This window comes from Erinaceus europaeus, chromosome 14 (assembly GCF_950295315.1).
Source record: "Erinaceus europaeus chromosome 14, mEriEur2.1, whole genome shotgun sequence".
Classification (NCBI taxonomy): domain Eukaryota; kingdom Metazoa; phylum Chordata; class Mammalia; order Eulipotyphla; family Erinaceidae; genus Erinaceus; species Erinaceus europaeus.
In genome coordinates, this window is record NC_080175.1 from 79417181 (window position 1) to 79552786 (window position 135606).

The window sequence follows — 135606 nt, forward strand, 5'->3', positions numbered from 1 at the left end:
CTGATAGCTTTCCTATTCTTTAATCCTCTGGGAGTATGGACACAGGGTCATTATGGGGTGCAGAAGGTGGAAGGTCTGGCTTCTGTGATTGCTTCCCCGCTGAACATGGGCATTGACAGGTCGATCCATACTCCCAGCCTCTCTGTCTTTCGCTAGTGAGTCAGGGCTCTGGGGAAGCGGAGCTCCAGGACACATTGGTGGGGTCATCTGCCCAGGGAAGTACAGTTGGCATCATGGTAGCATCTGGAACCTGGTGGCTGAAAGAAGAGTTAACATGTAAAGCCAAATAAATTGTTGTTGACTAAGGATACTTCTTATTGACACTCAGCTTCCTGAGCTCATCATAGCGCTCATGTTTGTTTGTTTAAGCTATAGAGTTTTTTATTTTTTATGTATTTATTTACTGAATAAAGAAGAGCAATGAAAGTTGGGCGGTAGCACAGTGGGTTAAGCCCACGTGGCACAAAGCCCAAGAACCAGCATAAGGATCCTGATTCTTTTTAATCTTTATTTTAATGACAGAAAACGATACACACACACACACACACACACACACACACACACACACACACACACCAGAACACTGTTCATCTCTGGCATATGGTTGGTGCCCAGGACTGAACCAGGGACCTGCAAACCACAGACACAAAAGTCTTTTGCAGAGGGGCCAGGCAGTGGTGCACCTGGTTGAGCACACACACAACAGTGCACAAGGACCGAGGTTCGAGCCTCCAATCCCCACCTGCAGGAGGAAGCTTCATGAATAGTAAAGCAGTGCTGCAGGTATCTCTCTTTCTCCCCTATCTCGCCCTTCCCTCTAAACTTCTCTACATCTAACCAAAAATAAATAAATGTATAAAATATATATTTAAGAAAAAATAAAGTCTCCATCTTACAATCTTGTTAATCATTATTAAATCACTAATAAAAATTAAAAACAGAACCATTATGCTGTCACCTTGGCTCAGCAATCTTATTGATTTGAAGTGTTTCAAAATCACAAGTTTAAGGGCCAGTGAAATAGCTCACTTGGCTAGTGCTCTGCTCTGTCATGTGCTCAACCCAGGTTTGAGTCTGGTCCCCACTGCACTGATGAAAGCTTTGGTGTGTGGGCTCTCTCTGTCTCTCTCTCTCTCTCTCTCTCTCTGTGTGTGTCTCTGTCTCTCTCTCTGCCTCTCTGCTTTGCTGTCTCAAAGGAAAGAAGGAAGGAAAGAAGGGAGGGAAAGAAAGAAAGAAAGAAAGAAGGAGAGAGAGAATGCGAGAGGGATCCAGGTGGTGGCACACCTGGTTAAGCACACACATTACAGTGCACAGGGTCCCAGGTTCAAGCCCATGGTCCCCACCTGCAGGGGGAAGGAAGGCTTCAAGAGTGGTGAAGCAGGGCTGCAGGTGTCTCTCTGCCCCTCTCCCTATCTTCCCCATCCCTCTCAATTTCTCTCTGTCTCTATTGAATAATAAATAAATAAATAACTTTTTTTTTAAAAAAAAGGAAAATTTCCATAGCTTTGTTTTAAGAGAGAACAAGAAAGAAAAGAACCAGCTGAGGGCTGGGAGCACACAGGGTTTTCTCTGCTGCCCACAGATGGTACTATGTGGATGGGCTTCCTAACCTGCCTCAGCCTGGCTACCTCCATAGAACAGGCAAACATGAATCTCCTCTGGCTGTGAGGTGAAGGAAATAAGACCAGAATATAAAGTGCATAAAGAGTGTGTCCTTGGTGCCTGGCAACTGCAGAGGAGGCAGCTGTTACTTTCCAGCTTCCTGGCATCTAAGGCTGAGGTAAACATTCGTGCCCCCTGCTTCCCATGGCTAAGCACTCCAGCCCCATCAGCCTCTCTAGCCAAAGGCAAACATCCAGCATGTGTTTTCAGGTCCCATGACAACACTGATGTCTCGCCTAAAGTTTCCTCTGTCAGACTCCCACCTCCCCAGAAGCACGTCTTCCGACCATTTGGCCAAACTCCCAGAACTGTGGCCAAATTGCTCCCAAGCAGGGTCAGGCCCTCAGCTGCTGCTTTCTTCCACTTTCCTTAAAATTGCATCCGGAGATCAGGTCCACACCTGCAGGGGACAAGTAGCGGTGCGGTGCGGTGCTGCAGGTGTCTCTGTCTATCCTGCCACCTCTCTGTCCCCAGCTTCCAGAGCACTCTTTTAAAAATAGTTTTGTTTCTTTTATCACTCTATGGGGGGGGGGTTTAGTGGTTTACAGAACAGTAGTTGAAACAGGAGTACAGTCTCTCCTCTCCCTGTGATTGGTGTCTGCAAAATACTCTCACCCCTAACATAGGTCCTTTCCCATCATCACACATAGGGACCTCAAAGCCCTCCCACCCCCACTGCCCTCCCTGCCCTCTTTCCCAAGAGTCCTTTGCTTTGGTGCCTTTAAAAATTATTTTTATATATTTATTTTTCAAATTCTTTTAAAATGTTTTTATTCATTTTTATTTACTTATTTGTATTTGATAGAGACAGAGGGGGGGCCAGGTTATGGTGCACCGGGTTAAGCACACGTAGTATGAAGCCCAAGGAACAGCACAAAGATCCCAGTTCGAGCCCCCAGCATCCCACCTGCTGGTGTGTGTGGGGGGATTCTTTCACAAGTGATGAAGCAGATCTGCAAGTTCAAGCCCACCACCTGGATCCCTCTCACATTCTCTCTCTCCTTCTTTCTTTCCCCGGCAATAACCCTGGAGGAAAAAAAAAAAACCCTGCAGACCTGCTTCACCACTTGTGAAGCGACTCCCCTACAGGTGGGGAACCAACCGAGGGGCTGGAACCTCGGTCCTTATGCCGGTCCTTACACTTTGGACCATGTGCGCTTAACCCACTGCGCTACCGCCCAACTCCCAGATCTAGTGTTTTATTTATTTATTATACCAGATTTTATTTTATTTATTTATTATACCAGATCATGGCTCTGGCTGGGTGTTGAACCTTGGACCTCAGAGCTTCTGGCATAAACTTCCTTTTTGTGTGTGTTTTTTGTTGCCCTTGTTATTTTATTGTTGTAGTTGTTATTGATGGATAGGACAGAGAGAAATGGAGAGAGGAAGGGAAGACAGAGAGAAAGACAGACACCTGCAGACCTGCTTCATCACCTGTGAAGTGACCTCCCTGAGGTGGAGAGCTGGGGGCTCGAACTGGGATCCTTACATGGGTCCTTGTGCTTTGTGCCACGTGCGCTTAACCCACTGCGCTACCGCCCGACTCCCTTGGCATAAACTTCTTTTGCATAAAGTTATGCTACCTTCCCACCCAATCAGTCACGGGTGTTTTTTTGTTTATTTTGTTTTTAAGATAGACAAAAAGGGAGGGGGAAAGAGAGAACCACCACAACACTGATGCTTCCTTCAACATGGTAGGGACCAGGCTTGAATCTGGGTTACTCCGTAACACAGCAGAGCACTATCCAAGTAGACTATTTTGCTGGTCCCAAGTCAGTCTTAGTTTTTTACCTTGAGTTGGGTTGCTTACAGAGTTAGGTTTTTTTTTTTCTTTTTTTTTTTTTAAGATTTTATTTATTAATTAATGAGAAAAGTAGGAGAAGAGAGAGAAAGAACCAGACATCACTCTGGTACATGTGCACCAAGGACTGAACTTGGGACTTCCTGCTTGGGAGTCAATGCTTTATCCAGTGCGCCACCTCCTGGACCACTCTTTGGTTTTTGTTTGTTTTTTGTCTTTATTTACTTATTGGATAGAGACAACCAGAAAGAGGGAAGGGGGTGGTAGGAAGAGAGAGAGACAGAGAGACACCTGCAGCCCTGCTTCACCACTCACAAAGCTTTCCCCTTGCAGGTGGGGACCAGGGGCTTGAACCTGGGTCCTTGAGCACTGTAACATGTACGCGCCACCACCTGGCCTCGACCACTGTTTTTTTAGACGGAAAATTTGAGAGGAACAGGGGGAGATGTGGTGAGAAGAACACCAGCAACACAGATTCATGGCTTGTGAAGCACCCATATTGTAGTTGGGGTCAATTCTTACTCTTTTGTTTTCCCAAAAGGTGCTTGATTGCCCCTTCTTCTAAAAATGCCTCTCATGCTCCACCCAAGCATGTATCTTTTACCTAAATATGCTAAAAAAATCTTCAGGTGTACTGGTGGATTCTTCCCATGGGGACACAGAGAACCCTCCAAGATAGCTTGATTATTGACACTAACACCAGGTTAATAATCCACAGTGTGTGGGGGTGGGGGGGAGGCTACACTAATGGATTACACAGGCTATCAATGTTTTGAATTTCAAGTCTTTTTTGAAGTCCCACCTCAGAATCTATCAGTGTCTCTTCAGGTACAATTTTAGATTGTTGTAAAAAAAAAGTAAGATAAATGAGGGGCCAGAAGGTGGCACAGCCAGTTGAGTGCACAGCAAGCACCAGGTTCAAGCCCTAGGTTTCCACCCCCAGACGGAAGCTTCATGAGTGGTGAAGCAGTGCTGCAGGTGTCTGTCTCCTCTGTATCCACCTTGCTCTCAATTTCAGGGTATCCAGTAAATAGGTAAATAAAAATTTTAATAAAATAAATTACATATATATATACACACACATTTCTTTTATTTTATTTAATTTTCATTGGATAGTGTTCTGCATATTTGAGATTACTGTGTACATATTAGTGGAAATAAGGCAGTTACTATTTATCTTTTTAAATTTTTATTTTACTTTTATTTATTTATTATTGGGTAGAGACAGAGAGAAATTGAGAGGGGAGGTAGAGGTACAGAGAGGTAGAGAAACAGAGAGACACCTGCAGCCTTACTTCACCACTTGTGAAGCTTTTCCCCTGCAGGTGGGGACCAGGGGTTTGAACCTGGGTCTTTGCGCACTGTAATGTGTGCGCTTAAACAGGTGCGCCACCGCCTGGCCCCTACACACACGTTTCTTTACTGTTTTTATGTATCTTTTACTTTTTGTTTTCCCAAAGCACTGCCCAGTTCTGGCTTCTGGTGTGCCCGGGTATTGAACCTGGGACCTTTGATATCAAAGGCATGAAATTCTTTTTGCATAACCATTATGCTGTCTCCACACCTCTGATCTATATTTCTATGAGGAAATCTGTGTTCGGTCACTTGACTCGGAGTCTGCTCAACTCACAGAACCAGAACACCCGAATCCCACAACGTAATCTAGAGGGGTTCAGCTAACACGTGGTCGAGTCAGGTGGCGTGGGAGCCTGGGAATTGTAGTCTTGGCACGACTTCCGGGAGGCGGGACCCCCCACACCCCCACCCCACCCCCGACAGCGGTGTTTCCGGTCCTTGGCAGCTCTATGAGGGGCGGAGCTTGGCCCCTGGCGCCAAGGCACCTGGGAAACGGGGTGGTGCGAGCGGTGCGCGCGCAGCCGGCCGGCAGTGGCGGCGGCGATGGAGGAAGGCGGCAGGGACAAGGCTCCGGTGCAGCCCCAGCAGTCCCCCGCCACGGCCCCTGGCGGAGCGGACGAGAAGCCGGGTGGCAAGGAGCGGCGCGATGCCGGGGACAAGGACAAGGAGCAGGAGCTGGTAAGGCTTAGGCTCGGGGACCAGCGGCACAGGCCGCGGGCTGAGTCACGGCTGCCCCGCAGGCCTCAGGCTCGACTTCCAACGGCCCCACCGAGCGGGGAGCCGGCGGATGGGGCCCCCGGGGGTGCCGGCACCCGCCTCTCCGCCCTCGCCCCTCCGATCCGTGCTGTCACCTCCGCGGCCCGCGCAGGTGACTGTCACCCGCCCGCCGCCCCCGCCCCTTCCCCTCGTGGCTCCCCCGCAGGAGGCAGGTCCCCCGACACCGGCCCCGGGTGCCTGGGAGGAGGGTGCGCCGAGCCTTCCCGCCTCTCATGCTCTCTTCCCTCAACCCTCCAGTCCGAGGAGGACAAGCAGCTTCAGGAGGAACTGGAGATGCTCGTGGAACGACTGGGGGTGAGTCATGCCACTGTGAACGCCGGGCGCACGTTCGGATCTCCCCCACCTTGTTTGCTTTGCTCCGCTTTGGGGGTGACAGCTCTTCGGGGGTACACGTACCTACGGGGAGAGGAGGGACTGTAAGTTAGGGCCCGTGTTAGGGGCTGATGGTGGGAGAAGAGAGTTGCAAAGGCGGCGTTGGCACCCTTCACCGGGCTGATTTGTTCCTGTGCCAGGCAGTGTGCGGGGAGAGGGGGAATCGCCACGAGGGGCAGTTCCTTCCCAGGGCAAGTTGGTAGGCGCCTGAGTGATGTGACTTGAGGAATCTGACTCCTGGGCCTCTGGGCTCCACTGCCCACCAGGAGAAGGACACGTCCCTGTACCGACCGGCCTTGGAGGAGCTGCGGCGGCAGATTCGCTCTTCTACGACTTCCATGACTTCAGTGCCCAAGCCCCTCAAATTTCTGCGTCCACACTACGGCAAGCTGAAGGAAATCTATGAGAATATGGCCCCTGGAGAAAATAAGGTAAAAACTATCTCAGGAGCTTCAGGGAGTGGGGTGGGGCGGGGTGGGGGTAACTTTAAGAGTTCCTTTTCATCCAGATCCTGGGGCTTATGGTGAGTCAGAAGAAGCCCCGTGGACCTTGCTGAGCTATCGGGCTCTGAACACACTGTCAGTTGTGTACCCTGAATGTTGGGATTTGTTATCCTGACCTATTTATGCTTGTCAGAGACATCTGAGCCCCGCTGCACTGCTTCATCTATTGTGATGCTCCTGATTTGTGTTTATGCAGTGCTAGAGTCTCATGCATGTGGGACATGGCAATTTGCAGCTAAGTCACATCTCATGTCACTGCCCTGACCTATTGTGTTTATTAATTTTGGATAGAGATAAAGATGTGTGTGTGTGTGTGTGTGTGTAGACCAATAGTACTGTTGTACTGTTCATGAAGCTCTTTCCCTTGACCCTACACACACACAAACACAGGTAGCGACCAGGGACTTGAACCCAGGTCCTACACACTAACATAATCTACTCTATTAGGTATGCCACTGCCTCTCTACCCCCCCATTAAGTTTTTTTCTTTTTATTTTTTTTATAGCTACCAGGGTTATTGCTGAGCCACAGTTCCACTGCTCCTGATGGCATCTTTTTCTTTGCATTTTTATTTTATTGGATAGAACAAAGAGGAATTAAGAGAGGATGGGGTAGGTAGAGAGGAAGAAAGAAAGACGTGCAGACCTGCTTCATAGTTCATGAGGTATCCCCCTTGCAGGTGAGGAGCAGGGCCTTGAACCTGGGTCTTTGTGCATGGCAACATGTGCACTTACTGGGGTGTGTCACTGCCTGGCCCCTATTCTAATCTTTTCTGTCAGAGCACCGCTCAGCTCTGGCTTATGGTGGGACAGGAATGAATTTGTGACCATAGAGCCTCAGGCCTGAAAATCTTTTGGCAGCAGCGTCTCTATGCAGCCTCTTCCACCCCAGAAAGGTTTGTTTCTATTCAGCACTGAGAAAGAGAAAGAACCAGAGCATCACTGTGTGCGTGATGCTGGCTCTCAAACTCTGGACTGCATTCTTTTTATTTATGTATTTATTTATTTTCCCTTTTGTCGCTGTTGTTTTTCTTATTGTTGATGTCGTCCTTGGATAGGACAGAGAGAAATGGAGAGAGGAGGGAAAGACAAAGAGGAGAGAAAGATAGACACCTGCAGACCTGCTTCACTACCTGTGAAGCGACTCCCCTGCAGGTGGGGAGCTGGGGGCTCGAACCAGGATCCTTGAGCACAGGTCCTTGCGCTTTGCACCACCTGTGTTAACCTGCTGCGCTACTGCCCAACCCCCAAATAAGTAGTTCTTAAGAAATGCAATTTATGGGAAACTGGGGAATGTTATGCATGTACAAACTATTGTATTTACTGTTGAATGTAAAACATTAATTCCCCAATAAAGAAATAAATTAAAAAAAAAAAAGAAATGTAATTTATGAACCAGGCAATAGTGTACCTGGTTAAGCGCACACATTACAATGTGCAAGGACCACGCTCAAGCCTGTGGTCCCCACCTGCAGGAGGAAAACTTCATGAATGGTGAAGCAGGGCTGTAGGTGTCTCTCTGCTTCTTCCCCCCCCCCCTTCTCAATTTCTCATAGTCTCTATCCAATAATAAATAAATAAAAGTTTTTTTTTTATATAAAGAATGCAATTTAGGGTGTTCATCTTTCTTCCTGCTTCCTTTGTTCTCACCATTAGCTGTATTGGTTGAGAGAGAGACCACAGCTTTCTGGCACAGAGACTGGTGTAGAGCTAAAACTTAATTTGACAAGGGTTTTGATTTTTTTTTTTTTTTTTTGCCTCCAGGGTTATCACTGGGGCTCAGTGCCTGCACTATAAATCTACTGCTCCTGGAGGTTCCCTCCACCCCTTTTGTTGCCGTTTTATTGCTGTTGTGGCTATTGTTGTTGACGTTGCTGTTGGATAGAACAGAGAAGAGGGAAAGATGGGGAGAGAAAAACACTTGCAGACCTACTTCACCACCTGTGAAGCGACCCCGGGTGGGGAGCCAGGGGCTCCAACTGGGAACCTTACACTGGTCCTTGCACTTTGCACCACGTGCGCTTAACCCGCTGTGCTATCGCCCCACCCCTGGGTTTTGATTTTGTAGTGTCACTCTCTTACTATGGGTTTGGCTTCAAAGAGCTGGTTTCTTTACAGCGTTTTGCTGCTGACATCATCTCTGTGTTGGCTATGACCATGAGCGGGGAGCGCGAGTGCCTCAAGTACCGGCTAGTTGGCTCCCAGGAGGAACTGGCATCGTGGGGTCATGAATATGTAAGGTAAGGCCTTTTCCTCTTGGGAACCTGAAAGGGGAGTGTGTAAGTAACAGTTCTGAGTTCTCTGTTTTATTTTGTTTTATTTGTGAGAGAGAACTAGAATATCAGTCAGTGGCATATGCAGTGCTGGGCTGGGGGGTTGAACTTGGATTCTCATGGTTGGGAGAATCATGGCTTTATCCACTGCACATCTCCCAGGCTGCCTGGGTTCTGTCTTGGAGGGTTCGAATGTGCTAGTATGTCGAGTTTCCCAGATACTGAGTCCCCTGGCTCACAGGAGCTGCTGCTTGTGAACGTGTGCCTGCCTCCTTAACGGTCTGGGTCCGTCCACAGGCACTTGGCCGGAGAAGTGGCGAAGGAGTGGCAAGAGCTGGACGACGCAGAGAAGACACAGCGGGAGTCGCTGCTGACCCTGGTGAAGGAGATTGTCCCCTACAACATGGCCCACAACGCAGAGCACGAGGCTTGTGACCTGCTGATGGAAATCGAGCAGGTGGATATGCTGGAGAAGGACATCGATGAGAATGCTTATGCAAAGGTCTGCCTCTATCTCACCAGGTGCGTGAGTGTGTGAGGCACGGCATCGGGCCTCCCCTTCCCAGCACTCCTCTAGTCTCAGTGCATCTGCTTTCAGGATAGCACCAGGCTCTGGGTACTCTGCTGGTATCCGTGAGCTTCTTGAGGACAGAGTAACCTGCCTCTTATAGGCCCAGCAACTACTCTAGATTGCCTCTTACGTAGTGTCTATCTGTGCCAGACTGTCTGCTCTCAGGTCATACACCATTTTGCCTGTTAGTAGACCATACTTATTTTGGATGAATATGTTAAACAGCATAAGTGAGGGCCGGGTGGTGGTACACCAGGTTGAGCGCACACATTGCCAGGTGTAATGACCCATGTTCAAATATCAAGCCCCCCACCAGCAAGTTGGAACTTCACAAGCAGTGAAGTAATGCTGTAGGTGTCTCTCTTTGTCTCTCTCCCTCCTGAATTTCTCTCTATCTGACCAAGATAATAAAATTAGAATTAAAGGGCAGCATAAATGGGTGTCTGAAATATTTTTTTGAGAAAAATAGGAGAGAAAGAAGCAGACATCTAATACATGTGCTGCCAGGGATTGAACTGAGGGCCTCATGCTTGAGAGTCTGAGGCTTTATCCACTGTGCCACCTCTGGACACTGTCTGAAACTTTAATTTCAACCAGCACTTTTTAATTTTTACTTCTGTAGCTGTGTGAATTACGTGCCTGAGCCTGAAAACTCTGCCCTACTGCGTTGTGCCTTGGGTGTGTTCCGGAAGTTTAGCCGCTTCCCTGAAGCTCTGAGATTGGCATTGATGCTCAATGACATGGAGCTGGTAGAAGACATCTTCACCTCCTGCAAGGATGTGTATGTAGGGCAGCAGTTGGGTGAAGAAGCCATCAGGTTATGGCTGGGATGTTCGCATGAAGAACCTGTCGGTCCTAGTGAGGACACCAGGGCCATTTCTGTGCCCTTAGTGGGCCCGGGCTGAGGGACATGATGGCTGTCTTCCACAGGGTAGTACAGAAGCAGATGGCGTTCATGCTGGGCCGGCACGGGGTGTTTCTGGAGCTCAGTGAAGATGTGGAGGAGTATGAGGACCTGACAGAGATCATGTCCAACGTGCAGCTCAACAGCAACTTCCTGGCCTTGGCTCGGGAGGTGAGGCTCTGCCTTTGCCATCGAGATTTGGGGTTGTGGTTTTCGCTGGCTTGCATCCCCTCCCTGACTAGACTGTCCTTGGTAGAGTTGCCACCCACTGGGGTAGCGGAAGGGCCAGCTAGGGGAGGACTGGGGAAGGAGTTGTGACCCTCTGACTTCTCTCCAGCTGGACATCATGGAGCCCAAGGTGCCTGACGACATCTACAAAACCCACCTAGAGAACAACAGTGAGTGGGGGCGGAGGGCCCAGCACGTTTATCCTGATTAGCTCAGTACACCTCTCGGTTGCCATTGGGGACAGAGAGGATCCTAAGGAGCCAGCTGAGACCCAGCTGCCATGCTGTGCTCCTTTTGCCCCACTATTTATTTATTACTACGTTATTTCTTTTCTTCCCATCTCCAGGCAGGCATTTGCAGATAAAGTGGCACAGAGGAGAGAGAGGGAGAGAAACCACAGTGCCAGTGTTCCCTTCTGTGTGGTGGGGGCTCGGTGTGACCCTGGGTTGTGTATGTGGCAAAGCAGTGTGCTGTCCAAGTGAGCTATTTAGCTGACCCCTTTGCCCCTTAAACAGACTTCCTTCTCTTGCCTCACCCTCCTGTGCAGGGTTTGGGGGCAGTGGCTCTCAGGTGGACTCTGCCCGCATGAACCTGGCCTCCTCTTTTGTGAACGGTTTCGTGAATGCGGCCTTTGGCCAGGATAAGCTGTTGACGGACGACGGCAACAAGTGGCTTTACAAGAACAAAGACCACGGTAATAGTTCAGTTCCTGCACTGACTCTGTGTTTGGGTCACTCTTGTCCTTGGCTCACATGTTCCCTGCCCAAGGGTCCTAGTATAGTTTTTCAGAGCTCTCTTTGGCAGCATCCTTGGGGTGGGCATTGGGAGATGGACAGCGTCTTCCTTGCTGCAGGAATGCTGAGTGCAGCTGCGTCCCTCGGCATGATTCTGCTGTGGGATGTGGATGGCGGCCTGACCCAGATTGACAAGTACCTGTACTCTTCTGAGGACTACATCAAGGTTGGTGTGGACGCAGCCACTGAGAGGACAGTCCACTCCTGTGTTCTAGTGCCTACAGCCTCCCCCCTCCCACTGGTACCCATGCTGCCATGTGGGCTGAGGAGGTTAAAGAAGCCTGAGTGAAGAACCCCTTTGTGTTTTGCAGTCAGGAGCGCTCCTGGCTTGTGGCATCGTGAACTCTGGGGTCCGGAACGAGTGCGACCCTGCCTTGGCACTGCTTTCAGACTACGTTCTTCACAACAGCAACACTATGAGGCTTGGGGCCATCTTTGGGTAAAACTCTTTCTCCTTGGTCTGCAAACTCTGGGAAAATGAGAACTGGGCCCTGTTCACTTTTTTGTGTTGCCACAGGTTGGCCACCATGCCCATTGAGTATTCGGTTCTTGGTGACTGTTGTTTCTTGCCACCAGGATTGTCCCTGGGCTCAATCGCTTGTACAGAGTCTGCTGCTCCAGGCAGCCATGTTTTCTGTCTAAATCCCCACCTCCATTTATGTGGTAGAATATAGAGAGATTGAGGGGGCAGAGAGAGGGACATCTGCAGTCCTGCTTCACTGCTTGTGAAGCTTCCACCCCTGTAGGTGGGGACTGGGGGGCTTGAGCTCAGGTCCTTGTGCGTGGTAAGGTATGTGCTCAACAGGTACGCCAGAGCCTGCTTCCTCAGCCCCCCCCCCCTTTTTTTAACCCTTGCCCTGTCCTCTTTGGATGTGTGTTGAGGACTATCTCTTGGCTGTTCCAGACTAGGCTTGGCCTATGCTGGCTCGAATCGTGAAGACGTCCTGACACTGCTGTTGCCTGTGATGGGAGACTCCAAGTCTAGCATGGAGGTGATCTGAGGCTGTGGGCAAGTGTGTGTGCTGGGGGGGGGGGGGGGGAGGTGTTCCAAGTCCTGCTACTCCTTAATAAATAGTGGAGAAAAAAAGGGTTATGTGTAGAGTGGGGGAGGTGTGTTACTTCCTTGCAATTCCTTGGTGCTTGCATTATAACATCAACATTAGGGCAGGTGGCGGGCGATACATCTGGTTGAGTGCACATGATACAGTGCGCAAGGACCTAGGCTCAGGCCGCTGGTCTTCACTTGCAGGAGAAGCATCACATGTGGTGAAGCAGTGCTGCAGGTGTCTTATCTTCCTTTCCTTCTCAGTTTCTCTCTGTCCTAATAAAATAGTTGAAAAATTATAAAAACAAATAAAATTTATCAATTATTAAAAAATTTAAGTATTTCCTAGCATGGTGAGGAAGGGTACCTTAGAGCAGACTGTAGGAATTATCTTAAGATTAGATTACCATGCTCAAGGACCCAGGTTCCAGCCCCAGCTCCCCACCTACAAGGAGGAAGCTTTGTGAGCAGTAAAGCAGGTATGCAGGTATTTATCTTTCTTTCTCCCTCTATCTCCCTTCCCCTCTCAATTTCTTTCTGTCCTATCAAAGAAAAAAAAAAGCCACTGAGAGTAGCGGATTCTTAGTGCTGGCACTGAGCACCAACAATATCCCTGGCGGCAAAAAAAAAAAAATTTGAATAGCTTTCTATGTATAAAACTAAGTTTCCTGTTGCTAGGTGGCAGGTGTGACTGCTCTTGCCTGCGGAATGATAGCAGTGGGGTCCTGCAATGGAGATGTCACTTCTACCATCCTTCAGACCATCATGGAGAAGTCAGAGACTGAGCTCAAGGATACCTATGCCCGTTGGCTTCCTCTCGGACTGGGCCTCAACCACTTAGGCAAGGGGACAGCAGTCTCTGTGGGCAGTGGGCTGGCAGTGGCCAGCGGGGAAGGCTGCCAGTCCACACTGGGTGGAAGCCGTATCCTCTGACCCCTGCATCTGTCCTGTAGGGAAGGGCGAGGCTATCGAGGCAATCCTGGCTGCACTGGAGGTGGTGTCAGAGCCCTTCCGCAGTTTTGCCAACACTCTAGTGGATGTCTGTGCCTATGCAGGTCTGTATCTTTGCCACTTTGTTTTCATTGACACATTTTCCCTCAGAGAGCGGGCAGATCTCCACTCTGGTGTATGTGGTGCTGGGAATTGATCTGGGACCTCAGGCTCTCTTGCTGCCCCCCCACCCCCCCCCCCATTGTTCCTTAGTTTTGTCTGCTTCAGCTCCAGTAGCTTCTTTGGCCTAAGGCCTTCTGCCGTGACCTTTACCCCCCCACCACCACCACAGGTTCTGGGAATGTCCTGAAGGTACAGCAGCTGCTCCACATCTGTAGTGAACACTTTGACTCCAAGGAAAAGGAAGAAGACAAAGACAAGAAGGAGAAGAAGGACAAGGACAAGAAGGAGGCTCCCGCTGACATGGGAGCACATCAGGTCCCTTGGGCAGCCGGGTGCACTTAGGGGTCTCTGGGAACAGTTGTGTTGGTAAGAGGCAGGATTTGTTCCCCTCTGTGCCCCTTGGGGCATTGCTGTGTGTTGAGTTAGCACGAGGCCGGCCTCTGTACCTGAGGGATGGGGTGTTTCCTGCTGGGCAGCGTTTTTTCCTTAGACCTCATGTCCAGATGAGTTTCTGGCCCACTGCACTTACCACCGCTGCCTGTCCCGTTGCAGGGAGTGGCTGTGCTGGGAATCGCTCTCATTGCCATGGGAGAGGAGATTGGCGCAGAGATGGCACTACGGACCTTTGGCCACTTGGTGAGCACTGTGTGGTAAAGATGGGGAAATGGGGAGTCGGGCGGTAACGCAGCGGGTTAAGCGCAGGTGGCACTAAGCACAAGGACCAGCGGAAGGATCCTGGTTCAATCCCCCGGCTCCCCACCTGCAGGGGAGTCACTTCACAGGTGGTGAAGCAGGTCTGCAGGTGTCTGTCTTTCTCTCCCCCTCTCTGTCTTCCCCTCCTCTCTCCATTTCTCTTTCCTATCCAACAACGACATCAATAATAACTACAACAACAAGGGCAACAAAATAAATAAATAAATAAATAGATAAATAGATTCTGGTTCGAGCCCCCGGCTCCCCACCTGCAGGGGAGTCGCTTCACAGGCGGTGAAGCAGGTCTGCAGGTGTCTGTAAAAAAAAAAAAATATGGGGAAATGCTGGTTTTGGTGCCTGGATTCTCCCCCGAGATGCTCCTAGTAGAAAGTCTCTGTGGATAAATGGTCTATTATGTTCTGTGCACTGCTCCTTTCTATCAGTGTATTACTTATCAGTGGCAATGAGGGAGGAAAAGAGAGCCAGAGTATCCCTCGGGTACGTGTGATGCCAGGAATTGGACTTAGAACCTCATGCTCGAGAGCACGACTACCCCACCAACTGCCCCCTGGGCTGCTCATTTCGATGAAGGGACACTTGTTCTCACTGCCACCTGTGAACCTCGTACTTCCTTTCACCATCAGCTGAGGTATGGAGAGCCGACTCTCCGACGGGCTGTGCCTTTAGCGTTGGCCCTGATCTCTGTGTCAAACCCTCGGCTCAACATCTTGGATACTCTGAGCAAGTTCTCTCATGACGCTGATCCCGAAGTCTCCTATAACTCCATCTTCGCCATGGGCATGGTAGGCAGTGGTAAGTATGAGTCAGGAAGGGACTGTAAGCAGCTCAGGGGAGTTTTGAGGCCCCTTCCCCAAACCTGTGGTGTTTCACATTTTCAGGTACCAACAATGCCCGTCTGGCTGCAATGCTGCGCCAGTTGGCCCAGTATCATGCCAAGGACCCTAACAACCTTTTCATGGTGCGCTTGGCACAGGTACAGAATAAAGTCCTCCCCAGAGAGGGGGCCACGGGAAGTGTCTGGTGATGGAAGGGAGACTTAGAGACAGGCAGGAGGTTTTGAGTTCAGCCTAGAGGGTGGGTGTGAACAAGACGGGATGTCCACTTGGGTGAGATGATCCTTCTCACCCATGGGAGTCTCATGGCTGCACCTGTCTTCCATAGGGCCTGACACACTTAGGGAAGGGCACACTCACCCTGTGTCCCTACCACAGTGACCGGCAGCTCATGAGTCAGGTGGCTGTGGCTGGGCTGCTCACCGTGCTCGTGTCTTTCCTGGATGTCCGCAACAGTGAGTTTCTTCAGAACCCTTGGCAGCACATGGTCTCTGTCTGTCCCTGCAGGGCTACCTCATAAGCTAGGAATAAGACTCTTAAGTCACACCCATACAACTCCGGGCTGAGTTCTGTCGCTCTGATAGGCTTGATGGGGGCATCTCTGGTGTATAGTGTGGAAAGTGACGGGGAGGAGTGTTTAACTGAAGGGCTGGTTAGGGTGAGGACTGGACTGGGTTCCAAGGCTTAGCGCAGGCCCACTCTGACACCTCTGCTCTCCCCTCAGTCATCCTAGGCAAGTCACACTATGTACTGTATGGCCTGGTGGCCGCCATGCAGCCCCGCATGCTGGTAACTTTTGATGAGGAGCTGCGGCCGTTGCCAGTGTCTGTTCGTGTGGGCCAGGTGAGCTGTTGGGCAGAGGCGTAGGAGGGCTCAGGCTGGACATCGATTGGCCTGGAGAATCTGGCACAGGCGTGTGTCTGTACACCTGTCCAGAGCACCTTCATCTCTTTTTGACCCTGCAGGCGGTGGATGTGGTGGGCCAGGCCGGTAAGCCCAAGACCATCACCGGCTTCCAGACACACACAACCCCAGTGTTGTTGGCCCATGGGGAACGGGCAGAACTGGCCACTGAAGAGTTTCTTCCTGTCACCCCCATTCTGGAAGGTTTTGTTATACTTCGGAAGAATCCCAACTATGACCTCTAAGTGGCCACCAAGGGCTCTCAGCTGCAGCTGATCTTTCAGGGGGCCATATTTCCAGCTGCCAGGGTGAACTGCTCTAGACCTCTGGGGAAATAGTTGCCTCTTCTTTTGTTACTGAGTAAGAGAACGCCGAATAAAGACCTTTGTCCGTGAGGTTCTTTTATGTCTGTTTTCCAGGTTATCTTGGCTGGAGGCCATATGGAGTGGGGAGTGAATGCAGAGGACTTTTTTATTACTATTATTTATTGGATAGAGATAAATCGAGTGGAAAGGTTTTTTTAAAAATCTTTTTATTATTGCATAGAAGCAAATTAAGAGGGGAGGGCGGAAATAGGGAGACAGACACCTGAAATACTTGTTTCACGGCTCATGAAGTCCCGTCCCCCACACACACACAGGTAGGGAGTGGGCTTGAACCTGGGTTCTTGCGCCCTGTAGTGTGTGTGCTTTACCAGGTACATCATCACCTTGCCCCTTGCCCCCTTATTTTTTAATGTTTGTTTATTTTTGAGCAAGAGGATTGTAACAGTCCTGAACCTTGGCTGGCAGGGAGGCTTCCTTGAGTGGAGAGAAGTACGTCGCTTCCTCTTCTCCTTTTTTCCTAATTGTCTTTATTAAGATGGTGGTTCATCTGTAAGAACGTGAACCTCTGACAATCGGATGTATGTAGTGGATATTCAAGAGATGCATACACATTTCATATAAACTCTTTATTTTTATTTTTAGATACAGACATCAAGAAGGCAGGGGTAGATAGGGAGAGAGAAAGAGATATCAGTAGCACTGTCTCATCATTCATAAAGCTTCTCCCCTACAGGTGGGGACCAGGGGCTTGAACTTGGGTCCTTGAGCATTGGAGCATATATAACTCTACCCTAGCCCTCAAACAAACTCCTTGTTTATTTAATGAAAGAGAGGCCAGAGCACTGCTCTGTTCATATGCAGCGCTAGGGGTCAAGCCTGAGGCATGTGAGCATTAGTTAGCTAGACACTCGCTACCTCCCTGGCTGTAACAAACTAATTTGAGGGCCGGGGAGCTGGGCCTCTGTGCTAGTACGGTTTAACTACTCCACTTTGCTTTTTCATTTAGTGAAAGAGGCAGAGATAAAACCAGGTACCAGAGCTTCCTCCAGTGCCATATCACCTCCCTTGTGCTAGGCTTTTGGCCTGAGCTGTATGCATGCATTCACCCTCAGTGAGTTCTCTCTCTGGCCCTTTGATACACTCAAAAACAGCTTTCAGTGGCCAGATGGGCAGTAGTGTGGTAGAGGGTAGGACTTGCATGCCTTGCTTCCCCAGCACTATATATGCCAGAGCGAAGCAAAACTGGGAGAGTACAAGCCCCACTGTGCATGTGGTCCTGGGTTCAAGCTTTGGCATCACATAGGAATGTGCCACAGTGGCATCTGGGGAGCTCCAGGGATAGTGGATTGGTGCTTTGGTATCTCCCTTTACCTTCTCTCTCTACGTAAAACAGTGGAGGTAAGATGGCCTCTGGAGGCTACTAAGTAGTATCTTGCACCAGCCAGGTCCCGAGTTCATCCCCTAGTGCTCCCTTGGGCCAGGGAGATAGCCTGATGGTTCTGCAAAAGGCTCATGTCTGTAGGTTCTGGGGTCAAAGTTCAATAATCCCCAATACCACCATGAGAAATACTCTGGTATAAAGACAAAAACAGAAACTCAAGTTTTTCTAGGGACCAGCCAAGTGACTCGACAGTAAAGGACTGAGCAGCCCTAAAAGTGTGAGGCCTGGGATTCATACATATACCAGCAGTGCTCTTGTCATTCTGTTGTCAAAATAAATCATTTTGGGAGTCGGGTGGTAGCGCAGCAGGTTAAGTGCAGGTGGCGTAAAGCACAAGGACTGGCATAAGGATCCCAGTTCAAGCTTCCAGCTCCCCACCTGCAGGGGAGTCATTTCACAGGTAGTGAAGCAGGTCTGCAGGTGTCTGTCTTTTTTTCTCTCCCCCTCTCTGTCTTCCCCTCCTCTCTCCATTTCTCTCTCCTATCCAACAACGATATCAGTAACAACAATAACAATAATAACTACAACAATGAAACAGGCAACAAAAGGGAATAAATATTTTTTTAAAAAATCATTTTTTTATTTTTTAATGAGAGATACAGAGAGACCAGAGCATTGCTCAGCTCTGGCTGATGATAATGCTGGGGATTGAACCTGGGACCTCGGAGCCTCAAACATGAAAGTCTTTTGCAGAACCATTATGCTGTCTCCCCCACCCAAAATACACGATCTTTGAAAATGTTAAGTGAGGGGTTGTAAATCAGCCAGTGGAATGTACACTCTGCCATACATGAGGCTCTGAGTTCGGACCCCCACTCGCTACATGGGAACACTGGCAGGGCAGGCTTCACAGGTGGAGAGGTGCTGTTGTGTCTCTCTCCCCGTCTGAAAGAAGGAAGAAAAAAAAGGTGGAATTACTCAGACTGCAAAAAGGAAAAGTTAAAAGAAGGGTGTGGGTCCCGTCCACCCCCACCCTCGCCATGCCAAAGCACACCCATCTCTAGCCCATCATGCCCTGATAATGGGGCTAAGGATCCCTGCTCCAAGAGGCAGATTCCACTCCATTATCTCTTTTTTTTTAATATTTATTCCCTTTTGTTGCCCTTCCACTCCATTCTCTTAATTTGACTTCACTATTGCTGAATGCATAGGACATCATTACCTCCTGTGGCCTTTCAGTTCTTTTGGGAGGCTGTTTGAGAAATTTGATTTTGTTAATACCTACTTCTGGGGTGTCTTTGTAGAAACTGGGTAATAGAAAGCCTGACCCTGACATTTCTCTGAGCATAGCAGTAGGAAAGTGGGAGTGGGTTCCTTCCTGGAATGGAGTCAGTCCTGATGTGCTGTGTTACTCTATGGTGGGACTTGTATATATATATATATATATATATATAACGACAACTGCCAGTGACTTGGGGGGCTCCTGGATGCAGTGGAGATGGATGGCATGGTGCTGTCAGGTAAGGCTAGCATTTACCCAGTGCACACTGGGTGGTCTTCTGTAAAAGTGGAAAGGATAATTTTTATACAGGCATCTGAGACTGAAGCAATTTTGAAAGGTAAGTATTGATCCTGTGCTTTGGTGAGGAATGTAAAGGTTAGAAGAGGTTCGGCGGGAGTCTGGTGGTAGCGCAGCGGGTTAAGCGCAGGTGACACAAAGTGCAAGGACTGGAGTTAGGTATCCCGGTTCGAGCTCCCACCTCTCCACCTTCAGGGGAGTCGCTTCACAAGCTGTGAAGAAGGTCTGCAGGTGTCTATCTTTCTCTCCCCCTCTTTGTCTTCCTCTCCTCTCTCCAATTCTCTCTATCCTATCCAACAACATCAATAACAATAATAACTACAACAATAAAACAAGAGCAACAAAAGGGAATAAACATTAAAAACTAAAAAGAAGAGGTTCAGCAACTTGCCCAAGGTCATATAGTAAGTGAAAGACCAAGGGTTGGAATCTCAGTGTCTCTGGCCTCATTCTCACTATTATTAGTCTGTGTGTACCCTGGGAGACTTGGGAATCCCATTGTACTGAATTCAAGGTCTTGGCTGGCTGGAAAAACTGCAACTTTGAATTGTTTCCGTTTGGCAGCTGGCATAAAATCTGCATAGATTATTATTTATTTAGTCTCCAGGGTTATTACTGGGCCTTGGTGCCTGCACCAGGAATCCACTGCTCCTCGAGTCTTATTTTTTTCTCCTTTTGTTGTCCTTGTTGTTGCTATTATTGTTCTTGTTATTGCCATTGTTGTTGGACAGGACTGAGAGAAATCAAAAGAGGACCAGAAGATAGGGGGAAAGAAAAACAACTGCAGACCTGCTTCACCGCTTGTGAAGCAATCCCCCCGCCCCCTGTAGGTGAGGAACCAGGGGCTGGAACCAGGATTCTTACACCATAGATTATTATTATTATTGATGGTTATTATTATACTATTTTTTTAATCAGAGCACTGCTCAGCTCTGGCTTACGGTGGTGTTGGCGATTGAACTTGGGACCTCAGAGCCTCAGGCAAGAGAGTCTGCATAATCATTATGCTATCTCCTCTACCCTTGTTTTATTTTGTCTTATTTTGATAGAGGCAGAAAGAGAATGAGACCATGGCACTGAACCTGGTCTGCACATACTGCAGAGCAACACAGTGCTAAGCCACTGGATTTGGGAGCCAAAGACCTATAAAGTCCCTTTTATGGTAACTGCTATAGTCAAATAAATCAGTGTATCTGTGCCTATGTTATCTCCTATAAATGGGATGCAGTAATTACATTACCTTGTCTCTAATGGCGGTCAAAAAAGGAAGTTTTTTTTTTTTTTTGTAATCTTTATTGAATAGAGATAGCCAGAAATCAAGAGTGGAGGGAGATATACAGAGGGAGAGAGACGAGACACGTGCAACACTATTTCACCGTTCGCAAAGCTTTCCCCCTGTAGGCAGGGGCTGGGGGCTTGAACCCAGCTCCTTTTGTATTGTAATATGTGTGCTCAACCAGGTCCATCCAGCCCCCAGAGTAATTAAAAAAATTTTTTTTAAATGTTTATTTATTGGCTAGAGATGGAGAAAGGGGAAAGGGAGACAAGGAGAAAGACACACGATTCACTGTTCATGAAGCTTTCCCACTGTGGGGGCCGGTGCTTGAACCTGGGTCCTTATGCACTGTAATGAGCGCACTTCTGCCTGTTCCCAAGAAAATGATCTTTTTTTTTTTTTTTAGTATTTATTCCCTTTTGTTGCCCTTGCTATTTTATTGTTGTAGTCATTACTGATGTTGTTGTTGCTGGATAGGACAGAGAGAAATGGAGAGAGGAGGGGAAGACAGAGAGGGGGGAGAGAAAGATACCTGCAGACCTGCTTTACCGCCTGTAAAGTAACTCCCCTGCAGGTTGGGAGCCGGGGGCTCGAACCAGGATCCTTACACCAGTCCTTGCGCTTTGCGCCATGTGCACTTAACCCGCTGTGCTACCGCCTGACTCCCACCAGAAAATGATCTTTTAAAAATATTTTTAATCTGGGCTGGGGGGACAGCATAAAGGTTATGCAAAAGCCTTTCAAACCTGAGGTTCTGAGGTCCGAGGTTCAATCCCCAACACCACCATAAGCCAGAACTGAGCAGTGTTCTGGTAAAAAAAATATATAAAAAAATATTTTTTTATGGTGGTGCTGGGGATTGAAACTGGGACTTTGGAGTTTCAGGCATGAGAGTCTCTTTGCATAACCATTATGCTATCTACCCCCACCCAAAAAAATATTTTTAATCTTACTGAATAGAGACAGCCAGCAATCTAGAGGGAAGGGGAGCTAGAGAGGGAGAGAGACAGAGACTCCTGCAGCCCTGCTTCACCACTTGTGAAGCTTCCCCCCTGCAGGTGGGGACCAGGGCTCAAACCTGGGTCCTTGAGCATTGTGACATGTGCGCTCAACCAGGTGTGCAACCACCTGGCTCCTCAAGAAAATGATTTTAAAACTATAAACCAACTATACTCTAGTAAAATTTTCACAGTGACTCATAAGTCTGTTAGCCTTATGCTGCATTGAGCATTCTAGTTTGTGGGAATGTAAGGACAGGAAAAATCTTATCTTAAAAAGCTTATGTAATGGAAAGGGAAACAGACTGGTTAGTTTGATATTAGGGAGTAAACAAGATATCTTGGAATCACTGAAATGGGAAGATGAAAAGTTTGTCCAGAGGAAAAGAGGGTAATCTATATCTAAAGCAGTTGCAAAAAAGGGTGGGGGAGATATTTTAGTGGTTATGCAAAAGACATTCATGCCTGAGGCTCTGATGTCCCAGGTTTACTCTCTCATACCACCATAAACCAGAGCTATGTGGTGCTCTGGTTAAGGGGGCAAAAGTGAGTAAAGTAGGAAGGTGGAAAAGTTATTTTCAGGGGAGTTGGGTGGTAGTGCAGTGGGTTAATTGCACGTGGCACAAAGCACAAGGGCCTGCTTAAGGATCCTGATTTGAGCCCCCAGCTCCCCACCTGCAGGGAAGTCATAGGCGGTGAAGCAGGTCTGCAGGTGTCTTTCTCTCCCCCTCTCTGTCTTCCCCTCTTCTCTCCATTTCTCTGTCCTAACAATGACGACATCAATAACAATAACTACAAAAACAATAAAAAAAAAACAAGGGCAATAAAAGGGAAAAATAAATGTTTAAAAAAATTATTTTCAGAAATCATTGGTTTGGCTATATGGGTCCAGGGGAAAATTCGGTAGGAGATTCAGTTAGAGAGACAGGTTTAGGTCAGATTTCCTTTTGATATTATTTTCATTAGAGGCCAAAGCAATGCTCAGCTCTGGCATATGACAATGTTAGTGAACTGAACCAGGGGCCTCTGGAGCCACAGACATGCAAGTCCTGTGCTCTAACACTGAGCTATCTCAGATCAGATTTAGAAGAGCTTTTTGTGTCAAGGAATTAACAGTATCTCATATTGAATGTGAGCTAAACATGACCAGGCTTTGAGAGACAAAGCTCACCATGGATGCCCGGAGATCAAACAAGGAAAATCTATGACTGAACTAAACAAAGTAGACATGGAGAGATTGGGTAAGGGCAGGGCAAGAGCAGAATAAAATATTTTTTCTATATATGGTATTTATATTTTTTAGAGAGTGGGAGGGAGCGATCCCAGAGCATTTGCTCAGCTCTGGTTTATGTTGGTGCAAGGGACTCAATGTGGAACTTTGGAGCCTCAGTCACAGAAATATTTTTGCATGACCCTTTTACTACGTCCACCTGTGTCACCTATGTATGCGATGTGTGAATCTGGGAACCCATGCAACTCCAACATTTCATCCACTGGGCCACAAGGAATAAATTTTATTTTTACCAGAGCACTACTTAGCTCTGGTTTATAGAGGGTGTGGACTCAATCTAGGACCTTGGAGTTTTAGGCATGAAAGTCTTTTTGCATAAGTATTATGCTATCTCCCCCACCCCAAAATTAAAAAAACAAAAGATATGATCACTGGAATTTTATTTTGCTCTGTTTAGGTAAATAAGGCCTTAAGACATGTGTTGGATTAGATGTAGCATATGGTTTGTAGGATGAGACCCAGGTGACCTGGTTGGGTAGTTGAAAAAAAAATACAAGAGCAAAACATGTTTGGTGTCAAGGTGGAAGACTATTGAGTAGGGAGAGATGGCACAGTTCTGTCTGGACATATGTAAGTTGAGAAGTCTGTGGAGTGATTAAAGATAGCTTTTAAATAGCTTGTCCTGACTTCATCTGTGAAGGTCATTTCTGAATCAGGAATTGACAAAATAACATAGGCAACAACTGATGTCTTTAACTATTTTGTTTGGGAGAAAGATGAAAAGGGTTAAGAAAAAAGTTATACTCAACAGTCACAGAATTTAAGGGAAGACTCACAAAATTCAGGGAGAACACTCTAGATCTGTGTTTTCAACCACAGCCTCAGGTGTGAATGTCTTTTACATAATCACTATACTATCTCCCTGTTCCTCTGCATTTTCTTTCTGTGGTTCTTATGTATTTTGTTTTATTTTCCTTTGGAGTTTCACTTCCTCCTACACAATGGGAATACTTGTACAATCTATTTAGTAAGAAATTGTGAGATTGAGATCACATAGGTCATAGATGTTAAGCAATCATTGGTGCTGAGGAAATATTTTCTGAAATTATATGCATGTTTCAAGGGGACAAAAAGAGAAGGAAAGCCTTCTGCTAGGTGTCTACCAAGTGTTTTATGCACTTTCACATGTATGAATTATCCTCATAACCCATGAGTAAATGTTAGCATTTTAAGAGAAAACACCATGGTTAAAAGTTCAGGCTTAAAGCCAGGGATGTAATTCTGTGGCAGCATGCTTCTTTCACATCTATGTCATATCTAGGTTTGGTTCCCCAAGCCCCACAAGGGAAGTGAGGGGGAGAAAAAACAACAAAAGCTGGCTTGAACCAGACTACTAGTTTTCAAACCTCCCTATTCTAAAACAAGTATTAACTGGTAGGTATATTGCTAGGAGCTAAGTACGAAAGTTTTGGATTAAAACCCAGGCTGTCTGACTGGAACACTTGGATTTGACTTTAGAACGAGCTCTTCTTGGTATGCAAAATCTTGGCCACAGGGCAGGGGCTTGGGGAGTACTTCCACATAGAACTTCCATTTATTTACCAGAGCACTGTTCAGCTGATGGGTGTGTGTGTGTTGAACCTGGGACTTTGGAACCACAGGCATGGCAAATCTCTTTGCATAACCATTATGCTATCTACCTCCGCCTGAACTCTCATGTTTGAGATTGATGTCGCCCGTAGAAACTGACTGATCTTTGGGAATTTTTGTTTTTCGTCATCAGGGTTTCTCGGCCGACTCAGTCAAGTGTTCAGGGAGTCAGCAACAGGGAGAGAGAGACCACAGCACTGAATTTCTCCCCGTGGGCAGGCCTCAACCCTGAGTAGCGCACATGACAAAGCAGGCACACTCCCAGGTGAGCTATCCTGCTGGTCCCTTGGAAAACTTGTAGAAGACAAATCCACTCCTATAGGCCCCTAGTTAGAATGTATCAGTCCTTGTGAAGGCAGCTGTTTTAACAGGTCTTCCGATGATCTCACCGACATTATTTTCAAAGGTCGCACAAATTCGTCTCTCCGTATTTGCATCGCGATTTATGTAGGCAGCAGCAAATCCCGAATGTCAGAGGCCCGGACCCACACCTGGCCTAGCCCTGCTCCGCAAACGCCGGCGGAAGGCTTGAAAGAGCGGAAGGAGTTCGGGACCCAGCCGCGGAAGGCCAGCCTGGGAGCTCCGGAGTTCGGGAGGGGACAGGGGGCGGGCGGAGACCATCACGTGACCAGACTGGCCAATCTCGCGCGCACCGCGCCGAGGCTCCGCCCCCGAGCCGGTCACGTGGGCGCCGGCTGCGCCTGCGGAGAAGCGGCGCCGCCAAGCGGGAGCGGTGCGGGAGCCGGAAATGGTCGTGGACTACGTCTGTGCGGCTGCGTGGGGCTCGGCCGCGCGGACTGAAGGAGACTGAAGGTAAAGCCGCCATGTCCGGGCCCGACCCGGCCCTCCCCCCCCCCCCGCATCCGCCGCCATCCGCGCCGGGGCCGCCCGCCCCGCGCCGCCTCCCCGCCGCCCCAGCCTCGCCACCCCGGCCCGGGCCCCGGCCCTCCGAGGCCCGATCCCCGGCCCACGTGTGCCCGGCGCGGCCGGCCCGCAGCGGGAGGGAGGACCCGGGCTGCACGCCCGCGAGCCCGGGCGCCCGGCACAGGCCCGGCCGGATGGCGGCGGCCTCGCGGCGGCTCCAGACCCCCCCGCCCGGCCCGGCCGCCGGGAAGTGACACGTTGTTCCTTGGCACTGGCCGGCGCTGCGCGGGGAGGGTGGCGGGCGGCGGCAGGAGGAGCTCCGCGCCCACCCCTTGCGCCCGCCGCCGCCCTCCTTGCCGGCCTTCCCCGGGCGGCGGCGCCCCTCCGAGCCCCGGCCAGGCCTCGAGCCGGTGTCCCCGGGTGGGGGTGGGGACAGCCCGGCCGAGGCTGCTCGCCCCGTGCGTGATCGGGAGCCGGGTGCCAGCGAGACCTGGAATTTCCGGTCTGGTTGGTCTCGGGCCCCGCGGAGCCAGGTTGATCCCCTCGCCTCCCAACCCCAGGCCCTCGGATGCCCAGAAGCTGTAGGCCGCGCCGTGGACTGATTCCTAAGCGAGGGGGTGAGTGGGGCCGTCCCGGCAGTGCGGGCGATGCGGGCTTGGCGACGTGTCGCGGACCTGCGCTGCCCCTGCACCCCGGGCTGCGGGCCCGGCCCTGCCCCGGCGCCCCCCACCCCCACCCAGGCCCGGAGCTCGGGCCCCTTCCCCCTTTCCGAGCGCCTCTCTTTCCCCGCAGGTGCTGGGGGGACCCTGATGTGGCACCAAATGAAATGAACAAAGCTCCACAGCCCACAGGCCCCCCACCCGCCCCGTCCCCTGGACTCCCGCAGGTAATCAGGGAGGCCCTGGCGGAGGCCCGGGTTGGGGCTGGGTGGCCAGGCAGCCAGTCAGGAAGCAGGCTCCAAACCTCTGCAGTTTCCCACCCCTATCTGTGTCAGGGCAAAGTGCAGCCTCCCCGCTCCCTGCCCGACGGACACAGGGCCTGGGGACTGCCGGCCGGGGCCTGTCATGGGGGGCTGTGCGGACTGCTGAGGCCTCGCCGCCGAGCGCGCCCCCCTTTCCCCTCTTGCTGAACTCTGGTCTCCCCCCCCCCCCTTCAGCCAGCGTTTCCCCCGGGGCAGACAGCACCGGTGGTGTTCAGTACGCCACAAGCGACACAAATGAACACGCCTTCTCAGCCCCGCCAGGTGAGGGGCTGCGGGGAGGGGAGAAAGGGGCCTGGGTTGGGGCCCCGGGAAGCCTGGGCCGGGGCCTGGCCCCCTCTCTGACAGTTCTCTGCGTCCTTCATCCGGCTCCGGCACTAGGGCCTGTTGATTACTCACGGTGGCTGGCCCCTTGGGGAGAATGTACTGGGGGGGGCAGGCGATACTGGGGTTGGGCCCCGTGCTTTGAGAAAAGGGTAGTGCTTCTTGGGGCCCTGCTGCCAAGTCCTGCTTTCCCGTTTCCTCCTCTTCCGGGGAGGTTGTCATTGCTCTAGTCTTCTCCTTTGGACTGTAGCGAGATAAAGCTCGCGCTGGTGCTGCTTCTGGCCTCGCTCTGCTCCCTGCATTCTTCCTCACTAAGTGGGAGGCCTCCTGTCCCACTTCCTTCATCCCCGCCCCCCATCACCTTGGGGATAATTCTTTTCTTTCCTGTCCCATGTGCTCTCAGGGAGGATTCAGGTCTCTGCAGGTAATGCTCCCTTGCTCGTCCCGGACCCTCTCCTGGCCTCACCCTACCCTCCAGCCTAGGTGGGCGAGGCACTGGGTCTGGGGTCTTCAGGGTAGGGACTGTTGGCTTTTCAGGCCCTGAGTTTGAGGCTAGCCTGGTGCATGTTAGGGATGAGATCTCGCAGAGCCACGTAGCTGGGGACCAGGAGACTGTTGCATGTTAGCTGTTAGCTCCCCAGTGTTTTGGGGTGGGGTAGTGCATGTTTAGGGGGGTGCTGCCCGCCAGGGCTAGACCTAAGGCATGATGCGCCCGGGTGTTTGGAGGCCTCTGCAAAGGGGCAGCCCAGTGGAGGTGACTTGAGTCTGCATGGCAGCGAGGCAGTGAGCGCACACACTGTGTGAAGCCTATCTCCGAGTCTGGAGGGCAGAGCAGTGGCAGTTAAGCCACCCGTTGGCAGGTGGGTCTTGGAAGACCTGGTTCTCGTACTCCAAAGCCCATGGTGCTTCTCTCTGGAGCAGAGGCGTTGTGGAGTGGCCGTTTTGCTGTCCCAGTCCTCGCTTTCCCTATGCCTACTGCCTGCCTGCCTCCCCACAGCACTTCTATACTAGCCGGGCCCAGCCCCCGAGTAGTGCAGCCTCCCGAGTGCCGAGCGCAGCCCCCGCCCGCCCTGGCCCAGCTGCCCATGTCTACCCTGCTGGATCCCAAGTAATGATGATCCCTTCCCAGATCTCCTACTCAGCCTCCCAAGGGGCCTACTACATCCCGGGACAGGTGAGGCTGCAGAGTTGGGGGTGGAGCCCAACTCTCTTGTCTACCCTGACCCTTCTCCAGTTCATCATCTCTCCTGGGGAGGTGGGCTTGGTCTGGCCCTGGACCAGACGGGCTTGTGTGCTTGTCCTGTCTTGCCCCACGCTCTCTTTGTAGTGTGCTGAGGTCCCCATAGCTCCCTCAATTGCTCTTCGTCCTCTTTCCCCTCTCCCAGGGGCGCTCCACGTATGTTGTCCCAACGCAGCAGTATCCTGTGCAGCCAGGAGCCCCAAGCTTCTACCCAGGGGCAAGCCCGACAGAGTTTGGCACGTACGGTAAGCAGGGAGGGAGTCAGGTGAGAATGAGTTCACGGAAGCATCCAGACTCACCTATTATAACTAAGACCTCTCCCAAGCTTGTCTGTTGGTCCAAAAATGATAGGGTTAGCTGGCATTGGTTGGTACTTAATGTGTATCTGGAGGGTGGGATGGGGGGGGTTGGCAGGGCTAGGAGATTTTGGTTGCTGAGAGCTGATGGGAGACGGTCTCTGCCCAGGAGTGTTTGTTCTGGCCAGTGAGAGGGCATTCCCTGTGCTTCTCATCCCACGGTTGGGGGAGCCCGTGCGACATGGGTTGGGAAGTTTTTGTAGCTGTTTTTCATTTCTATTCTAGGCAAGGACTAGTCTGTTCTTTTATGACAGTAGTTTCCAAATTTTTTTGATTGTTGGGGGAAACTTCTGAATATATTATCTCTAGTATGTGTGTGGGTTTTTTTTTGTTTGTTTGTTTGTATGTAAATTGTCAATTGAAAACTTAAAAATTGCTGATTATGAGAATAAAGGATGCCTCCTGCTTTGGAGACCGCAGCTTTCAGGAGTTTGTCCCTCTCCCCTTAGCAGAAGAAGTGGTTGGAATTGGACTCAGGTTCAGTGGAACGGGGTTGGCAGATCCCCCCCTTTTTTTTTAAAGCATTTTTTAAATTTTTATTTATTAATGAGAAAGGAGAGAGAAAGAATCAGACATCACTCTGGCTACACGTGCTGCCAAGGATTAAACGCAGGACCTCATGATTGAGAGTCCAATGCGTTATCCACTGTGCCACCTCACGGACCAAATCTTTCTCGTTTCCCTGCCAAAGACCTGATTGAGTGAGTTTCAGAGTGACTAGTTGTTCCTCCCTCAGAATGTATATTATCTGTGTGGGCTGCTGGGGACAGGGTGCCTGTACTGCGCCTTAACACAGTGGCAGCTGGGAGCCTGGGAGCTGGTGTGTAGTGAGGGAGAGTGCTTGCCTGCGAAGTCTGTTTGTGTGTCAGGAATGCTTGTAAACGCAGTCCAGACTGGTTTCCCCAGCTTTGATAGGCACCTCATTCCCTTGGGGAGGAGGGTGGGGCAGGGCAAGGGGCTGGCCGCTGCTGGTGATGAGAGTTCTGGGGTGGGAGGTGCTCAGGCAGGCATTTGTATGTGGCTGGTCCCTGGCACTTCCACCATTCTCATCTTTCCGTGTGTCCCTGTCCCTTGTCCCCCCCAAGCTGGCGCCTACTACCCAGCCCAGGGTGTGCAGCAGTTTCCCACTGGCGTGGCCCCCACCCCGGTTTTGATGAACCAGCCCCCTCCAATTGCTCCCAAGAGGGAACGGAAGACGGTGAGTAGCAGCAGGGGGCTCTAGGACAGCTGGGAAGAGAGTCAGAATCAGGCGCGCTGTGAGGCAAGGAGCAGAGAGACCCGGCTGAGATTGGTCAGGGAGGATCAAGTGCCGGGCTTCTCTGGGAGATGCTAAGATGCCCTCGGGGAAGAAGAGCCTGGGAAAATTGACGTGGCTGTGGGGGAATTTCTGAGTGCTGTGCTGGGGTCTGGGAGATGTGTGTCTGCTCTTAGTTCCTGGTGACTTGCCTTAGAAACGCTTGGTTTTCTGTGGCCCCACCCCCAACCCCTCACTCCTGGAAGCTCTCGAGGCCTCCGCCTCTGCTCAATCCTCAAGCCCTGGGCGTGGTGCCCAGAATAGGGTGCCAGGGCTGGGGAAGCCGCTGAGTCACCCTGGCTCCACCTACTGGGTCTGGGCCCTGCCCCCCGAGATCAGGCAGATGAGCCACAAGTTAGCTGCACAGGCTCCCGAAGAGGGTCTCAGGCCCTAGGGTGCATGGCTACTGACTTGGGTGCTGCCGGTGGGGCAGGGGTGAGGGAGGGTGGGGCATTGTGATGTACGGGGCTGCTCTGTGAGGTCAAGGGGGTCTTGGGGTGGCGACCAGGGCAGGGATCCCAAGAGCAGCCGGATGGGTTGACAGTGGAACTCACGGGGTTTCTGGCACCCCCCCACCTGCTGCCCAGTGGGGTGGGGGCTTGTCCTGGAGTTGCAGGAGAGGGCACCTCCTGCTGCCCACTCAGTCCCAGCTTGCTTTCCCCAGATCCGAATTCGAGATCCAAACCAAGGAGGGAAGGACATCACGGAGGAGATAATGTCTGGGGCCCGCACCGCCTCCACACCCACCCCTCCCCAGGTACTGTGCTCTTAGCTGCTGCCCTGGGGGAAGGCTCATGGCTCTCACTCAGTCCCTGGGCATTCCCCCCTTTGACCAAGGGGTAAGGGGGTGGGTGTTAAAACAGCGAAAGTCGACGTGGCTCTAGTAAAGAAGGGCTGTGGACTCTAGCTTAGGTCAGACTTCCTAACCCTTTGTGTCCTGCAGGCGGGAGGTGGTCTGGAGCCTCAGGCTAATGGGGAGACAGCCCAGGGTGCTGTCACTATCCGGCCAGGTAAGTAGACAGGTGGGAAAGGAATGTGACACTTGAAGGTGCCAGGAGGTCAAGTGACCTAACTCTAAGTGCCAGAGGATGACTTAGATTTGAAGCAGTAGGAGTAAGGGTGCACTGGATTTGTGTTGGTGGAGGTAGAAAGCATAATGGTTATGCAAAGAGACTCTGAAGTCCCAGGTTCAATCCTCTGCCACCACCATAAGCCAGAGCAGAGCAGTGAAGAAGGTGGGGCGGGGAGCTGAGAATGCTATCGCTGGGAAGAGGAGGAGGAGGAGGAACAGCAGCGTTGAAGACTTAACCTTTAATTACTCACCCTTCCTTCCTGCGGCCCAGATGACCGATCGCAGGGAGCAATCGTCGGGGGCCGGCCGGGTCTGCCCGGACCTGAGCACAGCCCTTCAGAATCCCAGCCTTCATCACCTTCCCCAACCCCATCTCCACCTCCGATCTTGGAACCGGGGTCTGAGCCGAATCTCACAGTCCTTTCTATTCCTGGGGATACTATGACGACGGGAATGTTACAGATGTCTGTTGAAGAATCAGCCCCCATGCCTCGGGAAAGTGGGGAGCCATATTGTCTCTTGCCAGAAGCCGCTCCCCTAGCTGAACCCATACTGGAAGTTGAAGTGACGCTTAGCAAACCAATTCCAGAATCCGAGTTTTCTTCCAGTCCTCTCCAGGTTCCCAACCCCCTGCCACCTCACAAAGTGGAAGTTCCTCCCGAGCCTAATGGCACTGCCTCATCTGAGGGTCTGGAAGCAGAGGTGGAGTCGAGTCCAGCGCTTGCACCCGCCTCGGTTTGTCCCTCCGAGTCCTCCTTGCCTGTTGCTCCAACTGCCCAGCCTGAGGAACTGCTCAATGGAGCCCCGTCACCACCAGCTGTGGACTTAAGCCCCGTCAGTGAGCCAAAGGAGCAGGCCACGGAGGCCACGGTATCGGCGGTCCCCCTCACTGCCGTCTCCAGCACCCCAGCGGCGACTCCTCCGGCCACTTCCCCTGCTCAGGAGGAGGAAATGGAAGAAGAGGAAGAGGAGGAAGAAGGAGATGCAGGAGAAGCTGAGGGTGAGAAGGGAGGAGAGGAACAGCTTCCCCCGGAAAGCGTGCCTGTTCCAGCCCACCTGCCCCAGAATTTGGAGGTGGCAGCCACCCAAGGTAAGGCGTGGCCCTGTGTGGGGTGAGGCCGGCTACGGGGTGTGGTGTACCCTAAGGTCTGGGTCATAGAAACCATGTTGAATCTGAGAGCTAGAGGAAGTTTCTTTTTAAGTATTTTCTTTATTTAAAGAGTTCAGAAGAGTTTCACATTGAGCGGAGCGAGGGACAGGTCTGAGCACCACCCGGGCAGCTTGGTACTGGGGAACGAACCAGCAGCCCCGGACACAAGCCCGGCACTCTACCAATTGAGCCATATCCCAAACCGATGAACTTCTGAGATGAGATAATGTGAGGCAAAGAGGAAGTGACCGCTTTCATGTTCCTCGGGTACTGGGGTATTGCTTAAGTTTCTCCCTCTCTCCCCTCACAAATAGTCGCAGTATCTGTGCCAAAGCGGAGACGGAAAATCAAGGAGCTCAATAAGAAGGAGGCTGTTGGGGACCTTCTCGATGCCTTCAAGGAGGTAAGGGAACAAGGCAGGAAAGGGCAATGTTTGAATATGAAGCAGCGGTCACTCTCAGCCAAAGCGGAATCTCTTCTGATCACAGGTGACCCCTGGAGTACCAGAGGTGGAAAGCCAGCCTTCACCTGTGGGCAGCAACCCAGGCCCCGAGGCTGAGGCCTGTAGTGCGGCTTCTCGACCCGAGGAGGCAGACGAGACCTGGGATGCGAAGGAAGACAAGATTCACAATGCCGAGAACATCCAGCCCGGGGAGCAGAAGTATGAGTACAAGTCAGGTACGCCGGAAGGGGCAGTCGAGAAGCCAAGTATCATGGTGTTCTTGTCCAGGGCCTGGGAGAAAGCTGTATGCAGGGTTCATCCTGTCTTCCTTGCAGATCAGTGGAAGCCTCTAAACCTTGAGGAGAAGAAGCGCTATGACCGCGAGTTCCTGCTCGGCTTTCAGTTCATCTTTGCCAGTATGCAGAAGCCAGAGGGATTGCCCCACATCAGCGACGTGGTGTTGGATAAGGTAGGGCAGTGTGGGGCTGGCCAGTCAGGAGCCACGTGGCAGGCAGTTGCTGTGTCCCGTTGCTGAGGCTTGCCTCGTTCTCTTCACAGGCCAACAAGACACCACTGCGGCCGCTGGATCCCACTCGACTTTCAGGCATAAATTGTGGACCAGACTTCACTCCGTCCTATGCCAACTTTGGCCGACCGGCCCTTAGCAACCGTGGGCCCCCAAGGGGTGGGCCAGGTGGGGAGCTTCCCCGAGGGCCGGTGAGTGAGGACTGAGCTAGAGGGGCAGATGGGCGTGGGGGGGATTAGTAGCTCCGGTTTATCTGGTTGAGGGTGGGGAGAAATTGGCTCTGGAGATATGTGGTGGTGGCGATAGAGATTTTGACTACTTCTGTGCTTTCTCGTTCTCTCCCCCTGCTAATAAACTAGCAGGCTGGTCTGGGACCCCGGCGCTCTCAGCCTGGTCCCCGGAAGGAACCTCGAAAGATCATTGCCACGGTGTTAATGACAGAAGATATAAAGCTGAACAAAGCGGAGAAAGCTTGGAAGCCCAGCAGCAAACGGACGGCAGCTGATAAGGACCGAGGGGAAGAAGATGCTGACGGCAGCAAAACCCAGGTACACACTAGCAGGAGCCTGATTGCCTCTGGGCTCCTTTTACCAGCCCGCTCTCTTCAGGCTCTGCCCTCTGAGCCTTTTTTTTTTTTCCCTCTTTCCTGCTGTCCATCTTTACCAATGACACCTTCTCTCCCAGTGGCCTCTGATTCACTGGATCCTCTCATTCCACCCCCTCTTCCTGCCAGGACCTCTTCCGCAGGGTGCGCTCCATCCTGAATAAGCTGACACCCCAGATGTTCCAGCAGTTGATGAAGCAGGTGACACAGCTGGCCATTGACACTGAGGAACGCCTCAAAGGGGTGATCGACCTCATCTTCGAGAAGGCCATCTCAGAGCCCAACTTCTCTGTGGCCTACGCCAACATGTGCCGCTGCCTCATGGCGGTTAGTTTCTTCCTTCTCTGAAAGTCGGGGTCTTTTCACTGGGTCCAGCTTCTTGGGTCTCCTCCAGTGGCCGCTAGTTTTGGGAAGTGGGAGGCGGCAGAGCTGAGGCAGGCCTTGTCTGGGTCGGGTAGTAAGGGTTATTGGAGAGTCTTCCCTGCCCTGGACAAATCTGAATTGAGCCTTCTTTCTGCTCTGAAGCTAAAAGTGCCCACTACAGAAAAGCCAACGGTGACTGTGAACTTCCGGAAACTATTGTTGAATCGATGTCAGAAGGAGTTTGAAAAAGACAAAGATGATGATGAGGTTTTTGAGAAGAAGCAGAAGGAGATGGACGAAGCTGCTACGGTGAGAAACTACCGAGTTAGCAGCTCCTAAATGTGCTCAGCTGGAGAGTCGGGGGTGCGGGTTGCAGGCTGGGCCTGGTGCTTTATTTTTATTTTTACCAGAGCACTGTTCAGCTCTGGCTTATGGTGGTGCAGGGGCTTGAACCTGGCACTTTGGGCCTCAGGCTTGAGAGTCTGTTGGCATAACCACTGTGCTATCTTCCCTCTGTCCTGGTCCTGGTGTTTTTCTGTCTTAGAACAAGTGCTCACTGCCAAAGCTCACATAGCAGAGGGGAGAAGGGTCCTTGCCGAGTGACTCACTGTCTTCTGACCCCCATTTCTTGGCTGGCAGGCAGAGGAGCGGGGGCGCTTGAAGGAGGAGCTGGAGGAGGCCCGAGACATAGCCCGCCGGCGCTCTCTAGGGAACATCAAGTTTATCGGGGAGCTGTTTAAGCTGAAAATGTTGACAGAGGCCATCATGCATGACTGTGTGGTTAAACTGCTCAAGAACCATGATGAAGAGTCGCTCGAATGCCTTTGCCGTCTGCTTACTACCATCGGCAAAGATCTAGACTTTGAAAAAGCCAAGGTAGGAACCCTGGAGTGGGAAGAATTCTCGCCCGGACTCTGTATGTGTACTGCTGACCTCTGACCCTTTGCTTCTTTCTAGCCCCGAATGGATCAGTATTTCCAGCAGATGGAGAAGATCATTAAGGAAAAGAAGACCTCCTCCCGAATCCGTTTTATGCTGCAGGATGTTCTGGATCTGCGACGAGTATGTGTCGCCTTCCCACTGCGGTCCACTGCTGCTGACACCATAGCCCCAGGTCCTGATGCTGCTTCACTGATGTCGTTGCCTTGTGACCAACTTGTCTCCCTCCCCCCCCCCAGAGCAATTGGGTGCCCCGACGAGGAGACCAGGGTCCCAAGACCATCGACCAGATCCACAAGGAGGCCGAGATGGAGGAGCATCGTGAGCACATTAAAGTGCAGCAGCTCATGGCCAAGGGTGGCGACAAGCGCCGCGGGGGTCCTCCAGGCCCGCCTATTAGTGAGTTGGAGGGGGCAGTGTGTTGAGGGGGGTTGTGCTTTCCACTGATGACGCTTTGTTAGTGCCACGTGTCTGGGCCACTGAGACCCCATGATGGAACTGAGGAGCTGAGGAAAGGAGACTGGGGTCTGCCTGTGGGGTGAGGCTGCTAGGACCACATCACCTCAGTGTGCTTTCTGTCTTTGTCTCAGGCCGTGGCCTTCCACTTGTGGATGATGGAGGCTGGAACACAGTCCCCATCAGCAAGGGCAGCCGCCCTATTGACACCTCCCGACTCACCAAGATCACCAAGGTTAGGGGTGTGCGTGTGGGGGTGGGATGCTGTAAAGGGGGCGCTCACTTGCTGGGAATGTAATGTCCTGGCTGGCCTTTTCCCCTTTACCTGATTGTAGATAACTAGGGACGGCACATTGTCAGCGTTTTAACATGCTTTCCAAAGCTGACCCATTCCCACAAGTGAATAGTACTTTAAAAGTTTTTTTTTTTAATGATATTTATTGTTCAGACAGATACTTATAGTACTGCTTTACCACTTGTTAATCTTTTCCTTTGCAGGTAGGGATTAGGAGCTTGAACCGAGATCTTTTGAGCATTGTGACATAATACCCTTAACCAAGTGTGCCACCACCTGGCCTCATGGTTGTTTTTTTTTTTTTTAATGGTCAAAAATAAATAAAATGGGGGTTCAGCATAATGGCTATGCACAAGACTTTCATGCCTAAGGCTCAGGTCTTGGGTTCATCCCCCAGCACTGCCATAAGCCAGAGCTGAGCAGTGCTTGGTAGAGTAAATAAGATCGCTTTGTGATGTGAAGTTGTGTAAGTGTCTAAACTTGAACATCCGTAGTGTTGTCGGGATGCACCGCACTCACTCGCGGTTGCTGCCGTAGTGTTACCTATGGCTGCTTTCATGTGACAGCAGCAGATACTTTCCACCTGCAAGATAAATCCTGTGAAGCAGGCCGTTTACTTACTGTCTAATCATTTACAGGCACAGTTGGTTCAACCTCTAGTCTAGGCCACTCGTAACCTGTGACTGTACTAGTGCTGGCTGGGGGCTTGGCTAGCCTAGACCCATCACTCCACTCCTTTCCTTCCTCAGCCTGGCTCCATTGATTCCAACAACCAGCTCTTCGCACCTGGAGGGCGAATGAGCTGGGGCAAGGGCAGCAGCGGAGGCTCTGCAGCCAAGCCCTCTGATGCAGGTAAGGTGGCCTCTGAAGGTGGATGGCTTGTGAGCATGCAGCCTTGTCTGTCTGGGGGGCTGTTGCAGTAGGAAAGGGACTTGGGTGTGCATTTGGAGCTGGGGGCAGATTGCTCTAGTGTCGGGACTAAGGCAGAGTGGGAGGTGGAGGTAAAAGTGGAGAGGGATCTCAGTGTGTTCTGTCTCTCCAGTCTCAGAAGCTGCTCGTTCTACCACTAGCACCTTGAATCGCTTCTCAGCCCTTCAACAAGCGGTGCCTACAGAAAGCACGGACAACAGACGTGTGGTACAGAGGTGAGGTTTCCTTGGTGCCTTGCTCTCCATGCTGAGGTGTCCATATTGCCACAGAAATCCCCGTGCCTTTAATGATTGGGACTCCTGGCTGAGGTGGGGCATGATCCTGATGTGAGCGAGGAATGAAACCCAGCAAGTTGGGTTGGAAGTTGTACGGCGAGTGTGCGCCTGGGCAGTACAGGTGAGAGACGACGTGCTCCGATCTTTGCAGGAGTAGCTTGAGCCGGGAACGAGGTGAGAAAGCTGGGGACCGAGGAGATCGCCTAGAGCGGAGTGAACGTGGAGGTGACCGAGGGGACAGACTTGACCGGGCGCGGACACCTGCCACCAAGCGGAGCTTTAGCAAGGATGTGGAGGAGCGGAGTCGAGAGCGGTCCTCCCAGCCCGAGGGCTTGCGCAAGGCGGCCAGCCTCACTGAGGATCGCGACCAAGGCCGTGATGCTGGTAAGGCACTGGGCAAGACCCAGCAGTCTTCTCAGCTCAGGGTGCTGAAGCATCTCCATCTCTGATGTGTCCTCCTCTCCTTAGTGAAGCGAGAAGCTGCCCTTCCTCCTGTGAGCGCCCCGAAGGCTGCACTTTCTGAGGAGGAGTTGGAGAAGAAGTCGAAGGCCATCATTGAGGAGTACCTCCACCTCAATGACATGAAGGTGGGTGGTGGGCGGAGAGGTCAGGGCGGGCCTGCTGACAGGCGTGGAGTGTGGGCTCAGAACCGGCCCACACCGCGACCGGTCCCTCCAATACCCTGTGCCCCCGCAGGAGGCGGTGCAGTGTGTGCAGGAGCTGGCATCGCCCTCCCTGCTCTTCATCTTTGTGCGACTTGGCATCGAGTCCACCCTGGAGCGCAGCGCCATTGCTCGAGAGCACATGGGACGGCTGCTGCATCAGCTGCTCTGTGCTGGGCACCTGTCCACGGCTCAGTACTATCAAGGGTATGCCTGGCCCCTGGCTTCCCACATGCCACTGCTAGCCCTCCTTTGACACATACCCACGGGAGCTTGCAAAAGAATTATAAGTTCCTGTAGCCCAGGAGGGGATTCGGTGGTAGATGCGGTACTTGACTATGAGGTCCAAAAGCCCAGCCTGGGGCTGCGTGTGCCGAGTGGGTGGTGGTCTGGAGTGTTCTCTCTCAGCTCTTTGAAAAAAACAAAAGGACTGTAGGCTCTTGAACCATCTTGGTCAGTGTTACATTGGAGAGGGTTTGGATTGGCCTTCTAAGGATTAGAAGGGCCCCTTGGCTGAGGTTTTATTGTCCTACATCTTGCTAGTATTTCTGAGGGACTCCATAGTTGATCCAATAGCCAGGCTTTTGGCTCCAGAAGGGGTGGGTAAAGGACTGATGTGTCTTTTTTACAACACCCTAACTTTAGATTCTCTTTGTAGGCTCTATGAAATCCTAGAACTGGCTGAAGACATGGAAATTGACATTCCCCATGTGTGGCTTTACCTTGCAGAACTGATAACGCCCATTCTGCAGGAAGGGGGGTTGCCGATGGGGGAACTGTTCAGGTGAGCCTCCTGGTGGAATTGCCAAAAAATGGAAGGCAGGGAGCAGGAAGGGATGTCTGGGGGCGGTGACGGGTTGAATGCCTGGCTGGTTTGGAGGAGGGCTGGATAACGGTGAGGATCTGGGGGTGGGGCTGTCAGCAGTGCATTTTTCTCTTGTAGAGAGATCACAAAACCTCTGAGGCCCCTGGGCAAAGCTTCTTCCCTCTTGCTGGAGGTCCTGGGGCTCCTCTGCAAAAGCATGGTGAGTCCTAGCTTTTGGGGTTCTGTATTCAGGACTTCTTCACCTTGTGCTTTCTGGCTGCGTATGGGAATCCTGAAGCCACTTGGATGGGATGGATGTTGGTGACTGAGGTTATCAAGAGAAGGGAGTGTTGGCTGGTAATTTCCCTCAGACTAGTTAATTTTTTAAGTAAACGAGATAGAAAGATCCAGAGAGAGACTATAGCACTACTCAGCTCTGGCTTACTCTGATGCTGGAGACTGAACCTGGGACCTCGGGAGCCTCAGTGTAACAGGTCTTTGCATAACCATTATGCTTGCTCACCTGCTGTCAAACCAGTGGCAGTCATGAGTTCTGGTCAAGAGTCAAGAATGGAAGAGAGGGGGCCAGGTGATAGTTCATTCATGATGGAGTGTACACTTAACTACATGTAAGGAGCTGGGGTTGAGCCCCTGGCCACCATAGAGGATGCTGCCCCATGTAAGCGGAAGTTTCAGGAGCTGTGCAGCAGTGTTTGTCTTCCTCCCTGACTCACCCTCTTATCCAAAACAAACAAAACAAAAACAGGTGCGTTAAAATCGTGCTTGTGTGAAGTCCTAGCAAAAATCCTGGAGGCAGAAAATGGAATTGAGAGACTGAGATTCTAGACCCATGGCTGCTAAAGTTGGTCTGTTTATGTTTTTTCCAATTAGCATTTTCTTTTACTTACTTGCTGGAGATAGACACTGAGAGGGTAGGGGGAGCTAGAGATGGAAAGACACCTGTTTCACCACTTGTGAAGCAGGTGGGGCCCAGGGCCTTGTACCCACGTCCTTGTGCCTGGTAAGGTGTTTTCTACTGGTCATGCCACTGTCTGGAACATCAGCTAGCGTTTTCTGAACACTTTTGCCCCATGCTAGGAGGCATTGGGATATACTAGTTAACTAAAACACCGAGGAAACAAGTTAAAAGAGAAAAATGTAAGATGACAGCTTAAAACAGGAGTGTGAAGTAAAGCGAACTAGTTGAAAGGGAATTTCTTGAGTGCTTGCTGGCAGCCTTAGTGCTCATGACAGCTGATTTCAGGGAAGAGCTCTGAAGCTGATGGGTGAAAATAAACTGGAGACAAGCCAGTGTGAGGGGAGAAGGCGGGAAGGGCAGTTTCTAGACTTTAACCCTCTGAAGCCTGGAGCAACAAGACTTGGAATTTAACAGAAGTGCTTCATTATTATTTTTTTAATTATCTTTATTTATTGGATAGAGATAACCAGAAATCGAGAGAGACCTGTAGATCTGATTTCACTGGTGAAGCTTTCCCCCTGCAGGTGGGGACAGGGCTTGAACCTGGGTCCTTGCGCATTGTAGTGTGCGCTCAGCCAGGTGCACCACCACCACCCAGCCCCATAATTTTTACTTTTTAAAGCACATTTAAACTAGTGTTATTTCATTGAATCTAAGGTGCTGTAGAATATACTTGTGTACTTCTAAGAAAGAAGAAATTATTTTAGGGTTATTTAAGAGATGTAATATATCAACTGAGAGTTCAGTCTTAGCTTGTTAAAATGTGACAAAAGGTGCATCTCTAGAACCCATAGATGATTACAGTGACCTTAAGGGTTGATGTGATTTAAGTGTACTCAGCCAGGTGCCCTGCCGCCCAGCCCCTCTTTATATGAAGATCTCGTTTATTCATGAAAGGGATAGGCAGAGAGGGAGAGAGAACCAGATATCACTCAGGTAGATGTGCTGTGGGGGATCGAACTCAGGACCTCATGCTTGAGAGTTAAGTGTTATAGCCACTGAGCCACCTCCCAGACCACCCAATAAATATTTAAAAAGAAAATATATATATATATGAAAGAGGGCTGGGGAGATGCACCAGAGTTCGCACTTTAATCCCCAGCACCACCATGAGCCAGAACTGAGCAATGTTTCCCATTTATAAATAAATGGGGGAAAAATCCCACCTGCAGAAGAAGCAATGAAGCAGGACTATCTGCAGGTGTCTATCTTTCTCTTTCCTCTATGTCTTTCCCCTCCTCTCTCGATTTCTCTCTGTCCTATCCAACAACGACAGCAATAACAAGGACAACAAAAGGGAAAAAATAGCCTCCAGGAGGAGTGGATTTGTAGTGCAGGCGTGGAGTCCCAGCCATAACCCTGGAGAAAAAATGGGGAAAAGTGTTTTAAAGAGGTGGGGGGCGAGTGGTGGTGCACATGGTTGAGTGCACGTTACAATGTACAAGGACCTGGGTTCGAGCCTCTGGTCTCCACCTGCAGGAGGAAAGCTTCACGAGTGGTGAAGCAGGGCTGCAGGTGTCTCTTATCTTCCCCTTCCATCTTGATTTCTATGTGTCTCTCAAAGATAATTATTACAAAAACAATAAAGAGGGAGACGAGTGTGGAAAAACAGAATGAGGTTTTTGAGAAGTCTCCGAAGCTAGTTGATATCTCTCCTAGGTGCTTTTGGGGACACTCATGCCCCACCCCTTATAGCACTGTGGCTGGTGGATAAACTTTCTCATTGGGCAGTGGTTTGATTTCCAGGTCCAGCACTAGACTGCAAACGTAAAACACTGCCTGTCCATCCATAGCCCCTTGCAGGCATTTTGGGCTTATATCACTGTTGGATGAGCTGGTATGGTGGTGTTAGGTGCTTGGAGGGCTAGGGGTTGCTGAATCTCATCTTGTGCTTTTCAGGGTCCCAAAAAGGTGGGGACACTGTGGCGAGAGGCAGGACTCAACTGGAAGGAATTTATATCTGAAGGCCAGGATGTCGGCACCTTCGTCGCAGAACAGGTTTGCAGCTGGAGTTGGGTAAATGCTGGGGGGGGGGGGGGGCTGCTAGGTTTGTCACACGGTATGCCAACCTCTTGGCCCTCCCTGCTTGCTTTCAGAAGGTGGAGTACACTCTGGGCGAGGAGTCAGAAGCCCCTGGTCAGAGGCCGCTCCCCTCCGAGGAGCTGAGCAGGCAGCTGGAGAAGCTGCTGAAGGAAGGCAGCACTAACCAGCGGATATCGGACTGGATCGAGGTAGTCTCGGGAAGGAGAGCAAGTCTTCGTGGTGGTGGTAGGGAGGGGCAGCGAGGATGGAATCTTGAGACACAGGGCAGAGCTTGATGGACAGCTCTTTCTCCTACGCAGGCCAACCTGAACGAGCAGCAGGTAGCGTCCAACTCCTTAGTCCGAGCGCTTATGAAGACTGTCTGCTATTCTGCAATTATCTGTAAGAAGAGCCAGGGAGATGGTGGGGCACAGGTGGAGGCGGGGGGAGGTTGGTGTTGGTCGTTGCCTTCTAGCTCTGAGCCAGGCGGAGGCTCACTCTGCTTACCCTTGCTTTCCTCCCTGCAGTTGAGTCTCCCCTCCGACTGGATGTGGAGGTTCTGAAAGCACGAGCAAAACTGCTCCAGAAATACCTGTGTGACGAGCAGAAGGAGCTGCAGGCCCTCTATGCCCTCCAGGCCCTTGTAGTGACCTTAGAACAGCCTGCCAGTAAGAGCCAGTCCGTGAGGGGGGGAGAGGGGGGGTCGTGAAAGCATCTCACCCAAGAAGAGTGGGTGCTCATTGGAGGGCCGAGTGCCTGATGGCTTGAGTATCCCACGTCTGTTTTCCTAGAAATGGAAGGAGGTAGGTCTTGAAGGTTAGTTGACTCCTTGATTCGTGCCAGCTATCAGCAGAGGTGACGCACGTGCCTGAAGTCAACGGGTCCCCTGTTGGCAGGGTGCTGCTCTTGGGCCACGTATCTAGTGGTATGAGTGGAATCAGCTTGATGACAAATAGCAGAGTAGGGTGGGGTGGGGAGCATGGGAAGCAAAGGAACTGGCTTAAAGAAAGCCCTGTGGAGAGACCAGACACAGGTAGAAACTAAAGACTCATGGGAGGGAGCGCCTAGTAGAGTCGTGCTTGCAGCAGGGTGGAGAGGTGGGCAGAAGTCAGATAGTGGAGGGCAGTTTAAGCCATGGGAAGAGAGCTGTTTTAACTTAAGCAGAAAAAGGCTTTTGATGAGCAATGCCAGCAGACTGGGAGTGTGTTGGTGTGGGGTTCAGCCTCTGAGAGTGGGGATGGTAGAGGGGAATTGGCAGCTTCAGGAGACACATTGTCCTGGGAGAGGGCCAATTAGGGTCGGGATTCAGGCACCATCTCAGGATGCTTTTTAGCAGGTGAGGTGACACTAAGTATGGTAGGTTGAGTTGGGTCACAGGGCGTAGTCTGCAGTCCCCAGTGAATCCAGCTCTGCCAGGTAAGGACAATGATGCATCGGCATTGGGAGCAGAGGTCAGGGCTGGGGACTGATGTAAGAAGTTTCTGACCCCGGCTAACAGCTGAGCAAGTCCAGAGTGGGTCTTGGCTGCCTTAATGGAGAGACTGGTGGACCAGACCTGTGGGGAGGAAGGGGCCAACGGAGCACAAGGCCCTTTGAACAAGGAGCTCAATAATCCCAGTGTAGGGAGATGGTCAGTCGTGTGAGGCCCTGCTGGAGAGCCTTGAGGAACAGATGTGATAAATGTGCACCTTTCAATTATGAAACCATGGAGCCACTACCATAGCAGAAACTTGCTGATGGGAGCAGGGAACAAGAGTCTGGATTGGGAAGGACTGGGGAGGGGGCCAGGTGCTGGCACAGCTGGTTGAATGCACATGTTACAGTGTGCAAGGGCCTGGGTTCAAGCCACTGGGTTCAAGCCACCTGCAGGGGAAGCTTCACAAGCAATGAAGCAGTGCTGTGGGTGTCTCTCTGTCTCTTATCTCCCTTCCTCTTGATTTTTGGCTGTCTCTATCAAGTAAATGAAGATAGTTTTAAAAAAGTTAAAGGACTGCAGAGTATTCAGCTGAGAGGAAAACAGCATAAATAAAATAATTGTAGTGCAGAGTGGATGTATGTGGTTCTCGGTCGAGGTGTGTGGGATCTGGAGCTAATGATCGGGGTGAGTGGGCATCCCACGCCAAGACCATGGGATGTCCTGTCTGAAGTGACAGTTGCGCACTTGAGTGTTGCACACAAACCCTGAAGAAATCCTGGTTTACCTCTTCTCAAATGTGGCTCAGTCAGTACCACACCCAGTTCTGGACTTAAACCTTACTTAAAAGAAAAGTTATGTGTTAATCCTTGATGGGGGGGGGGGGGCAGGGTGGCTAGAGGACATGGAGTTCTGGGAATCGAACTTGGGACGTCTAAGCTTCCAAGTATAACACCCTATTCACTGCATACCTCTAAGGTCTTGGGTCTTAAGCTTTTTATTCCTTTTATTATGCCAAGGAAATGTCTCTACTGCTCCCTTGCTTTTAGGGAGGTGGAGGTAGTGTTAGCTTTGGGCAGACGTGATGGAGTGTGGGGATGGGGTAGATTGTTCAAGGTTTACAGGACAAGGGCTCAGCACTAGTCTCCCCTAGCAGTGGGGGAGAAGGGCAGGTGGGGGGGGTTGAACCATAAATGAACGTATCAGGAAGGTGATGAGAAAAAGGCTATTCCTGGTGGGCACAGTTTTATCCACTGAGCAGAAGTTTGAAATTCCTGAGGACAAACTTGAGGGGGTTTGTGAGGTGCCTCATTATACACACCAGTCTCTGGTTGTGAGCTCAGCATCCTGCCTGAGCCCTGGTAACTCTAGACCCTGCAGACGCACAGATAAGCAGCGTGGTGGGCCAGGACATGGTTTAGCAGTGGCTCTGGGGGTGGGGTGGGATGGGGTGGCTGTAGACAGCCTGCCTCCTAACTGTTGTACTGCCTGCTTGCAGACCTGCTTCGAACGTTCTTTGATGCCCTGTATGACGAGGACGTGGTCAAGGAGGATGCCTTCTACAGCTGGGAGAATAGCAAGGACCCAGCTGAGCAGCGGGGCAAGGGAGTAGCCCTGAAATCTGTCACAACTTTCTTCAAGTGGCTTCGCGAGGCAGAGGAGGAGTCCGACCACAACTGAGGGCGGGTGGGGCCGGGACTCAGCCCCGCGGACATTGATGGCCCAGCCAGCCGCCTGGACTGTGGGGGGAGGGGCGGCAGCAGTGGCGGCAGTGGGTGCCTGTAGTGGAAATATGTTTGAGCTAATAAAGTGGCTGAAGAGGCAGGATGGCTTGGGGCTGCCTGGGGCCCCCCTCCAGGATGCTGCCAGGTGTCCCTTTCCTCCCCCTGGGGCACAGAGATATATTATATATAAAGTCTTGAAATTTGGTGTGTCTTGGGGGGGGGCACCACCGCCTGCCCCTGGGGTCTTTTTTTATTTTCTGAAAATCACTCATGGGACTGCCGTCCTCGCTGCTGGGGGCATATGCCCCAGCCCCTGCACCACCCCTGCTGCTGCCTGGGCAGGGGGAAGGGGGGGCACGGTGCCTGTAATTATTAAACATGAATTCAATTAAATTCACTGCCTCTGTTTTGCGGCTTTCTCCTACCGGAGAAGGGGGCGGAATTGTGGGGAGGCGCCTCTACAGGGCCAGCACCCCTTCTTTCCCTGTCCATGACTTCGGCTGTGAGGCTACACCTGGGGCGCTGGCCCCCGCGAGTGGACATAATGATCCAACCCAGCTGCCGGCAGTGAGTGACCCTCTGGACCCGCCAGAACGGCAGGGAGCAGGACCCGCGGATCGGCAGGCCCGGGCCCCGCGCCGTGACGCCATAGCCCCGCCCCGTGGCGCCGCGCGGCCCCGCCCCTTGCGTCAGCGGCCGGGTCCCTCTCCGGGGAGCGGTGGCGAGGCGGCTGCCACCCCCCAGCGGGCTCTTTCGGCGCGTCCGCGGCCTCCCGCCTTCCCTCCCCCCGCACGGCGATGGCCGGGGCCCCGGGCGCGGGCTAGCGTCCCGGCCATGGGCGGCACCGCTCTCAGAGCGCGGCGGCTCAGGGTAAGGCGGAGGCCAGCGGGGCGTGGGCTGCGGGCCGGCGCGGGGCGCGGCTGGCGGGGAGCCTGGAGGAGGCCGGGCTGGGAGGGAGGAGCCTGCGCCGGGGGGGGCGGGGAGGGGGCCGCCTGCTTGCTTCTGGGCTCCTGCCTGGGACCCCGACGCTTGCAGCCCCACTCGCCCTGCCCTGTGCCGGATCCCCTGGAAGGCGGGGGCCTGCACGCACCCCAGACACCCTGCTGCTGAGCTCTTGCCGCAAACTTACTGCCCCTTTAGAACCTGCTGGGGGTGGAGACAGACCCCACTCGGGGCACCTGTGAACACCTGCTTATGAAAACTGCTTTAATTTCCTCCCCTCATTCCTAACAAAAACAAAAAACGCTCTAACCGTAGAGGGAAAGAAGCAATTGCTTTGGTAAAACATAAAAGACGTAAATATAGGGCTGGGGAGACAGCATAATGGTTATGCAAAAACCTTTCAAGCCAGCCTGAGGCTCTGAGGTCCCAGGTTCAATCCCCAGCACCACCGTAAGCCAGAGCTGAGCAGTGTTCTGGTTAAAAATAAAATAAATTTGTTTAAAAAGACGTAAATATTGGGAAGGGGTAGATAGCTTAATGGTTATGCAAAACAGACTCTCATGCCTGAGGCTCCAAAATTCCAGGTTCAATCCCCTGCACCCCCATAAGCCAGAGTTGAGCAGTGCTCTGATAAAAAAAAAAAAAGTAAATATTAACAAGAAAGGAGAAAACCAGAGCATGTTTCTAGCACATGCAATGCTGGTCTCATTCTTGATAGTCCAATGCTTTATGCACTTTACCACCTCCCTGCCCTCTTTCCATAATTTCTAAACAATTTGTTTTAATAGAAGAGTCAAGAGCACTGCTCAGGTCTGGCTTATGGTGGTGCGGGGGACCTCAAAACCTCAGGCATGCATCTTACAGAATCAATTTACCTTGCCCTCTTCCCACAATTGATAGCTCCTCCTTGGACTTTGATTCCCAAAGATGGTGGCCTGGTCTTAGTCCTCTGCACCCGAGGTCAGCCAGTTTGCTTGATCTCAGTGGGTTTCTCTAAGCCTCAAGCCAGGCAGAGACAAGTCCCTGAGAGCTGGGCTTGGAAATGAGTGGTGGGCTTTCAGGGCACTTGGCCAGGTCACACAGACTTTAGTGTGGTTAGCACCCAAGGTTCTTTGGAACTAAATTCTTCTTGAGCCTTCTACTTGCCTAGGGATTCCAGAAGGAATTCTGAAATTTGTAGTTGTAAATGAACCTCATGGCTTTGAAAGCTTCTCTTATCCCTCTGGCCCTGCTAAGGCTTGGAGTTCAGGAAGTCACAGGCAGGCAGGCAATAGTCAGGCTTACTTCAGGACAGGCTTCAAGAGCCCAGATTAGGTACGAGCGAGCGGCCAGGGCTGGCCTGTAAACTTGTGTCTTCCTTCTGGTTGGTAGCATTTCTGGGGACCACCAGCTGCCTGAGGCTCAGGGACCGAGACAGCGGCTCCAGCTAAAGGTCAGTTGTGATGTGCCTTGCCTGTTGGCACTGTCTCGGGGATGGGCCTCAGCTTCCTAAGCTCCAAAGAGCTTGACTGGGCCCCCAGCACTCCCACCTCCTCACAGCCATGAGGCAAGAATGTTCTCCTTATGTGACTAGACACGGGTTCCAAGTGGGGAGGGGACTGGCTCAGCATCCGGAGCCAAAATAGGAACAGAGCTGGGAGCTGAGCCTCCAGTGCTTCTGGGCTTTCACTTCTCCGCACCAACGCAGTCGGAATGCCTATGATTTCTGTGCTGGGCAAAATGTTTCTGTGGCAGCGCGAAGGGCCAGGAGGACGATGGACTTGTCAGACAAGTCGCAGAGGTGAGATCAGGGACCAGGGACCATAGATGTGACCTGGGAGGTGACGGGAAGCCCAGGAGCAGGGTGCTTGGGTGGCAAGAGGAAAATAACTCAGTATGAAAATCGGGGGTCAGATTGAAAACAGGACCAGCCAGGTTGAAGTTGGCAGGGCACCAGGGAGAAGCCTTAGGGGCTGGGGCTGAGTGTCCAGAACTCACTGGGGGCTTGTTAGAGAAAAAGAGGAGCTAACTGCGCAGGGCACGGGTGGGCTGAGGCTGGGCAGGGATCCTGCAGAGGAAGCGCTGGGCTTTCCAGGAGGACGGACAGGGAGGCTGAGACAGGACTGACTGACTGGAGCTCGCTTCCGTCTCTAGGAGGTCTGAGGGCACAATCCAGACGTGGGGCGACCGAGGCCCTGGGCTGGGGGCTTTCAGAGGGGCAAGCACTGCCTGGTCTGCTGGGGGGGGGGTGAGGAGGCAACAACGGAAGGACATGGGGCGAAGGGGAAGCCCAGCTGAATGTCCTCTCCTGCACCCCCAGTGGCCTCGGACCCCGCCTGGGCTGTGGAGTGGCTGGAACTTCCTCACGGCATCTCCCTGTCTTCCTTGGGATCTGCTCGCACCCTCCGAGGCTGGAGCTTGTCCTCCCGCCCTTCCTCCACCGACAGCCAGGACTTGCCAGAGGTGCCGGGCCCTGCTGGGTGTTGGCGGGGGACAGGGAGTGGGGGCGCATGCAGAGCGGGGCTCCTGGCCCGGCTCCCTGCGCGGAGGCGCTTATCCGGTGCAGGCCGCCCCCGCCCGCCGGGCTGCTCCTCCCTGTTCGCTCCTCCCGGGCGTCTGCTGGCGGGCGGGCTCACTGCTTCCACGCTGACGTCAGCGCATCCCAGCCGTATCCCGGGAGACCCTGTTGCATGGTGATGGGTTGCCAGGGAGACGTACACCTTTTCTCTGGGTCTACCGCAGCTGCGCTCAGCACGGATGGCTACTGGGGGGAGTTGGGGGGGACCGAGAGCCAGGAAACACCCAGCAGGTGCTCCTCCCCCCAGGCCTGGCCGGAAGCTCCCGGCACCGCCCTGGGGGTCCTGCTTGCCAGGTACCACCCGGGAGGGATGGGGTGGTCAGGGGCAGGTAGGGTTTCCCCTCCCTCCAGTGAGGGACTGGGAGGCGCTGGAGGCCGATGGGCAAAGTGGGGACGGGATTTGGGCCTCTGACTTCATTCCCAGGGAAGCCTTTGCAAGGCTTGTCAGGGTCAGAGACAGGTGAGCTCCATAGATAGTAACCCAGGTGAATCAGACTCGTGCCCTGGCATCTTGAGGGCCCTCAGGAGAGATGCCAGGATGGGGTGGGGAGAGGGACAGAGAGAAGACATCACTGAAGGTGGCATTGGAGTCAGGCCTCAGGTGGCAGTGGTATTCCTCCCAGGAAGGCAGCTTGCTGACAGTGAAGGTGAGGGAGTGAGGTTGTGCCGGGTAGAGCTGGCCCTGGGAGGAGATGGGGGCCTCCCACAGTGGGGTTTCCTCAGTCCTTGGCCTCAAAGCTGCTACTTCATTGGGCAGTAGAGGAGTCTAGAAAAGATTTTAAATGGGGACACGTTGTGGCCGTCACACTCAGGGAAAATGATGTCTCCATTTGTACCATGGCCCATTCATTTAGCCTCTGTTTCTGGAGAGGCAGCTCTGCCCTAGGCTCTGTGGGAGCACTACTACTCAGTGCGGCAGACCAGTAAGACACAGACCCTGCTTGCCCCAGCAGGCAGCGAGCGGCCCTAGCAGGGAGAGGAACATGCATAGGCACAGGCACAGGCACAGGCACAGGCACACACACACGGCACTCTGGGCCAAGGGAAGATCTCGGAACCCAAGACACCTGCTGGTGGGAAGAGCACTGTCTTAGAGCCCATTTGGAGGTGGAGCCTGTAGTACCTAGTCGATGGGGCACTCGAAGCTTTTGAGGGCCGAGTTTGGTTGTGTATGTGCTTCTGGTGCAGAAGTAAGGAAGTTAGGAATCAGGTCTAGATGCAGAGATACGTCCGGCAGCCACTGGAGGAAACAGCCTGAGGGTCTGAAGACAGTGGAGAGTGTGTGTGTGTGTGTGTGTGTGTGTGTGTGTGTGTGTTGATCAGACCCCACATCCTCTTCTCAAAGGCCCTGCTCACTCACTGCTGCTTCACCTAGGGCCAGCCTGTTCCACCTTTGCAAGCGGAGAAGCAGGATTGTAGCTGGCTAGCCCTTTAGATCTCCCGTCAGTACTGGGATGTGTGTGCCCCCCGGCCTCTCCTCACTGCCCCCTTTAATACCCCGGGTGTGGACTGGGCCAGGCCTACTGACCCACTGGTGCTCTCACCCTAGGTGAATGTTGGAGACACAGTCGCGATGCTGCCCAAGTCCCGGAGAGCCCTCACCATCCAGGAGATCGCTGCGCTTGCCAGATCCTCCCTGCACGGTATGTGTGCTCCCGCTGGGGCCGCCCCGTGCCTCCCGTTCTCTGAGGGCCCCCAGCCCCCGCCTCATCTGAGGCTCACATGAGCCCTACACAGCCCCCTTTCCTCTGCATGCTCCCTGGCACATGCCCCCAGTAGGCTCCCCTGCTCTGCCCGTCTCCAGGCATTTCCCAGGTGGTGAAGGACCACGTGACCAAGCCCACCGCCATGGCACAGGGCCGAGTGGCTCACCTCATTGAGTGGAAGGGCTGGAGCAAGCCGAGCGACTCTCCAGCTGCCCTGGAGTCAGCCTTCTCCTCCTACTCCGACCTCAGCGAAGGGGAGCAAGAGGCCCGCTTCGCTGCAGGTCAGTGGCCCAAAGCTGGCCAACAAATACTGTTCTTGTCTCTCATCCCATGCATGGGGTTGCCCCCTACCTTTTTTTTTTTCCCTGCCAGGATTTACACTGGCCAGCAGAATACTGCCACTTCCAGGGGACCCTCCCTTCCTTCCTTCTTTTATTTTGTATACAACTTAAGTTTTTTTGTAGATATGTATATAACTACATAAATACTTTTAAAATGTTTACTTATGGGAGTCAGGCAGGAGTGCAGCAGGTTAAGCGCACATGGCGCGAAGTGCAAGGACCGGCATAAGGATCCCAGTTCGAGCCCCCGGCTGCCTACCTGCAGGGGAGTCGCTTCACAGGCGGTGAAGCAGGTCTGCAGGTGTCTGTCTTTCTCTCCCCCTCTCTGTCTTCCCCTCCTCTCTCCATTTCTCTCTGTCCTATCCAGCAACGACGACATCAATAACAACAAGGGCAACAAAAGGGAATAAATAAATATTTAAAAAAATGTTTACTTAATTCTTTGGGAGACAGGGAGAAACTGAAAGGCGATAGGGGAGAGACACCTGCAGCACTGCTTCACCACTTGTGAATTCCCTCCCCTTGCAGGTGGGGACTGAGGGCTTGAACCTGGGTCGTTGCTCATTGTAACATCCGCACTCTACCAGGTGTGCCACCACCTGCAGCCCCCTTTCCCTACTTTTTTTTCTCTTTCAAGATTTGACTGATTCATGAGAAATGATAGGAGAGAGAGAAAAAGAACTAGACATCACTCTGATACATGTGCTGCCGGGGATTGAACTTAGGACCTCATGCGCTTGAGAGTCCAATGCCTTATCCACTGTGCCACCTCCCGGACCACTCCCTACTTTTTTAAAAAAAATTTTTAAATATTTATTTTATTTATTTATTCCCTTTTGTTGCCCTTGTTGTTTTATTGTTGTAGTTATTATTGTTGTTGTCATTGTTGGATAGGACAGAGAGAAATGGAGAGAGGAGGGGAAGACAGAGAGGAGGAGAGAAAGACAGACACCTGCAGACCTGCTTCATCGCCTGTGAAGCGACTCCCCTGCAGGTGGGGAGCCGGGGTTCGAACCGGGATCCTTATGCCGGTCCTTGTGCTTTGTGCCACCTACGCTTAACCCGCTGCGCTACAGCCCGACTCCCCACTCCCTACTTTAAAAAAAAAAAATTATTTATTTTCCCTTTTGTTGCCCTTGTTGTCTTTTTATTGTTGTTGTTATTGATGTTGTTGTTAGGACAGAGAGAAATGGAGAGAGGGAGGGGAAGACAGAGAGGGGGAGAGAAAGATAGACACCTGCAGACCTGCTTCGCTGCCTGTGAAGAGACTCCCCTGTAGGGGGGGTCTGGGGCTTGAACTGGGATCCTTACTCCGGGGTCCTTGCGCTTTGCATCACGTGCGCTTAACCCTCTGTGCTGCTGCCCGACTCCCCACTCCCTACTTTTTTTTAAAGCCAAGAGCACTGCTCTGGGTTATGATGGTGCTTGGGATTGAACTGGGGCATTTGGCATTAGTCATTTTGCATAACCATTACGCTGTCTTCTCTGTTCAAGATACCATTTAAAAAAAAACACAAAACTTTATTTATTGGATAAGGACAGCCAGAAATCAAGAGGGAAGGGGGTGATAGAGAGGGAGAGAGAGAGACACCTGCAGCACTGCTTCATCACTTGCAAAGCTTTCCCCCTGCAGGTGGGGACTGGGGGCTCAAACCCATGTCCTTGCTCATTGTAATACGTGGGCCCAGCCAGGTGTGCCACCACCCAGCCCCAAGATACCACTTTTAAAGATTCATGAGACAGAGCAAGGAAGGAGAGAAAGAACCAGAACATCACTTGGGTCTAGTGCTATAGTCTCTGGGTCACCTCCTGAAGTTACTATTATTTACTTTTTCTTTTTCTTACACTCAGCTCTGGCTTATAGTGGTGTGGAGGATTACCCTGGGGCTTCAGAGCCTCAGGCATGAGGGTCTCATTGCATAGCCATTAAGCTATCTACCCCTGCCCTTATTTATTTTTTTCTTTAGAGAGTAAGAGGGGCTGGGTGGTGGCACAGCTGGTAGAGTACATAGGTTACAGTGCGCAAAGACCTGGTCCTCACCTGCAGGGGGAAAGTTTTGCAAGTGGTAAAGGTGTCTGTCTGTCTCTCTCTCCCCCCTTCTCACTCAAGTTTTCTATCTTATAAAATAAATATTTTAGGGGGGCGGGCGGTAGTGCAGTGGGTTAAGCACACATGGTGCAAAGCACAAGGACCGGCTTAAGGATCCTGATTCTAGCCCCTGGCTCTCCACCTGCAGGGGGGTCACTTCACAAGTGATGAAACAGGTCTGCAGGTGTCTATCTTTTTGTCCTCTCTCAATTTTTCTCTGTCCGATCCAACAACATCATCAATGGCAAAAATAACAATAGAACAACAACAAGAGCAACAAAATGGGAAATAATGGCCTCCAGGAGCAGTGGATTCGTAGTATAGGCACAAAGCTCCAGCAATGACCCTGGAGGAAAAAAAAAAAAGAGAGAAAAGAGACGAGACACCACAGTACTGCTTCACTGCTTGTGAAGCTTCCCCTGTGCCTGATGGTACTGGGCCTGGAGTCTTCCGGGAGCCCCGCTCTCCCTACTCCTGCCTCTGGGGGAACCACCCTCCTCTTCTAATGCTGGCCGGCGTCCTCCCTGACAGGAGTGGCCGAGCAGTTTGCCATCGCAGAAGCCAAGCTCCGGGCATGGTCTTCGGTGGATGGGGAGGACTCCACGGACGAATCCTATGATGAGGACTTTGTTGGAACTGACTCAGGTGAGGGGCTGCCCAGGCTCAGACCTGCAGGCTATTCTCCCTCCACCCCCAGCTAATTAGTGAGTTCTCCGAGGGAGGCGGGCAGGTGGAGCAGGCTGGATATGCTGTCACTCTGGGATGACCCAGGCCCAGACTGGCCCTGAGCCACATGTTTGTTGTTGGATGCTTAGCATTGATCCAGGGCCACTCCTTGCTCTTGTGGCATCTTGGGGCCGACTAGGAGGAGACCCTCCCACCCCCCTCTGGTAATCGTAGACCCACGCCAGGGCCCACTGCTTGGTGAGTGGAGTTCCAGCCCTTGCTTGCTGCCTGGGATAAGCATCCTTTGTGCAGCTAACAGCCTCTGCAATCCTGTAACCCTGGTACAGGGTACAGTAGGTAGGTGGACAGGTTCAACTCCCACTCCCCACTACGGACACCGAGACAGTATCCAGCTCTTGCCCCAGAGCCAAGCTTCCTGGGAGTGTCGGTGTGGGTCAGCCCAGGGCAGCGGGCTAGCGGGCGCTCTGCTTTCCCTTTACAGAACTGGCGGGGCCGTTGCCTCTGGGGCACCTCCAGGACCTCTTCTCCGGCCGTCGGCTGTCCCGGCCTGTGCGCCAAGGCTCCGTGGAGCCCGAGAGTGAGTGCTCACAGACCGTGTCCCCTGACACCCTGTGCTCCAGCCTGTGCAGCCTGGAGGACGGGCTTCTGGGCTCCCCAGCCCGGCTGGCTCCGCCACTGCTGGCCGAGGAGCTGCTGCTGGCCCAGCTGCCCCCCAGCCAGGAAAGTGCCTTCCGCAGCCTGGGCCAGCTGGAGGCCCCGGACTCGCCCTACGACCCCTCGCCCCTCACAGAGCCCTGCTTCTCCCCTGCTGAGGAGGGTGGGGTGGAGGAGGAAGAGGCTGCACCCTGCAAAGACTGTCCACCTCCCAGCCCGCCACACTCGGGCAGCTGGGAGCAGCAGCGGCAAGCCTCCGGGGCGGCATCCTCAGAGGAGCAGCAGTGACCTCGGGCTGCCTGGAGGCCTGGCCCAGCTGGGGCCTCCCAGGAGCGTTCCGCTTCTGCAGTGTGTGTTTGCATGAACGTGTTTGGAGTGGAGGCGGGGCCAGGCTGGGGGCGCATGCCCTGCCCCCACTCCCGGGGTTTGCCGGGGTGGCCCGGGGCCCTGGGGGCATGGCTCCAGCTGTGGCAGACACTGATGCTCGTATTCCTCAATCAAAAACGCCTCGTGCTTCCTCCCAGGATGGCGTGCGCCCCATGGGACAGCCGGGAGTGGGCCTGGCGGGGCTTGGGGGGAGCTTGTCCTCCTCCCCACCTTACCCTCCAGGCCTTCTCCGCTTCTCTCCTCACCTGAGTCCGTGTGCCATGTCCCGTAGCATCACCTGGGGAGGGGCCGGCTCTGCCCCCCTGGAGCCCCTGGACTGAGCCTCCCCCCAGGGCCCCTCGCCCTGCTGGGCTCGTGCTGTGCTTCACCTCTCCATCATCTCTAAATCTTCTTCTTTTTCCTGAAGAAAGAGGGGTTTTGGTCTGTTCTTTCAGTCGGATCTTCTCTGGGAAGCATTGATGAAAACAGGCGTCCTTCCCCGGGGCCTTGATGCCTCAAACCCTCCCCCCCCCACTGCTGGGGTCTGGATCCTTTATGGGGGCTCCCAGCCCACCTGGCTGCTCTCCGGGTGCAGTGGGAAGAAGGGCTGGCCAACTCGGCTTGCTGGGACTTGGCTGCTGTTAAAGAGAGGGCCACCAGGGGGCGCCATCTGGGCAGGGCAGGTGCTGTGCTAATGCCCCCCCCCCCAGGGGAGTGTCGTCCTTAGGGTGGAAAGGGGATAATGCTTTTCTTCACTGAAGGAAAGGCTGGCATGACAGTACCATGGGGCCTCTGCCCCAGCAGGGTGCTGGTGACCAAGCAGTGGAGGCCTGTGTGAATGTTCCCTTGGGGGGGGGGGGGCGGCAGGGGTGGGTTGAAGGGGGCTGCAGAGAGAGCTTAGACCCTGTCGGGTTGGGCAGGTAAGAGAACCCAAGGTAAGAACAAGAGTTGGGGGGGCACAGGCATACTACAGGCTCATTAGGTGTTTATTTTGTTCTATTTAAGAATCTGTTTTATTAAATTAATATAAAAATCTTTGTAAATCTCTATATACATCTGGTCATTGGAGATTCCAGTATGAACCCATTTTGACCCCTCCTCCCACCCTGCAGGGCCCCCTGAGTAGGAGTGGAGGCCAGGTGTTGGCAGGGCAGTGCTGATTATGTCCCCTCCCCGAGCACTTGCTACAGGGCCAGGGCTCCAAACTGCCCCTGCCCCGCTTCTCCCAGGCAGGCCCTCAGGGGCATCACTGGCACTTGTCATCGCTGTCAGAAGGGCTGCCCTCTCGGGGGAGGCCATGTCGGGAGCGGGGCCCCCACAATGCATGCACCTCAGTGGTCTCTGTGTCGCTGCTGCTGGTGGCGCTGTCCCGGAAGCTGGCGAGGGGTGGCCGGACCTTGACCCCCTGGGCCGTGACGGAGCCCTCGATGGCCTTCCGGAGCTGGTGGGGTGAGAAGGTGGCGTCGTGTGCCTGAGCTCGGTGCTGTTCCTGGCCGGGACCCTCCCCCAGCACTGCCCCTGGGGGAGCGGGACACAGACCTCTCCCAAGGATTTGCGGGAGGCCTGCATGACTCTGGTGGCCCTTAGCCTCTCACCTCCTTCAGGGTGACAACTCCAATGAGTCTGCCGATGCTGGTGACATAAGCGTGGTCCACTCCCAGCAGTGAGAAGATGGTGTGTGTCTGCAGGGGTGGGAGGAGCAGGGAAGACATACTGTACTTAATGCGAGTGGGGATGGGTCTGGGTCACATGCTGGGGGCAGAGGAGTGCTGTAAAGAGGGGGATCCTGGGGGTGGAATAGGAGGTTTCTGGGAGGAGGTCACAGAAGCTCCTTGTTAGCAGGAATCCACTGTTGCTTATGGTGATGGCGCAGTGGAGAGGAGTCTCTATCCTGTGTTAGAAGGATGCGGCGAACAGCCAAAGGTTCCGGCGTCTAATCTCAGTCCAGCCCCAAGCAGTATCGTACCCATTCTGCAGGGGTGAGTCTTGCAGTCCTGGGGCCCGTTGCCTATCTGTTACTATGGAGGGAGGAAACACAGCCTCTCCTGTGCAGGAGCCCAGTCAGTCAGGGACCAAGCCAAGGAGGCTGCCCCCAAGGGTACTGACCGCAAGCCCCACGCCTTAGTGGCTCACACATTGTGCCTTCTGCACTGGCTCTCTGCTGCTGGCTGCCCAGCGTTGGTGTCCCTTCACTCTGCCCCCAACACCCCAGTCTTGGCCTGAAGCACCTGACAGTACATGCAGTGTCCTTTTTTCCCCAGGGTTCAAGCGGCACCCCATATCCCACTGAGACACAGCTCACAGTCCAGGGAACAGCAGTCACCCCCACCCCTAGCTTGCAGATGTTAACCCCAGGGTTGAACAAGTGTCAAGTAGTTCCCCCTTGGGCTCTCTGTGTCTACTCTGGGGCCAGATGTCTTGAAAAGCTTGTTCCTGGAATTTCTGGCCTATGGTTTATCTCACTTTTATTTACTTTTAAGCCTCTGGGCTTGGTGTTTGAAGCAAAATGGGTATTAATAGCCCAGTTTGTCAACTAGCAGCTACTCAGAACTCATTGTCATTGTCAACATTTTAAAAATGGATAAGGAAGGGGGGGAGATAGGGAGAGAGAAAAAGTGATACCTATAGCTCTGGTCACCACTTGTGAAGCCTTTCCCCCCGCAGGTAGGGACCAGAGGCTTGAACCTGGGTCCTGTGCTCAACTGGGTGTGCCACCACCCCGCCCCTACAGGTGAGTTCGTTAGGACACAACTTCTAGAACTTTCCTAACTCCATGGAAGGCATGGCGGTCTGGAGAAAAGCATCGGGACTTTCAGCTTTAGCCAAGCTCGTGGCTGCACTTCTTCAGCACCCACACCAGAGCAGCGTGGGGTTAGCAAGGCCTTCCTTTTGTCTATTGTGGACCCCCGTGTACTAAACACTATCTTCAGGGCTGGAAAAATAGCTCACTTGGGTAGTGTGCCTGCGTTGCTCTATGTGAGATCGATGTTTGAGCCTGGGCCCCAGAGCACTGAAGGAAGCTTTGGTGCTGTGCTTGTTGCTGTATCCCCTCCCACCTCCTTCTGAAAGTCAGCTCAGAGCTGTGAAACCCTGGTGACAAAAGAATAAACAAACTTTTTAATGTTTTCATTTAACTTCAAAGAAAATACCCTCCATTTTTGTTGTCATTATGGCTTCACTGCTCTGGGCTTTTTCAGATAGAGTGGCTGGGTAGTGGCGCACCCAGTGGAGTGCACGTTACCATAAGAACCTGGGCTTAGGGGACCAGGCCGTAGTGCAGCGGGTTAAGCGCACATGGAGCAAAGCACAAGGACCGGCTTAAGGACCCCGGTTCGAGCTCCCCACCTCGGCTCCCCACCTGCAGGGGAGTCACCTCACAAGCGGTGAAGCAGGTCTGCAGGTGTTTATCTATATTTTCTCCCCGTTTTCCCCTCCTCTCTCCATTTCTCTCTGTCCTATCCAGCAACAACAATAATAATATTAACAACAACGACAGACAAGGGCAACAAAAGGGAAAAAATAGCCTCCAGGAGCAGTGGATTCATAGTGCAGGCACCAAGCCCCAGCAATAACCCTGGAGGCAAAGAAAAAAAAAAAAAAAAGAACCTGGGCTTAAGCCCCCAGTCCCCGCTTACAGCGTGGAAGCTTCATGAATGGTGAAGCAGCGCTTGCATGTCTTCCCCTTTCCCTTTCTATCTCCCCTTTCCCTCTCAATTTCTCTCTGTACTATCAAATGAAAGAGGAAGAGAGAGACCATAGCACTGAAGCTCCCTCCACTGTGCTGGTGGCCAGGCTCGGGGAAAACATAACTTTAATAGAAGATTTCCTTTCCTAATAATCCCTTGGCCTTGTCTGCTTACATGTTAATAATCCCTCTAATCTTCTCCTGAGAATCCAATCAAGTAATCCCCCTGGAATTTTTCTCCACAATCCTGTGCTTCAGCAGATTACAGGTGCCTTTTCTGTGTGCAATCCAATCGTCCCCAGCCTATTTATTCTTCTTTTTTAAATATTTATTTTCCCTTTTGTTGCCCTTGTTTATTGTTGTAGTTATTATTGTTGTTGTTACTGATGTCATCGTTGTTGGATAGGACAGAGAAATGGAGAGAGGAGGGGAAGACGGGAGAGAAAGACACCTACAGACCTGCTCCAACTGGAATCCTTACGCTGATCCTTGCACTTTGCGCCACCTGCACTTAACCCGCTGCACTACTGCCCAACTCCCTCAAACTGGGATTCTTACACCGGTCCTTGGGCTTCGAGCCGCTGTACTACCGCCCAACCCCCGCCTATTTCTTCTTTTTAAGGTTTATTATGAAAAAGGGAGGGAGAGAAAACAGCATCAACCTAACACATGTAATATGTTTTTTCCTTTCCTTTTCTTTAAAAAAAATTTTTTTTTGCCTCCAGAGTTATTGCTGGGGCTCGGTGCCTGCACCATGAATCCATGGTTCCTAGAGGCCTTTTTACTCCTCCCCCACCCCACCCCCCGTCGCCCCTGCTGTGGTAGCCTTTTGGTTATTATTGTTGTTGATGTCATTCATTATTGGATAGGACAGAGAGAAATGGAGAGAGGAGGGGGAAGACAGAGGGGGAGAGAAAGATAGACACCTGCAGACCTGCCTCACCGCCTATGAAGCGACTCTCCTGCAGGTGGGGAGCCGGGGGCTCAAACTGGGATCCTTCCACCAGTCCTTGCACTTTGTGCCACATGCACCCAACCTGCTGCGCTACTGCCCGACCCCCCCTTCTTTCTTTTAAATTTCATTAAAAAAATTTTTTTAAAATTTTATTTCCCCTTTTGTTGTCCTTGTTGGTTGTTTTTGTAGTTATTAATGCCGTCGTTGTTAGATAGGACAGAGAGAAATTAGGATTAGGGGAAGATTGGGGGGGGGAAGATAGACACCTGCAGACCTGCTTCACCGCCTGTGAAGCGACTCTCCTGCAGGTGGGGAGCCGGGGGCTCGAACCGGGACCTTTACTCCGGTCCTTGAGCTTTGTGCCACGTGCGCTTAACCCGCTGCGCTACCGCCCGACTCCCCGTATCAGGTACTCTTACAGATTGTGCCTTCACCCCTCAGAAGACTCTATGACACAGGTACTGTGACCCCCCGTGTTAATGTTAAGAGAGAAACTAGATGTGAGGAAGCCAGCAAAACAGCTCACTTGGCTAGTGTGCCGCTTTGCTGCTCCAGGGTCAAGCCTGGCTTCTTCTAATACTGGAGGAAGCTGTGGTGCTGTGGTTTCCTTTCCTCTTTTTAAAAAATATTTTTATTTATTATTGGATAGAGACAGAGAGAAATTGAGAGAATAGAGGGACAGAGAGAAACACCTGCAGGCCTGCTTCACCACTCATGAAGTTTCCACCAATTCCCCCACCCCCACAGGTGGGGACCAGGGTTTGAACCTTTGTCCTTGTGCACTGTAATGTGTGCACTTAACCAGGTGTGTCGCCACCTGCCCCATCTTCCCTCTCTAGCAGAAAAAAAAAAGTCAGCCCTAGAGAGGTGAAGTTCCAGAAGTGGCCAGGGAAAAAAAAAGTGTGAAGTTACATAGCTAGGCAACTGGCAGCAGGTGAGAACGTGGCTTTAGTCTGGCTCAGTGTGGGCAGGGTGCTGTCCCCCCCCCCAACCCCCCCCCTCTGCTCAGTGGACAGGTCCCTCCATGAGGTGTGGTCTTCAATGTCTCCCCCTCTTCCCTCCAGGCTCCCCTCCCACCCTCAGTCGGGGTACTGCTCACTGACCTCTCAGGTCTGCGGCACACTTGACTTTGATCTTCTGTGTGGCTATCTAGTGCTTCCAGTTCTCTCTGCTTTTGTTAGTCAGCTCCTCAGAGACTTTCTTGTCCTCTGATTTTTAAGTGTGCAACAGACACCTACTTTGTTCCTGTTCCTAATTTAATTAGACACCGGGGAGTCCGCTGGGTGGCTTGTCCTTTTTGGGGTTTGGGAACAGTGACTTGACAGGGTGAGGGACAACGTGGCCTTCTGAAAGAATTCTGGGAGTGGGGCCAGCAGCTCTGGGCTCTGGGCCTGACTCTGTTCCACTGACTCGGGCACGTGACCTCTTTGCTGCCTCAGTTTCTTTCCCTCTCTCTTTTATCGCCACCAGGATTATTATTACTGGAGCTTGGTGCCTGATGACAAACCCACTCCTCCTGGTGGCCTTTTTTTTTTTTTTTTCTTCTTATTTGATAGTAGAGTATAGGGGAAGACAGGGAGAGCGACAGAGAGACACACCATTCATGAAGCTTCCCCCCTGTAGGTGGGGAGTGGGGTTTTGAACCTGGGTCCTCGTGCATAGTAACGTGCACTTAACAAGGTGCACCACTGCCAGGTTCCCTCCCCTCCTCAGTTTCCCTATAGGTGGAAAAGGTCAAACCCACAGAGGTTTGGACCTTCTTGGATTCCAGGCCTAGTTCTGCTGCCTACTAGCTGTGTGAATCGAGGCAACTCATCTCATCTATCTGAATCACACAGTCCTCATCTAGGTACAGCAGAAGACTCACAGTCTGTTTAACCATGTGGCTGTGAGGAGCATGAAGTATGTTAAGAAATTAGCCCAGGAGGCGAAGGAGATAGCATAATGGTTATGCAAACAGACTCTCAAGCCTGAGGGTCCAAAGTCCCATGTTCAATCCCCTGCACCACCATAAGCCAGAGCTGAGCAGTGCTCTGGTGTTTCTCTTTGTGTGTGCCTCTCTCTCTGCATCTCTCTCTAAAAAAAAATAAAGAAAATACTAAAAAAAACTCAGGGAGTTGGGTGGTAGCACAGTGGGTTAAGTGCAAGTGTCTTTCTCTCCCCCCCTCCATTTCTCTGTCCTATCCAACAATGACATCAATAACAACAATAATTACAACAGTAAAAAAAAAAAAAAACAACCTAATAAGGGCAACAAAAGGGAATAAATAAATAAATAAGAAAAGAAAAAAGAAATTAGCCCAGTGGGTGGGGGAGAGAGCATTAATGGTAATGGTTCTACAGAATTTATATGCCTTAGGCTCTGAGGTCTCAAGTTCAATCCCATAAGCCAGAACTGAGCAGTGCTCTGGCTTAAAAACAAATACATCACACACACACATATACATATGATTTTTAGAAAAGTCATAAAGTCATGATGCATTTTGGCATAGAAAAATACATCACTGGGGGGGGGCAGTGGTAGTGCACCGGGTTAAGTACACATAGTGCGAAGTGCAAGGACCAGCATAAGGACCCCGGTTCGAGCCCCCAGCTCCTCACCTGGGGGGTGAGTCACTTCACAAGCAGTGAAGCAGGTCTGCAGGTGTCTATCTTTCTCTCCCTGTCTACCCTTCCTCTCTCAATTTCTATCTTATCTAACAGCAACAACAACAACAGGAGAAACATGGCTGCCAGGAGCAATAGATTTGTAGTGCAGGCATTGAGCCTCAGGTATAGCACTGGAGGCAAATGAAAGAAAGAGAAGAAAGAACGAAGGAAAAAGAAAGAAAAGAAAAATACATCACTGCTTTACCGACAACCCAATTAATATATAACCGGTGCCAGGCGCACAGCAGGCACTAGAAATACCAGTATTCTTACCATCGTGGATGTTTGGGGCTGAGTGACATGATCCATGTGGAAAAGCTTTAGAGGTTTCAGAAAGGCTTTCAATAAAAGCCCAATGTCAGGTCTACCACGCTGCCTTTTATTTTTATTTATTGGGTTGCTGGAAAAGTCATGACACATTTTTGCATAGATTAAAAAAAAATACAACATGACTTTTCTGACAGGTCAATTTTTAAGTCATTGGGTCTCCCTGGTCTAGGCTAACCTTTTCCAGGCAGAGACAGACAGAGGGAGAGGGAGGAAGACACCACAGCACAGTTTCCTCCAGTGAGGTGGGGGGTCAGGCTTGAGCTCAGGTCTTGTGCACTTTCCAGGCCTATTCCCGCTGCCTTTTCCCCTATGAGTGCACTGCAGTTCCCTTGCAGGAGCTAGAGAGATTCAGCTAAGCTAGCTGTAGACCTCAGAGTCTTACCCTGCCTTAGAGGTTTGTGTACTAAGTCTGTCAGAAACGGCCAGAAGGGCTCTTGCTTTCTGCCCTGCAGTCTACCAGGTGTGCCTGGACTCCCTGCCAAAACTTAAATGCAGAAGGCGCCCACCAGTGCTGGCTGTGCTGTGCCCTCCAGTGAGGCCTCCCCCAGCTCCACAGGGCTCATCTCCCCGCCAAAGTTGGCCAGCCTACAGGGAAGGTTCCCACTTCATTTCTGCAGGCTGTCTGCATCCCTACCAGTGTCCAGAACTTTCTGGGGTCACACATTCCAAGACCCCCACTGGGCGCTTCTCATCTGTGTTTATCTCTTCTCTGCAGTGTCCCCACCCTCCCCTCCAGCTGGCTTGTTTGTGAGCCTTTCTTATCCTTCCTGTTTCTCACCCACGTTGTTCTTCAGTGTGGGTGTATCAGCCGGCAGCTGGCAGCCTCCAGCCTAGCTCTGACCCTGGCCTGGCCTTCTGGCTTCTGCCCAGTTCCAGCCCTGTCTTTGTTGTGCTTTGGCCCATCGTTCCCCAGAGGCAAGGCTGAGCAGAGGAAAAATGATGCCTCGCTGTGCCTGGAGCAGGAGAGGCTCAGGGGCCCTAGCTCCCGGCCCCTGCCGTGCACAGCAGTGTCTGGAAAGCATCTCAGCACAAAGCCTGTTCTCTGTGGTGCCACCCGCTTCCCCCCACCCCCCACCTTGTGGCCCACATCCAGGCTCTTGGGGGACTGGGCTCCCCACCTTGTGCAAAGAGGTCCGCTCCACTAGCTGGAAGGGCGCGGGGTCAATTTTGCAGTCACTGAAGTTGACAGGCTCATCGAGTTGCTGCTCCTCCCACTCCAGGATCTGGGGGGGGGGGGGAAGCAGAGATTGGGGGTAGGGAAGGAAAAGGTGCCAGGGGTCACCCAGCCTTCCCTGTCCCTCCTGTGGCTTCTGTAGCCCCAAAGATGATGGAACACACCCAGGAGGAAGCAGGGTCCAGAGTCCAGTCACACCTACCTCCTCAGGGGTCATCTCGCCTTCCAGGTCCGAGTCACTCTAGGAGAGAGGGAGCGAGCGAGGCTGGCAGCTGGGAGCTGAGGGCAGGAGGGTGTCTCCCCCAGCTTGGGGGGAAGGGGACTGGCGTGCGCCTTGCCCCCACCCTCCCTGCCTGGCTCCTGAAGTGAAGGAAGGAACAAAGAAAGGAAGGAAGGAAGAAAGGAAGGGAGGAAAGGGGATACTCACCGCCAGGGAGATTCGCACCCGCTTCAGCTTGCGCTTTTCACAGGCTTCCGACTTCGACTTGGTTAGAGCCAAACCAGAGAGAAGAGGAGTGGGTGTTAGGGGGAGGAGGGGGGTGAGGGGGGCAGCGAGCTGGGAGGAAGGGCACTGCAGACAGAGAGAAGATCGGGAGGCCTGGCGGGGCACTGTGGGGCTAATGGACAGGTACAGAGAGATAGAGCCGGCAGGACACACCTGACCACTCACCTCTGACGCCTCGGGAGTGGGGCTGCCGCAGAAGAGGTTCCGGAGGGCGATGCCTGCTTGTTCCACATTCCCTGTGTCCCCAAACACAGGGACCAATGTCACGGGGGGGGGGGGGGGGGGAGGCTGCCTGGGCCTAGCCTGGGGGTGCCCTAAGCCAGACAACCAGGGGGGTTGGGGCTCACCTGTGGGACTCTCTCCAAGATTTGTTGTGGTGCTGGGCCCCCTCTTGAGGGCAGGCTTCAAGGGTTTGTGGGTGTCTCCCCGGGGTGCTGGGAAGCCTGAGTCCTCCGTGTTCACCTGCTTGGGCAGAAAAGGGGGCAGGTGAGGGCTCGGCCTGGACCCTTCCCTGTGATTCCCCTACAACTGGCCGGCAGGAGGCGCACCCTCACCTGGAAGCGTACGGCAGTCTCGGGGCTGGGGGGCCCCTCCTGGTCGGAAGGCGGGGAGGGCTGGGCAGCTCGGCGCTCCTGCAGGTGTTGGCGCCTGCGCGCTGGGCTCAGCTGGGCGGCCAGCAGGGCACCCACCTGTGCGCGCTCAATGGAGCCCAGGAGGATCATGGACTCTGGGGCGGGGGCAGAGGGGGTTCAGCAACAGGGCGGGAGGCCTACGCTCGCACCCAGAGCCGGGAAGCAGGGAGAGGGTGTCACACCTGAAGACTCCACGAGGGCCAGCACGCGGCCCCTGGTCCTATGCAGCGTGAGCCGCAGGTCCCGGAAGGTGCAGCTGAGTGCCACGTAGGGCACGTCCCTCACCATGATGTCCTCCACTCGCACCCGGTACTGCCTGGGGGCAGAGCGGCCTGGGTCCATGGTGGGTGCATCCCCGTGGGGATGACGACTCGGGGGGCCAAGGAGCAGCCCCAGCTCGGGAATGAAGGCACGGGGTGGCCAGTTCCCATCTCTCAGGCCGGTGCTTGCTGGGGTGGGGAGTGGGGTGGGTGCAGGGCGCCCTGGGGTGCCTCCCCCCATCCCTCGGCCCGCCTGCGCCCCCCTTACTGGTGGCGGCCCCAGCCCAGCTCGGGCAGGTAGGGCAGCTTCTTGATGCGAATGATGCTGTCGTAGAGCGAGGGCTGCAGGCTCTGGGCCACGGCGTTGGCCAGGATGACAGCGATCATGACCGGCAGGATGTGGGCGATCTGGCCCGTCAGCTCGAACACAATCACGGCGGTGGACACCGTGTGTGTCACTGCCCCAGCCAGTGCCGCAGCCCCTGCGGACGGCACCCCCAGTCTCTTCAGGAGCCTTTCCTACCCAGGACAGCTTTTTTTTTTTTCTTTTTTCTGCATCACTGCTCAGCTCTGATTTACAGTGGTGTGGGGGATTGAACCTGCAACGTGGGAGCCTCAAGTATAGAGTATGCTTGCATAGGCATTATGCTATCTACTCCTGCCCACAAGCGTGCATTTATTAACTTGTTTACTGCCACCACGATTACTGCCGGGGCTCAGTAGCTCCACTACTCAGTGGCCATTTCTTTTGTTTCCTTTTCTTCAGTAATATTGTTTGTTTTATTGTAATGAGAGAGACTGCTCAACTCTGGCTTACGGTGGTGCTGGGGACTGAACCTGGGACCTCAGGCCTGAAAGCTGTTTGCATTAACCACTATGCTATTTTCCCAGCCCTTATTTTCTTTTTCTTTCTGATTTGGAGAGAGATACCTGCTACACTACTCTACCTCTTGCAGATAGGTACCAAAGGGCTTGAACTTGGGTCCTTGTGCATGGTAATGTGAGCTCTAATGGCTGCACCACCTAGGCCAGTTCACTTATTTGTTTTGCCACTAGGGTTGTTGCTGGGGCTTGGTATCTGCATGATGAAGCCACTTCTTCTGGAAGTTCTTTCCTCCCTTCCTTTCCTTTTTATTTTTTTATTTTTATTGATAAATAAAGAGAAAAAATAGTGGTCCAGGGGGTGGTGCAGTAGATAATGCACTGGACTCTCAACCATGAGGTCCCGAGTTCAATCCCTGGCAGCACATGTACCAGAGTGATGTCTGGTTTTCTCTTTCTCTCTTGAATAAATAAATTATTTTAAAAAGAAAAGAAAAAATAGAGTGGTCCGGGAGGTGATGCAGAGAATAATGCATTATATTCTTAAGTATGAGGTCCGTAGTTCAGTCCCTGGAAGCAAATGTACCAGAGTGCTGTCTGGTTCTTTCTCTCTATCCTCCTTTCTCACTAGTAAATAAATGATATCTCTTTTATTACATTTTTTAATATTTATCTGTTTATCCCCTTTTGTTGCCCTTGTATTTTTTACTGTTGTTGTAGTTATTACTGTTGTTATTATTGATGCCGTTGTTGTTGGATAGGACAGAGAGAAATGGAGACACCTGCAGCCCTGCTTCACCACTTGTGAACCTTTCCCCCTGCTGGTGCAGACCTGGGACTTGAACCTGGATCCTTGTGCACTGTAATGTGAGCAAGACTAGGTGGTGGCATATTTAGTTGCGTGCACATGTTACAGTGTACAAAGACCCTGGTTCGAATTCCTGGTCCCCACCTGCAGGGGGGAAGCTTTGTGAGTGGTGAAGCAGTGCTGCAGGTGTCTTTCTGTCTCTCTCTATCACCCTCTCCCCTCTTGATGTCTGGCTGTCTTTATCCAATAGATAAATAAAGATAATTAAACATGTTTTAAAGAATCTTTTTTTAAAAAAAAGAGAGAAATAGAGAGAGAGGGGAGCACTGTTCCACCACTTGTGAAGCTTCCCCTAGATGAAGGCAGGGAGGGGCCAGGGGCTTGAACCTGGGTCCTTGTGCATGGTAACCTGTGTGCACTCTAATGGAGGCACCACTGCCAATTCTACATTGGGACAGTCGTTTGAGGGGCTCTAGGGCTGGCCAGCAGAGTTCTGGGGTTTGGGCTCTGGCATGGAGGGAAGCCCGGTTTCAGCCAGCAGGGGGCACCAGAGTCTCAAACCTTGTGGCAGAGGCCAGAGGTTTCTCTGGACAGACTCACCCACCACTGCATAGCCCCCAGGCACAATCCGATAGGTGCTGCTGTCGGTGTGAATCCCATCTGGGAACCAGGCGGCCATGCTTTCGCCAACCAGCCGCCCAAATGCCGCTCCTTCGGGGAGGGAGGGGAAGAGAGACAGGCAGTGGAGGGGGAGGGTGGGGGCACTGGGAAGAGAGAGGGGCAGAAGGTAGGGAAGGGGCCAGCGGGTCACTCAATGCAAGGGATGCCCATGGGTGGGGGTGGGGGTGGGCAGAGAGAGGATCAGGGTCACCGCGCACAGCTGAGGACTCACCGATGACAAAAACTGGCATGAAGGCCCCACAGGGCACTGGGATGGTGGTGGCCAGTGCAGACATCCAGAACTGCAGGTGAGATGGGGCTCAGCCAAACATAGGAGCTGTGGTTCCCCAGACCCCAGGCCTCCCTCCTGGGAGAGCTCGAATGGACTGGCTGACATCTGCACTCCGCCTTCCACCTAGATGCCTGGGCCAATTATCTAAGTTCTTTGTGTCTGAACTTCCTGTCCACCCACGTCTTTTTCCTTCCTTCCTTCCTTCCTTCCTTTCCTCTTTTCCTTCCTTGTCTTTCTCTCTCTAGTCTCACTGGGCTTCACGAACACTCTAGGCTGAGTGAGACAGAGCAGGAAAGACCACAATACAAAAGCTTCCTCCAGTGCCTTGAGGGCAGGGGGCTCAAACCAGGATGGTGTAGGTGGCAGAGTACTACCCAAGCGAGCTGTTTTGCTGGCTACCATCTTGCTCTCTCTCCTTCCTTTGTCAGTGCCTGGGCTTCAGCACTTTTGGCTTATTTATATATTTATCTCAGCTGAGATAGGGTGGGGTGGGGTGAGGTGACACACAGTACCAGAGCTGCCCCAGTGCTGTCATTCTTCCCTGGTATGATGGGGCTTGAACCTTGGTTGTGTACTTGGCACGGCAGGCACCTACTAGGTGAGCTATTTCACTGGCCCCCAGCTTCCCATCTTCACAGCAGGGATCCTGATAACACCTTTCTCACAGCTTTGTTCTGAGGCTGCATGAACTTCTGAGGGAAGTGCTAAGGGTGCCTGGACCCTGTGTACCCAGGTAGATGACAGCTGTGCTTATGTGCGGAGCCCACCTTCATGAGGATGAAGATGACCAGGGTAAGGAAGACGTTGGCACGTGGCGGGCTCCAGGCCTGGGAGGTTCCAGGTGGCTCTAGGTCCTCCACTAGGCCTTGGCGGACCCAAGTCCGGTTGTCAAAGAGGGTGACCAGAGTCTCTTTCTGGGAAAGCTAGAGGGAGACAGGGTACCTGAGACTGGGGAACAGACAGGATGCAGGGGAGGGGTTCACTGTAGTGTTGGGGCTGTTGACCTTACTTTTTTTTAAGGCATTTATTTTTATATTAAAAAATGTCTTATTTTATTTTGGTGAGAGATACAGAGAGAAACACCAGAGCTCTGGTCAGCTCTGGCTTCTGGTGGTACTGGGAACTGAAGCTGGAAGCTTGGAGCCTCAGGCATGAAAGTCTTTTGCAGAACCATTATGCTATCTCCCAAGCCTATATTTCATTTTTATTTATTTATTTTTAATTTTAAATATTTATTTATTTCCTTTTTGTTGCCATTTTATTTATACTTTTAAAAAACACTTTTATTTATTAGTCATAGGATAGATAGAAATTGAGAAGGGTGGGGGAGATAGAGAAGGAAAGACAGAGACACCTGCGGGGGGTGGGGTGGTGGCTGGCAGTAGCACAGCAGGTTAAGCGCACATGGCACAAAGCACAGAGACACCTGCAGCCCTGCTTCCCCACTCATGAAGCTTTACCCTGCAGGTGGGGACCAGGGGCTTGAACCTGGGTCCTTGCACACTGTAATGTAAGTGCTTAACCAAATGTGCCACTGCCTGGCCCCCCCATATTTTACTTTTTATTTTGATAGGACAGAAAGAAATTGAGAGTAGCACTGTAAGTGGGGGGGAGGGGGGGCAGGTGGGGTCCTAGAGCTTGAACTTAGATCCTTATGGATGGTAATGGGTGCACTCAACCAGGTGAGCCACTGCCTGCCCCCTGACCTTACCTTTTTTTTTTTTTGCCTGCTGGGAACACACACACACACACACACACACACACTATTTCACTGCTCTAGATGGAATATTTTATCCCCTTTTATTTATTTATTATTTATTTATATTTATTTTCCCTTTTGTTGTCCTTGTTGTTACCCTCTTTTATTTTTATTTATTTTTTTTGCCTCCAGGGTCATTGCTGGGGCTCTGTGCCTGCACTACGAATCCAGGGCTCTTTGAGGCCATTTTTCCCTTTTGTTGCCCTTGTTACCCCCCTGCAGGTGGGGAGCCAGGGGCTCGAACTGGGATTCTTGCACAGGTCCTTGCACTTTGCATCATGTGTGCTTAACCCACTGTGCTACCTACCGCCTGGCCCCATTTTTATCCCCTCTAAGTGAATTTATTAACTTTTATTTTTAAAAAGATTTTTATTTATTAATGAGAGATAAGAGAAGAGGGGAGAGAGAGTATCACTCTGGTACATGTGCTACCAGGGACTGAACTCAGGACCTCATGCTTGAGAGTCTAATGCTTTATCTGTTGTGTCACCTCCTGGACCACTAACTTATTAATTATTATTATTACTTTATGAATACATTTTTATTATCTTTATTTCATTTACTGGATAGAAACAGCCAGAAATTGAGAGGGAAGGGGGTGATAGAGAGGAAGAGACAGAGAGACATAGGCAACACTGCTTCACCACTTGCAAAGCTTTCCCTCTGCAGGTGGGGACTGGGGGCTCGTACCTGGATCCTTGCGCATTGTAACATGTGCATTCAATCAGGTGGGCCACCACCTGGCCCCACTAACTTCTTAATGGAGAAGCAGAGAGACACAGACAGAGACAGAGACACCACAGTGCTGAAACTTTCTTCAATGTGATGGAGGCCAGACTTGAACCTGGGTCCCACAGGTGGCAAAGCAGTACACTATCCACAGGAACTATTTCTTCGGCCCTCGCTTTTCATTTTAGATAGAGACAAAAAAGGATGGGGGTGGGGAGAGAGGGAGCGAGAGGAGCTTCCTTTGATGCTGTGAGTGGTGCCCCCCGTGGTACTGGGGCTTCAGGTCAGGGTTCCCGCACACACAGGCAAGTGCGCGCTCTACTGGGTCAGCCATCTCTTGGCCCTGGTGCTGTGGATTGTTAAAGGGACGTGTCCCAACGGGAAGCCCGGGTTACCTGTCCAGCCATGAACTGTCCGAAGCCAGGGGGGAAGGTCAGGGTGGAGATGAGCAGGGTCACCAGAGCCGGGAAGAGCAGGCGCCTGGGGGTGGGGTGGGGAGGATTTATAGGTCAGACGCCCCCTAGCTCCTGCTCCCTAAGCTGTGGCTCCTCCCTCCCCTGGCTGAAGGGCACACTGCGAGGGTGTGAAGTCTCGCCTTTGTCTGCTTGTCTGAAGGTCAGTGTTGGGGGGAGCTGGGGTCACTGGCAAAGCTGATGAAGGTGCCACAGGGAGCCATTCAGTGGGCGGCTCCTTCCCTGAAGGACTTCAGTCCCCACCCAAGTCACAGGCCTCCCCACCCCCAGTCCTCAGCCCTGGGTCCAAAATGCCTTCTGCTCCACTGGAAATGTAAAATCGTAATTTACAGGGGCTGGTACAGGGGCTGGGTGGTGGCACATTCGGTTGAGTGCACATGTTATCATTCACAAAGATCCAAGTTTAAGTACTCAGTCTATACCTGTAGGCAAGAAGCTTCATGAGCAGTGAAGCAGGGCTGTATGTGTCTCTCTTTTTCTCCCTATCTCCTCCTTCTCTCTCAGTTTCTCTCTGTCCTATCATACAAATGAAATAAATCTTGGGTGGGGGAGATAGCATAATGGTTATGTAGAGACTCTCATGCCTGAGGCTCCGAAGTCGTAGGTTCACTCCCCTATACCACCATAAGCCAGAGCTGAGCACTGCTCTGGTAAAAAAATAAATAAATAAATAAAATAAATCTTAAAAAAATAGTAGGGGTCCGGGTGGTGGTGCACCTGGTTGAACGCACATGTTACAATGCACAAGGACCCAGGTTCGAGTCCCCGGTCCCCACCTGCAGGGGAAAACTTCATGAGCGGTGAAGCAATGCTGCAGATGTCTTTCTGTCTCTCTTCCTCTCTATCCCCCTTTCCCTCTCGATTTCTGGCTGTCTGTATCCAATAAAGATTAAAAAAAAAAGTAATTTGTATGAAAGCCAAAATGTAAGATACAGCTGACTGATGTTCTCAACCCACTACCGACTTTTTAAACACTTTTTTTTTTTTTGATGGGGCCAGGAACTCAAGCTGGTATGATTTCCTACTCCAGGATGCTTTTTCATTCAGGTGAAACACACACACACACACACACACACACACACACACACACACAGACACACACACACACACACACACAGACTGACCAGCCACAGCACCTCCCAGGTTGTTCCGGGTTAGAACCTGGGCCAGGCCCATGGAAAGGCAGCCAATACCTAGTGAGCTCTCTGCTTCTGACCAGGCCGCAGCTGACCACCTCACCTGTTACTAGCCCCCCCCAACACACACACACACCGTGGCCCCAGAGACTCACTTCCTCATGAGGAAACGGTTGATGGTCTTCTGCTTCCGCATCACCTGAACTATCTTCCGGTTCAGGTAGACAAAGAGGGCACCCCCAAAACCGCTTGCGATGCTGGAGAGGAAAGAAGCGCATGGTAAGGGGGTGGTGTGTGACTCCTCCACCATCTGCCTGCTGATTGGGGGGGGCAGCTCCCCAGGGTGGGTTTCTCACCCGATGACTGCGAAGGCTGGCAGCTCCTGCAGGTCGAAGGGGAAGTCGAGCCGGAAGCGCGTTTTGAAGAGAGCAGTGATGGTCTCTGGACGAGAGGCGCAGTACCCAGGGCCTCACCTGAGCAGGGGCTCCCCCAATCCTAGCCCCCCTCCCAACTGAGCAGGGGCTTCCCCCACCTGAGCAGGGGTTTCCCTAGCCCCAGGCCCCCACCTTCATCCCGGTTCCAGACTGCCAGGACGCGGAAGATGAAGGCACTGAAGGTGGCAGCAAAGAAGCCCCGCCAGTAATTGCGCACAGCGAAGAAGGTGGACGTGACCTCGATGCTGAACAGGACTCCTGCTGGCAAGTGTGGAGTGAGACCTGGGGGGCTTGAGGGGGGGCCCGCCGCCGACCCACCCACCTGCCCGCTGCCCACCTCCGATGGGTGCCGCGAAGCAGCAGCCCACTCCTACAGCGCAGGCCGCGGCCAGCATCTCGGTGTTCCGGGACTCACTCTGGAGGAAGGAAGAAAGGGGGGCATCGTGGGCTCAGAGCCCTCCTCCAGCTACTGACCCCCTCCCTTGCCCTAGGACCCCCTTACCTCATAGATGCCCCCGAAGAGGGACAGGAATTTGCTGAGCAGGGCAGCACACATGCTAGCAATATGCACGAAAGGGCCCTGAGGGGGGTGGGGGTGTGCATGGTGAGTTGGGGGGGCATCATCCGCTGGGAAGGGGGGGCTGTTCCTCAGCCTGAGGTTACCTCCTTGCCCAGGGGCATCCCACTGCCCAAAGCGCAGGTCAGCCCGATGACCTTGGCCACAAAGGTCTTTAGGGTAAGGTACTCCTTCAGCACCACGCCCCGCAGGATGGTCTTCATCTCCGGGATGCCCGAGCCTGGGGGATGCAGTGGGGTCACGGCGGGGTCACGGGATGCGTGCCTGGGCCTGTCCCCTCCCCCGTGGAGTTCCCCTCTCCCATACACCCTACCGACAGCCTGCGGAGCCAGGATCTGCGTGAAGCCGGCGGAGAAGGTGATGAGCACCACAGGGTAGGTAACCCAGGCCAAGTACTGCAGCAGCAGGTTGGCGTGCAGGCCCCGCGTCATCCACTGCTGAGCTGCGGGGACGCGCGTGACAGCCCGCCCGAGCACCCAGGGAGAGGGTTGGCTAGAGGGGCGTCAGGGGGTGCCCCGGGACACAGGCAGGGGCTCCCAGGGAGAGGGCTGACTGGAGGGAGTGTCAGAAGCCGCACCAGGACACGGGCTGGGGCACCCTGGGCATCTGGCTGGAGGGGGCATCCTCGCTCACCCTGCAGACAGGCGGCAATGGCGTAGTCCATGGCCCAGCTGACCAGTGCCATGAGCAGCCCCAGTAGCACCAGGAAGATCCAGTCCTCGCCCACCCTGGACACCAGGAACTTGTGGCAACGCACCGAGCAGACTGGAGCAGGTGGAGAGCAGAGGGCTGGCACTGCAGTGCTATGTGCCCGACACCCCCCAAACCCCTGTAGTAGCCCCCAAGGGCAGCCCAGGGGCCTTTGTGCCCCTCGGCTGAGGCCTGCCCAGACCCCTTCTCACTGCGGCAGGGGGCACAGCGGCTCTGTCCGTATTCCAGGAGCTCTGGGGGGGCCCTCGGGGGAGGCAAATCCCTCCAGGTCTCAGGTCCCCCCAGGCGGATTCGAGCAGCTTCCTCCTTGGCAAAGGCCCCGAGGTCCTGAGTATAGCGACCATACATCTGCGGGTGGGATGGGGGTGGGGACGTGAGCACAAGTGGTCTCCCACACCCTGCACCTCGAAGCCACCATGCCCACTTGGGCTTGGGGTGTGGGGACAATGCACACTGCAGACTGTGGAGAAGGCCAAGGTGCAGGGCCACAGCTCTGGGGGTGGTGGAATAATCAGCCCTCTGCTGGGAGGGGAGTGGGAGGCTCCCAGGAGGGAGGCGTCTGCCAGTGGGAGGGGTAAAAAGGGATGGTCAAGGGCATCTGGGTGATGAAGAGGAGGGCCCCACAGAGCTGAGGGGAGCCTAGTAGGGCCCAGGAGCAGGTGGGGCCCCAATCCTTATCACGTTCCCTCTGGGCCTCTGGCCTGTGCCCGACTCAGAGGCACCCCCACCCTAATCCCCTTGTCTCTGTTCTCCACCCTACCCCCTACCTGCTGGCCAACCCATTAGGAGTGGTAAGTCGGGTGGGGGGGGGTGCAGGGCATGGGTGGCCTGGCTGAAGCTGCCCTGAGACAGCGGTGGGTTGGGGGACAGCAGCGGAAGCTGGCTGGGCTGTGACTGGGGATGCTGGGGTGATGGGATGGAGAGTCCCAGGGCCAGGGCCAGACCTGCAAAGCGGGGTGTGGATGGAGGGTGGGGGGTGGGGAGGAGCAGATTCCGTCTGCCACCCCGCAGGGCTGCCACCCCGCAGAGCTTCGGGACACAAAGGGCTCCTGTTGGGGCTGGGGTGGTGGGGGGAGGGAAAGACAGAGACAGACAGAGTACTAGAGAGTGAGGAAAGGGAGGAGAGGGGACCAGTGAGAGGAGAGAGGAAGAGGCTGGGGAAACGAAAGAAGGAGGTGAGTGAGGGAGGAGGAGGAGAGTGGAGGATCCTGAGGCAGACACCGTGTAAGAGGGGGAGGTGAGTGAGGAGAGAGACAAAGGAAAAGGAAGAGGGGGAGAGGCAGGGCCAGATAGAGCCCAGGGAGCCTGACCCTGAGAACTCACTGCAGAGATAGAGGCCTGGCAGAGGGGCTGGCGATGCAGCTGCTTTCAGGGAAGGCCAGGTGCCCGCTGCTCATGAGCATGTGCCCACTCTCTTCCACAGCTGCCTCTGCACCTCTCCCTGCCACCTCCTTCTAGCCTTTTCCAATTGGGCACCATCCAGCCACAGCCCCCTCTTTGGAAGAGGGTCCCTTCCTGCCAGGCAATTCCTGTCTAGGCTGGTGGAGAGAGGGGACCCCAGGGCCAGCTCCCCTCCCTCTAGTTAGGATCCCTCACTCCAGTGACTCGAGGGGGTTAAAGAGTCCTCCAGCACTCCTTTACAGCGGTGGCCATGAGTTAGTTGAGAACTCCGGGACCCCTGCTTTTAATGAGGCCAAGGCACACTCCTCGGTGGGTGGGGGCAGGGCCAAAGGTCCCAATTCCCACACCCTTTCCTGCCCGCCCCATTGTCCCCAAAGCTGCTGTCCTCCAGGGTGGTGGTCACCTCTCCCCCAGAGAATGGACTGAGGGGGCCGGGCAGTGCTGGATGGGCGCGGGGGTTGCTCTGGGTCCTGTCGCCCTCCAGGGGAGTGTGCCCAGGCCTGCAAAGCCCGAGGGGCGCAGGAGACAGAGAGAAAAAGTTCAAGAGTGTGAGCGGGCTGGGGAGGGTGGGAAGGTCCTGGGACTCAGGCCCAGGTACTGAGAGGGAGGAGCCAAAATAAAGGGGGGGTAGGGAACAACACCTGGGACGAGCAGCCCACGTACTCGCCCTGGCAGGCCCCAGCCTCCGCCGCGAGACCTGCAAGCAGCCGCCCGGACCTCGGGTTCCCAGCCTCAGTTTCCCCATCCCGGGAGGCTGGGAGGGCAGGGTTGCCCCCGACCCCCTCGGAGCCGGTCTTACTCACCAGCGTCTGTTCATACTGCAGCGCCCGGGGCTCCATCCCGTCCTCCGCCGCCGCACCCGCCGCCGCCATCGCCACCCGCCAGTCCCGCAGCCCGCGGCCGAGTGCAGAGTGCCGCGGGCAGTGCAGCCTCGGCTCCGCCGGCGGGCGGGAGGGGCGGGGCGGGGTCCTGTGCGATGCTCCGCCCGCGGTCGGCTGTCTGCTGGGCTGCCCTCCCTGCTCCTCCCGGGTGGGCCTGCGGTCCCTGAGGCTGCGGGGAGGCGGCAGGGGGCGCTGGGGAGCCGGCCCGGCGGGGTGGGGGACCGGCAAGGGGCGGGGGCTGCGGCTTCCTGCTCCGGGGGTCGGAGGGCCTGCAGAGTGGGCGCCGCTGGCCGGGCCTCTGCAAGCAGCGACCCCGGAGCCTCTGCGCGGGGCGGGACAGGGCGGGGCTCTGGGTTCGCCTGGAGGTTCAGAGGCCAAGTCGGGGGTGGGCCCGGGAGGGGACACTGCTCAGAAGCGGGGGCTCGGGAGCAGGAAGCTGAGAGTCCCTCTCCCCGCCACCCCGGTCCTGCTCTTCTTCCTCGCGGCTCCCGGGAGGTGCAGCCGGGCCTGCATAGTGTGTGCGGGAAGGGGTGAGGCCGGCGGGAGGAGAGCTGTGGGTGCCCGGAGGTTGTGCGTGCGTGCAGGGACAGAGGTCGCTTCCCCCTCCCCGCGGGGCCTGGGAGAAACCCGAGTCGGCGCTGACGTCCCTCCACCTGGACGCGCTTATCGGGGTGCGGGGGCCGCGCAGAGGGGACAGTGGACCGGGAGGCCCCAGGGCTGGCATCCGAGGGAGGACGGGGCGCAGGGACAGGCGGCAGGGGACGCGCCAGGGCCGGGCTTCGGGGCATTTGCTGGGCAGCGCCAGGCTGGAAGGCTGGAGGGCTGTGCGCGGCAGAGCAGAGCCCGGGGCAGGGGGCAGGGGTGGGGAGAGTGCCACCCCAGGGAGAGGGTCAATGCAGGCTTTCCTCCTCCCCATAGTGACATCATGGCAAATTCCCAAACTGGACGGAGCCGGCTCGGGTGACATCCAGCAGGGCCATGCCGGCCCACGCCGCCCGGGGCATCTGGGTGCCAGCTGAAGGGGCTGGGCGCTACACCCTGCCCGGCAGTACTTGGGGCGGGGTTCCGCTCCGCCCGCACTCGGCGCGGACTGTGCCCTCGGCGGGCACGCAGTCTGGCAAGGTAGGACCAGGGCCCGGCCCCGTCGGGCCAAGGGTCAAGGTCCTGGCAGGACAGGCACAGCACAGCGGGCGTGAGGACCGCACTCGGCGACCGGTTCTGCAGCGCCCGGGTACAGTGAGAAATCGCGCCACCAGGGTCGGGGGTGGAGCTTCTTCTGTCCCCGCCCTGGGGCGGAGCTATTCGCCCGGAGCCCCACCCTCAGCACTGCAGCGTCTCCCAGTGTTCGCTCGGGGCGGAAGTCGAGGAGCCCCTAGCGCTGGAGCGGCGGAAGTGGCAACCTGAACTCCTGCCGGGCGCATGCGCGCTCCGCCCCCTGCGCTGTTGCGCCTAAGACCCACTGTCTTCGCGCCCGCCTGGTCTCCACGCGAGGGTCTGCGCGTCCCCTGCAGTTGTGGCTGCGCGCACCGCTCTCTAGCTACTCTCGGCGCTGCTTCACCATGGCGGGGATCTTGTTCGAGGACATTTTCGATGTCAAGGACATTGATCCGGAAGGCAAGAAGTTTGACCGAGGTAAGATGGGAGTGGAGGCGGTGGGGGACGGGGCTCGGGGCATCTGGACCCGGAATACCGAGGCCGCGGGCCTGTGCTCCGGCTAACAGCTCCTGGTCTCTTCCTTGTCCCCCCCTCATTCATTTACTATGTTCTTAAGTAACGGCGGGGAGGTACAGCCGCAGAGAGAGTATTATATGAGATAGACCACAGCGCCGACGCTCCCTTCAAGGCCGCAGGGCCCGGGGCTCGAACCTGCGTCGTGCACTTGGCAAAGCAGCGCACTGTCCAGGCGACCTATCTCGATGGCAGGCACCTGCAGCTGACAGTCTTTCCTGGAGGCTTCGTGGGCCAGGCGCTGTCTAAGCCATATTTGTTCTGAGAGTCTAAGCACCCTCCGCCCCATGGGAAGACCCACTACCCCCCCCCCCCACCCCGACGATATCTCTTTGCAGGATTCTTTCCCGGTCAAGAGTTAATTGCTCTCTGCTGCCTAGAGGTGGCTCAGTGGTTAGTTAGAGCAAGAACTCGCTGGCATGAGGTGTTCTGAGTTTAGACATCTAAGTTCTATGGCTTTGTGACACTCTTTCTCTCCTACTCAATCAGAGTAAGTAAACAAGTCATTTAAACAAGCGGAGACTGCTCAAAACACGTCTCTTTATTGTCACTGGCCAGTGACTGCTTCTCCCTTCATCCTGAGATGTTCTTCCAGTGAAGCTCCAGTTGTGAATGAGAGACTTTCCCAAATCAGGTTGTTTGTCTTCTTTTTTCTGTCTGCCAGCTCTTCACTGGCTGCCTTTTCATTCAGATCTAGAGAGATACCACAGCGCTGGAGTTTGAATCTGGGCCATAGCACCTCCTGAGGGTTCGAACCTGGGCCATGAACATGGCAAAGGCATGTGCCCTGTCCCGTGAGCTGTCTCATCAGGCCCAGTTTGTTTTGTAGAGATTGAGAAGGAAGGGAAGAGAGGAAGAGAGGCACTTGCTGCATTGCTTCATCACTTGTGAAGCTTCCCCTTTGTAAGTGGGACCAGGGACTTGAACTCTGGTCCACATGCATGGTGAGTTTTGTGCTCCACACACTGCCTGTCTCTAGCTTCCCCCCCCCTTTTTTTTTTTTAAGATTTTATTTATTTTGTTAATGAGAAAGATAGGAGGAGAGAGAGAAAGAGCCAGACATCACTCTGGTACATGTGTTCCTGGGGATTGAACTCAGGACCACATGCTTGAGAGTCTAGTTCCTTAACCACTGCGCCATCTCCCGGACCACTTTTTTTTTTTTTTTTTTTTTTTAGATTTTTAAAATTATTTATTGGATACAAACAGCGAGATACCAAGAGGCGAGGGAGATAGAAGGAGAGAGAGAGGGAGTCAGGCACAGCGGCTTAAGCACAGGTGGCGCAAAGCACAAGGACCAGCATAAGGATCCCAGTTTGAGTCCTTGGCTCCCTACCTGTAGGGGAATCACTTCACAGGTCTGCAGGTGTCTATCTTTCTCTCCCCCTCTCTGTCTTCCCCTCCTCTCTCCGTTTCTCTCTGTCCTATCCAACAGTGACGACATCAATCATAAGTACAACAAAAAACAACAAGGGCAACAAAAGAGAATAAATAAATAATAAATATTTTTATAAAAAGCTTTTATAAAAAAAACGAGAGAGAGAGACCTGTAGCCCTGCTTCACCACTGTGAAGTTCCCCCCTGCAGGTGGAGACCGGGAGGCTCAAACCTGGGTCCTTGTGCATTGTAACTTGTGCTCAGCCCCATGTGCCACCCCCCCATGTTGTTTCTTAATCACATAGAAAAATCTAGAACTGGATATTTGACAGAATTCCCCAGACAGTCTTCCAGCTGGGTTGCTGGCAGAAGACCTTTGATTCTTTTTTTTTTTTTTTTTTTTTTGTTTATCTAGGTTTATTTTATCTTTTTTTTTTTTTTTATTTATTTAAGAAAGGATTAATTAACAAAACCATAGGGTAGGAGGGGTACAACTCCACACAATTCCCACCGCCCAATCTCCATATCCCACCCCCTCCCCCGATAGCTTTCCCATTCTCTATCCCTCTGGGAGCATGGACCCAGGGTCATTGAGGGTTGCAGAAGGTAGAAGGTCTGGCTTCTGTAATTGCTTCCTCGCTGAACATGGGCGTTGACTGGTCGGTCCATACTCCCAGTCTGCCTCTCTCTTTCCCTAGTAGGATGAAGACCTTTGATTCTTTTCTATCCTCTTGCCATAGTTTTTCCTTTTCTTGTATGTCTGGGAATCAAACCAGGACTCTCAGGTGTGGAAGTCTAGTGCTCTGCCACTCAAGCTGTTTCCTTCCCCACCCTGAGCCTGCTTCCCCATCTCCAGGGCTTCACCTCTCTGGGTTGACTTTTCCAGACAGGAAGGATAAGGCAGAGAAACGAGAGAGGTACCACAGCACCAAAGCTTCCTCTAGTATGGGGAGCACCAGGCTTACACCTGGGTTGCAGGTGTGTTATCTAGGTGAGCTATTTTTCTGGCCCTTGGCATTCTGTTTATTATTATTGTCTTTATTTATTGGATAGAAATGAGAAGGAAAGGGGTGCTAGGGAGAGAGGCAGAGAGACACCTGCAACACTACTTCACTTGCAAAGCTTTTCCCCTTGTGGGTGGGGACCAGGCTCCTTGAGCACTGTAACATGTACGGCCTTCCTTTTATGAGGACAGAAGAGAGTCCAGAGCATGCAGAGGGGTCTGCAGGGTCTGCCCTGGGCATGGCAATATCGTCCTCCACCCTTTGTCTACTTCTTGCCAGTGTCGCGACTGCACTGTGAGAGTGAATCTTTCAAGATGGACCTCATATTAGATGTGAACATTCAGATCTACCCTGTAGACTTAGGTAAGTATTGGCCACAAACAGGAACAGGAGGCCTCTGGCTTTTCCAGCTGTACTTCCCCCCTCAGGCATTGCTATTATTTTCAGGTGACAAGTTCCGGTTGATCATAGCCAGCACCTTGTATGAAGATGGTACCCTGGATGATGGTGAATACAACCCCACAGATGACAGGCCTTCTAGGTGAGGGATGGGAAAGAGTACCTGAACTGTGCCTGAGAACTAAGTGAGAGCTAGCTGAGGAAGGCACTGACTTAATTCATGGGACAAATGGCCTGTCAGCGGAATCTGAGTAGCCAGAAATCAATTGCTACACTTACTTCAAACATCCTGACCAGGGGTTAAGCTCCGAGGTTCCAGGTTTAATCCTTCACCACCACCACCACAAGCCACAGCAGGGCTTTGGTTAAAAAACAAATAGGGAGGGAGTCGGGCTGTAGCGCAGCGGGTTAAGCGCAGGTGGCGCAAAGCACAAGGACCGGCATAAGGATCCCGGTTCGAACCCCGGCTCCCCACCTGCAGGGGAGTCGCTTCACAGGCGGTGAAGCAGGTCTGCAGGTGTCTGTCTTTCTCTCCTCCTCTCTGTCTTCCCCTCCTCTCTCCATTTCTCTCTGTCCTATCCAACAACGACAACAACAGTAATAACTACAACAATAAAAAAACAACAAGGGCAACAAAAGGGAATAAATAAATAAAATAAATAAAATAAAATAAAAAAGGGAGTCGGGTGGTAGCACAGCGGGTTAAGCGCAGGTGGCACAAAGTGCAAGGACCGGCATAAGGATCCTGGTTTGAGCCCCGATCTCCCCACCTGCAGGGGAGTCTCTTCATAGGCGGTGAAGCAGGTCTGCAGGTGTCTGTCTTTCTCTCCCCCCTCTCTGTCTTCCCCTCCTCTCTCCATTTCTCTCTGTCCTATCCAACAACTACGACATCAATAGCGACAATGATAATAACTACAATAATAAAACAACAAGGGCAACAAAAGGGAAAATAAATGTTAAAACAAACAAACAAAAACTCAACATCCAGACCAGCCAAATAGCTCACTGGGATAGTGCACTTGCTTTGCTATGTGCTCAGCCAGGCTCAGGTCTGTCTCCCACTGTGTTGGTGGAAGCTTCAGTGCTGTGTCTTCTGTCTCTGTCTCCCTGTGTGAAAAAGTTGACCTGGAGCTGTGGGCGCCCTGTGACAACAGGAAAACACCCGGAAATTTATGAAGAACAGCCCTTGCATGTTGGTCTTCTCTTGGTGGCTGAAGATTTGACCACTGAGTGACCTAGGCTTGTGTGCCTGTGTCTGGAAGAGAGCTAGGTGTTGTGGAGAGGCTGTGCGGCCCACTGCGTTCAGAGAGTTCAGATCTCGGCTCAAGCATTTGCTTGTTCAGTAACCTTAACCTCTTTCAGCTTAAGTTTCCTCATCAATAAAGGCATGCGCTTATATTTAGCTCATAGGAGGCCTGAGGAACGTCACATCATGTGTGCAAGTGCCTGTTATGTGCAATTAGTTATCAGCGTGGAGGGCCTTATGTATTTACTTGAAAGTCTCTTAAGTGCTTGTTTTTTTGTGTTTGTTTTATAAACCCTTTGGGGGCCTCATGCATGTGTGGTTTCACTGCTGTAAACTGCTTTTCCATTCAGAGAGAGAGGCAGGGAAGGGGAGAGACCATAGTGCTGGGGCCTCCTCCGGTGCTGTAGAATCTCATGTAGTGCTGTCCACATGACAAGGCGTTCACTAGCCGCTGAGCTGTCTCTACACTGACAACCTCTTATTTGTTTGTTTTAATGAGAGAGAAAGTCAGCCTAGAACAGTGAAGTTTGAGCCAGGCCAAAATAAATAAAAATAATTATTCTACTATTGTTCCACAGAGCTGACCAATTTGAGTATGTGATGTATGGGAAAGTGTACAGGATTGAGGGAGACGAAACTTCCACTGAAGCAGCGACGCGTCTGTAAGTTTCATGGTTCTGTGAGAATGCTTGCTTTGCCCGCCCCGCCCCCACTCCTGTCCTGAGAATCTGAACCAGGCTCAGATTCCACTACTGGTGTTGGGTCCTTCTGTGTGTGTGTTTCAGTGCTCTGCAGGCCAGTCCCTGGTTCTTTGGTTTCTTTGCTCAACTATTTTTTCCCTTTTCTTTAAAATCTTAAAAGCAGGGAGTCGGGCAGTAGTGCAGTGGGTTAAGCGCAGGTGGCACAAAGCGCAAGGACCGGCATAAAGATCCCAGTTCGAGCCCCTGGCTCCCCACCTGCAGGGGAGTTGCTCCACAGGCAGTGAAGCAGGTCTGCAGGTGTCTGTCTTTCCTCCCCCTCTCTGTCTTCCCCTCCTCTCTCCATTTCTCTCTTTCTATCCAACAACAATGCTGTCAATAACAACAACAATAAAACAACAAGGGCAACAAAAGGGAATAAATAAATAAATAAATATTAAAAAATCTTAAAAGCAATATGTGCCTTTTGTAAGAAATTTGAAAAGTGGGAAAATAATGAATAAGGGGGAAAAGTCACCAATAATTCCATACCCAGAAAGAAACATATATAAATTTTTTTTTTTTTAGTTTCTAGAAATTTGCTTGTGTGCTTTTGGCCTTTTTAAAATTTTATTTTAATATTTTTATAGCTTTTTTTAAAAAGATTTTATTTATTGATTGATGAGAAAGATAGGAGGAGAGAGAGAAAGAACCAGACATAATTCTGGTACATGTTCTTCCAGGGCTTGAACTCAGGACCTCATGCTTGAGAGTCTAGTGCTTTATCCACTGTGTCACCTCCCGAACCACACCATTTTAATATTTTTTATTATTTCATGAGAGAGCTCAGAGTAGCACTCTGGCACATGTGGTGTCAGGTATTGAACTCAGGACCTCATGCTTGTGAGTCCAGAACTTTCACCGCTGTCCTACTCCAAGTCTCTGTATGCTTCTTTTCTCAAGATTGTGTTACTACAGTGTTTTCTTCTGCTCTTTTTTTGCCTAATGATGCATGAAACACTTTCTTCACGTCTTTTAAAAGTTCTTTCTCTACATTTTATCATTCTAATGAATGGACACTTCAGCTCACTGGACCACTCCCCTGGGTTCTGGGCTGGCAGCGTTCTCCCCCTCTGTTGGTGTAAAGATGCCTGTGCCTCCGTCTTCCTCTGGCCTTGGGTCCCCAGTGACTGGGGCACTAGTAGGGGGCTCATCTCCCTTGGGCTGGGATGCTGGGACACCAAGGTGCTGGTCCCGGGGAAGGGCTCATGGATGGGCCTTCTATTCCAGCTCTGCCTACGTGTCCTATGGGGGCCTGCTCATGCGGCTACAGGGTGACGCCAACAACCTTCATGGCTTCGAGGTGGACTCCAGGGTTTATCTGCTCATGAAGAAACTGGCCTTCTGAACGACCTGCGAGCCACCCTGGCTCCTTTGCTTGCAGACGTGGTGTCAAGCCCTGAGCAGCAGTGGCTGCGACTCACCTGCCGGGGAGAGGTTGACACGGTGCTGCGGGGGCTGTCTTGGACCCTGGACTCGATCTGTGGAAGACTCTTGAGAAAGCTTGACATGAACCAGGAGTTGTTTTGTGTACATGATCTTTTTTAAAAAATTAAACTTTTTTAGATGATTCCTTTTTTTTTTTTTAAATTTCATTAATTTTAACACTTTTTTTTTTTTGATAGGACAGAGAAATTGAGAGGGGAGGGGGGAAATAGGGAGAGAGAAAGACCCCGGCAGGTGGGCTCGAACTCAGGTTCTTATGCATAGTAGTTGCCTTTAACCGGGTGCACCACTGTCTATGCCCCCCCCTTTTTTTTTTACATAGCACCCACCTGTGATATGTTTCTGAAACTTGTCAGTGTTTCATTTATTTTTTTTTATTTATTTTTTTTTATATAGAGACAGAGGGAAGGGGGAGCTAGGGAGAGGGAAAAAAAGACACCTACACCCCTGCTTTACCACTCATGAAGTTTCCCTACTACAGGTGGGGAGTGGGGGCTTGAACCTGGGTCTTTGCACATGGGAATGTGTGTGTTCAACCGGGTGCACCACCACCGGGCCCCCTTATTTATTTTAATGAGAGAAATACAGAGAAAAGGACAGAGATAGACCAGAGCACTGTTCAGCTCTGACTAATGGTGGTGCTGAGTATTGAACCTGGAAACTAAGAGCCTCAAGCATGCAAGTCTTTTGCAGGACCATTTTGCTATCTCCCCAGCCTGATACCTTCTTTCTGACCCGCTGCCAGCTGACCACATGGTCCTGTCAGATCTATCCTGGCCCTTTGCTATCTGGGCTCAGGATCAGCACAGGCTCCTAGCAGAGAGCTTCTGATTGCTGTTTGGTGTGATTTTCTGCCTGGGAGGGTAACATCTTTTTGGCTTCTGCAGATACCCCAGGCCCGGAAGATACCACCCATCTGGCATGGGATTTTGAATTGGCAAGGAGCCTGCTGCATGCCTTTCCAACATTTTCAGCTCCTTAGTAAATCAGATCACGTTGACTTGAACGAGTCACTTGCATAGCTTGGAAATGTTCGTCACTTTTACTGGGTAGAAGTCTTCAGGTGTGAGTGTGGGGACAGGACTGGGAAGAGCAGTTCAGGAGTTAGGAGAGCAAGTGGAGGCTCTAGCCCTCTGCTCTGCTTCCGCCATGACCCAGAGGGAGGGTAAATGGTGGTAGCTCTTACAGTGAAGTGGACAGGGTGGCAATACCAATGAGGTTGGCAGCCCAGTGGCAGTGCCTGGGACAATGCAGCTGCCTGCCTGCAGTCACTCCCTTAAAGGAAGCAGGACAAAGTTGAGGAAGTGGTGATGCTTAGAAGGCCTCCTGCAGAGGAGCCGGCTCCTGACTGGTGCTCACATCTCTGAGGAATTGAGAGAGTATACAGGACTCTGGTTTTCCCTTTGGAGTTGAAAAGATGGGGAGTATGTATTGAGTAGATGTCTCTCAGTCTCCTGTCTTTGCCATGGGAGCTAGGGGCTCCTGCTGGGATCCCTGTGGGTTTTTCCTTCATCATTTTCAGGTCTTACACGAGGTGTTAGAAATAGTACTGGGGTGGGGGCTGGGCAGTAGCACAGTGGGTTAAGCTCTCATGGCACAAAGTTTAAGGACTGGAGGAAGGATCCCAATTCGAGCCCGCAGCTCCCCACCTGCAGCTCCCCACCTGCAGCTACCCACCACAAGTGTGAAGCAGACAGCAGGTGTCTGTCTTTCTCTCCTCTGTCTTTCCCTCCTCGATTGCTCTCTGTCCTACCAACAACAGCAACAATAACAGCCACAACAAAGGCTACAGAATGGGAAACTGGCCTCCAGGAGCAGTGGATTCATGGTGTAGGCACCGGGCTACAGAATGGGAAACTGGCCTCCAGGAGCAGTGGATTCATGGTGCAGGCACCGGGCTACAGAATGGGAAACTGGCCTCCAGGAGCAGTGGATTCATGGTGCAGGCACCGGGCTACAGAATGGGAAACTGGCCTCCAGGAGCAGTGGATTCATGGTGCAGGCACCGGGCTACAGAATGGGAAACTGGCCTCCAGGAGCAGTGGATTCATGGTGTAGGCACCGGGCTACAGAATGGGAAACTGGCCTCCAGGAGCAGTGGATTCATGGTGTAGGCACCGGGCTACAGAATGGGAAACTGGCCTCCAGGAGCAGTGGCTTCATGGTGCAGGCACCAGACTACAGAATGGGATACTGGCCTCCAGGAGCAGTGGCTTCATGGTGCAGGCACCGGGCTACAGAATGGGAAACTGGCCTCCAGGAGCAGTGGCTTCATGGTGCAGGCACCGGGCTACAGAATGGGAAACTGGCCTCCAGGAGCAGTGGATTCATAGTGCAGGCACCGGACTACAGAATGGGAAACTGGCCTCCAGGAGCAGTGGATTCATGGTGCAGGCACCGGGCTACAGAATGGGAAACTGGCCTCCAGGAGCAGTGGATTCATGGTGCAGGCACCGGGCTACAGAATGGGAAACTGGCCTCCAGGAGCAGTGGATTCATGGTGCAGGCACCGGGCTACAGAATGGGAAAACTGGCCTCCAGGAGCAGTGGCTTCATGGTGCAGGCACCGGGCTACAGAATGGGAAACTGGCCTCCAGGAGCAGTGGATTCATGGTGCAGGCACCGGGCTACAGAATGGGAAAACTGGCCTCCAGGAGCAGTGGCTTCATGGTGCAGGCACCGGGCTACAGAATGGGAAACTGGCCTCCAGGAGCAGTGGCTTCATGGTGCAGGCACCGGGCTACAGAATGGGAAACTGGCCTCCAGAAGCAGTGGCTTCATGGTGCAGGCACCGGGCTACAGAATGGGAAACTGGCCTCCAGGAGCAGTGCATTCATGGTGCAGGCACCGGGCTACAGAATGGGAAACTGGCCTCCAGGAGCAGTGGATTCATGGTGCAGGCACCGGGCTACAGAATGGGAAACTGGCCTCCAGGAGCAGTGGCTTCATGGTGTAGGCACCGGGCTACAGAATGGGAAACTGGCCTCCAGGAGCAGTGGATTCATCGTGTAGGCACCGGGCTACAGAATGGAAAACTGGCCTCCAGGAGCAGTGGCTTCATGGTGCAGGCACCGGGCTACAGAATGGGAAACTGGCCTCCAGGAGCAGTGGATTCATGGTGCAGGCACCGGGCTACAGAATGGGAAACTGGCCTCCAGGAGCAGTGGATTCATGGTGCAGGCACCGGGCTACAGAATGGGAAAACTGGCCTCCAGGAGCAGTGGCTTCATGGTGCAGGCACCGGGCTACAGAATGGGAAACTGGCCTCCAGGAGCAGTGGATTCATGGTGCAGGCACCGGGCTACAGAATGGGAAACTGGCCTCCAGGAGCAGTGGCTTCATGGTGTAGGCACCAGGCTACAGAATGGGAAACTGGCCTCCAGGAGCAGTGGATTCATGGTGTAGGCACCGGGCTACAGAATGGAAAACTGGCCTCCAGGAGCAGTGGCTTCATGGTGCAGGCACCGGGCTACAGAATGGGAAAACTGGCCTCCAGGAGCAGTGGATTCATGGTGCAGGCACCGGGCTACAGAATGGGAAACTGGCCTCCAGGAGCAGTGGCTTCATGGTGCAGGCACCGGGCTACAGAATGGGAAACTGGCCTCCAGGAGCAGTGGCTTCATGGTGCAGGCACCGGGCTACAGAATGGAAAACTGGCCTCCAGGAGCAGTGGATTCATGGTGCAGGCACCGGGCTACAGAATGGGAAACTGGCCTCCAGGAGCAGTGGATTCATGGTGTAGGCACCGGGCTACAGAATGGGATACTGGCCTCCAGGAGCAGTGGCTTCATGGTGCAGGCACCGGGCTACAGAATGGAAAACTGGTTTCCAGGACCAGTGGATTCATGGTGCAGGCACCGGGCTACAGAATGGGAAAACTGGCCTCCAGGAGCAGTGGATTCATGGTGCAGGCACCGGGCTACAGAATGGGAAAACTGGCCTCCAGGAGCAGTGGATTCATGGTGCAGGCACCGGGCTACAGAATGGGAAAACTGGCCTCCAGGAGCAGTGGATTCATGGTGCAGGCACCGGGCTACAGAATGGGAAACTGGCCTCCAGGAGCAGTGGATTCATAGTGCAGGCACCGGACTACAGAATGGGAAACTGGCCTCCAGGAGCAGTGGATTCATGGTGCAGGCACCGGGCTACAGAATGGAAAACTGGCCTCCAGGAGCAGTGGATTCATGGTGTAGGCACCGGGCTACAGAATGGGAAAACTGGCCTCCAGGAGCAGTGGATTCATGGTGCAGGCACCGGGCTACAGAATGGGAAAACTGGCCTCCAGGAGCAGTGGATTCATGGTGTAGGCACCGGGCTACAGAATGGGAAAACTGGCCTCCAGGAGCAGTGGATTCATGGTGCAGGCACCGGGCTACAGAATGGGAAACTGGCCTCCAGGAGCAGTGGATTCATGGTGTAGGCACCGGGCTACAGAATGGGATACTGGCCTCCAGGAGCAGTGGCTTCATGGTGCAGGCACCGGGCTACAGAATGGGAAAACTGGCCTCCAGGAGCAGTGGATTCATGGTGCAGGCACCGGGCTACAGAATGGGAAAACTGGCCTCCAGGAGCAGTGGATTCATGGTGCAGGCACCGGGCTACAGAATGGGAAAACTGGCCTCCAGGAGCAGTGGATTCATGGTGCAGGCACCGGGCTACAGAATGGGAAACTGGCCTCCAGGAGCAGTGGATTCATGGTGTAGGCACCGGGCTACAGAATGGGATACTGGCCTCCAGGAGCAGTGGCTTCATGGTGCAGGCACCGGGCTACAGAATGGAAAACTGGTTTCCAGGACCAGTGGATTCATGGTGCAGGCACCGGGCTACAGAATGGGAAAACTGGCCTCCAGGAGCAGTGGATTCATGGTGCAGGCACCGGGCTACAGAATGCGAAAACTGGCCTCCAGGAGCAGTGGATTCATGGTGCAGGCACCGGGCTACAGAATGGGAAAACTGGCCTCCAGGAGCAGTGGATTCATGGTGCAGGCACTGAGCCCCAGCAATAACCCTGGAGGCAAAGAAGAGGAAAAAAAGGAAATAGTATTTAGGGAAATGGGTTGAAAATAAGTGGTCTGTGGGCGGGGAGGGGGGCCATGTCTTTTTCCTTCTGGTGTGGGGAGAGGAGGCAGATAGATTCAGATGGGCTTGATGTGGATTTTTATGGACTCTTGAGCTTATCCAGGTGTCAGATTTGGGGGGTGCTGGTCAAAGTGGAAATTGGGGAAAAGTTTTATTATTGGATAGAAACAAATTGAGAGGTGGGAGGAGACAGACACCTGCAGCCTTGCTTTACTTGTGAGGCTTCCCCCATGCAGGTGGGGACCAGGGGCTTGAACCTGAGTCATTGCGCACTGTAATGTGAGTGCTTAACCAGGTGCGCCACCGCCTTGGGAAAGTGTTTATATTAAAAGAATGAGGACATGATTGTTAAGAGTTTGTGAGGTCGTATTCAAACTGTACCAGCTACCTGGCAAGGCAGAAGAGTGGGAACAGACACGTAGCTGAAAGGTGATCAGGAGTGTTCAGGTTGTGGCGTGATTTTATTTTTAGCGCCAAGGGAAGATGGGGAAGACAGCCAGACGGAATGATTTGCGAGTGGGTTAGAGCCACAGAAAGAAGGCCTAGATTAGTTCACATGAGAAACGGAGAGAAATGGAGAAAGCGAAATACATTTCTATCTAACGTCAGATTGACCTTTGTGGTCACAAACATAACTTTTAGCCTTTCTCTCTCATGAGACTGCTGAACACTGAATACTGAGGCCCTGGTCCTCTCAGCATATCTTGTCCTGGCCATAGAGCATCTCACTCCATCACTTGGTTTAACCCACTTCAGACCCAGTACCTTATAGTCCCTTGTCCGTAAGATGGAATTTCTTTTGTTGTTTTTATGTATTCCCTTTTGTTGCCCTTGTTGTTTTATTGTTGTAGTTATTATTGTTATTGATGTCATCATTGTTAGATAGGACAGAGAGAAGTGGAGAGAGGAGGGGAAGATGGGGAGAGAAAGACAGACACCTGCAGACCTGCTTCACCGCCTGTGAAGCGACTCCCCTGCAGGTGGGGAGCTGGGAGCTCAAACTGGGATCCTTCTCTCCATTTCTCATGTGAACTAATCTAGGCCTTCTTCCTATGGCTCTAACCCACTCTCAAATCATTTCCATCTGGCTAGTTTTTGCACTTTGTGCCACCTGCACTTAACCCACTGTGCTGCCGCTGGACTCCCCCAAGATGGAATTTCTGTATAAGTACTGTGCGCTAACCGATTGTGCCACTGGAGCTCCCAAGATGGAATATCTAATGTGATGGACCATCCTCATGAAAACACACCACCTGATGTCTGGGTGACATATCTTCCAGTTGCTGGAGAGGCACCCCTGAAATGGCTAATTGGCCATCCCACTCCCCTACTCACCCCCCTTCCAAGAACTTTGCCTTTTTTTTTTCCTCCAGGGTTATTGCTGGGGCTCGCTGTCTGCACTATGAACACTGCTCCTGGAGGCCATTTTTCCCCATTTTGTTGCCCTTGCTTTTATTGTTGCTGGATAGGACAGAGAAGAGAGGAGGAGAAGACAGGGAGAGAGAAAGAGACACTTGCAGACCTGCTTCACTGCTTGTGAAGTGACCCCCCCCCCCCCCCCCGACATACACCCCTGCAGGAAGGGAGCCAGGGCCTGGAATCTAGCTGGTCCTTGTGCTTTGCGCCATGTGCGCTTAACCTGCTATGCTACCGCCCAGCCCCTGAACTTTGGCTTTCTAATCAGGATGGTTTCACTGGTTTCACTGTTGATATGTATTTACTCCCTAAGGACTTGGCTAACTTTCTAATAGAAAGAGTCACTGGGTGATAACACAGTGTTCCCTGCTGGGGAGAGAATGGGCTCCAGACAAGGAAGCCTGGAGTGTCTATTTTCCTGTTCACAGGCTGTGAAGCCTCTGGGAAGTCACCTGGCTTTTCTGAGCCTCAGTTTCATTTGTGAAAGAGCCAGTAATACTTATCTTCTAGCACTGGCGTGAGCCTTAGAGAGGACACCGGCCTTGGAAAGCAAGCACACTGGCGTGCAGAGAGGACACTGGCCTTGGAAAGCACACTGGCGTGCAGGCTGCCATCTGACCACCTGTGGTGATTCTGGGTATTTGTGACAGGGTTTTGCTTCTCAGCTTCCAATAGCAGCCTTTTCTTTGGGGAGTAGTGGTTTGGCCAGGAACAGGCTTCTTCTTCATCTTTTTCCTTTTTATTTTTCTGCAGAAGCCTCGTGTTAACACTGGCCTTTGCCACGGAGCTTTTGTTCCGGGCAATGTCAGCCGCTTTCCAAGCACCTGGGGCTGCAATTTCTTTGCAAAAGCCCCATGAGCCTATTCATTTCTAGAAGTTCCCTGGCACAGCTGGAGGCAATAGTAGCACAGACCCACCTTTTTAGACAATATACTGGGGGCTGGGAAGAAGCTTCCACTTGTATTTGACTTACCCTTGTCTCTCTTGCTGTGTGCACCCTGGGAGCCTGGTTGGTGCCACTTCCTGCACTTCCTCCTGCCCTCCACAGGGGGGAGGCAGCTTCCTGCTGAGCTGCGGAGGCCCAGCTGTTTGCTCAGCTGCCACATGCAAGTCTTCATGAAGCCAGCAGCTTTACCTGGGTTGTGAGACTTCCTGTTAGCTTGTTTTTTTTAAAGAGGGGGGTGAGACCCATTGGTTCTCCAGGAGAACATCTTGCCTTTGCTTTTTAGTTAGTTTCAGATGCTCACATATATTATTACTAATACTACTACTAGTGATTGATAAGACAGGGAAATTGAGAGAGGAATGGGAGAGACAGAGAAGGAGAGAGACATTTAGAGCCCTGCTCCACCACTCCTGAAGCTCCCCTCCTACAGGTGGCTCTGGGGGCTTGAACCCAAGCCCTTGTGCATAATAGATAATTCATTCAGATAATATAATTCATTCATTATAGATAATTGTGCATTCAGCCAGATGTGCCACCACTCAGCCCTCTCACACTGATCAGTGTATTTTGTTTTTGCCGCCAGGGTTATTGCTGGGGCTGGCTGCTTGTGTGACAGCACTGCTCCTGGTGGCCTCTTTTTCTTTAATTTTCCTTTTGATAGAGGGTGAGGCAGAGGAAGAGAGACACCTGCAGAACTGCTCCACCACTGACGAAGCTTCCCCTCTACAGGTGGGCACTGGAGGCTTGTGCCAGGCGTATGGTAACAGTGCCCTCTGCTGGGTCCCTTGTTTACTTTTGACTTACACTGACTTGTGCCAGGCATATGATAACAGTGCACTCTGCTGGGTCCCTTGTTTATTTTTGACTTACACTGACTTGAACCTATATATGTTATTTTGGATAGAGACAGAAATTAAGAACAAGAGAGGACTAGGTATTTGTAGCACTGCTTCACTGCTCATGAAGATTCCACCTTGCCCCCTGGATAGCTTGTCTAAGGGACTCATTTTCCTTCTCACCATTTCTCAGAGAGTCAGGCTCTCTAAGAAGAGGAGACGAGAGTGACGGCAGTGGGAGGAAAGAGATGGCCCCTTGGTTCTGAGTAGAAACCCAGTACTCCCTCCCCACTGGCTTTCCTACCTCTGTTCTGAGGTCAGGCCAGTAATGAGGTAGAAAGGAGCGTGCCAGAGAGTCAGCGCACTGCGATCTGTGCAAAGGATAGACCCAACATAGCTGCTCTGGAGAAGAGTATTGATAGATTAAAAAAAAATAGCTTCTGAAGTTTTATAATGTACAGTGGAAAACGTGCCTTCCCTGTCCTGTGCCTCGCCCTGTCCAGGGCTTTGCCCCTGTTCCAGCGAGAAGCAGGGAGCCTGGTATAGCTGCAGCTGCTTCTCAGGGCCTCACCCTTGGGAGAGGGGACCGATGCAGACACAATCCCAGCCATTATTCTTCCTGAGATGAGTTCTGGAAGTGAGTGTGGGCTGCGATCTGCAGAGGACTAGTAGGGCTGGGCATGCTGGCAGAGGGGTCAGGAAACAGGGGTTGAAGCTGGACTGTGGGGGTGGGCACCATGGCTGAAGGAGGGAAGAGTGTGTGTAGTCCAGCCGCAGTCTGAGTCAGGGAAGCAGAATACCCAGGCTGGAGGTTGGGTGGCAGGGAGCCAGTGTCCAAAGTTCCTGAGGGAATGCCCAGGGCTCCTTGGACCCTGGAGAAGCTTCCAGGAAAGAGTCCATGAGTTCCGTTTAGGGGTCCACGCGTCCTGTTTAGATGTGCAGGTGTTTGGCCTGGGGACCTGAGAGTCTGGCTCTGCAGGCCGGGAGTCTTGGCTCTGAGTCCCTGCAGCCTCTTCAGAAGTCCAGAGCCAGTAGTTCTGGCTGAGATGTCGGCGTTTGTCTCCAGCCATCCGGCAGTCCTGTTGTTCAGTGTGAGGAATAGAGAAGTGCTGCCTGGGGCATCTGTAGAGGGGAGGGCCCGCTTGGCACAGAGAGTGGGCCCTACCACAAGCAGCAGGAAACGCACCTTTCCTCGGAGCAGTTGCTGGAAGTTCAGGAAGATGGCGCTGGGATCCTCGTGAGCTATGGTCCTCCCCTGTGGAGGAAGCTAAGGGCAGAGGACGGGCCTGAGGCCAGAGACCTGGGTGAGAGACACCTCCCTTATCTTCGGGGGAAAGAAGGAGCACAGAACCTGGGCTTTGTGTCTACAAGGGGCTGCCCTTTGTTGGACCAACTTGTCTACCCTCAAGCTTACTAGTATTTCCCTTCTCCACCTCAGATCTACTAAGGGGAAGAACTGAATCTGAAAAGAAGGCAGACTCCTGTAGTTGTGTTGACTGGGGATTTACCTGGGTTCCAAGCAGGCCCTGCAGGGCCCCAAGAAGGAGGCGGACCTGCCCAGAGAGCTGCCCCAGAAGGGCTGAGAGGCAAGAGGGTCCCAGCTGTCCCCGCGCAGCCATCACTCCCTCCAGCAGAAGGGCCGAGGCTCCCAGAACGTCCTGTGCCTTGTTCTGCTCCTGGGAAAGGCAGGGAAGAGAGAAGGGACTTCTTCAAAGGGCTCGCTCGTGGAGGGCGGGCAGGGAGCCTGTGAAAGGAGCCAGCAGATGAGTCATAGGAGCTGGGAGCTGGACAGGACCAAGGTTCCGCCCAGGGCAGGAATTCTTTCACAGTCTCCCGACAATTGCTCATCAGCCTTTGCTTGACTAGTTCCAGTGTCCAGTAACCCAGTCTGCTCTGACACTTGATTTCACTAAAGGAAAAAAAAAATTGTCCCTGCCTTACATGATATTGATGCCTAGAAGCCTTCGCTTTCTGGCTGTAATGCTACAAGGCTATCCTTTATCTTCCTGCCATATAATCTTAGGATCGTGACTTTTTTTAAGATAGAGAGGTAGAGCTTCCTTCAGTGCAGTGGCTCAAACCTGAGTCACACACATGGCAAAGCAGTGCATTCTCCAAGGGAGACACACACACACACACACACACACACACTTTAATGTGGTGATGACCATCACAAAGATCATGAAGACCTTTTAAAGGGAAGGAACTTCCTGAACTTCCTGAGGCAGAGCTGGGTCTCTAAGGGATCAATCACCAAGAAGTACCCTTCCTCTCTGATTAGCTCCCTCTGCAAAATGTATTTGTTTATATTAGAAAGAAAACAAGAAGGGCAGAGGGTAGATAGCATAATGGTTATGCAAATGCACTCTCATACTTGAGACTCCAAAGTCCCAGTTCAGTGTCCTCTACCCCTGCACTACCATGAGCCAGAGCTGAACAGTGCTCTGGAGAAAGACAGACAGAATGGGGCCAGCTGATGGTGTACCTGGCTAAGCGTACATGTTGCCATTTGCAGGGATCCAGGTTTGAGCCCCTGCTCCCCAGCTGTAAGGGGGAAGCTTCATGAGCAATAAAGCAAATAATACAGGTGTCTCTCTCCCTCTTTGTCTCCCCTTACCCTCTCTAATTCTCTCTGTCCTATCAAATAAAGAATAAATAAAATATTAACAAAGGAAAAAAAAAAAGACCAGAACATCATTCTGGCACATGCCAGGGATCGAACCCAGGGCTTCATCTATGTAAGCCCAGCATTCTAGTGCTAAGCCACTGCCTGGGCTTCAGACTTGCTGTCTTAGCATAAGACTGCCACTTTTCCTCCAAGCTAACTAGACAGACTTTATTTTTAAAAAGACTTTATGGGAGTTGGGTGGTAGCACAGTGGGTTAAGCACACCTGGTGCAAAGCACAAGGACCAGCATAAGGATCCTGGTTTGAGCCCCCGGCTCCCCACCTGCAGGGGAGTTGCTTCACAGGCGGTGAAGCAGGTCTGCAGGTGTCTATCTTTCTGTCCCCCTCTCTGTCTTCCCCTCCTCTCTCCGTTTCTATCTGTCCTATCTAACAACTACATCAATAACAACAACAACAATAAGAACTATAACAACAATAAAAAAGGGCAACAAAAAGGAAATAAATGCTAAAAAAAAAAAAAAACCTCAGTTAAAAAAAAGAAAAAATTTATTAGTTTATTTGGGGTAGAGATGGAAATTGAGAAGGAAGGGGGAGATAGAGAGAGGAAGAGAGCCACCTGCAATGCTGCTTCACCATTTGTGAAGCTTCCCCCTGCAGGAGGACAAACTCCAGTCTTGGCACATTGGAACAAGGACACTCAACTGGGTGTACCACCACCTAGCCCCTAGTTAGACAGACTTCATTTTATTTATTTGTTTATCTATTTTACCACAGCACTGCTCAAAGACCTGAGTTCAAGCCCTCAGTCCCCACCTACAGGGGAAAGTTTTGTGAGTGTTGAAGCGGCGCTGCAGGGGGCTCTCTGTCTCTCTTCCTATTTCCCCTTCCTCTCTATTTCTGGCTGTCTCTATCCAATAAATAAATAAATAAAGATAAAAGAGAGAGGGAGAGAGGTAATGGGGAGCTAGAAAGGGAGAGAGGTGGTCTGGGAGGTGGCACAGTGGATAAAGCACTAGACTTCCAAACATGAGGTCCAGAGTTCAATCCCCGGCAGCGCATTTACCAGAGTGATGTCTGGTTCTTTATCTCTCCTCTTATCTTTCGCATTAATAAGTAAATAAATAAATAAATAAGATCTTTAAAAAAGAAGAGGGGACGGAGAGATACCTGCAGCACCGCTCCACCGATTATGGAGTTTTCTTCCTTTAAGTGGGGACCAGGGCCTTGAACCTAGATCTTTGTGAACTGTAACATGTGTGCTCAACCAAGTGAGTGTTCCCCCACCCAGCCCCTTAAACAGACTTTAAAACAGTCACTGCAGCCCAGGAGGCGGAGCAGTAAAGCATGAAATCCTAAGTTCATTCCCCAGCATTGCACATGCCAGGGTGATGTTCTGGTGCTCTGCCTCTCTTCTCATGAATAAATGTGTCTTATAAAAATCACTCCTTACATACCATGTTTTCGACTTTACTGTTGAGGTTGCTTCCTTCTGAACACGTGGTATTTTAATGTGGTGCCTCTGGGTGCATTTACATCTCTGGTGTGTGGTGCTTCTAAGTGTGGTCCGCCTAGATTACACTTAAAATGAATATGGTTTTCTTTTTCTTTCTTTTTTTGCCTCCAGGATTATTGCTGGGGCTCGGTGCCTGTATTATGAATCCACTGCTCCTGTGACCATTTTTCCCTTTCCTTTTTCTCTTTCTTGATAGGACAGAGAGAAATAGAGAGTGGAAGGAAGGTAGAGAGGGGGAGAGAAAGATATACACCTACAGACCTGACCTGCTTCACTGTTTGTGAAGTGACCCCCCTGCAGGTGGGGAGCCAGAGGCTCGAACTGGGATCCTTGAGCTTTGTACTATGTGCACTTAAACTGGTGCACCACCACCTGGACAGATACGAGTTTTATAGGCGCATTTCTACAACGTGTACAACAGAAAACACTGAAACTGCCTATAGTCACTAACATTTAAAACAACTGCTAGAGGGAGTCGGGCGGTAGCGCCGTGGGTTAAGTGCATGTGGCGCAAAGCTCAAGGACCGGCTAAGGATCCCGGTTCGAGTCCCCGGCTCCCCACCTGCAGGGGAGTTGCTTCACAGGCGGTGAAGCAGGTCTGCAGGTGTCTGTCTTTCTCTCCCCCTCTCTGTCTTCCCCTCCTCCCTCCATTTCTCTCTGTCCTATCCAACAACGACGACATCAAGAGCAACAATAATAACTATAACAATAAAACAAGGGCAACACAAGGGAATAAATAAATATATAAAAAAATAAATACTGTTCCTTTAAAAAAAAACAAAAAATCTCCTTAAAAAAAAATAGGGGAGTCGGGCTGTAGCTCAGCGGGTTAAGCGCAGGTGGCGCAAAGCAGAAGGTCGGCATAAGGATCCTGGTTTGAGCCCCCGGCTCCCCACCTGCAGGGGAGTCGCTTCACAAGTGAAGCAGGTCTGCAGGTGTCTATCTTTCTCTCCCCCTCTCTGTCTTCCCCTCCTCTCTCCATTTCTCTCTGTCCTATCCAACAATGACAACAACAATAACAATAATAACTACAACAACAATTAAAAACAACAAGGACAACAAAAGAAAATAAATAAATAAAATAAAATAAAAAAACAGCTGCTAGATAGCATAATGGTTATACAAAGAGACTCTCATGCCTGAGGCTCCTAAGTTCCAGGTTCAGTCCTCCACACCATCATAAGCCAGAGCTGAGCATTGCTCTGGTAAAATAAATAAATAAATAGAATGCCATTACATGCAAATGCTGAGTGAACTCAACCCTCCTGAAACCTTCTGCAAGGGAAGCTGGCTGACTGTACTCAGCTGTTTGACACACACAGACTTTCTGTCTCTGTTACATTCCACCTTGTTTTTGACCTAGCCACTCCTCCATTTGAATCTCCATGCTGCATTTCGCTTTTAGCTGCTCTCCCCAGCTCTGTGTCATCTGTAGATAGACCAGTCTCACTTCATAACAGCTTAAGAAAGCTGAATGGGTGCAGGCCCAAGGCAGGACAGGAAAGACTTCTATCTAACTCTTCATGGTTTTCAGCTTTGACTCTATTTAAACATCCTAGGCTGACAAGCCACTGCTTTGTCCGGGGAGGGGGAGAATCCCCACAGGCGAGTGTAGGTTGGGCCTGAGCTCAAGGTGGGCTGTTTCCAGGCAGCTGCTCAGGAGTTGCAGGTATCCCTGGGAAGTGGTGGGAAGTAGAGACAGGACTTGGGGAAAGAGGAGGAAGAGGTGGCTTGCTTACTGTCTGGGCTTTCCATTCTCCTAAGCTGAAGTCCACTGTGGGCAGCAGGACCGGGGTGGGTAGCAGGCGGGCGTCGGGGCACTGGCTCTGTTGGAGAGATGGGTGTGGGTGGAGGGGGGGAGACAGGAGCTGACACAGGACCCATCGACTAGGATGGGCTTCAGAGGTAAGACATTCAGGTTAGAACTTTCCTTCTGCTTTTTTTAAAAAAAGATTGATTTAGGGGAGACAACATAGTGGCTATGCAAAAGACTCATGCCTGAGGCTCTGAGGTCTCAGGTTCAATTCCCAGAATTACCATAAGCCAGAGCTGAGCAGTGCTCTGATCTGTATCTCTCATTAAAATAAAATGTTTTAAAATAAAGGTTGGTTTACTTAATGAGAGAGGAGGAGAGAGTGAGTGAGCCAGAGCATCACTCTGGCACATGCATGTTGGGGATCAAACTCAGGATCTCATGTTTTGTTTTTTTTTGTTTGTTTTTTGTTTTTTGTCATCATTGATGCTTCACTGCTCCAGGACTTTTTTTTTAAGTTCTTATTTTTTCTAATTTTTAAAATTATCATTATACAACAAGGGCAACAAAAGGGAATAAATAAATAAATAAAATAAATATTAAAAAAATTATCTTTATTGTATAGATAGCCAGAAACCAAGAGGGTAGGGGGAGGTAGAGGGAGAGAGAGAGAGACACCTGCAACCTCCTTTGCCACTCATAAAGCTTTCCCCCTGCAGGGGAAAAGGGGACTGGGGGCTCAAATCTGGGTCCTTGTGCATTGCAACGTGTGTGCTCAACCAGGTGTGCCACTTTTTTTTTTTTTTTTAGCTGAGGAGAAATAGAGACAAGAAGGCTGAGAGGGAGAGAGAGGCACCACAGCACTGAAGGCACCACAACACTGAGACTTCCTCCAGTTCAACAGGGGCTGGGTTTGAATCTGGATTGTACACATGGCAAAGCGATGCACTATCCAAGTGAGCTATTTCATTGGCCAGGGTCTAAGGTTTTATCCACTGTGCCACCTCCCTGGCCACAGAGTAGAACTTTTCAAAGACAGCCTGACTACATATCATAGTCCTTGTCAAGCAGGGGTGACCAGGCATGATGGCCTTACTAAAGACAATACTGGAAGGCATGGTGATGGTGCCCCCAGTTGAATGCACATGCTAGCATGCACAAGGAGGGCATGGTGACGGTGCCCCCAGTTGAATGCACATGCTAGCATGCACAAGGAGGGCATGGTGACGGTGCCTCCAGTTGAATGCACATGCTAGCATGCACAAGGAGGGCATGGTGACGGTGCCTCCAGTTGAATGCACATGCTAGCATGCACAAGGAGTTGGGTTCAAGCCCCCAGATCCCCCCTGTAGGGGGAATGCTTTACGAGCACTGAAGCAGTGCTGCAGCTGTCTCTATTTGTCCCTCCCTTCTCAATTTCTCGCTGTCCTGTCAAATGTTAAATGAAACAGAGGCTCTGGAGGATAGCGAGGAGGAGGAAGTGAAAGGGAGAGGGACGCGCTGATGGAGCTTCTCTCCAGTCCAGTGACAAGAGGGGACAGGGCTTGGGGCTTCTCACCAGTCTGCTGTGAAGGGCCTGGGAGTCCCGAAGCAGTTTATTTAACAGTCTGGGGTCACAGGCAGGGGGGGCTGAACTGGATAGAGTCGGTCTTGCAGTCAGGAGAGGTATGACCACCAGGAGCAATTCTTGAGAGAGGAGAGGGTAAAAAGGGCGTCAGAAAGCTAAGTCAGAAGGCTTTGCTGATGAGGGGTCCAAAGAACCATACTCAACTTCCAGATCTGACATACACCCCCAAGCCCAACTCCTGCTGCTCAGACCCCTTGTGACTCAGGGTTCCTCAGGGTGTTCTTACCAGTCAGCTCCATCCTGGCTAGCTGTGTGGCTGGAGTGGCTCCCTGTAAGGGGCCTCTCCCCCTGAAGCCTTCCTGGGGCCATGGAGGCGGCCTGGGCTCTGCACTGGCGGGCAGAGTGGGTGGTACACAGGTTGGCCGAGGATGGGTCAGGAAACTGTCCTAGAAGTGACAAGAACTGTGAACATCTGACATGGTTTCAAGGGCTCTGCCTGGAGGCAAGGGCTGTTCTGCTGATAAGTGCTAAAGCTCAGACTATCTCCTCCCCTCCTGTCTGTGGGGATCCAAGCCCCTCACAAATAAAAATTTCACACACCCTTCTCCCATGGCTGACTTATTCATCCATTTTATTCCAGAAAGAAGCACCCAGAAAGGCAAAGACACTGGAGTAATGGAGGGAGCTTCTGCCAGAACCACAGCACTTCTGTGTGGTGCTGGGGCTTGAGCCTGAACCCGGGCCATGCATACGCCCAGGCATGGGCCCTGATCCCACACTGTCCTATGATGGCAGCGTGAGACCAGGGCTCCCCCGTGACTCTGATGTGGGGCCCTGGAGCCCCAAGCCCCTCCCAGCACCCTGTCTGTCGCTGGCTGGCCTTGAATTTTCAGCAATCTGTGGGGGAGGAGGAGGCCTGGGCTGGGGCTAGAGGAGAGGGTGTCACAATGGATGCCTGGAGAGGAGGGAGGAAAGTGGGGTACACGGCCATGTGAGGAGCTAGTGGCAAGTCCACTGTGTTGAGGGGCAACTTGGGGAAGGGGACTGGCCGGGAAATAGATTAAGTTACATGGTTCAGGAGGGGCACAGTGGGCAGAGCACTGGACCCTTAAGCAGGAGACCCTGAATTGAATCGTTTGTGCTGGAGGGATGCTCTGACTCTCTCTTTCGAACCAATACATACATCAGCTGAAAAAGATCATGGGTCACTAATCTCATGTTCTTTCCCTTTCTACTATCCTATAAAACCTCCGGGAGTCTTTCTCTGCATCCCAAGTCCTGAAATACCTGGTTACTCTCCAAAGAACCAGGTTAACAGTCCCAGCACCCTCACTGAGGCAAGTTGCCCAGGGTGCTTTGCATGGCTCCCCTCACCAGAGCACCCACCATCTCTTCTCAGCACCCTGCTTCCAGCCCCCTCTGCAGGCACCTTCTGGGTCTTTACAGGGTCCTTCCCTTAACTGCCTCCACAGCTTCCTCCTTTCACAAGTCCTGGGAAGAGGGCTGCACCTGATTCAATATTGGGCTTTCCTGTGGGTCTGTCAACACAGGGTCCTCCTCCTACACTTCCCCTTGGGCTCTCTGGGCCTCCCACCCCCACTTAGCTTTAGGGGAGATGGCTGGGGCACTGTCCATCTGGGTGCTGCCTGCAGCCCCTAAGTCTTAATTGTACCTCATTTCTCACGCTCTCCCTGGACCCGGGTCCCTTTCCTGAGGGCCAGCCAGCCCTGCTGTGCTCAGTCCCTCAGAGCCCAGCACCCCACCCCCTACCCCTGCCCAGTCCTGCTCCTCCCATTCTGGGAAGGCTCCACTCTTCTCGACAAAGGTCAGTGACTGGAGGTTCTAGTTTGCCTGCCCCTCCCCCAGCCTCAAGCCCAGGGCCCCTTCAGCGTCCCCCCCATTCTCACTCCACCCTGCGCCCTCCTGGCCACTCACTCAGTAGATGGGGGGGCTCCAGGCCCCAGGTGCAGAGCAGGCCGAGCCCTGGGGAACAGGTGGCAGCCTTGGGGCCTAGCCCCTCCACTCCGGTGGGGTCACACGCCTGCCCAGGCCACTGCTGCCCAATCAGATCACAGGGAGCCACCAGACACTGGTGAGGGCCCCGGAAGTGACGCCCTTCCTGGGCCCAGGGTCCACTCTTCCCAGCCCTGCGCCTCCACCCACACACACCACTGGGAGGAAGGTGAGGGGCTCCATGTTTTCCTAGGAGATGGGAGATGACCAGGACCTGTCGGGGGAGGAGATGAGAGGGCAACTCAGCTCTTTCCCAGGAGGGATTTGACCGGACATGTTTGTCCCAGAGAAAGAGGCACTCAAGTCCCTGTTTAGATGAGTCTTTTTTGGTTCCTGGCAGTTCCCATTTCTCTGCCCCACCACCCCACCTGCCGCTGGAACCCTGCAGGGTCTAGCTCCCCGGACTGCATCCTGGGGGGTCCTGTGGCACATCCACTTGCCTTACAGGCGTGTGCTGCCCTCCCCCCCCGAAAGAGGGGGCACCGCCATGGGGCTGGTGTTTGGGCAACAGGCAGATGGTGTGGGCCTGCCAGCCAGCTCAGGTGCCCCTCGGCTCGGGCACGGCCTCCTCCCGCCATCTTCTTCCCGCCTGGGTTCCTGCCCTGTGTGCCGAGGGATAACCAGGCCCATGTGTCTTAGGAGAGACAGCTGCTCTGCCTCCCCCGCAAATACCTCCCACCCCCTCCCCCTTTGGCCCTGGCTGCCCCCCTTCCCGGGGCCCAGTCTCCCCACAGTCTCTGTCCTTAGGGCCTCTCGCCTGACCCTTTCCCATCAACACCCCCTTCTTCCTCCAGCTCTCCTGCTCCTCCTCCTCCCAAGTACAGGCTGTCTGCTCGAGTATGGCCTGGATCCCGGAACTCTCCAGTCCAGGCGGACCGAGATGCCTCCTGGGATTCGGAAGGAGGATGCTGGGGTGGCTGGGGGAAGGTGGGCGTAGGGGGCAGATGGGACTGAGAAGCCCACACAAAGGAGGCTGAGGGTTTGGTGAAGGGGCCCCACAAGAGGAAGGAGAGAGACAAGAGGCATGTCAAGCCAGGTGCAATGATGGGTGGGTGGTGTCAAAGACAGGTTACACTGAAGAGGGGGCCAGTGTTACCAGATAGGAAAGGGACATCTCTGGGGGCCAAGTCAGGGCAGCAGTAGACTGAGAGCTGTCAGAGATGGGACAGGAGTGTGAGAGTGCTGGAGATGGGGGGGGGCACATGGCAGGATAGTGGGGCCTGAGGGGGTTGGGCACAGAGAGGGCAGGATGGTGGACCCTGAGGGGGTGGGCACAGAGGGAAGGGTGGTGGGATCTGAGGAGTTGAGCACAGAGGGCAGAAGGGTGGGGCCTGAGGGGGGTGGGCACAGAGAGGGCAGAGGGTGGGGTCTGAGGGCATGAGAGTGGACCATGAGGGGATGGGTACAGGGGGCAGGGCTCTAGACACACAGGGCAAGGGTGGTGGTGCCTGAGAGGGGTGGGCACAGAGAGGGCAGGAGGTGGGCCCTGAGGGGAGTGGGCATATAGGGCAGGGTAGTGAGGTCTGAAGATGGTGAGCACAGAGAGTGTAGGCCAGTGTCTGGGCCTGTGGGCGCCTTGGCACCCGAGTAGGGTCTGAGCATTCGCCCGGCCGCCTCAGCTCTGCCCCTCCCTGGCCCCGGGCTGTCGTCCTGTGGACACTCAGCTCCTGGTCCAGCAGCGGGTGGCCGCTGGGGGGGGGCTGGGGGTTCCCGACCAGCTTCCCCCCTCTCCAGCCCCCTGGTCCCTCCCCGCCCCTCCCCGCGGCCCCCCTCCCCGCAGGCCCTCCCTCCTCCGTCCCCTCCCTCCCGCGCGATCCGGGCCGCTGCCGCTGGGTCGGACCCCCCGGGCTCAGCCCGGCCCCTCGCCGCCGCCGCCCCGCGCACAGGAGGAGGAGGCCCGGCGGCGCGGCGCGGGGCTTAAAGTGGCCGAGCCGGCCAGGGCCCAGAGGCCGGACTCCCGCTCCGCGCCCGCCGCCGCCGCCCGCGTCATGCCGAACCTCCCGGCCCCGCCGGCCCCGCTGCTGCTGCTCGGGCTGCTGCTGCTCGGCCCCCGCCCGGCCCGCGGAGCCGAGCCCCCCGCGCTGCCCATCCGCTCCGAGAAGGAGCCGCTGCCCATTCGGGGAGCGGCAGGTAGGTGGGCTCCCCCGGGGGGCGCAGGCGGGGCGTCCGACTCGGGGTAAGTCCGCGCCGGCCTGGAGGGGGCGCCGGTGCAGGTGGCTGTGCGGTGGGGCGGCCTGGGGGTTGGGGGAGGCCCGGGGGACTGGAAGGGGGACTGGAGGGGACGTCCTAGAGGAGAGGGCTGTGTGTGAGGGGCTCTGAAGGGGCAGGTTACCAGGTTAGCTGGAGGGAGGATGTGGGGGGGGGCTGAGGGGGCGTCCTGGAAGGGGCAGGCTGCGGGGCAGGTTGGAGGGGGGCTAGAATCGTGCAGGTGCTAGTAGTTGGGCGTCGCGGGTGGCCTGGAAGGGGTGGGCTGGGGAGGGGGCTGTAGGGGGAGCTAGAGGGAGTGGATTGGAGGGGGGCTGGAAGGGGGCTGGAGGAGGCGTCCTAGAAGGGGCATCTTGGAACGGACTCCTGGAGTGTGCAGGAGGAAGGGGGCATCCTGTCCGGGGCCGGTTAGGGGGGCTGGAAGGGACGCAGGTGCAAGTGGCTGAGCAAGGCAGGCGGCCTGGAGGGGTGGGCTGAGGGGTGGCCTGGAGGGGACCTAGAGGGGGTGGGGTGGTGGGCGGCAGCAGGCCTTTTCCGGCAGGCTGTTCCTTGGGCGGGAAGGTCTATGCCGTGGACGAGACGTGGCACCCGGACCTGGGGGAGCCCTTCGGGGTGATGCGCTGCGTGCTGTGCTCCTGCGAGGCGGTGAGTGGCCCCTGCCCTCCTGAGCAGCGCTCCGGCCTTGGAGAGTTGGGGTGCACGCAGAGCTGCGAGCCTGCAGATATTTTAGGGGGTTTCTGGTGGGGGCGGGGAGGACGGGCTCCCTGGAGTCCGAGGGTGACCTCGATGATTTGGGCTCGGGTACCAGGCCCCGCCAGGCCCCCTCTGCCTAGCGCCCAGCTGCTACTCCTTTGGTGGGGCTGCTGCCCCCATGCAGGTTTGGCTCTACGCACGGAGGCCGATGTGCTAGCAGGTCTGGGGTCAGGCAGCTTGTGGGTGGCGGCGCCCTGGGGTGTCGGCGGCTCCCCCTGCAGCGGGGTCTGTCTCGTCTCCTCTCGCAGCCCCAGTGGGGCCGCCGCGCCCGGGGCCCGGGCAGGGTCAGTTGCAAGAACATCAGGCCCGAGTGTCCAGCCCCGACGTGCGGGCAGCCGCGCCAGCTGCCGGGGCATTGCTGCCAGACCTGCCCCCCGGGTGAGGCCCCCGCAGGGAGGGGCGGCCGGCGGGAACCCTCCCCAACCCCCGAGGGGCCGCCAGCTGAAGCCTGTGTCCCCCGATGTAGATCGCGGCGCGCCGGACGCACAGCCCACGGTCCCGGCCTTCGAGTATCCGCGGGACCCGGAGCACCGCGCCTACAGCGACCGCGGGGAGGCTGCTGAGGAGCGCGCCCGCGCTGACTGGCACTCGGGTAGGGGGGGTGGGTGGCTGTGGGCGGGCACAGGGTAGGCTGGTGGGAGGGGGAGGGGCTGGGTGGAGTGGGGGCTGGGGTGTGGAGGTGTGAGGGGGCCGGGCACCACAGAGATGGGGGGCGAGGGTGAGTGGGGTGGCGGCTGGGGGTGTGGAGGGGTGAGGGGGCCGGGCACGGCGGAGATGGGGGCGAGGGTGAGTGGGGTGGCGGCTGGGGGTGTGGAGGGGTGAGGGGGTGGGCATGGCGGAGACGGGGGTGGCGAGGGTGAGGGGGGCGGGCACGGGTAGGCGGCAGCCGGGCGGGGGCGCTGCCGCACTAGGGGCCTCTCGCCCCTCCCCGCAGACTTCGTGGCGCTGCTGACAGGCCCGAGGTCGCAGGCGGTGGCCCGAGCCCGGGTGTCGCTGCTGCGCTCCAGCCTGCGCTTCTCCATCTCCTACCAGCGGTGAGAAGGGGGGATTTGGGGCGTGGGGGAGGAGCGGGGCGCTGGAGGGGCTCTTCACGGTGCCTCTCCCCAGGCTGGACCGCCCGGCCAGAGTCCGCTTCTCAGATCCCACGGGGAACGTCCTGTTTGAACACCCTGCGGCCCCCACCCAGGACGGCCTGGTGAGCACGGGTCGTGGGGGGTGTTGGGTGCTGGGTCAGGGTCTGGCCTGAGCAGGGTCCTGACGATGGGGGTGTGGGGATTGAGGCATGGAGGGCTGGGTGCCACCTGCTCTGGCTGCACAGCTGGGAAATGATAGTGTGGAGACACGGCCCAGGCCACCGAGGTTGGGCCCTTTCCTGGGCTCCCGAGGGGGCGTGGGTGCCCCCAGGCCTCTCCCAACTGCCTGAGACCACGCCTCTGCTCCAGGTGTGTGGCGTGTGGCGGGCGGTGCCCCGCTTGTCGCTGAGGCTTCTCCGGGCAGAGCAGCTGCACGTGGCCCTCCTGACCTCTGCTCACCCCACCGGGGAGGTGTGGGGGCCCCTCCTGTGGCACCGGGCCCTGGCTGCAGGTGAGAAGGCTTCCGAGGTGTCCCCCCAGACCCCACTGGCTACCGTGGGCCCTCCGTGACCTGTGTGTGCTTCCTCCTAGAGACCTTCAGCGCCATCCTCACCCTAGAGGAGGGGCCACAGCTGGGCGTGGGGGGCATCGCCCTGCTGGCCCTCAGTGACACAGAGGACTCCTTGCATTTCCTGCTGCTTTCCGGGGGGCTGCTAGAGGCCGGGAGCAGGGGTAAGCGCAGGGGCAGGGGGGGGGGCAGGGGGGATGGGGGAGTTGGGCAGGGCAGAGCGGCCAGCTCTCAGGGGTGCTCCTGTGGCAACTGCAGGCCCAGCCCCGGTGGCCCTGCACCTCCAGCTTCTGCATCAGGGCCAGCTTCTGCGGGAGCTCCAGGCCAATGCCTCCACCCAGGTGAGGGGGTGGGGGGCAGGACCCAGGTAAGGGAGGGCCCAGGGGAGCCAGGGTCCAGGGGGAGGGTCCAGCAGAGTTAAGGCCTCCTCACCCATCACACCCTGCTCTGTCCCCAGGCACCAGGCTTTGCCGAGGTGCTCCCCCACCTGATGGCCCAGGAGATGGAGTGGTTGGCTCTGGGGGAGCTGCAGATGGTGCTCGAGAGGGCGGGGGTGCCCTCACTCCGCATCAGTGGGCACATTGCTGCCAGGCAGAGCTGCGATGGTGAGGCTGGGGGAACTGGCAGCCTCAGGGCAGGCTGGGAGGCCAGGCCTCTGTGGAGGCCTTGGGGTCAGGAACTTGAGTGGCTCTGGGTCCATGCCCATCTCCCCTGCAGTGCTGCAGAGCGTCCTCTGTGGGGCTGATGCGCTGAGCCCGGTACAGACAGGCGCTGCTGGCTCGGCCAGCCTGGTGCTGCTGGGAAATGGCTCCCTGCTCTACCAGGTAAGAAGGAGGCAGGGCTGGGGGCTGAACAGTGGTGCACCTGGTAGAGTGCACTGTTCAAGCCCCAAGTCCCACCTGCAGGAGAAAGCTTCAGGAATGGTGAAGTTGTGCTGCAGGTTCCCCCACTTTCTCTCTCTCCATCTCTATCTCCCTTCACTCTCAGTTTCTTTCTGCCCTGTCAAATAAAAGAAATAATGTTTAAAAACCACAAAGGAGAGAAAGGAAGAGGCAGGACTGCAGAGTGGCCAGCTTGACCCTCACCAACCCCAAGACCTGGGTTTAAGCCCTTTGCACCACATGAGAGCATTGTGTACATGAGAAGCTTTGCGAACTCTAGAGTTGAGCTGCAGTGTCTCCTCTCTCTCTGTTCCTATCTGTGACTGAAAGGAAGGAAGAAATCTTGGGAGCATGGAATTGCATGGGTGTAAATCCCTGGGGTTAAGAAAAAAAAGTGGCTATCTTAGCCACTTGAGCATGCCCACCCTGTCCTGCCTACAGGTGCAGGTGGTGGGCACTCGCAGTGAGGTGGTGGCTGTCACACTGGAGACCAAGCCTCAGCGGAAGGACCAGCGTTCCGTGCTGTGCCACATGGCAGGGCCACAGCCTGGAGCACACGTGGTAAGTGAGTGAGCAAGCGTGTGAGAGGCAGGAGGCCTCTCTCTCACTGACAGGCAGTCTGCCCCCCCAACTTCTAGTGAGCTCTGGGACAGGGTCTGAGTATAAAGGAAACCAGCTCAAGTCTGGTGGTGGGTGGGGAGGCTGGCAGCTGGATCCTTTACTGTGAATTCGAGGGGATGGAGGGAGATCGAGCTCTGGGAGGTGCTGTGGCCCTGCAGGGAGCTCTGGTGTGGAAATGTGTCTCCTTCTATCTCACTCTCACTGAATGAAAAAGTGGCCTGGGAGGCCCTGGCTCTGTGCAAAAAGAAAAGTGGCAGGAGCGATTCACTGATCCTTCCTCAGTAAGCGCCACCGGGTGTCTTACTGACCCATAGTACAAAAAAAGATTTATTTATTTATTTATTTATTTTATTAATGAAAGCAGGATTGAGAGGGAGAGAAAACTGGAAAGTCACTCTGGCACGTGTCACGCTGGGGATTGAACTCAGGACCTCATGCCTGGGAGTCCAATGCTTTAGTCACTGCTCCCCCTCCTGGGTGACACAGCACCCACTTTATAGATGATGAGGTGAAGGGTCAGAGAAGTTAATTTATCTTCCATGTTAAAAAAAAAAAAGTCTGCCAGGAGTGGTGTAGTCACTCTGGGGGCTCAAACAAATCGCTGCTTCTATAACGGAAATGTCAGGGAGAGTAGGTGTGGCAGCACAGGCCACTGGCTGTGGGCAGCTTGCGAGGACATGGGCTTGTGTGAGAGGTGAGTCATGGGGACCAGGGGACCTGGCAGCTGTGCTGAAGGCAACCTTTCCTTTGTCCCAGGCTGTGGGGGTCTGCCCTGCGTTGGGTGCCCGAGGCGCCCACCTGCTCCTGCAGAGTGAGCTCTTCCTGAATGTGGGCACCAAGGACTTCCCCGATGGAGAGCTCAGGGGCCAAGTGGCCGCCCTGCCCTATAGTGGACACAGTGCCCGCCATGGCAGTGAGTGCCAGAGTCTACCTGCCCACCCTGTCAGCATGCATGCGAAGGCCTAGCGTGCCCCTTCCCATCTGTGTCCCAGCTCTCGGCGGGGGTGGGGTGGGGGGTATCTGGAGGAGTAGAGTGGGCTTGTTGGGGGATGTCGTGTCCTAGGGTTTCCCCAGCCCTGGACCTATGTTTTTTGTTTGTCATCACTCGGAGTCTGGAGGGGGGGCTGCTGTCCAAGGTGGCCTTGTCATTTGTCACCTCCTCTTTGGTCCCCAGTGCTCCCTGTACCCCTGGCAGGAGCCCTGGTGCTGCCCCCTGTGCAAAGCCAGGCCGCAGGGCATGCCTGGCTCTCCCTAGACCCTCACTGTCACCTGCACTACGAGGTGCTGCTGGCAGGGCTAGGTGGCTCCGAGCAGGGCACCGTTACCGCCCACCTCCTGGGGCCTCCAGGGCTGCCAGGTCCCCGGCGGCTGCTGAGAGGATTCTATGGCCCAGAGGTGAGGACCGCTGTGGGCAGGTGGGGCTGTGGGTGGGGGCCTGTGGTGTCCACTCTCCTCCCTGCATCCTTCCTGGGCCTCTGTGGGTAGGTGGTGTGATAGAGCTCCTGGAGGGGGGCTACTCAGGACTCAGACCTGCTGGCCACATGGCCTCCAGGCCTCACTCCTCCCCAGCTCAAGCCTCCATATGAGCTCCGTCTCTTGGCACTCTTGCCTGTAGGCACAGGGTGTGGTGAAGGACTTGGAGCCTGAGCTCCTGCGGCACCTGGCACAGGGCACTGCATCCCTGCTCATTGCTACCAAGGGGAGCCCCCAAGGGGAACTTCGGGGGCAGGTAGGCCTCAGGCTGGGGGGGCCGGACTGTGGGGAGCTGGGGTGGCCTCTGGTAGGGCTCTGCAGGGGCTCAGATGCCACCTCACTGCCACTTCCTCCCAGGTGAACGTTGCCAACCAGTGCCGGGTGGGCGGCCTACAGGTGAGGGCGGAGGGGGTGCCTGGGGCTCCGGAGGTACCTGTACTGCCTGCACTGCCCATGGTCCTGGGCCAGGAGCCCCCTACCCTAGCACGGCCCAGCAGCTCCGGGCGCCCCCGAGACCCCAACACCTGCTTTTTCGAGGGGCAGCAGCGCCCCCATGGGGCTCGCTGGGCACCCAACTATGACCCTCTGTGCTCGCTCTGCACGTGCCAGGTAGGAGACCAGGGAGGGGTGCAGGGGGTGTCAACATACAGGGGTTGGGGGCACCTCCACCCCCGGGTCAGCTCCAGGTCTCCCCTACAGAGACGCACAGTGATCTGTGACCCTGTGGTATGCCCTCCACCCGGCTGCCCAAGCCCTGTGCAGGCTCCGGACCAGTGCTGCCCTGTGTGCCCAGGTGAGTGTCCTGCAGAGGGCACCCCAGGGTCTGCCATGGGGGTGAGGCTGCAGGGAGTCACCTTCTGCTTTCCCTTCACAGAGAAGCAAGAGGGTAGAGATGCACTGGGCCTGCCAAGGGGTCGGGACCCTGGAGAGGGTGAGATGGAAGGGTGCATGCAGGAGAGGGCAACTGCAGAGGGCAGGGGTAGGGTTAGAAGGGAGGGCTGAAGGGCCTAGGTCCTGAGTCCCAGGAGTGGGCTCTGGGTAGACTGGTGTGTGGTGGGCTGAGGCTGCTGCTGCCTGGCTGTGGACCCAGCACTGAGTTCAGTACTAATGGCAACCTGACACTTTCCCCACTAGGTTGCTATTTTGATGGCGATCGGAGCTGGCGGGCAGCGGGGACCCGGTGGCACCCTGTCGTGCCTCCCTTTGGCCTAATTAAGTGTGCTGTTTGCACCTGCAAGGTACAGTGCAATGAAACCACCTTCTGTAGTTTCACAAGTTGGCTGGTTGCGCAGAGGGGGCTGCTGCTGGAGGGCTTGGGGGGGTTGCAGGCCAGCCGAGGAAAGGCCTTTGGGCTTAGAGAGCTGACCCCCTGAGGGAGGAGGGCAGGGCTGTCCTGTGTGTGGGTTCTGGCTCTGCTGAATAACTCACATAACCCGGGTACTGTCTAGGCCCCCAGCCTCACTTGCTAGGTACAGAAAGCACCACCAGCCCAGGGCAGCTTTTGCTATTATGGAGGAAGGAGGGAGAACACAGGAGGCACCCCTCTTTTCTAACACGCCTCACTCTGTGGCTTCCTACAGGGGGCCACTGGAGAGGTGCACTGCGAGAAGGTCCAGTGTCCTCGGCTGGCCTGTGCCCAGCCTGTCCGCGCCAACCCTACCGACTGCTGCAAACAGTGCCCAGGTAAGGGGGAGGCCCAGAGAATGCTTGTGGGTTGTTAAGCCCTTTACTACCTTGTCCTTGGGGAGGGATTGCACCCTGAGGGCTGAGGCAAGGGGTGTCCCAAACCACTCAGCATATTGAACTCTGCTCAGCACATCATCTGGGGCGGGGCCTTTAGTCAGTGGAAAGAGTCTACATGTACTGGTAAGATACAAGGGGTTCTTACCCTAGCCACCACCCACCCATTCACCCACCCATCCATTATTCATCCATCTACAAATTCAGTCACCATCATCCATTCATCCATCCATCCAGCGATTCATAATCTATCCACCCATCATCCATCCACCTTCTTCTTCTTCTAGCGTTTGCCCTTCTTCTGTAGCCAGTCAACAGCGTCAGGTTGAGCCTGATGTCTGCTTGTTGCTGGCTTTGAAAGTGACTGGGATCCATGTGGATTCAGTCAGCTAGGAAGGATCGTCAGTTTCTCCAATAAATGGGTACTCACAGGATGCACCACGAGAAGGTCGATCCAATGCATCCCATCCATCCACCAATTCATCCATCCATCCATCTATCCATCCCATCATCTAGCCATAATTTGCCCATTACTTATCCATCTATCCATCATCCATCCACCCACCCATCCATCCATCATTTATCGATCATTTATCCCTCCTTCCCTCACTCCCACCCTTCCTCCCTCCATTTACATTTACTACCTACTAGTTGCCAGAAGCTTCTGGAGGTGCTGGAGGTCATAGAGAAACCCCAGGATCCCTCTGCGAGCTCACTGATGACCCCTTCCTCTGGCTCTTCCAACAGTGGGGACAGGGGCCCGCCCTCAGCTGGGGGACCCCATGCAGGCCGATGGGCCCCGGGGCTGCCGTTTTGCAGGGCAGTGGTTCCCAGAGAGCCAGAGCTGGCACCCCTCCATCCCCCCCTTTGGGGAGATGAGCTGTATCACCTGCAGATGTGGGGTAAGTGAGGATGTGGCCCCAGTCTAGGGTGGAGAGAGGCTGAGGCCTGTGGGTTCTGGCACCCAACACCCTGAGGCTTTGCTCTGCTCGTGCCAGGCAGGGGTGCCCCACTGCGCGCGAGAGGACTGCTCTCCGTTGTCGTCCTGTGGCCCAGGGAAGGAGGGTCGGTGCTGCTCCCACTGCACACACCAGCAGCGTAAGTGTGGGGGCTGGGGGGGCAGGCAGGACTAGCCTCCTTCACCAGCTCAGAGTCCCCAGCTCAGAGACGCTGAGGCTGCAAGGCAAGCCTGGACAGAGCCTCTGCTTTGCACCTCCTGCCGCCTGCTCCCCCCCTCCCCTCTTCTCCAGAGCCCACCCCCTTCTGTCTCCAGCTGCCTCCGAGGCCAGGACGGCCCCAGAGCTGGACTCAGCAGTCACAGTCAAGGGCTCATAGTGAGCAGCCAGAAGGCCACGCGACCAAGAGGACGGGCCCGGCCCCAGGGAGGAGTGGCACCCAGTACTCTGCATTCTCCCAGTGCCTTCTGCTCCGCCCACCCCCACTACCTCTGGGACCCACAACTCCACATGTCAGAGGTCAACGGGGCACCAAGGCCCAGATGCTCTGGCCTCTACTCTGGGAACCTGGCCCTCACTTTCCTTCTGTGCCGACGATCACTGGCTTGTTGGGATGTTTAATTTATCCTCACTCAGCGCCAAGGGTCCCCCTCCACTCCTGCTGCCCCTGAGCTGAGCAGAGTCATTACTGAAGAAGTTTGTATTTATTAAAAAAAAATTTTTTTTTCAGTCTTTGGGCTTGAGGGCTTATCTTTCTGGGAGGGTTGAGTGTCTCTAGGGGTGGAGAAGTGGGGAGGAGTTCTAGCTCCTGGGGCTTCTCCTGGTCCCTGGGGAGTGAGGGGTCTCTTGGACTCAGTCAGGGTCTGGGCTGATGATCTAACACAGCTGGCTTCTGTGCCAGGCCCATGCTGGAAGCTGTTGCAGTGGCAGAAAGCAGAGTGTCACCAGCCCTTTCTTCTGTCTCCAGTTAGGCACATTCCCGCTCCTTTTTTTGTCCAGGAAGCTAGTGTCTTCGGGGCAGATCTGGGCCCAGTAAGTGGACTGGAGTCCAGCCTGGGCTGGGTGACCCCTCAGCCTGCTCTCCTTCTCTCCCACCTGTAGCTGGACCTTCCCACAGACTCCACAGGCTCAGGGACTATGTGGGGACAGAGCTCACAGGCACATCTGGGTCTGACTCTTCTAAGTGCAGTGTGGGGTGACTCGAGTCTGGAAATTTCTGACGTGTTGGGGTGGGGGCAGAGGATAGTTCAGCCTTCTTGTTTAGGGCTGGTCAGGTCATGTGTGCTTGAAAAGCTGTCTTGGCCCATTGGAAGCATCAACTTCTAGTTCTGCTGTTACCTGAATAATAATAATAATAATAATAATCATAATTTTTCCTCTAGGGTTATTGCAGGGGCTCAGTGCCTGCACTACAAAGCTGCTGCTCCTGGAGGCCATTTTTCCCATTTTTGTTGCCCTTGTTGTTATTGCTGTTGTTGTTGTTGGATAGGACAGAGAGAAATTGAGAGAGGAGGGGAAGGCAGAGAAGGGGAAAGATAGACACCTGCAGACCTGCTTCACCACTTGTGAAGTGACTCCCTTGCAGGTGGGGAGCCGGGAGCTCAAACCGGGATCCTTACACCAGTCCTTGCGCTTCACACCATGTGCACCTAGCCTGCTGCACTACTGCCTCGCCCCCTACCTGAATTATTTTTAAAATATTTATTTATTTATTGCCTCCAGGGTTATTGCTGGGGCTTGATTCTGGCATGATAAGTCCACTGCTCCCAGTGGCCATTTTTCCTTTTTCTTTTTTTCCTTTTTATTTCCTTTCTATTTTAGGGGCTGGGTGGTGGCACACCTCATGGAGTACACATGTTACTGTGTGCAAGGACCCGGGTTTAAGCCCCTGAACTCCACCTGCAGGGGAAAGCTTTGCGAGTGGTGAAACAGTGCTACAAGTGTCTTTCTCTTTCTCCCTCTCTATCACCCCTTTCCCTCTCAATTTCTGGCTGTCTCTATCCAATAAATAAATAGAGATAATTAAAAAATTTTTTCTTTCTATTTTATCTGATAGGACAGAGAGAAATTAAGGGGGGAGGAGAGTGAAATAGAAAAGGGAGAGAGATTGGGTGGGGGTAGATAGCATAACAGTTATGTAAACAGACTGTTTGAGGCTCTGAAGTCCCAGGTTCAATGCCCCACACCACCGTAAGCCAGAGCCGATCAGTGCTCTAGTTTGAAAAAAAAAAAAAAAAGAGGGAGTCAGGTGATACCGCAGCGGGTTAAGCGCAGGTGACGCAAAGCACAAGGACTGATGTAATGATCCCGGTTTGAGACTCCGGCTCCCCACCTGCAGGGGGGTCACTTCACAAGCGGTGAAGCAGGTCTGCAGGGGTCTGCCTTTCTCTCCTCCTCTCTGTCTTCCCCTCCTCTCTCCATTTCTCTCTGTCCTATCCAATGACGACATCAATAACAACAATAACTACAACAATAAAACAATCAGGACAACAAAATGGAATAAATAAATATTTAAAAAAAGAAAAAGAGGAAGACACCTGAAGGCCTGCAGTGCCCCCTACAGGTGGAGAAGAGGGGCTCAAACCTTGGCCCTTGTTCATGGTATTTTGTGTGCTTAACTGGGTGCACCAGTTTGATTGGTTTATTAATGAGAGAGAGGAGAGGGAGAGGACTGGAGCATGGCTCTGGTGTGTGTGATGCCAGGGGTAGAACTTGGGACCTCATGCTGGAGAAACCAGTGCCTTTTCTCCTGAGCCACAGTCAGCAGCACTTTTTTTTTTTAAATTTAATTTTATTTATTTATTCCCTTTTTTTGCCCTTGTTGTTTTATTGTTGTAGTTATTATTGTTGTTGTCGTTGTTGTTGGATAGGACAGAGAGAAATGGAGAGAGGAGGGGAAGACAGAGAGGAGGAGAGAAAGATAGACACCTGCAGACCTGCTTCACCGCCTGTGAAGCGACTCCCCTGCAGGTGGGGAGCCGGGGTTCGAACCGGGATCCTTATGCCGGTCCTTGTGCTTTGCGCCACCTGCGCTTAACCTGCTGCGCTACAGCCCGACTCCCTTCAGCAGCACTTTTTAAGCTGTTTCTTTTTAAGCAGTTTCTTTCTATGAAGCAGGACCTCAAGCCAGGGTTGTATTGAGAAACGGGGAGCAACCTGTGGGGGAGAATGGTGATGAACTTCAGATACCTGTGGGCTCACTGTTCCACTGAGAGGAGGAGCCCGGAGGCCACACTGAGAATGAACAGATGCCAAGTGGAGACAGCTCTGTGGTATAGCATAGGACTTAACCTGTGTGGGCGGCAGGTTCAATGCCCAGCATCGTGTAAGGCAGAACTGAGTGCTGCTCCTGGCCTTCTCTCTGTTTCATAGACAAAACTGTAAACCAATCTTTTTTTCTTCTTCTTCTTCTTATTTTTTAAAAATATTTTTATTTATTTATTAATGAGAAAGATAGGAAGAGAGAGAGAGAAAGAACCAGATATCACTCTGGTACATGTGATGCCAGGGATTGAACTCAGGACCTCATGCTCAAGAATCCAATGCTTTATCCACTGTGCCACCTCCTGGACCACTATTATTATTATTATTATTTTTAACCACCAGGGTTGTGCTCAAGCTGGCTGTGTGAGTTTTTTCCTCCAGGGTTATTGCTGGGTCTCCGTTGTTCCTGCAGGCCATTTTTCCCATTTGTGCTGCCTTTGTTTTTATTGCTGTTGTTGTTGGATAGGACAGAGAGAAATGGAGAGTGGAGGGGAAAACAGAGAGGGGGAGAGAAAGATAGACACCTGCAGACCTGCTTCACTGCTTGTGAAGAGACCCCCCTACAGGTGGGGAGCCGGGGCTTGATCTGGGATCCTTGTGCCGGTCCTTGTGCTTTGTGCCATGTGTGCTTAACCCGCTGTGCTACTGCCCGGCTCCCTCCTCGCAGTTTTCTTCTTCTTTTTTTCTAGATAGAGGGTAAGGGACAGAGAGAGAGGAGGAGAGAAACCACAGCTTTGCTCCACTGATCCTGAAGTTTCCTTTTCTCATGGTGTTTGCATGTGGTGGCCAGGGGCTCAAACCCTGGTCCTCGCACACGGCAAGTGTGTGCACTTCTCGGGGAGCCTTTCCGACTGCCCCCTCAGATCAATCTTAAAAGAAGCAAAGAGGGGAGTCGGGCGGTAGCGCAGCGGGTTAAGCGCAGGTGGCGCCAAACTCAAGGACTGGTGAAAGGATCCCGGTTTGAGGCCCCGGCTCCCCACCTGCAGGGGAGTCGCTTCACAGGCGGTGAAGCAGGTCTGCAGGTGTCTGTCTTTCTCTACTCTTCTCTGTCTTCCCCTCCTCTCTCCATTTCTCTCTGTCCTATCCAACAACAATGACATCAATAATAACTACAACAATAAAACAACAAGGGCAACAAAAGGGGAATAAATAAATAAATTAAAAAAAAAAAAAAAGCAAAGAGGTGGGACCAGGCGGAGGTGCCCCTGATAGGGTGCATGTGTTACCATGCATTGTGTCCCATTTGTGAAGTTTTCCTCCTGCAGGTGGGAACCAGGGCCTTAAACCTGGGTCTTTGAGCACTGGGATGTGCGCGCTTAACCAGGTACACCACCGCCCAGCCCCTGAATTCCCTTCTTCAGACACTTGAAGCGAGCTTAGAGTCAGAGTTAAAGAATAAAAGATAAAGATAGCCATTTGCAAATCTAGGAAAGAAGGAAGAGGAATGAGGGTTCTATTTAGAACAGGGAAGGATGCAGAGAGGAAAATCACCACGGAAAGGGTTATCCTTGAACACATGCTTAGCGGTGGGAGATGGTAGATGCCAAAATGCCTTGTGAAAATGAAGAGGAATCCTAGGCTGGCAGACAAGGGAACATGCAGTTTGAAAACCTCACGAGGGCAGGGGAAACAGCGTAATGGTTCTGCAAAAAGGCTGTCATGTCTGGGGCCCAGGCTGTGGCACACCTGGTTGAGCACACACACTACAGTGTGCAAGGACCCATGTTCAAGCCTCTAGTCCCCACCTTCAGGGGGAAAACTTCACAAGTGTGACTCTGTGCTGCAGGTGTCTCTCTGTCTCTCTCCCTCTCTATACTCCTCTCCCCTCTCGAGTTCTGGCGGTCTCTATCCTGTAAATAAATAAAGATAATTAAAAAAATTATCGTGTCTGAGGCTCTAAGGTCCTAGGTTCAGTCCTCAGCACTACCATCAGCCAGAACTGAGCAGTGTTCTAGTATGTCTCTTTCATTAAAAAAAAAAAAATTGGCTGTCGGGCGGTGGTGCAGTGGGTTAAATGCATGTGGCACAAAGCGCAGGGACCGGCGTAAGGATCCCGGTTCGAGCCCCCTGGCTCCCCACCTGCAGGGGAGTGGCTTCACAGGCGGTGAAGCAGGTCTGTAGGTGTCTGTCTTTCTCTCCCCCCCCTCTGTCTTCCCCTCCTCTCTCCATTTCTCTCTGTCCTATCCAACAACGAACAACATCAACATTGTTGCCATTGTTGATGTAACAAGGGCAAAAAAAGGGGGAAGAAATGGCCTCCAGGAGCGGTGGATTCATGGTATAGGCACCGAGCCCAGCAATAACCCTGGAGGAAAAAGAAATTGAAAGAATCTTACAAACAATAATAATAATAATACCACCTCGCAGACTATGGCTTATAGAAGCATCCTGCAGAAAACAGGCTCTGGGAACTCTGAGGAAGGGGCTTCTCCAGATGTTGAAGAACAAAAGCTGCCTGATTCTCTCAACAGTCCCAGCAGCTGGAACCAAACCAGCCCCCCAGTAGGAGCAACCCCCTTCACTCCCACCCCCCCTCCAGGAGGCTGAAGCAGACTTCTGTCCAGACCTGCTCCCCTTGACACAAATCTTGCTGCACCTGCTGGCTGATGTCTGAGATTCCATCAGTAGATGGTCTTCCTTTCGCAGCTCAAATTCCGGGGGCTTCAGATGCCAATAACTGCATGAGCTATTAGGGTGTCTGTTTAAATGTGCCCTACCAGCCACATCCTGCCTTTTTTCACAAGGGGAAGGTGAAAAGTGAGATAGAGGAATGAGGGGGACCTCTCGCCAGCCTGCCAGATCCAGACTCTGACAAGGGCAAGGCTGTTTTTCCTCCAACAGCTGGGGAGGCAGCGTCACGCTGAGAGAAAGGATTTTTCCTGCACATCTGCAATCTCTCCTAGCTTAGCGGGAACTCAGCCACCCAGACATATGATTCACATCAACTGTATTTTTCATGAGTTTTAGAGGGTTTTTTTTTTTTAAAGCCAGGTTGACGTCACTGTGAAGGAACTTAGTTCTCATAGGTTCCAACTGAGGTACCACTGGACAGGACACCAGGAAGCCCTTCAGAAGTAGCTTTAAAAAGATTATTTTTTTCTTCCCTCCACCAGAGATCAATAAATCAGGGACCTTCCTGACAGGGACAGGAGAGAGAGTGTTTTATTTTTATCTCACCATAAACATGATCATTCTTCACTGAAAATATTTTGACAAACAGAACAGTATAAAGTGAAGGAAATGTTAATTACTTAACAAAATGAAAAAATTAGCTCAAGAAATTCTCACTTACCTTTTTTTTGCTTTCCCCTTGAACATTGATATACAGTGATTTATATGGACCAGTTCAAATGGTCTTTTTTTTTTTTCAGATGGTCTTTCTAATGATCTAACTTAGATTTTTTTCTTTTAAATTTCTTTATTGGGGAATTAATGTTTTACATTCCACTGTAAATACAATAGTTTGTACATGCATAACATTTCCCAGTTTTCCATATAACAATACAACCCCCACTAGTCCTTGGTAAAAAAAATTTTAAAATATACTTTTATTTAATATTTTAATGAGAAAGAGACATGTAGACAGAAAGACCAGAGCACTGCTCAGCTCAGGCTTATGGTGGTACTGAGGATTGAACCTGGGACTTTGAAGCCTCAAGTATTAGAATCTTTTGTATTTTTTTATTTTTAAAGTTTTTATTTGGAACCAGACTTTAAAAAAAATTTTTCTACTTAGCATTTATCCCTTTGTGACATCTTGTTTCCTGCTTGTAGTATGCTTACCCATCAAAATATAAATCTGTGAGAGTAAATAATGGGTTGGTCTTCATATTTTTTAAAAAATTTATTTCTTTATTGGGGAATTAATGTTTTACATTCAACAGTAAATACAATAGTTTGTACATGCATAACATTCCCCAGTTTCCCATTTAACAATACAACCCCCACTATGTCATTTATCATCCTTCATGGACCTGTATTCTCCCCACCCACCCACCCCAGAGTCTTTTACTTGGGTGCAATATATTTTTAAATTTCTTTATTGAGGTATTAATGTTTTACATTCAACAGTAAATACAATAGTTTGTACATGTATAACATCTCTCAGTTTTCCACATAACAATACAACTCCCACTAGGTCCTCTGTCATTCTTTTGGACCTCCCCCCACCCACCCTAGTCTTTTACTTGGTGCAATACACCGACTCTAGTTCAGGTTCTACTTGTGTTTTCTCTCCTGATCTTGTTTTCAACTTCTGCCTGAGAGTGAGGTCATCCCATAGGTATGAGAATCTTTTGCATAACCACTATGCTGTCTCTCCAGCCTAAATTTTTTAATTAAATTATTTTTATGAGAAAGATACAGAAACACACCACACACACACACACACACACACACACACACACAGAGAGAGAGAGGGACAGAGACCCCAGAGCATTGCTCAGCTCTGGCTCATGGTGGTTCTGGGGACTGAACCTGGGACCTCAGAGCCTCAGGAAAAAAAACTTATTTGCATAACTATTATGTGGTGTCCCAGCCCTTAAATAACCATATATATGGCTAGAACCCAAGTCTTTGTGCATGATAATGTGTACTCTAAGGACTGTGCCACTACCCAGCTCCTCTCATTTTTTAAAAATATTTATTTTATTTATTTATTCCCTTTTGTTGCCCTTGTTATTTTTCTTTTATTTTCTTTTCTTTTTTAATGATAAAAGTGATGCTTACTGAAGTCTAAAATTTGGTGAGAAAACCCCAGGAAGAGATCTTGGTAGAGTATACAAAATTGCTTTTATTTATTTTTTTAAATTTTTATCAGATCAGTACTCAGCTTTGGCTTATGTTAGTGCTGAGGACTGAAGCTGGGACCTTTGGTGTCTCAGTCATGAGAGTCTTTTTGCTTCCCCACTATGCTGTCTCCCTCCAAATACAGGGTTTTTAGAAGTGTTTTCTTTGGTGTGTTTTGGTGAGTTGAACCTGCATTTATACTTTGACATCTCTCTTGTCTCTTCCTGGGCCGGCCATTACACATTTAGTGGGTTCCCAGGGTTTTCTTCTTTTTTTTTCTCTCTTTTTAAATATTTTATTTACTTATGAGAAAGATAGGAGGAGAGAGAAAGAACCAGACATCACTCTGGCACATCGAACTGCCAGGGATCGAACTCGGGACCTCAAGCTTGAGAGCCCAAAGCTTTATCACTCCCAGACCATGGTTTGTTTGTTTCTCAAACCCCACTAGGTCTCCTTGTGCCTGGGTCCACCCTTCAGCTCTACCTGCCTCTCTTCACTCCTGCCTCTTTTCACTCCTCTATCCCCATCTTTTTTTTTTTTTTTTTTTTTTTCCCTTCTTGTGTCTGCTCTCTCCTACCCTATTTAAATCCTCCGATCTCTTGGGTTTTCAATAACAGAAACCAAATCTGATCATTCTAAACCAAACAGGAACTGGTAGCATAGGGAAAAGGAAATTAGGAGTAAGTCAACTGAGGTCAGAGAGGTCGGGGGATCTAAGGGGTCACTCGCAGAGCAGGCTTCTCTCACTCCTCAGGGTCCCCAGCCCCCCCCCCCCAACTCCAGCCTCCCTTCTCCTCACAAAATGGCATCTCCTGAGCCCTGATCCAGTCAGCTGAGTCTCCCTGGCAACTGAAAAGAGTCCACATGCTGTGAACTATGAGGGTAACCACAGCTATGTGGGAGAGTGTGACCAGCTTTGGAGAGAGGCCCCTCCAGTCCTGGTGCCTGCTCCTCCCTTCGGCCCTCAGCCCTGCCTGCCTCTGCTCTACTCTTCAGATCCCTAGTGGCTGAGCTCTCTCTGCCCCTGTGTATGGGGAGGAAATTGGGCCAAGATCATTCCCACACGTTTAAAGGTCTATCACACATAAACCCAACAAAGGATTCAAGAGAAATCATGATTTTCAGGAATTTTAAACTTTAATTCAGGAGAACTGAGAACACTCACATGTTGGAGTACTTGTGGGCCATGAGAGATAGAAAGAGAGAGAGAAGATAAACAAGAGCCATTTACTCACATGTAGTCAGCAGAGAGCCCAACCATGCCCATAACACAAGTTTTTATAAAATTCTAAGCCCCGTGGTCTGGGAGGTGGCACGGTGGATAAAGCATCGAACTCTTAAGCAAGAGGTTCTAAGTTCAATCCCTGGCAGCACATATGCCAGAGTGATATCTGGTTCATTCTCTCTCTCCTCCTATGTTTCTCATGAATAAATAAAATCTAAATAAATAAATAAAATTCTAAGCCCCACCTCCACTTTCTTTCTAAACCACACTTAGACTTATTACCACTCCCATTTCCCCATGCAACACCTTTCTTTCCCCCACCCCAAAACATGGGAAACATGAGTGCCTGTGGAACATGTGTTCTGACATGGTGCAGCAGTGTCTGTGTCCCCCAAGTTCTTCCTGTCAGGGGAAGGGGTTTGGCTGGTACTGAAGCTGCTATGCTGGAGGCAGAGGTGCTTCCCTACTTGGAGCTTTGTGAAGGTGGTGGCATGCTTGGGTGTGCGAGACGGACGGGGATAGGGTGGGTCAGCTGAGAGGCTCCCTCTGTGCCCCCAGGTCTAGGGTGAGGATACAGGGAGTCACATTTTTTAATTAAAAAAAAAGTTTATTTATTTAGTATTGGACAGAGACAGAGAGCTATTGAGAGGGAAGGGGGAGATAGAGAGGGGGAAGAGACAGTGATCTGCAGCCCTGCTTCACCACTTGTGAAGCTTTCCCCTGGCAGGTGGGGACCAGGGACTTGAACCTGGTAGTGTGTGCCCTTAACCAAGTGTGCCACCACCCGGCCCCCAGGAGTCACATTATTTATTTATTTATTCCCTTTTGTTGCCCTTGTTGTTTCTTTTTATTGCTGTAGTTACTATTGTTGTCGTCGTTGTTAGATAGGACAGAGAAATGGAGAGAGGAGGGGAAGACAGAGAGGGGGAGAGAAAGGTAGACACCTGCAGACCTGCTTCACCTCCTGTGAAGCGACTCCCCTGCAGGTGGGGAGCCGAGATCCTTCCGCTGGTCCTTGGGAGTCACTTTTTCTTAGGTTCCTGCCCTACCCTGTGCATCCTTAATCTGTGCCCTGACGCCACAGGGTAGGTGGTATTGATCCTTCTTTATGGGGAAGTCAGTTGAGGCTTTTAAAAAAATTAATTAATTAATTAATTAATTTTTGCCAGAGCACTGCTCAGCTCAGGTTTATGATGGTGCCAGGGATTGAACCTGGGACAATGGAGCCTCAGGCGTGAGATTTTTTTTTTCCTTTCTTTTCTTTTCTTTTCTTTTTTTTTTTTTTTTTCTCCAGGGTTATCACTGGAGCTCAGTGCCTGCACTGCGAATCTGCTGCTCCTGGAGGCCATTTTTTCCCATTTTTGTTGCCCTTGTTCTTTATTGTTGTTATTATTGTTGTTAGATAAGACAGAGAGAAATGGAGAGAGGAGGGGAAGACAGAGAGGGGAAGAGAAAGAGAGACACCTGCAGACCTGCTTCACTGCTTGTAAAGTGACCCCCCTGCAGGTGGGGAGCTGGGGGCTCAAACTGGGATCCTTATCCCGGTTGATGCACTTCAAGTCACTTAACTTGCTGCGTTACCACCTGGTCCCTGTGAGATTTTCTTTATATAACCATTATAATATCTACCCCTGTTCCACTGAGGCTTCATGAAACCAGCCAAGGAACATAAAAGCATCATGCTAGTGTGTGGTTCAGCAAGAGTATTAACGCTGTTCTCACTCATGGATTTTTTTTTTTTCTTTCTTTCTTTTATACAAAGAGAGGCAGAGAACCCTTTATCAGTTCTGGGATGTAAAGAGGGTCTTTTTAAAATAAGTTTTTATAAGTATTTTATTTATTTATTTTAATGAGAGAGAGAAGGAGAGGGAAAGACAGAGAGAGAGAGAGAGGGGGGGGAAGGGCACCACTGCTCAGCTCTGGCTTTTCGTGATACCAGGGATTGAACCTGGGGCCTGAGAGCATGAAAACTTTCTGCAGAATCATTATACTGTCTCCCCAGCCCAGAAAGCCTTTTCTTGCTTCAGTTCTCTTGGCCTTATACATTGGTTATCCTTTGTCTGGTTTCTGAAATGCTGAAATATGGCTATTTAAAAAAAATAAAAAAATATTTATTTATTCCCTTTTGTTGCCCATGTTGTTTTATTGTTGTAGTTATTATTGTTGTTGTTATTGATGTCATTGTTGTTGGATAGGACAGGGAGAAATGGAAAGAGGAAGGGAAAATGGAGAGGGGGAGAGAAAGACAGACACCTGCAGACCTGATTTACTGCTTGTGAATCAACTCCCCTATAGGTGGGGAGCCAGGGGCTCGAACCGGGATCATTACGCTGGTCCTTGTGCTTTGTGCCACCTGTGCTGTATGGCTATTATCACTTATCACTGTCCCCGTTTTTTTCCTTTATGGATTTTTAATAAAAAAACAAAGAAAAGAAAGGAAGGAAGGAAGGGAGGGAAGGAAGAAGGAAGGAGGACCGAGGATTTCTGGAAGCAGTGGAGATATATGCGCGAGCCAGCTCACCAGCGCCAAGTGGCCAGAGCTGCCTTTCTCCTCCCTCCCCTTTCTGTCCAGTAACACCTTCTTTCTGTTCAGATAACTCCACTGATGGCAGGATAAAAAAAAACAAAGAGAGAGAGAGAGAAATATTGGACATGGCAGGCAGTTTTTATTTAATTATTTAGCTTCTGTCCCCAAATTAGAGTTTACTCTTCTCAGGGACCAAGCTGCATGTGATTCTATAAACTTAAATGAAGCCGCTATTTCAGAACAACTAGAACCCAGAAGTGGCCAAAGCTGACTTGTTCCCCACTAAATTTTGCGGTCAAGCCTAAGAGAGTATTTATCTTCCACCAGCAATGCTTTCTCTTGGGGAAGCTAATTGCTGAGTGGCTCTGAGTCCCTGGGCTCAGTGATGGCGGTGGTGCATGCGTGCATGTGTGTGTGTTTTCACACCTGCAGCTTCATCCCTGAGTTTGTCTAAGGAATTTCCAGCTTATGCTGCCAGCAAAGAGAAGGGAGAGCTGGCTTTTGTATTCTTTCCAGGGCATGAATTGCACCTGGTGGTAAAGTTTGTTCAGTCTCCCTGACTCTGAGGTCACAATGGCCCATGAATTAGGGAGATAGTCATTCCCAGGGTGAGCTGATAAGATTACGCCCCAAAGTGGGAGTCTTGTCATTTATTATATACGTATTTATTTTTTTATTGCCACCAGGGTTATTGCTAGTGCTTGGTGCTACACAATGACACAATGAATCTATTGCTCCCAGGAATAAATTTTCTATCTTTTTTTTTTTCTTCCCTTTTTACTTGATAGGACAGAGAGAAATTAAGAGGGGAGGGGAAGATAAAGAGGGAGGGAGACAGAGACACAGGTGACTCTCCTTCACCACTAGTGACGTTTTCCTCCTGTTGGTTGGGAGTGGGGGTTTGAACCTAGATCCTTGTGCATGGTGACATATGCATTTAACTGGGTGTGCCACTACCTTTGATTTTAATTTAATTTAATTTATTTTTTAAACCAGAGCATTGCTCAGCTCTGGCTTATGGTGGCACAGGGGACTGAACCTGGGATTTTGGAGCTTCAGGCATGAAAGTCTGTTTGCATAACCACTATGCTATCTACACAGGGCCCCTCCCCATTTTTTTTTTTTTTAATGAAAGATAGAAACCACAGCATTGTGTAGCTCTGGTTTATGATGGTGCCAGAGATTGAACCTAGGGCCTCAGAGTCTCAGGTTTAATTACTGTGTTCTCTTCCTGGCCCTTGACATTAATTTTTTTGTCTCCCTTATAATCTTAAGGAATTGTTATGAACACAGGTAGTTCTCTTTGGTAGAACTTTCTCAAAATGTGGTATATTGATATATTTACTCTATTACTATATATTTAAAAATGCCAGTATGAATGATTCCAACAGGTAATTATGGTGATTTTTGTTAAGAATTTCTCAAACAAACAAACAAACTTGCATTGTGTGTTTCCTTCATACTTGCTCTTATTGTCCCCAGACAAAACAGACACTGTCACATTTAGATAATTAAACCACATAGAGTTACCTAGGTTTGCCAGAGCAAGGTCTGCTTTCTCTGGCATGAGGTTCCACACAGTCTATTTCCTTTACTCAGAATACTTATTCTCTCTCTCTCATTAAGTTTTATTAAAGAACCAAGACCCTTTTATCTAATTATGCTGCCTAGCAGGCATTGCGCCCACCACCCCCTTAGCAGTAATCTGTTCTCTTTTTCTCTCTTCTAATTGCTATGAATCCATTGCTCCTAGCGACCATTTTTTCCATTTCTTTTTTAAAAAAATATTTATTTATTCATTCCCTTTTGTTGCCCTTGTTGTTTTTATTGTTGTAGTTATTGATGTCGTCATTGTTGGATAGGACAGAGAGAAATGGAGAGAGGAGGGGAAGACAGAGAGGGGGAGAGAAAGATAGACACCTGCAGATCTGCTTCACTGCTTGTGCAGCAACTCCCCTGCAGGTGGGGAGTCGGGGTTCGAACTGGGATCCTTATGTTGATCCTCACGCTTTGCACCACATGTGCTTAACGCACTGCGCTACTGCCTGACTCCCCCATTTCTTTTTCTTTCTATTTTACTTAATATGACAGAGAGAAGTTGAGAGGGGAGGGAAAGATCGAGATAGAGAAACACCTGCAAACCTGCTTCACCATCATGAAGTGTCCCCCCTGCAAGTGGGGAACCAGGGTCTTTGAACATGGTAACGTGTGTTCAGCTGGGTGAGCCACTGCCCACTCCCCAAAGAGTGCTTTTTCCTGGGGAAGAGAATGCCATGGCTTATCGACTTTGCCAATAGTGACAATGCAGGTATGTAGGTGACCATGCTGTTGTCCTCAGCATCCTTCATGTGAAAGAACCAATGTGTCCCTCTGGTGGTGCCCACACCAGTTCCTCCCAGGTTGTCATCTCCAGTTACCATGAGCTAATGACCTTGGTAGATGGGATGAAATCAGTAAGCTTGCCTATCTCCATGCCAGTCTGAGTGGGGCCATCTAGGGGGTTAGGGCAGCGGAAGGTGAGCACCACAGTTCCTGAATGGGGGAACTCCTGTTGGTGCCCACAGAACTCTTCCTCATTGGAAACACTTGTATTCAGCCTTCTCAGGTGTACCAGGTGGCAAAGTGACCCTTGGTATCACGGATAAGATGGAAGTTCTTGTTAACCTTGTCCGTGCTTATGACACCCATAAAGCCAGCAAGATAGTGGCTTGAGAACAGATGCAGTGGACTGCTGGCCAGTTGGACTCTCAGATGTGAGTTCCTGAGATCAGTCCCCAGCACCGCATGTACTAGAGTGATGCTCTGATTCAATCTCTCTCCTCCTCCTCTCTCTCTCTCATAAACAAACAAAAAGATAAACAACATCAACAAACACAAACAGAAACTAAAAACCAGAAAGTTAGGTCCTGTCACTGTGACTCTCGCCATTAGTCTGAATAAACAACTGCATTCAGATCTTCACCTCATTGCTTGAGCCTTGTTCCTTAGAAAAATGGTGAGAGGGGTCAGGTGATGGCTCACTTGCAGGAGCACACACATTACCACGCACAAAACCAGGGTTCAAGCCTCTGGTCCCCACCTGCAGGGTGGAAGTGGTGAAGCAGGGTTGCAAGTATCTCTGTCTTTCTCACTGTCTATCTCCCACTTCCCTCTCCAGTTCTATCTCCAAAATAAATAAATAAAAAGAAAAGTGGTGAGAGGGAGGCATTCTCTCAGCGTGTGGGGACCCTGGGGTGGAGGAGAAGCAGGCACCCTGTCAGTTGAGCTGGCACCTCCTGCTTTGGAGCTGCTTCATGTTTCAGGTGTTTTTTGGGAACACAAATAATGGCTTCTCTGGGATTTTTTTTTTAATATTTATTTTATTTATTTATTCCCTTTTGTTGCCCTTGTTGTTTTATTGTTATAGTTATTATTGTTGTTGTCGTTGTTGGATAGGACAGAGAGAAATGGAGAGAGGAGGGGAAGACAGAGAGGAGGAGAGAAAGATAGACACCTGCAGACCTGCTTCACCGCCTGTGAAGCGACTCCCCTGCAGGTGGGGAGCCGGGGTTCAAACCGGGATCCTTATGCTGGTCCTTGTGCTTTGTGCCAGCTGCGCTTAACCCGATGCGCTACAGCCCGACTCCCGATTATTTTTTATTTATTTATTTTTAACAAAACTAATCAACGCTGGCTTATGGTAGTGCTGGGGACTGAGGCCTGGAATGCTGGGATGTTGGATATTCTGCTTTTTTCTACTCTACCTAGGTCGGTCTATCTGTCATTATTTATTTATTTATTTTCCTTTTGTTGCCCTTGTTTTTATCATTGTGGTGGTTATTATTATTGTTATTATTGATGTCATTGTTGTTGGATAGGACAGAAAGAAATGGAGAGAGGAGGAGAAGACAGAGGGGGAGAGAAAGACACCTACAGACCTGCTTCACCGCTTGTGAAACAAGAACAAGTCAATACAAAATGATTTCATTAGAAATGAGGGGCACAGAACTTTGGGGTGGATGTGGTGTGGAAATATACCCATGTAATCTTATATGCTTATAAACCATTACTAAATTGTTTTTAAAAAATAGGGCAGGGTTAGATAGCATAATGGTTAGCAAACAGACTCTCATGCCTGAGGCTCCAAAGTACCAAGTTCAATCCCCAACACCAACACAAGCTAGAGCTGATAAGTGCTCTGGTTAAAAAAAAAAAAAAAATATATATATATATATATATATATATATATATATATATATACTGTTTCTTTTTTTTTTTTCCATCACCATGCACAAACAAATTTCATTCTTTTTTTTTTCTTTTCTGATTTTTTTAAATTGGGGAATTAATGTTTTACATTCAACAGTCAGTACAATAGTTTGTACATGCATAACATTCCCCACTTCCCCATATAACAATACAACCCCCACTAGGTCTTCTGAATCCTTCTTGGACCTGTATTCTCCCCACCCACCCACCCCAGAGTCTTTTACTTTGGTGCAATACGCCAATCCCATTTCAGGTTCTACTTGTGTTTTCTTTTCTGATCTTGTTTTTCAATTTCTGCCTGAGAGTGATATCATCCAATATTCATCCTTCTGTTTCTGACTTATTTTACTCAACATCATTTTTTCAAGGTCCATCCAAGGTCGGCTGAAAACGGTGAAGTCACCATTTTTTACAGCTGAGTAGTATTCCATTGTGTATATATACCACAGCTTGCTCAGTCACTCATTTGTTGTTGGACACCTGGGTTGCTTCCAGGTTTTGGAACATATGTGTACACAGATCTTTTTGGATGGATATGTTGGGTTCCTTAGGATATATCCCCAGGAGAGGAATTGCAGGATCATAGGGTAGGTCCATTTCTAGCCTTCTGAGAGTTCTCCAGACTGTTATCCACAGAGGTTGGACGAATTGACATTCCCACCAGCAGTGTAGGAGGGTTCCTTTGACCCCACACCCTCTCCAGCATTTTCTGATGTATGACATTCTCACAGGAGTGAAGTGGTATCTCATTGTTGTCTTGATTTGCATTTCTCTGACAATCAGAGACTTGGAGCATTTTTTCATGTGTTTCTCAGCCTTTTGGATCTCTTCTGTGGTGAATATTCTGTCCATTATATTCTGTTTCTACACATGAAAAACAAAAGCAAAAATAAGTTTTATTTTATTTTTTTAATTTAAGAAAGGATTAATTAACAAAACCATAGGGTAGGAGGGGTACAACTCCACACAATTCCCACCACCCAATCTCCATATCCCACCCCCCTCCCACGATAGCTTTCCCATTCTCCATCCCTCTGGGAGCATGGACCCAGGGTCATTGAGGGTTGCAGAAGGTAGAAGGTCTGGCTTCTGTAATTGCTTCCTCGCTGAACATGGGCGTTGACTGGTCGGTCCATACTCCCAGTCTGCCTCTCTCTTTCCCTAGTAGGGTGGGGCTCTGGGGAAGCTGAGCTCCAGGACACATTGGTGGGGTCTTCAATCCAGGGAAGCCTGGCTAGCATCCTGATGGCATCTGGAACCTGGTGATTGAAAAGAGAGTTAACATACAAAGCCAAACAAATTGTTACGCAATCATGGACCCAAAGCTTGGAATAGTGGGAAAAAAGGTTTTTTTAAAAAATCTTCATTTCTTAATATTGGATAGAGACAGAGAGAAATTGAGAGGGGAAAGGGAGATAGAGAAAGAGACAGAGAGACACCTGCAGCTTTGCTCCACTTCTTGTGAAGCTTCCCCCCTGCAGGTGGGGACCAGGGGTTTGAACCCAGGTCCCCATGCACTGTAATGTGAGTGCTTAACCAGGCACACCACCACCTGGCCCCAAAGTGACGTTTTGAAAATAACTACCCTAATCTTAAAAATAAACTAGCACACATACAGAGGAAGAGACATGGCACAAAGGGGTAAGTAACTTGCCCAGAGACACATAGCTAGTGAGTGAGAGGTGGGATTCAGACCCAGGCTCATATCATCTCCAGACCTTCTGAATCTCTGAGGAGCCTGCCCTCCCACATCCCTCTATGTGCACCTGTTGAGGCAAAGTGTCTGGACAATGGAAGCGAGAGGGCTATCCAGAGAGCCCTATCAGCCAAGTGGGTTCTAGAGTCCATTTCTGGTGTCTGGAAGGGTGGGACAGGCTGCATTCAGGTGGGCGACATCCTGCAGCTCAGGGTAGGTCTCTTGCTGGGGCTGGTACCTGGGGCTCCCGGCTGGGCTGAAAGTGGGCATCGCCTGGACAGCAGCGTCCTCTTGTGGCCACTAGAGGGCGGCGCCCCTTGGTCCCTCTTGCTTGCGGGGTGGCTGCCTGCTGGCTGTTGTCTGCAAACTTGCGGAGAGGGTCGGTGTGGGGGTGGCCTCCCTTTCAGCGCTTGAAACTGGCAGAGCCTCTGAGGGTGCGTGAGACTCTGAAACACACCGCCTCCACCGCCATTATCCTGAGGAAGAGACACTTGGCCCGCAGACAGTGTACATATAGAAAGATCTAGTGCGGGGGGCTGGTGGTGGCGCACCGGTTAAGCGCGCAAGGACCCGCTAAAGGATCCACACTGAGCCCCAACAATAACTCTGGAGGCAAAAACAAACAAACAAACAAAAAATAAACCTTTACTACTTTAATTTTTTAAAATGTTTTATTTATTATTTGATAGAGACAGAGAGAAATTCAGAGGGGAGGGGGAGATAGAGAGGGAGAGAGACAGAGAAACACCTGCAGCCTTGCTTCACCACTCATGAAACTTTCCCCTTGCATGTGGGGCTTGAACTGGGCCCTTGCACACTGTTATGTGTGTGCTTAACCAGGTGTGCCACTGCTTGCCTCCCCCCCCTTTTTTTTTTTTTAAAGATTTTGTTTATTAATGAGAAATACAGGAGGAGAGGGAAAGAACCAGATATCACCCTGGTACATGTGTTGCTGGGATTTGAACTCAGGACCTCATGCTTGAGATTTCAGTGCTTTATCCACTGAGCCATCTCCCAGACCACATGCTTGGCCCCTTTTACATATTTTATTTATCCATTTGATAGCACAGATGGAAATTGAGAAGGAAAGGGTAGATAGACACCTGTAACACTTCTGAAGCTTCCTCCCTGTAGGTGTGGACCGGATCCTTGTGCTTTGTGACATGTGTACTCAACCAGGTGTGCCGACATCCGACTCTATTCTTATACTTTTTTTTTTAACAGTCTTTTTCATTGAAAGGAAGGAAGGGAGGGAGGGAGGAAGATCGGGCAAGATAAGCAACCACAAACTTCACTTCTCAACTTTCAGCCACAAAGAGAGTTCATACTGTGGTCTCTGCCCACCACACTGTAAGAAAAAGGAAGAAAGAAAGAAAGGAAGAAAGAAAGAGAAGCATAAATTTATATCTGGGCCCCAAACCAAGATACCTCTTTTTTAATGTTTTAAAATCTTTTTACTTATTTATTATTAGATAGAGATAGAGAGAAATTGAGAGGGGTGGGGAAGATAGAGAGGGAAAGAGACAGAGAGACACCTGCAGCCCTTCTTCACCACTTGTAAAGCTTTCTGCTTTCAGGTGGGAACCAGGGCCTTGAACCTGGGTCCTTGTGCCCTGTAAATGTGTGCGCTTAACCAGGTGTGCCACTACCTGGCCTCTCAAGATGCATAGATTTGTGTGCCAGCAAGAGACCAGAAATGCAAAGTGTGAGTGGAGTCAAGGCCCTGGAAGCCTCAGGGTCTGCAAGAAGTAAATGCTGACAGAGGCAGAGCTCCCACTCATGTCCCACACACATGGGACAGGGCACAAGTCAGGCTTCCTGAAGCCCAGTGTGGGGTGAGCCTTCTATGTGTGAAAAAATGCAGGGGGAGAAAGAAACCAGCAGGCTGTGCATATGTATGTATATGTGTATGTGTATGTGTATGTATATGTATCCTTGGAATGTGATTGGGAAGAAGACAAACTCTTGCCCAGGAGCTGGCCCCGGTCACACTCTGGCTATGAGCTGATGGCCTCTCACCAGCAGAGTGGAAGTCTTGGAATGCCATGACAAGACCCTCTCTCAAGTGTCCTAACTTGGGACATTGGAGACAGAGAGAGGGAGAGAGAGAGAGAGAGAAAGAGAGAGAGGAACAAGTCCTCCACTTCACTTTGAAATTATGAACTAAAGCATCTGAAGCATATATATGTATATATGTAAATATATATATTTACCAGAGCATTACTCAGGTTTATGATGGTGTGGGGGATTGGACTTGGGACTTTTTTTTTTAAGTATTTATTTATTCCCTTTTGTTGCTCTTGTTTTATTGTTGTAGTTATTATTGTTGTTGTTATTGATGTCATCATTGTTGGATAGGACAGAGAGAAATGGATAGAGGAGGGGAAGACAGAGAGGGGGAGAGAAAGATAGACACCTGCAGACCTGCTTCACTGCATGTGAATCGATTCTCCTGCAGGTGGGGAACCGGGGGGCTCAAACCAGGATCTTTCCGCTGGTCCTTGTGCTCTGCGCCACGTGCACTTAACCTGCTGCACTACTGCCTGACTTCCAAGGACTTGGGGCTTTGAAGCCTCAGGCATGAGAGTCACTGCATAACCACTATGCTATCCCCCCTGCCCTTTATTCATTTGTTAATGAGAGAGAAAGAGAGATAGAGAACTAGAGTACTGGGAGTCAGGTGGTAGCAAAGCGAGTTAAGCGCAGGTGGCACAAAGCACAAGGACCCGCATAAGGATCCTGGTTTGAGCCCCCAGCTCCCTACCTGCAGGGGAGTCGCTTCATAGGCAGTGAAACAGGTCTGCAGGTGTCTGTCTTTCTCTCCCCCTCTGTCTTCCCCTCCTCTCTTCATTTCTCTCTGTCCTATCCAACAATGACAACATCAATAACAACAACAACAATAACTACAACAATAAAACAACAAGGGAAACAGAAGGGAATAAATAAAATAAATATTAAAAAATTTTAAAAAAGGAAAAGTAGAGTAACACTCTGGTGCGTGAGATTACAGGAATCAAATCCATACTTGAGAGTCTAACTCAGTATGTCATCTCCCAGCACTAATATAAATGACACAAAATTGAGGATCTGCTTAATGACTAGGTAAAGTGTTATAACATGCTTAATGTATAAAAGAAAGAAAATAGTGTGTGTGTGTGGGGGGGGCAGGCAGTAGTGCAGTGGGTTAAGCGCAAATGGTGCGAAGTCCAAGGACCGGCATAAGGATCCTGGTTTGAGCCCCCAGCTTCCCACCTGCAGGAGGGTTGCCTCACAAGTGGTGAAACAGGTCTGCAGGTGTCTTTCTTTCTCTCCCCTTCCCTATCTCCCCCTCCACTCTCAATTGATCTCTGTCTTATTCTATGAAAAAAAAAGCCACCAAAGTAGTAGATTTGTAGTGCTGGAACGGAGCCCCAACAACTGGAGGCAAAAAAAAAAAAAAAAAGAATTCAGAAAATAGTGTAGCCTTTCAAAGAGGAAAAAGTCAGTAAGAAGAAAACAAATAAGATGACATCTTCAAGTTACAATATCTAAGTCACCACTATTTAGATAAAGCTTTCCAATGAAATACAGACATGATCAGAATGGACAACAGCAGACGGACTAAGCATATGCTGCCTGTATGACACACATCTCTAACAGAACCAAGCATCAAAGTGAAGGTGATGTCATGATAATATGATACGCTGTGCCAGTCTCATGCAAAAGAAAGCTGGTGTAGCAGGGAAATCGCATAGTGGTGATGCAAAGACATTCATGAGATTCCAGTTTCAATCTCAGGTACCGTCATAAACCGGAGCTGAGCAGTGCTTTGATGCAAAGAAAACCCACACTGCTGTTACAATATCAGACAAAAAACCAAGATGGAGAGCATTACTAGGGAGAGAATAAAAGGACACTGGCAAATAATAAAAGAAATAAGCCCAGGCAGTTAAGACAACCACAAACCTCTGTTCTAGCAGTATAGCAACAAAAATGCACTTTTTTTTTTTTTTGGCTAGTGGGGGTGGGGCGGAGATAGAAACAGTGAGAAGAACAAATTGCACAAGATATTTTAACACATTTCTGTCACACATTGACACTTGTAAAGGCAGAAACATTGTAACTTTATAGGTGCTTTTTACCATAAAGTTAAGATCAATCTAGTATGTTCAACAAATTTAGAACATACACTTTTTTTCTTTTTTAAAAAACAATAGTTTTATTTAAGTGCAGAGGAAATATTCTCTCCTTATTTCTGACCTTTGTAATTTTTCATTATTATGTGCTTTGCTGAACTTAAGTTTGGATTAGGTTTTTTAAATGAAATCTTTTATATAAATATAGTCTATTATTGGATAGAGACAGAGAAATTGAGAGAGGAGGGGATGATAGAGAGGGAGAGAGACAGACAGAAAGACACCCGCAGACCTGCTTCAGTGCAGGTGGGAAGCAGAGGCTTGAACCTGGGTCCTTGCACACTGTAATGTGAGTGTTTAACCAGGTGCATCATTGCTTGGTTTGGATTAGTTTTTCTTGGGGTTTTTAGACTCTTCTGGATCTGAGGGCCTATATTCTTCAATTTGGGGAAAATTCTCAGCTAATATTTCTCTGAATAAGAATTCTGTTCCGGGAGTCCGGCGGTAGCGCAGCGGGTTAAGCGCAGGTGGCGAGAAGCGCAAGGACCGTCGTAAGGATCCCGGTTCAAGCCCCTGGCTCCCCACCTGCAGGGGAGTCACTTCACAGGCGGTGAAACAGGCCTGCAGGTGTCTGTCTTTCAAATCTCCTCCTCTCTGTCTTCCCCTCCTCTCTCCATTTCTCTCGGCCCTATCCAACAATGACAACAACAACAATAACCACAACAATAAAAACAAGGACAAAAGGAATAAATAAATATATAAAAAGATAAAAAAAAAAAAAAGAGAATTCTGTTCCTTGGAATTGACGTATTGCACCAAAGTAAAAGACTCTGGGGTGGGTGAGGGGGAGAATACAGGTCCAAAAAGGATGACAGAGGACCTAGTGGGGGTTATTGTTATATGGAAAACTAGGAAATGTTATGCATGTACAATTGTATTTATCAAATGTAAAACACTTGAAAACATAAAGAAATTTAAAAAAAAAAGAATTTTGTTCCTTTCTCTCTTTTCCTGACACCCCTGTGATATGAATGTTCCTCCTCCTTCTTTTTTTTTTATTAATTTTTTTTATTAAAGAAAGGATTAATTAACAAAACCATAGGGTAGGAAGGGGAAAACTCCACATAATTCCCACCGCCCAATCTCCATATCCCACCCCCTCCCCCGATAGCTTTCCCATTCTCTATCCCTCTGGGAGCATGGACCCAGGGTCATTGAGGGTTGCAGAAGGTAGAAGGTCTGGCTTCTGTAATTGCTTCCTCGCTGAACATGGGCGTTGACTGGTCGGTCCATACTCCCAGTCTGCCTCTCTCTTTCCCTAGTAGGATGGGTCTCTGGGAAAGCTGAGCTCCAGGACACATTGGTGGTGTCTTCAATCCAGGGAAGTCTGGCCGGCATCCTGATGACACCTGGAACCTGGTGACTGAAAAGAGAGTTAACATACAAAGCCAAACAAATTGTTGAGCAATCATGGACCCAAAGCTTGGAAAAGTGGAGAGGAAGTATTAGGGAGGTACTCACTGCAAACTCTAGTATACTTCTGCTTTCTTACTTTGGTGCCATACTCCAAACTCAGTCAATTTCTGCTTTGCGTTTCTACTTCTTTTTTTTTTTTTTACATGCATAACATTCCCCAGATTCCCATTTAGCAATACCACCCCACTATTTCATTCATCATTTTTCATGGACCTGTATTCTCCCCACCCACCCACCCACCCCAGAATCTTTTACTTTGGTGTAATACTCCAATTCCATTTCAGGTTCGACTTGTGTTTTCTTTTCTAATCTTGTTTTTCAACTTCGGCCTGAGAGTGAGATCATCCCATATTCATCCTTCTGTTTCTGACTTATTTCACTCAACATGATTTTTTCAAGGTCCATCCAAGATCAGCTGAAAACGGTGAATTCTCCATTTTTTACAGCTGAGTAGTATTCCATTGTGTATATATACCACAACTTGCTCAGCCACTCATCTGTTGTTGGACACCTGGGTTGTTTCCAGGTTTTGGCTATTACAAATTGTGCTGCCAAGAACATATGTGTACACAGATCTTTTTGGATGGATGTGTTGGGTTCCTTAGGATATATCCCCAGGAGGGGAATTGCAGGGTCATAGGGTAGGTCCATTTCTAGCCTTCTGAGAGTTCTCCAGACTGTTCTCCACAGAGGTTGGACCAATTGACATTCCCACCAGCAGTGCAGGAGGGTTCCTTTGACCCCACACCCTCTCCAGCATTTGCTGCTGTTACCTTTTCTGATGTGTGACATTCTCACAGGAGTGAAGTGATATCTCATTGTTGTCTTGATTTGCATTTCTCTGACAATCAGAGACTTGGAGCATTTTTTCATGTGTTTCTCGGCCTTTTGGATCTCTTCTGTGGTGAATATTCTGTCCAATTCCTCCCCCCATTTTTGGATGGGGTTATTTGTTGTCTTGTTGTTGAGTCTGGTAAGCTCTTTATATATGTTGGTTATTAAACTCTTATCTGATGTATGGCATGTAAAGATCTTCTCCCATTCTGTGAGGGGTCTCTTGATTTGGGTAGTGGTTTCTTTTGCTGTGAAGAAGCTTTTTAATTTGATGTAGTCCCATAGGTTTATACTTGCCTTAGTCTTCCTTGTAATTGGATTCGTTTCATTGAAAATGTCTTTAAAATTTATGCGGAAAAAAGTTCTTCCAATATTTTCCTCTAAGTATCTGATAGTTTCTGGTCTAACATCCAAGTCCTTGATCCACTTGGAATTTACTTTTGTATTTGGTGAAATACAGTGATTCAGTTTCATTCTTCTGCATGTTTCAACCCATTGTTTCCAACACCATTTGTTGAAGAGACTCTGCTTCCCCCATATAATAGTCTGGGCCCCTTTGTCAAAGATTAGATGTCCATACGTGTGGGGCCTCATTTCTGGGCTCTCAATTCTATTCCACTGGTCAGTATGTCTGTTCATGTTCCAGTACCAAGCAGTTTTGATGACAATGGCCCTATAATATAGTTTGAGATCTGGCAGTGTGATGCCTCCGGTTCTGTTCTTTTTTCTCAAGATTGTTTGGGCAATTCTAGGTCTTTTCTGGTTCCAGATAAACATTTGTAGCATTTGTTCTATTCTCCTTAAAAATGTGCTTGGGATCTTGATGGGGATAGCAATAAATTTGTAGATGGCTCTGGGTAATATATTCATTTTGATGATGTTAATTCTTCCAACCCAAGAGCATGGAATATCTTTCCACTTCTTTGTGTCTTTTTCAATTTCTTTGAGTAGTGACTCATAATTTTCAGTATACAAGTCTTTCACTTCTTTGGTTAGGTTTATTCCTAGATATTTTATAGTTTTTGTTGCTATAGAAAAAGGAACTGATTTCTGGATTTCAATTTCTTCTAACTTAGTGTTTGCATAGAGGAATGCCACTGACTTTTGAATGTTAATTTTATAGCCTGACACATTACTGTATTGCCTGATGATTTCCAAAAGCTTCTTGCTAGATTCCTTAGGTTTTTCCATGTATACTATCATGTCATCTGCAAATAAGGAGAGTTTGACTTCTTCTCTTCCAATCTGTA

The 135606-nt window shown here is 51.9% G+C and overlaps 7 protein-coding genes and 1 non-coding gene across 33 annotated transcripts; 6 read left to right on the forward strand and 2 right to left on the reverse strand.

Moving 5' to 3' along the window:
* The first annotated feature begins 5323 nt into the window (after positions 1-5323).
* PSMD2 (proteasome 26S subunit ubiquitin receptor, non-ATPase 2) lies at positions 5324-16246 on the forward strand. The gene is made up of 21 exons (XM_007529783.3): positions 5324-5500; positions 5837-5893; positions 6238-6402; positions 8592-8713; positions 9044-9268; positions 9940-10098; positions 10248-10392; positions 10559-10619; positions 10997-11143; positions 11303-11409; positions 11555-11682; positions 12148-12235; positions 12967-13129; positions 13242-13343; positions 13571-13716; positions 13954-14037; positions 14739-14907; positions 14994-15088; positions 15277-15403; positions 15673-15791; positions 15914-16246. Exons 1-21 carry the CDS (start codon positions 5366-5368, stop codon positions 16094-16096), a joined length of 2727 nt encoding a protein of 908 aa, XP_007529845.1. The 5' UTR covers positions 5324-5365; the 3' UTR covers positions 16097-16246.
* Positions 16247-24973: 8727 nt separating this feature from the next.
* Positions 24974-44400, forward strand: EIF4G1 (eukaryotic translation initiation factor 4 gamma 1). Of its 6 annotated transcripts, none has more exons than XM_016191164.2 (33): positions 25025-25105; positions 25717-25773; positions 25949-26042; positions 26313-26399; positions 27457-27633; positions 27845-27944; positions 29141-29253; positions 30014-30106; positions 30293-30359; positions 30693-31511; positions 31886-31974; positions 32060-32249; positions 32349-32482; positions 32572-32730; positions 32899-33087; positions 33273-33470; positions 33669-33815; positions 34146-34382; positions 34464-34568; positions 34685-34844; positions 35036-35136; positions 35946-36048; positions 36239-36341; positions 36553-36785; positions 36870-36988; positions 37098-37270; positions 37722-37847; positions 38007-38088; positions 40747-40845; positions 40944-41078; positions 41190-41271; positions 41397-41537; positions 43782-44400. In XM_016191164.2, exons 3-33 carry the CDS (start codon positions 25983-25985, stop codon positions 43961-43963), a joined length of 4803 nt encoding a protein of 1600 aa, XP_016046650.2. In that variant the 5' UTR covers positions 25025-25105; positions 25717-25773; positions 25949-25982; the 3' UTR covers positions 43964-44400. The 6 variants fall into 6 exon arrangements, with proteins under 6 accessions (XP_060028049.1, XP_060028051.1, XP_016046650.2 ...); XM_007529787.3 differs by having other exon boundaries at positions 32902-33087; XM_060172066.1 differs by lacking the exon at positions 25717-25773 and having other exon boundaries at positions 24974-25105.
* Positions 34884-34959, forward strand: LOC132532928 (small nucleolar RNA SNORD66). Its single transcript, XR_009544840.1, has one exon. It is a non-coding gene; the product is annotated as a small nucleolar RNA SNORD66 (small nucleolar RNA).
* Positions 44401-44697: 297 nt separating the features above from the next.
* FAM131A (family with sequence similarity 131 member A) lies at positions 44698-54398 on the forward strand. Of its 3 annotated transcripts, XM_016191176.2 has the most exons (7): positions 44698-44877; positions 46321-46381; positions 47249-47391; positions 49056-49149; positions 49311-49493; positions 52174-52287; positions 52811-54398. In XM_016191176.2, the coding sequence occupies exons 4-7, from the start codon at positions 49080-49082 to the stop codon at positions 53269-53271; spliced, it is 828 nt and encodes a 275-aa protein (XP_016046662.1). In that variant the 5' UTR covers positions 44698-44877; positions 46321-46381; positions 47249-47391; positions 49056-49079; the 3' UTR covers positions 53272-54398. The 3 variants fall into 3 exon arrangements, with proteins under 3 accessions (XP_016046662.1, XP_060028055.1, XP_007529880.1); XM_060172072.1 differs by lacking the exon at positions 46321-46381; XM_007529818.3 differs by lacking the exons at positions 44698-44877; positions 46321-46381 and adding an exon at positions 46477-46729.
* Positions 54315-74346, reverse strand: CLCN2 (chloride voltage-gated channel 2). 3 transcript variants are annotated; one of them, XM_060172071.1, is made up of 24 exons: positions 74145-74346; positions 72132-72288; positions 71863-71994; positions 71543-71671; positions 71316-71449; positions 71155-71232; positions 70990-71068; positions 70785-70910; positions 70575-70659; positions 70374-70475; positions 69005-69089; positions 66889-67044; positions 66062-66131; positions 65770-65880; positions 63808-64021; positions 63462-63595; positions 63202-63374; positions 62995-63109; positions 62813-62883; positions 62570-62626; positions 62345-62383; positions 62087-62191; positions 54945-55031; positions 54315-54790 (listed from the first exon to the last, which is right to left on the reverse strand). In XM_060172071.1, the coding sequence occupies exons 1-24, from the start codon at positions 74211-74213 to the stop codon at positions 54596-54598; spliced, it is 2703 nt and encodes a 900-aa protein (XP_060028054.1). In that variant the 5' UTR covers positions 74214-74346; the 3' UTR covers positions 54315-54595. The 3 variants fall into 3 exon arrangements, with proteins under 3 accessions (XP_060028054.1, XP_060028053.1, XP_060028052.1); XM_060172070.1 differs by having other exon boundaries at positions 71543-71624; positions 74145-74342; XM_060172069.1 differs by lacking the exon at positions 62570-62626 and having other exon boundaries at positions 74145-74343.
* A 57-nt stretch (positions 74347-74403) lies between these two features.
* Positions 74404-82286, forward strand: POLR2H (RNA polymerase II, I and III subunit H). 5 transcript variants are annotated; one of them, XM_060172073.1, is made up of 7 exons: positions 74423-74752; positions 75141-75854; positions 78184-78318; positions 78611-78694; positions 78779-78872; positions 80555-80638; positions 81944-82286. In XM_060172073.1, the coding sequence occupies exons 2-7, from the start codon at positions 75782-75784 to the stop codon at positions 82059-82061; spliced, it is 588 nt and encodes a 195-aa protein (XP_060028056.1). In that variant the 5' UTR covers positions 74423-74752; positions 75141-75781; the 3' UTR covers positions 82062-82286. The 5 variants fall into 5 exon arrangements, with proteins under 5 accessions (XP_060028057.1, XP_060028056.1, XP_060028059.1 ...); XM_060172075.1 differs by lacking the exon at positions 78184-78318 and adding an exon at positions 76780-76894 and having other exon boundaries at positions 74438-74752; XM_060172074.1 differs by lacking the exon at positions 80555-80638 and having other exon boundaries at positions 74404-74752.
* An 8234-nt stretch (positions 82287-90520) lies between these two features.
* On the reverse strand, positions 90521-98339 carry THPO (thrombopoietin). Of its 8 annotated transcripts, none has more exons than XM_060172078.1 (6): positions 98184-98337; positions 97889-98016; positions 96317-96403; positions 91945-92112; positions 91623-91691; positions 90522-91515 (listed from the first exon to the last, which is right to left on the reverse strand). In XM_060172078.1, exons 1-6 carry the CDS (start codon positions 98194-98196, stop codon positions 91132-91134), a joined length of 849 nt encoding a protein of 282 aa, XP_060028061.1. In that variant the 5' UTR covers positions 98197-98337; the 3' UTR covers positions 90522-91131. The 8 variants fall into 8 exon arrangements, with proteins under 8 accessions (XP_060028063.1, XP_060028061.1, XP_016046643.2 ...); XM_016191157.2 differs by having other exon boundaries at positions 90523-91515; positions 91623-91703; XM_016191156.2 differs by having other exon boundaries at positions 90523-91686.
* A 3408-nt stretch (positions 98340-101747) lies between these two features.
* On the forward strand, positions 101748-110912 carry CHRD (chordin). Of its 6 annotated transcripts, none has more exons than XM_060172081.1 (23): positions 101748-102040; positions 102657-102760; positions 103117-103246; positions 103335-103460; positions 103803-103902; positions 103976-104063; positions 104311-104452; positions 104533-104673; positions 104768-104850; positions 104967-105114; positions 105227-105333; positions 105832-105951; positions 106768-106924; positions 107186-107406; positions 107627-107740; positions 107842-108093; positions 108184-108277; positions 108359-108415; positions 108619-108722; positions 109065-109167; positions 109972-110126; positions 110223-110322; positions 110475-110912. In XM_060172081.1, the coding sequence occupies exons 1-23, from the start codon at positions 101899-101901 to the stop codon at positions 110849-110851; spliced, it is 3165 nt and encodes a 1054-aa protein (XP_060028064.1). In that variant the 5' UTR covers positions 101748-101898; the 3' UTR covers positions 110852-110912. The 6 variants fall into 6 exon arrangements, with proteins under 6 accessions (XP_060028064.1, XP_060028066.1, XP_060028065.1 ...); XM_060172083.1 differs by having other exon boundaries at positions 110227-110322; XM_060172082.1 differs by having other exon boundaries at positions 110227-110322; positions 110498-110912.
* The last annotated feature ends 24694 nt before the right edge of the window (positions 110913-135606 follow it).

What these genes read in the sequence shown, in the direction of transcription:
- FAM131A (XM_007529818.3), top strand. Translation starts at nt 46,642, where the DNA reads ATGCCTATGATTTCTGTGCTGGGCAAAATGTTTCTGTGGCAGCGCGAA. An exon ending in TTGTCAGACAAGTCGCAGAG is followed by an intron (nt 46,730 to 47,248) that starts GTGAGATCAGGG and finishes CTGCACCCCCAG; the next exon opens with TGGCCTCGGACCCCGCCTGG. An exon ending in CTTTGTTGGAACTGACTCAG is followed by an intron (nt 52,288 to 52,810) that starts GTGAGGGGCTGC and finishes TTCCCTTTACAG; the next exon opens with AACTGGCGGGGCCGTTGCCT.
- CHRD (XM_060172081.1), top strand. Translation starts at nt 101,899, where the DNA reads ATGCCGAACCTCCCGGCCCCGCCGGCCCCGCTGCTGCTGCTCGGGCTG. An exon ending in GCACCGGGCCCTGGCTGCAG is followed by an intron (nt 104,453 to 104,532) that starts GTGAGAAGGCTT and finishes GCTTCCTCCTAG; the next exon opens with AGACCTTCAGCGCCATCCTC. An exon ending in AAGGGGAACTTCGGGGGCAG is followed by an intron (nt 107,741 to 107,841) that starts GTAGGCCTCAGG and finishes ACTTCCTCCCAG; the next exon opens with GTGAACGTTGCCAACCAGTG.
- CLCN2 (XM_060172071.1), bottom strand. Translation starts at nt 74,213, where the DNA reads ATGGCGGCGGCGGGTGCGGCGGCGGAGGACGGGATGGAGCCCCGGGCG. An exon ending in TCTTCGGGGGCATCTATGAG is followed by an intron (nt 71,069 to 71,154) that starts GTAAGGGGGTCC and finishes TCCTTCCTCCAG; the next exon opens with AGTGAGTCCCGGAACACCGA. An exon ending in AGTCTGGAACCGGGATGAAG is followed by an intron (nt 70,660 to 70,784) that starts GTGGGGGCCTGG and finishes CCTCTCGTCCAG; the next exon opens with AGACCATCACTGCTCTCTTC.
- EIF4G1 (XM_060172066.1), top strand. Translation starts at nt 25,983, where the DNA reads ATGAACAAAGCTCCACAGCCCACAGGCCCCCCACCCGCCCCGTCCCCT. An exon ending in GACAGAGTTTGGCACGTACG is followed by an intron (nt 27,945 to 29,140) that starts GTAAGCAGGGAG and finishes GTCCCCCCCAAG; the next exon opens with CTGGCGCCTACTACCCAGCC. An exon ending in CCACACCCACCCCTCCCCAG is followed by an intron (nt 30,107 to 30,292) that starts GTACTGTGCTCT and finishes TGTGTCCTGCAG; the next exon opens with GCGGGAGGTGGTCTGGAGCC.
- THPO (XM_007529799.3), bottom strand. An exon ending in AGGCCCTTCACAGCAGACTG is followed by an intron (nt 96,404 to 97,888) that starts GTGAGAAGCCCC and finishes TCTCTCCAACAG; the next exon opens with AGCCAGTGCCCCGACGCCCG. An exon ending in AGGGCCTGCTTGGAACCCAG is followed by an intron (nt 91,704 to 91,944) that starts GTAAATCCCCAG and finishes CTCTGCCCTTAG; the next exon opens with CTTCCTCCACAGGGGAGGAC.
- POLR2H (XM_060172073.1), top strand. Translation starts at nt 75,782, where the DNA reads ATGGCGGGGATCTTGTTCGAGGACATTTTCGATGTCAAGGACATTGAT. An exon ending in AGGCAAGAAGTTTGACCGAG is followed by an intron (nt 75,855 to 78,183) that starts GTAAGATGGGAG and finishes CCCCATCTCCAG; the next exon opens with GGCTTCACCTCTCTGGGTTG. An exon ending in GTTGCAGGTGTGTTATCTAG is followed by an intron (nt 78,319 to 78,610) that starts GTGAGCTATTTT and finishes ACTTCTTGCCAG; the next exon opens with TGTCGCGACTGCACTGTGAG.
- PSMD2 (XM_007529783.3), top strand. Translation starts at nt 5,366, where the DNA reads ATGGAGGAAGGCGGCAGGGACAAGGCTCCGGTGCAGCCCCAGCAGTCC. An exon ending in CTGACATGGGAGCACATCAG is followed by an intron (nt 13,717 to 13,953) that starts GTCCCTTGGGCA and finishes GTCCCGTTGCAG; the next exon opens with GGAGTGGCTGTGCTGGGAAT. An exon ending in TGTCTGTTCGTGTGGGCCAG is followed by an intron (nt 15,792 to 15,913) that starts GTGAGCTGTTGG and finishes TTGACCCTGCAG; the next exon opens with GCGGTGGATGTGGTGGGCCA.